At 45.3% G+C, this 143,077-nt stretch overlaps 2 protein-coding genes across 11 annotated transcripts; one reads left to right on the forward strand and one right to left on the reverse strand.

The window, feature by feature from the left end:
- Positions 1–12,486: 12,486 nt before the first annotated feature.
- Positions 12,487–49,148, reverse strand: NKTR (natural killer cell triggering receptor). 7 transcript variants are annotated; one of them, XM_069006278.1, is made up of 17 exons: positions 49,132–49,148; positions 48,813–48,892; positions 40,398–40,472; positions 38,044–38,151; positions 37,358–37,402; positions 35,573–35,660; positions 27,435–27,464; positions 26,481–26,626; positions 25,257–25,479; positions 24,550–24,699; positions 23,414–23,501; positions 20,573–20,718; positions 16,672–19,608; positions 15,927–16,022; positions 15,739–15,798; positions 14,762–14,857; positions 12,487–13,016 (listed from the first exon to the last, which is right to left on the reverse strand). In XM_069006278.1, the coding sequence occupies exons 2-17, from the start codon at positions 48,868–48,870 to the stop codon at positions 12,938–12,940; spliced, it is 4,425 nt and encodes a 1,474-aa protein (XP_068862379.1). In that variant the 5' UTR covers positions 48,871–48,892; positions 49,132–49,148; the 3' UTR covers positions 12,487–12,937. The 7 variants fall into 7 exon arrangements, with proteins under 7 accessions (XP_068862379.1, XP_068862377.1, XP_068862378.1 ...); XM_069006276.1 differs by having other exon boundaries at positions 14,762–14,860; XM_069006277.1 differs by having other exon boundaries at positions 24,550–24,702.
- A 20,681-nt stretch (positions 49,149–69,829) lies between these two features.
- Positions 69,830–88,736, forward strand: SEC22C (SEC22 homolog C, vesicle trafficking protein). 4 transcript variants are annotated; one of them, XM_069006284.1, is made up of 8 exons: positions 69,830–69,905; positions 74,153–74,341; positions 74,784–74,993; positions 76,875–77,038; positions 78,422–78,604; positions 83,146–83,264; positions 83,857–83,922; positions 85,202–88,736. In XM_069006284.1, the coding sequence occupies exons 3-8, from the start codon at positions 74,812–74,814 to the stop codon at positions 85,400–85,402; spliced, it is 915 nt and encodes a 304-aa protein (XP_068862385.1). In that variant the 5' UTR covers positions 69,830–69,905; positions 74,153–74,341; positions 74,784–74,811; the 3' UTR covers positions 85,403–88,736. The 4 variants fall into 4 exon arrangements, with proteins under 4 accessions (XP_068862385.1, XP_068862383.1, XP_068862387.1 ...); XM_069006282.1 differs by having other exon boundaries at positions 74,153–74,204; XM_069006286.1 differs by lacking the exon at positions 69,830–69,905 and adding an exon at positions 72,172–72,708.
- Positions 88,737–143,077: the final 54,341 nt, after the last annotated feature.

Below are 143,077 nucleotides of genomic sequence, written 5' to 3' on the forward strand. Positions count from 1 at the left end.
GTGTTTATCCTGCCCTGGGCCGGTGTTTATCCTGCCCTGGGCCGTGGAAGGGCTGTGATCCAAGCAGGGAAGGTGTTGTTACTCCACTCTCACGTCATGGCCCAAGACCATCCATCCACCGCTGCAAATCCCGGCCCCGGCTGACCCGGAATCTCGAATCTCGCTGCCTGGGAGGGAACCAGCACCTCCCGAAGCTGCAGAAGTCACTATCCCATGGCAGGTGGTATTTTCACCAGGAGTAGCTTTTCCTCTCTGCTTGGCTGAGGCAGGGAGGAGAATCCACACTGCAAGAAAGACCCTGACCCACAGAAACCCCACTGGATTTGTATTTTCTGTATTTTTCGTGCACCCAAGAATTTTTCCACCCACAGGTATCTTCTGGATCTGGCAGCAGCCAGGTTTTATTTCCCAGAGGAGCTCATATTGTATTCTAGGCCTTTTTTCTACCAATTTTGTAATCATCAGGTTTAATTTTATATTTGGTAACATCAATATTAGGAAGTTTTAACCTATGAGCTATAGTACAGCGACAAGAAAATCCAAGAATTAATGAAAAAATTCTTGCAGGAGTGAATTTGGTTTGGTGGCCAGGCTTTGGTAGTGAGGGGCTCCTGGGCTGGCTTCTGTGAGAAGCTGCTGGAAGCCTCCCTCATGTCCAGCAGAGCCAATTCCAGCCAGCTCCAGGGCTGACCCAGCGCTGGCCAAGGCCGAGCCCATCAGAGATGGTGGCAGCACCTCTGGGGAAAACAGATTTAGGAAGTGGGAAAAGACCCTGTGCAGCTGCAGACAGAGAGAGGAGTGAGGATATGAGAGAGGAACAGCCCTGCAGACCCCGGGGTCAGTGTGAGAGGAGGGGCAGGAGCTGCTCCAGGCACCAGAACTGAGATTCTCCAGAGATCCCATGGTGCAGCCCGTGGAGAGGCAGCTGTGCCCCTGCAGCCCACGGACCCACCTGCAGCACAGGGAGGAGACCACGCTGGAGCTGGGGGATGCTCAAAGCATGTTGTGACCCTGGGGAAAGGATGTCCTCACTGGAGCAGAGTCCTGGCAGGACCTGTGGATCTGTGGGGGAACGAGCCCACACTGGAGCAGGTTCCTGGCCCACTCTGGAGCTGTATCCATCATAGCCCACACATCTGCCCAGCTGTTGGACTTCAAGAAGCACTTCTTGGGTACCAAAACTGGAGCCAGGTGAGGCTGTGCTGTGTCTCTTCACTCTGCCTGACTCAGCACGGCTTCAGTGTCTGCACATCCCTGGCTGTGGTGATGTTGGCAGACATTGACTCGTTAGCAGCGAGACTCGTTAGAACTGGGGCCTTGGGGGATGTTTTCATGGAATCCTAGAATGGTTTGGGTTGGAAGGAACCTTAAAGATCATTCATTTTCCACTCCCTGCCATGGACAGGGACACCTTCCACTATCCCAGGTTGCTCCACACCCCGTCCAACCTGGCCTTGGACACTTCCAGGGATCCAGGGGCAGGTGGGTCACCGAAACGTGTTATGAGGGAGGAGATCATGGAGCAGCTGCCATGACCCTGCTTTTGGAGCTGGCTCTGCTCATCCCTTTGGATGAGTTACAGCAGAGCATTGCCAGGTCTTCGGTTTGGGTGGAAAAAAGCTTATTTTGAGCATTATTTAAGAGCAGGTTTTATGACGAAGGTCTGTGCTCTGCAAGCACCGAGCTAGCCAAGCCAAGCCAAGCCAAGCCAAGCAGCCCAAGCCAAGTTGTCCTCACTGCTGTTGTGTTGGAGAAACAATCTCTATTAACAACTTGACTTGGCAGTTTAACGTTTTGGGGAAAGAAATATTTTTATTCTCCCACCAGGCCCTTCTCCAGCCATTATTGGCTACTGCTTTCATGCATGAACAATTTAACCCCTGTGATGTTCAGGGCACTGGACAAAAGTAAATTCAGTAAAACTTACTCTTTTCCTGATAAAACACGTGGATTCTGTGATCTAGGTGGGAAAACCACAGGATTTTACATATTTCTCTTTTTTTATTTTAAAAAAAAGCCCTTCACGATACAATTAAAGAAACCATGTTGCCACAGGACTGGAGAAAAAGTCCTTTTTTTGCTTGAAAAGTGGTGAAAAAGAAAGAAAGTGAGAGGTTTCAGTGGTCATTTCTCAGGATGGAAATGAGTCCATGGTGTGGTACAGCCGAGATCGAGTCCAGGGGTTTTCAACATCCTCACCCACAGCCTGGAGGAGCAAGAGCAGCCCCACATCTCCATTTCTGCACGAGAGCTCTTCTGAGGGCATCAAGTGCCACACTGATGGCAAGAAGCTCCGAAAGTCTCTTAAAAAATGAAGAAGCAGAGAAGAAAGTTTCAAATGAGCTTTGGTACAGGAATACACAAAGTAAAGCATCTGGAGGAAAAGGATTTGAACAATTCTCGTGCTGCGCCGAGGCTGGAACGGGCACCATGAGCTGAGATCTTCGACTGCCCCCCAGAAACCACTGGCTCAGCGTGTGGCCAAGGTGTGTTCAAGGTGGCAGCTAAAAAGAGACAAGAAGCTGTTCTTTCTCAGCCCTCCCTGAGCACATCCAATGCTCAAGGCATCACTTTGCTGCTGCAGGAAACCCTGATGCGTCCTCGTTTCGATCTCCGAGAGGAGAGTGGTGGTGGTGGAGAAGAAGAAAGAACAATTAAATGACCACTGGGGTGGGGCAGCTGCTTCACAAGGTGAGATGGCAGCTCAGGATTCTTCATCCTGGAGAAGGGAAGGCTCTTGGGAGCTTATGAACCAGGGGCAGCAAATCCTGAAGGTGATGAGGTCAGTGAATGTAAGATTATTGATCAAATTACGGAGATCGTGGAATCCTATGGTTTGGGTTGGAAGAGTCCTTAAAGCTCATCCCATTCCACCCCCTTGCTGTGGGTGGGGACACCTCCCACTAGACCAGGTTGCTCCAAACCTGGTCTTGGAATGTTACCTCCTTTTGCTGCTGGAAAAGACCCATAGGTTCGATAAACTCACAGAAAAAGGGGGCAGTTACTGGACCAGACTCTCCCAAATGCAGCGAGATGCACTTGGATCACTGCTCACCACCTGCAGACTCCATCAGTCAGGAGCAATGAAGTTCATCCCTCATCCAATACACAGCCCAAACATGCATTAAATGCTTCCAGAGTGCATTCCTGTGCAAAGTTAAGGATGGAATTCCTGTGACAGCTCCGAAGGGCGTTGGTGTCACTCCCGGCTTTGCCAGGTGTGGAAGCTGCATGGTCTGCCCAGCACGGGGCTGGCAGCTCAAAGGCAGCTTTGCATATCAAAGGAGAATGTGGTAAGAAGCAGCTTTTCATTAGTCAGGAAGTTATAAATTGATACCTTGATTGAAATAATTATCAAGAATTACAGGAAATACCCGGGGATGCATTTATATTCAAGAGAGTCTCCAGGGAGTTGGGGAAACTTTGCCCCAAATAGGAGTTTCTGTTCGGGGATGCAGCACTGCAAAATGAAGCCCCACCTTTCAAACCCCCCATTATCAGTCCTGTCTTTTACTTATTTTCTTAGAACAAACCAGATTCTTACTTCTTTTTCTTCAGATAATCCTGATTTTTAAGGCTGCTGGGGAAATGCTGGAGTTGCTAAGCAGATACATATGAACAGCAGTAATTTCACAGCCCCTTCATTCCCCTCTGGCTTTTAGGTCCCTGGAATCCACAGGAAACTTTCCATCATAACAGGAGTATCCAGAGAAGCTGTGGCTGCCCCTGGATCCCTGGAAGTGCCCAAGGCCAGGTTGGATGAGGCTTGGAGCAGCCTGGGATAGAGGAAGGTGTCCCTGCCCATGGCAAGGGGCTGGAATTGGGGTGGTTTTTAAGGTCCCTTCCAACCCAAACCATTCTGGGATTCTATGGAATTGGCAACGTGAAAAACAAAAAACATTCATATATAGGAAATATCCAGTGAATTTTCCTCCCCTGGCCAAAGCCATGTTAAATAATGCCCCAAACAAACAAAAAAACCCCCAAACAAATACCAAACAAAAAATCAAAACAAGAAAAAATCCAGCATGAAGATCACACAGAATTAGTCTGATTTAGATTATTGCCCCAAACCCCCCATTAACAGCTGGTATTTGTGCTGAAATATTCAGCAGAGAAGGTTCCCTGCCCATGGCAGGGGCACTGGAGGAGATGACCTTTTAGGGTCCCTTCCAACCCAAGTTATTCCATGATTCTGTGACCCCAAGGACACAGGGGTGAAGTGAAGGCCTCAAAGAGGTGTCTCAGGGTGGAAAGCTCAGTTTTTCAAGGATAAATTTACAGAGGGGTTTGGAAACACGGGCTCTGAGGGCAGACACGGGAAAGAAGACATGGGCACCTTCAGTTTTGTAAGACCCAGATCCAGAAGCTCCAGTCAGGCAAGCTGAAGTTCAAATTAAATTAAGACGCCAGGCAGCTCCTGCTCACATCCCTGCAGCTCCAGCACAGCTGGAAGAGGGAAGATGGCAGGGACAGATGACAAGAAGCCGAAGGAAAGCAGTGCTGGAAGGAGGGAACATTGCTCCAGGAGTTATTTATGATCCGCCGGGACAGCGAGGAGATACACAGCCTGGCACTCCCTGGGGATCTGTCCCAGGCCTGGTACTGCTCAAAATATTTTTTTAATAATTACTTGCATGAATAGAAAATTTGCTTCTTACAGCTGCAAATGATACCAAGCCAGGAGGGACTCGGAGCGCTTGGGAGGATGGGTTGGGACTTCAAAACAATCTTGATGCAGTAGAGAATTAGCCTGGAAAAAAAAAATCATCTGCAATTGAGGAGAAACAAAGGGAAAATGCTGCTTGTGTAAGAGGAGCTGGGCTGCAGAGCATGGCCTGGGAAGGGAATGGGGGAGCAGGGATGAGCAGCCCTCCTTATCCTGAGGGAAAAGCAGCAAACCACAGGCAAGGGCAGGTGAATGTTGCCTGCAGGACACGTGGAGAGGTGATTTACATCCGTGTGGCTCCATGGATCCTCACCTGGAGTGCGTTGTCTGCACGGATCTGCGGATCTGGGGATCTGGGAAGGTTGTGGGCTGGTGGTGGAGTTGGTCAATCGCAGAAGCTGGAAAAAGAAATCAAAACAATCTCACCCAAACTCCAAAACCCTCTCAAGCTCCCTCAAAATAATCAAAGTTATTTATTGCAGAGAAGACCAGGTTTGGGCAAGAGCTACCTCGCTGCCTCAGACCTTTAATAAATATTTAAGGTAGTCTTTTCCCTTCTATTTAAATATTTATACAGGCCTGGAGTGACAGGACAAGGGAGAAGGGATTCACACTGCCAGAGGGCAGGGCTAGATGGGATATTGGGAAGGAATTCTTCCCTGTGATGGTGCTGAGGGGTTGGAATAGAATTTCCAGAGAAGCTGTGGCTGCCCCTGGATCCCTGGCAGTGCCCAAGGCCAGGCTGGACAGGGCTTGGAGCACTCTGGGATAGTGGAAGGTGTCCCTGACATGGCAGGGGTGGAACTGGATGAGCTTTAATGTGGCTTCCAACCCAAACCTATTTGGGATTCTATGATTTTATTAGAAGGAAACAGGTCATTCTCTTCCTCTCTGTGACCAGCAGTGATGCGTTTATGCAACAGAAAAGGAGATTTAATTTAGACAACAACAACAACAAAAAGTGGAGGGGTTTGTCTTGGTTTGTTTTTTGGGGTTTTTTTTTTTCACAGAGTGCACAGTTCAGGCAATTTTGGTGTTGGCAATTCGACTGCTCAATATCAGCCCTGAGCATTTTTTGTAGATTGGTTGGACAAGAACTGCTGGGATTTATACAGCTGGAGTTGCTCCTGACCCTGCACAGGAGGAAATTGTGCAGAGCTGCAAAGGTCCCTTTTTGCCATGTTCTCTGGCACAAACTCCTTGTGAAAGGTGTCAGCTCAGAGCTATTCATGGAAATGAAAGATGAGCATGGAACTATGCAGCCTCCTGCAGAAAGGCAGTAGGAAATCCATTGCTAAAGCTGGATTTCTCCACCAATATGTGGTTTTGGTTACAGACAGCAGTTTTGACAAAACAATTTTTTTTTTGCTTTGTTTTCCCTCCTGGTTTAATGGAAAGAAAAGAAGAGAGGTGTATTGCTACACTCATGAAATCAAAAATCACACCAGAGGTACAAAGAAGCAGCCTGGGTTTGAGATGATGTGAGCTCATATTCCCAGACTCCCTACTGTTGACCAAATTTTCCTTAGATAGCTCTCATTTCTGTAATAACCAATCCTGCCAAGCCCAGAAGGGAATCACATCTTCACAGCAACTCGTGAGTTCTCAGGAGCAGAGAATGGTCCCAGATGATATTCGGTGGCTTTGGTGGCACAGAGAAACCAACATCTATCTCAAAAGTCTCTGGAAGGGTTCCCACTCACCAGCCCTGCTTCCCACAGATGAGAACATCGAGTCCTTGGTATCCTCCCTCTCTCTTGAGCTTTTTTTGTGCTTAAAATGAACAATTTTTTGCCATGAGGGGAAGATCTGATCTTTGAAGAAAGGAGAGGTAAAGATCTGATCTTTGAAGAAGGGAGAGGTAAGGCCCAGGGGTCAAGAGTCTGTGGGCTGAGGGTGATTCCTATTTAGCCAGAGGTGAAGAACCTGTAGGTCTGTGTGGAATAGGAGATTTCTATCATGCTCCCTAAAATCATCACAGAATCATGGGATGGTTTGGCTTGGAAGGGACCTTAAAGATCATCTTGTTCCACCCCCTGCCATGGGCAGGGACACCTTCCATTAATCCCAGACTGCTCCAGGCCCTGTCCAGCCTGGCCTTGGGCACTGCCAGGCATCCAGGGGCAGCCACAGCTTCTCTGGGAAACTTATTCCAGTGCCTTGCCACCCTCACAGCCAAGACTTTATTCCTAATATCCAATCTCAACCTATTCTCTGTCAGTTTGAAGCCATTCCCCCTTGTCCTGTCACTGCAGGCCCTTGCAAACTCTCTCTCCATCTTTCCTGTGGCTCCTCCAGGCACTGGGAGGCCACAATGAGCTCACCCTGGAGCTTGTCTCCTCCAGGATGAACAACCACAGTCCTTGCAGCCTTTCCTCGGTGCCAAACAGCGATGCCACTTGGGAGCAGCCGCTGCTCCGTGCCAGTGACGCTGGGTGACACCAGCAGCTCACGGGGAGGCCCCTGGGCAGCCCCGACCATGGGACACCACAGGGACTGATCAGTCCCTCCAGGGGAGACACCAGGAATAAGGGAAATGAAGTGGCAGTGGGTATGAATATGTAAAATTGACGTTGCTACTACGCAGACTTTTTCGAAAAAATAAATAGTTCTTTATGCCAAACTTGCATCGCTCTCGATGGAATGGGTTCATTCTGTCTCAAACATCCTGCTTCTGCAGGCCCATGAAGCTCTGCTGATTGATTCATCTCACATAGCCAAGAGCCAGTGTGGAACTGCAGCAATCCCTGCTCTCTCCCCTCCACGAGGACCTTCCCAACCCTCCTCAAGCTTTTTCATTTGCCAAAATTCATTGGGGTAAAGTTATGTGGATGCTGCCTGAGTGGGTGGCCAAGGCACCAAGGAGAGGGGAAGGATCTTCCTCATCCTCCCTCACAGGGTGCACCATGAGCTGGAAGAAACAGAAACCCCAAGAGGGAGGGCAGCCCCTTCCTGTCTGAGTGAAGGAATTAATTAAGGAGTTTTGCAGCCTGAGGCCAGGACTGGGACATAATGGCAGGGTGGGAGCTACAAGTGTTCACAAGCTGTGTTGAGCTCAGAACTCTCCGTGTCAGAATCCCAGAATCCTTAAGGTTGGAAAAGAGCTCAGAGATCGAGTCCAACCATTACCCCAACACTGCCGTGTTCACCACAAACCCCGTCCCCAGGTGCCACATCCACACAGCTTTTGAGCACTTCCAGGACTGTCCAGCTCTTCCCTGGGCAGCCTGTTCCAATGCCTGAAAACTCTTTCCAGGAAGAAATTTCCCCCTAATATCCAATCTACACCTCCCCTGGCCCAGCCTGAGGCCGTTCCCTCTCCTCCTGTCCCTGTTCCCTGGCAGCAGAGCCCGACCCCCCCGGCTGCCCCCTCCTGTCAGGGACTTGTGCAGAGCCACAAGGTCCCCCCTGAGCCTCCTTTGCTCCAGACTGAGCATTCCCAGCTCCCTCAGGAATTCTCCAGCCCCTTCCCAGCTCCGTTCCCTTCCCTGGACACGCTCCAGCTCCTCAGTTTCGTGTCTTGAGGGGCCCAACATTGCATACAAAATTCCAGGTGCAAAGTCAGAACCATCCCTGGGATAAGGACTTTCCTTGAGCTGCACCCCATTCTTGCAAGGACAGACACACAGCATAAACATCAATTAATCCCAAATTGATGCCAATCCCTTCTTCATGCATCCACCATGCACAGATTTATTACCTTCATTAAAAACCTCCCCAAACCTGCCACAGCTCTGCTGATTTCTCACACGCAACTCCATCCGCTTCCCAGGGGTTACATGGATATGATGAAATTCAGGCCTGGGTCCTTTTAATTGTTCAGATGATTCGTAAGCACTTTTAATGTACCAGGTGGAAAATCATTCCTGTTTCACCACCACCTAAAAAAGAATTATTTACATGGATGTGAAGCAGGGGTGGGGCATGCAGAGCTTGATCTCCTCCTGATTTAAATCCCAGGCAGCGTTCTGTTTGGGAATGACACCAGATGGGATTCCAGGGTGCAGCTCAAGGTCATGCAAACACCAGGCTCTGCTTTGAACTGTGAGTGGGATCATCAGGAACCACACAAAGCCAGAACAGAAATTTAATCCACTGCCACAGACCCAGGGATCCTTGGGAAGAGCACTGGGAATGCTCCTTCCCCTCGAGTTCAAGGACACAAGCAGCCCTTGTTTGGAAGTGACAGAGAGGGAAGGAAATCTCTTGGCACAGAGATAGTGTAGGGAAAGTGTGTTTATGCTGTGGCTTTGTAAAGCCGTGCTTTGTAAGTAGATGTTGGAAAAGAAGATGGTTCATTTAATATTGTCTTACTTTAGACAAGGCACTCACCTGCAACTGGAGACAGAGCCACTCCAATATATCCTGTGGATAACCTATTCCCAAAACAACCCCAGACCCGCACACCGAACCTCGCTTGGAACTTTTTTTTTTGATGAAATCACTCCTAATTGAGCACTAATTTCACTTCATTGCAGGATTTCAGATCTGTTTTAATCACGAGCAGTCCATGCCTGGGTGTCACCACTCTATTTTTACCAGGCACTGCTCCAGCCCTGCCTCCAGCCCCGCTGCCGGCGCTGGCTCAAGGTGACAGCGTGACCTCCACGGCAGCGGCACCTGAGAGCAGCCCTGGGATCCCCAGGACTGACTCCTGCAGGGAATAGGCTCTGGAAGCATTAAAAACATTGTGTTCTTAAAAGAAAGGTTGGTGACTACCCTTAACATCCTGTTAGGAACGGGATCCTGCCCCTTAACCCCACCCTGCAGTGCTGTGTCCAGCTCTGGGGTCACCGGCACAGGAGGGACCTGGAGCTGCTGGAGATGGTCCAGAGGCGGCCACGGGGCTGTTCCAAGGGCTGGAGCCCCTCTGCTCTGGAGCCAGGCTGGGAGAGCTGGGAATGTTCCCCTGGAGAAGGGAAGGCTCCAGGGAGAGCTGAGAGCCCCTTGTAGGGCCTAAAGGGGCTCCAGGAGAGCTGGAGAGGGACTGGGGACAAGGCATGGAGGGAAAGGACACAGGGAATGGCTTCCCACTGAAAGAGGATGGGGTTAGATGAGACATTGGGAAGAAATTCCTAATTTTCTCTGCACTGGCACAAGATTCCCAGAAAAGCTGTGGCTGCCCCTGGATCCCTGGCAGTGTCCAAGGCCAGGTTGGATGGGGCTTGGAGCAGCCTGGGATAGTGGGAGGTGTCCGTGCCCATGGCAGGGGGTCCCTTTTAAGGTCTCTTCCAACCAAGTCATTCCATGATAAGCAGCTGGTTTGTGCTGCCCTGTGACACAGGAGCTTGTCCAACACTTCACTCTTCTATCTGATCTCTGTGGTGGTGCCATTCCCCCTCCAAGGTCAGGAAGTGTCGGGTTATCCAGACCACACTGAAGCCAAGGAACCACCTTCCCTCGTCCTTTTCACCTCAGAGCAAAGCAGTTCATCTTTCCCTCACACCAAAGCCAGTAATGCCACTGCAATCCAGCTTCTGTGGAACAGAAGGTCTGAAAGACTAATGGATCAGTCTGCAAGCCACTGCATCTGCTGCCATGGACTAATACCACTTTTCCAATATGCTAAGGAAGGGATGTGGGAATGTGTATTTGGGAAAGAAGGTTTACCAGAGTCGATAAGCTCAGCCCATTCCCAGATTTCTGTGGAGATCTGTTAAGTGTTTCTCTTCACCAAGGAGAGGAACCTTTTATAGATCTCGAGGAAACAGCGAGACCTCAAATCACTTGGAAATTTCAAAATATTTGTTCCTCCAATGACTGTTATGTAAACCCAGAGTCTTGCCGAGGAATCATTCCCCTATGTAGGTCAGGAAAAGGAAAAGCAACTTTGTGTCTGAGTCTTGCAAGGGACAAAAGTGGATACTGAAAGTGTATTTTTAATGTTCCTGCCTGTTTCCTTCAAGCAGCACCACAGATTTTTCCAGATGTAGAGAAAACAGCATTTGCAGATATGTACAAAAGTTTATTTTACAAACAGCAACTACTTTGGAATAACAAAATTGCAAAAACATAGAGCAGCGTTAGAAAACCAGCTCAGGGGGACATTTTCTATCTGAAGCACAATTTAACAGAATTCACTAAGTAAAAATACCCCCAACCCTTCCCTCAACCCCTCCCCAACCACTCTCTACATGATGGAATTTCTTTATAAACCTTTGACTAAAGATATGAAAGACTTTAGTGACAGTGCAATAATTTTTGATAACTACAGTTAATTATTTGACCATCTATTACCTTTTCCTGGCCTTAAAGAGTCAAATCACATCTGAAACCACAATAAAAATCTGATTCTGGAGCAATATTTTCACTAATAGGTATTGAATATAATGGTTATAATTGTAGATTTTGTTACACCATGAACTCTCTAGTTCTATTTTCTTAGTAAGGGAAAAACAAGTTACAACTGTACTGAAAATGATGAAACTACAACAAATACCACTGAAATATTTGTTCAGGACTCTGAGATGGCTGCTGCTGTTAGAAATATGTCTGTAAATGTGTCCTGACTTGGGTATTAAATGTATTTAATGCTAAAAAGCATAAGAAGTTTACAAAAGGGTGGGAAGGTTGCGTGCACACACTTTGTCACTAAACTCTAAGTGTAGGAAAGGGGTAAGAGGAGAGTTTTGGGTACTGCTAGAAAAGTGGAAAAACTCCACGGCCAATTCAGGTTCAGGAACGTGCTGTGGGTGGACAGAAATGGAGGGAATCATCACCATCTCCCTTGGAACTTGCTTTCCATGTTTCACAAGTGTACCAAGAAATCATCTAACTCGGGAGAGCTTAATTCAATCAAAGAGAGAACGAAGTGATGCCTAAGCGAGAAATTACCACTTTTAATTTTCAAAGCTACTGAGTCCTGATGAGATTAAGAAAAATAATTTCCAACATTTGAAAATGAGAAAATGAAAGCATCTCCAGATATTACAGAAAATCAGTAATGGAAACGGTTATGGTACAACAGTGCTCGTTAGCTCTAATCAAACCTCATTTGTTTTGTCTCTACAGACCCCAAGTTTCAGGTTACATTATGCCATTAAAAATTCTGGTCCTCAGTACCCAACTTTCTAAACGCCCCCCAAAAAACTTCACAGATTATTTTGTATCAACTCAATCAGAATATCCCAAGAATTACTCAATGGTCTTCAGCTTGAATCTATTTATTTTTTTTTGCAAACCATTTACCTGTAACATAAGAGTCGTTTTTGGTATTAAACTTTACTTTGAAAGCATTGTCCATGCTTTTCAGGAGGCACCCCAGTATTTCTGTAGTCCTACTTTAACAAGATATAGTTCAATATCTGCAGTATCAGTATCTGGTATTCCCTGTGGGGAGTGGGATGCAGCTACAGACATTTTAGAAAGGAACCTTTCTTGCTGGTTTTCTCAAAAACTTACCATCATGTCAGCTTTTAAAGAGTGCTTTGGATAAACTCATGACACACTCATGGTTTACAACGTTCCAAATGTGCTGGAGGATGCCAAGCACTGAAATAGGAACTGAAATCAAAGTCAGGAAGTGTTTAGAAACACTTCTTTAGTCTCTGAAGGACATTGCTGTTTATCACAAAATTCATCTTTTAAACATAAAAAGTTTAGACAAGTTGGATATTCAGCTCCAAACTCATTCATCACACTTTTGCTCACTGCTTGTCAGTTTGACAATTCCCACTGTGCATCATCTCACCTTTTCCAGCAGAATTCCGGAACATCACAGTTCAGGAGGGATTAAGACAGAGTGGCAGGCTTTGTTTTCCTTGCCTAGATCCTGTATAGAATGCAATAATCAACAATCAAGACAGCATGGAAACAGCTTCCAGCAATAAAAAAGCATTTTCATCAACTAGAAATGGCAGCCTTTATAAGAAATTGACTTCACAGTTTAATAGTTGCTAACATATCTTTTCTAAGGTGTTTATAAACAGACTTGAAGACAGTCCTGACTGCTGCACCCAAAAAGTGGTGCCAGCAGTTCACCTAAGTGTTATTCATGGCTTGGAAAAGCTGATTCAAGGAAATCCAACTGGTTTTTTTTTTTATTATTATTCTGTAAAAGTTGCATTTGACATAAAAAAAATAAAAAATAATATCAGCTGTCGAGCTCAGTCCTTCTCTCTGTAGGCAAGAGAGTTGAGTTCACTGTTAAACGAGAAAGTTTCAGCGAAATCAGCAAACAACCTTCACTTGTGACACTGTCAGAACAGTTTTTTGAATATAACACTGAAAAAATTCTGGAATACAGTTTCCATCCTCAAAGGAACGTTCTCAGCTGTATCTGCTGCTCTCACTGGGGCTCCTGTTGTTGGAGTAGCTGCGATCGCTGTCGCTGTCGGAGCCGTAGGACCTGCAGGATAAAAAAAGATTTAAATGCCTCAAAGATGCAGTTTGAGCCTCAAACTTAAAAATTGCACCACGTAAAAAAATTGGCAAGACAGATACAGATAAGAAAACATTAGGGGTCATATTTCTTATAACTAATGTAGTTATTAAAGGATACTCAAAATTGAAATAACCTTTAACTTCACGACGAAAACTCTGCATAACTCAACTCGAACTGTTGGGTAACTTCTTCCTTTCTCTGCTACAGCTAAAACCCTCCAAAATTAATGTTTTTATAAATGCTAACTGAGCTGACTGAGAAGTGTATTCTAACAAGTGTAATTTTATACTGCAAGCATTTCTCAACTAAGATAATTTCACAAATCCTCGAGCTATGTATTTTATTTTCTTGTTTGAAGGACGGTCTTAAAAATTAGGCCCCATAACCACAACAGAGGTGTGTTTGTGTGTCTGCAGTGTGGAAATTGTATTTAAAATGTTTTGGCTCCTCCAGACGAATTCCAAGCTCAGCACCTGGCCAAATGTCAACACAGAGCCCAGATGGTTTCAGACAAGCCACAGGACACGTTCAAATTACACAGAATAAGCTTTGAGAGATTTTCCAGCCTCCTGCCTGTAAGGGAAGCTTTCTAAGTGAAAGGTGAGAATTTCCTAATCCCACGCTGTTTCTCTGAAGCTTCCCAACATAATAAAGCAATGGTTTTTTGAGTTTATTTCCACATTCTTCATTAATTTCATTAAATTTCCCTCGAACACAAGATGAAAGCTGTTTTGTGCAAATGGGTGAGAGCGAAGTCCATTAAGAGTTGGTATAAAGCTGTGAAAAAATTCTTATGAGGAGAGGATGAAAATGTACAGTTTAGAGACTGTAAGTTTTACTGTAAGTAAATGTAAGTTTTAGAGACTTGTGTGATTTATGACTAACAGGGAGCGTATTAAAAGGTATAAAACAAATCATCAGTGATATTAAATGTATCTCCAACTCTCCATATCTCTGATCTCTGTGACATGTGCTCACTTACACTTATATAAATCCCCTGGACTGAGGAGAATAAAATTTATTCTGAACTCATCAGATTTGCAGATAAAAATATTCATTCAAAATACATTCGAGGAAGTTAAAAATGAAATCTGGATTGCAGCAAAACTTTTAATTTCCCTTCCAGATTGTTTTAAATCCACTTCTGCAGTGTAACCAAAAAGAATTTACCAGCCAGTGGAATTCCCTGCATACCAGGCAGCTTTTAATCCATAACAGAGCACTTGATTTAAATCTTAAGAGCTACGTGGGTTTTAAGAAACACTTGATACTATTAAAAAACCCCAAATCATAGAATCATCAAGGTTGGCAAAGACCTTTGAGATCACCAAGTCCAATGGTTAACGCAGCCCCACTGTCTTCACTATTAAACCATGTCCTCAGTGCCACTTCCACAAGTTTTTAACACTTCAACAGATGGGGACTTCACCATTTCCCTGGGAAAATGTGCTAATTTTGAAAGCATGCATACAATGAACTGGAAATCAACCTTTCCTTATCCTGGTTGCTTCCCCATCCTCAGAATGTCAGAACTTCCAACTTCCTCGCTCACACACACGCTCTGATTTTAATTAGAATTCGGTTGAAATTTTTACTTTTGCTACGTGTATTTCTTATTCTTATGGGGAAAAACCAGCCCAATGGCCTTGTTAAACATCCTCTGCTTGTGTTCAGCAAACCCTTGTGCACCAAAGCGGGGTCAGACCCACCTGGATCTCCGGTCGTAGCTCCGAGATCTCCGGTAGCTGTCGCTCCTCTTGCTCCTGCTCCGACTCCTGCTGTAGTAGCTGTCGTAGGTGTAGGACCTGCTTTAAAGGGGGGGAAAAAGTAATTGTGAATTCAGAGTTTCTGGTCTCAAATGCTATTTTAAATGCTGGTTTAAAGGATATTTATAGAAGAGAGATGAGGGGCTGCATAGAAATTACTCTCAAGGATGTGGCGAACACTTTATAAAGGGTTCAACACAACAACCTTCAAAATAACAGTAAAAATCTCAGATTTTATTAAAGACAAAGAAAGAAATACTAAGCATCTATAAAGTTTTGTGCTTTTTCTCTTTTTCACAGATGCAGTAAAATTCTTGTTTGCTGCTACTTCTGTAAACAAGCAAAGCAATTCCATTTAAAACTCAATTTTATTTAAAAAACCACGAGCAAATGTGTTCACTACTACTTACAGCATCACCTGTAACTGTAATGCCAGGATGGTTTGGTTATTTTCAGCTTTTCGAAGTGCCTTGTGTTAATTTTTGCTTTGATTCAAGTTGCCATCATAATATTATAATAATAATTATATTATAATCATGATATTATAATAACAGATCTCTGGAAGTGCCCAAGGCGAGACTGGACAGGGCTTGGAGCACCCTGGTCTAGGGAAAGGTGTCCCTGCCTGTTTGGAACTAGATCATCTTTAAGGTCCTTTCTAACCCAAACCATTCTGGGATTCTATGAGATAAAAGTAATCTTAAAAAGTATTTTTATAAATAAATATGTATTTACCTATGCATTTATATGATAGCATATGCAATAAAATATGTAGTCTGCACGACATATAATAGCATCATATACAATAATTCTGTATTAAACTCTATTTTAAAGAGAGATAAACAGAAGTACACTAATACTAAGATGGTTTGATGGGTAGCACATTTCTTGCAGAGTTTGTATAAAAGGACAATCCATACCTGGAACGACTGTGGTGACCATAGGAACTGCTCCTGGATCGACTCCTGCTATAGCTCCGACTGACAGAAACAAAAGCACAGAGGGGTTTGTAGTCAACAAAAGCCAAAAGTGCTAAAGAGAGCAGGGGGAGAGGGGGAGCAAGAGGAGGAGAACACGTCTGGCACCATCTGCAGCTGGATGAACTCACCTACGGCTCTTGTAACTGTGGTAGGAACTACTCCGGCTTCTGGAGCGATCTCTGCTGTACCAGCCCCGGCTTCGGCTCCTGGAGTAGCTCCTGGATCTGCAACCAAGGAACACCAAGAGAGAACATAACTGAGGAGAACAGCAGAAAATGAGAACCAAAAGAAGCTATGGATCTTTAGCTTTCTAGCTAAATATTTATTCCATTCTTGCTAAATGATAGAGCCACTAAGTTGATCCAAGGGCTGGAGCCCCTGTGCTCTGGAGCCAGGCTGGGAGAGCTGAGGGTGTCCAGCCGGGAGACATCAGAGCCCCTTGCAGGGCCTGAAGGGGCTCCAGGAAAGCTGGAGAGGGACTGGGGACAAGGGCCTGGAGTGACAGGTCAAGGAGGAATGCCTTCACACTGACACAGATTGAGATGAGATATTGGGAAGAAATTCTCCCCTGTGAGGGTGGGGAGGCCCTGTCACAGATTCCCAGAAAAGCTGTGGCTGCCCCTGGATGCCTGGGAGTGCCCAGGTTGGATGGGGCTTGGAGCAGCCTGGGATAGTGGAAGGTGTCCCTGCCCATGGCAGGGGGTGGAACCGGATGATCTTTAAGGCCCCTTCCAACCCAAACCACTCTGTGGTTCTAGGACACAGGACTGTTCAAAACAAAAAACCACAGCCTTAAAGAGAAAAACATTCCTTGAAAATATGAGAACTTTCACGTTCCCAGGACTGGCTGTGGGAGCAGCACAAACTTCTCACCTATATGAATATGTAGAACTTCGGGATCGACTTCTTGAGTGACTGTAGGATATGGACCTTGTTCTGTGTCTGGATTTAGACTCAGATTTACTTCGTGACCTGCTGAGACTCCTGGAAGCGCTGTTGTCATCTCTGCTTGGAGATTCCTCCTCACTGGAACTTTCCTGGTTCCTTGGCCGCCGATTTAGCCGGGCTGTTTTCCTCACTTCATCAAAAAGGGACCCAGGCCTTACTTTATTCTTTGCTTTTATTTCAATTCTTAAACCTGCTGGTTTAGGCTCTGGTGCTGATGCTACACTTTTAACCTCTGTGGTCATACTAATTGTCGCTGGTTGTAAGTTACCAACACCTTGCAAAGGCTTCCATTTATTGTCTATCATATTGCTTTGTGTATTTTCAGTAATTTCACTTTTTAAACTACAGTCTTTAGCACCAGACACAGGGACAGAGTTATTTTCTTGCCTTCCCGTTTCTTTTTCTTCTTTAATATTAATAAAGTCTCTAATGTTGTTTCCCAGTTTGACAGGATCTTTCTCAGGGGTCTCAACCTGTAACTCCTTTTTTATACCAGCACTTAAAGGTTTAGCAGTGAGAATGACAGGAGACAAAACGTCCACATCCACCTTCCCTGGCGAGTTACGATCCGGAGTACAAATCTCCATGTTGTCATCTGTCTGAATAACATCTTCCAGCCCATTCTGATTATTTTCTTCAGCTTGTTTAATCTCACTCTTGCAGGCAGCCACGTTTATTCCTGAGTTTAAAATACCAGCTGAAGTGCTCGTTTCAATGGGCTCTTTATTAAGGTTGCTGCGATCTGGCGAGGCCCCACACGTGGTGTTTTTATCTAAAAGGTTTTCATTCACACATGACTTTTCACCATTTCCCATTTTATCTGTGACTATTTCATCCTTTTCATAAACTTGTTTTTTATCCTTTATGTCCCTGCTAAGCTGCTTTTCTTTTTTATCATCCTTGGTAACCGGCTTTTCACTTATCTCATCGTCCTCTTCTTCCCCAAACTCAAGCGGGGGCTGCCAATGAAACATTTCTTTTCTTTTCTGGACTTTGTGTTTTTTCTCCTTTTTGCCTTTCGATTTTTCTTTGGCTTTTTTGGAATGTGATTTTTTAGGGGTCTTTTTCAAGCCATGTTTGTGTTTTTTTGACTTGCCTCGAGTGTCTGCTGTGCTGGAACAAGAACTCTCGGATTCAGAAGACGACAAGTGTTTGCTTGTCTTCCACGCACAGTCAGAACCCAAAAAGCCCTCTGAGGAATTGGATTGTTTTTTTATCCTTTTGGTAACACTAAGCTCTGTGTCAGATCCTGAGGTGGCCTCTCCTTCTTCTTTACCAGAGGAGGGTCTGGAATCCCCCCTGTTATGCCTTGCCTCTCCTCTTTCGGAATTTGACTCTGAGTCCCATTTGCTACCTGAGTAGGATTTGCGTTTTGTTTTTGCACCACCTCTGGGCTGCTCTGAGCATTTCTCCTTGGCTGCTTTCTTTTTAGAGTGATCAGAAACCCGCTCACCCTTGGCTTTCTCCTCCCCTCTCTCAGAACTTAAGCTATTTTTATCTTGTTTCTCAGCATCCCCTTCTAATGGAAAACGGCCTTCTTTTTCTTGGGCCGCTTTGGCTTTGGCAGAGCGTTCGCTGTCGGAGGAGAAGTCTGAGGATGACAAACTGTCACTCTCCTTCAATCCTTGGGAAGACTCGTCGTAGTCCTTTGGATGCTTGTAAGGCAAAGTGCTTTCAGAGCTCGTTTCCTGCCTCAGTTTGAGGCTCCGAGCTTTGGGATCGCTGGCTGTGGATTTCCTTTTGTTCCTATGCCTGTCCTCATCGCTGAGGGAATAGTCGGACGTGGACTCGCTGTACCCTGACCTGTCACTGCGGTATTTACTCGGGGACGGTGACCTGCCAGAAGAAGGAGATTTTGTCCTAGAGCTCGATGGACTTCTAGACCTTGTGTAAGACCTTGAGTATGACCGGCTCCGAGAGGACCTGCTCCTTGACCTCGGCCAGCTCTCCGAGCTCCTGTCGCTGCGGCCCTTGGAATAACCGCTCCGATCGCTCTCAGAGCTCCTCTCCTGCTTGCGATAGGAAGAGGAAGTGTTGGCCTCCTTAACGACCACTAAACTGTAATTAGTTTGGGTGGGAATTAAGTGTGTTGTTTTAGCTTTCATCTCCTGAATTCGCTCATATGATGGCTTCCAAGGTTTCTGCCCAGGTTTCCACCTTGAAGGTGGGGGACTGTCACTTAAGGGTATCACAGGGAGGTTTTCTGGGACAACTGGTGGCACAATAACTTTGTCACTGGGCAGTATCACTGCTCGGACAGGCTCAGCAGTCTTGGTCAACTTAGTGTCATTTAACCGTGCTGAAACAGTTCGTGGAGAATTGGGAACAGTTTTTTGCTGCCTGGGGTTAGAACTTGACCGTGATCTACTTCGAGAACGCAATGATTTAGAGGCTGATCTTGATCTAGAACTTCTTCTGGAATAAGATCTTGATTTAGATCTTGACCTGGATCTGGACCTGTAGTACGAGCGAGACCCTCTGCTTGATAAAGATGACGAGCTCTGGTCTTCCTTATCAGATTTAGACCAGTCTCTCCTGGATGAACGTCTGGAAGACAATGAGGAAGAACGGGATTTCCTCTCACGATCACACGATGATTTTGTCCTCCTGTGGAAGGAATGAGAGGATTCTACATCTGAAGAGGCGGACGTTTTCTTTTTCTTCGTTTGCTTGTGCTTTTTGAAATGCTTCTGCTTTTTAGATTTCTTTTTATGCTTCACTTTCTTCTTCTCTTTCCTGTGCTTCTTGTGATGGCTGGAGTATCTCACAGTGCTCAGATCAGCATAACCGTTATGTGACCAAGACCTGGATCTCCGGGATGCACTTCTCTCATCCCATCTGCTTGTACAGGGATCACTCAACCTGGAAAACAAACAAATAAACCCCAGACTAAGTGCAAATTCTTTAAAAAACTTCTGATAAATTAAGTCTTTTTAAACCTAATTTTAAATAAGTTTAAATAAACCCTAACACACGCACACTTTGTACCAGATAATTGTGTTTTGACTGTCTTTACACTGAGTTTAAGATACAGAATTACATCATTATCAAGAGCTACTTCTCTCTGAGAAGTAAATCAGCCAACACCAGCAAATTTTGCATATTGTAGAACCCATGTACAGAGATTTAAAGTTCTAATTGCCTTAATCTGCAGGACTTTGACCTCTACAACTACAGGATCCTTAAACCACATTTAAATACAAATTTTTGAATATATATCAGTATACAAAAGAGAAGCAGTGGAAACATTTGCAATTATTCACTGATGGTTAAATATAGTATTTTTCAGTTTTCCTTTTGAGATTTATCTCTCATAATTTGATAGAAGCTCATATTTAGTATCAAGTCATCAGAAATTTTGGAGAGCTGACTTCCATCCATCACACAGTTTGCAACTGCTGAAGGTACATAAAACTAAAAGCAATAAAGGGTTGGTGGATTTGACTGTTTCACTCCATAGAAACCACGTAATCCACCTTGAGGATAAGGAAATCACTGAATCCTGAAGGTTGGAAAAGGCCTTGAAGATCACCAAGTCCAACCATCAGCACCACCACCTTGTTCAGCGCTAAACCACGTCCTCAACTACCACACATCCACCCGTTTTCTGAACACTTCCAGGGATGACAACTCCACATTTCCCTGGACAGCCTGTTCCAGTGTTTTCTGGGAAAAAAAACAACTTCCTAATATCCAATGGAAACCTCCCCTGGCACAACTCGAGGCCATTTCCTCTCATCCTGGTACTCTCACCATGGTGCACCTACACAATCAGTCAGGGCTTGTCAAAGGCCAGGATGTTTCCAAGCTGTGCCAAGGCTCTTACTTGTCCCCTTTGCTCCACTTCTCCCCGCTGGGTGCTCGGTACGTGCGCAGTCTCTGCATCTCCTCCTTCCAGTGGGGAGGGGTCTCGCTGCTCTCCTCGTCGTCGGACTCGGAGCAGGAGCGGGATCGCGGTGGGGTGTGATAGCGCTGCGACAGCAAACACACACAGCTGCAGGAAGCGTTTTCTTACACAACTACTGCATCTTTTCATCCTCAGAGCATGCTGCAAAGCCTGAGAGAGGCCAGCAGCTCACCCAGTTTTTCAGAGCATGAAAGGAAGAATCAAGGAAGAGGCCATGGATGCTCTTTTGGAATAACACAATTAGTGGAGATAACCACCCTTGTTTTCAGCATACTGAAGCACAGATGTTTCACTTTAGTCAGGCACGTCATGGTTTATAGGAGTAAAGACAAACCCCATTTCAAAAGTTACTGCTGTTCAACTCTTCAGAAATGGGAATCCAGATTAAGTCACTTTAAAGCAACTAAAAAAAGAGAAAATCAAACCAAAAAAAATCACAAAAAAACCCCCAAACTCTTTCACAAAAGAGCAATGAAGCTTCACATTTTAAAAATTATGCTTAAGCAGAGCATTTAAGTAGGCAACAAGAGCTACTTGTGCAGCAGAGAAAGAAGAACTCTAGTATTGCTAACTCATTATTTTCCATTACCCAGTGGGATACACACTTAGGTAAATTCTGTGAGGAAATCAGATGCTCCTTGACTCAACAAAAGCACATTTGGATTTGACTCAATTATTTTGAGCCACTTATAGTAAAAATGAGGGGAAAAAAGTGCTGTCCCCCAGAACAAAATCACAAAGATAAATGTATTGATTTATCCAGGTCATTACAGAAGGCTTTAAGACATACTTCTTATATAAAAAAATAAAATCAAGATAACCTGCCACTCAGAGTTTCTTTATCATCTGAGCTGAAGCAGTGACTACTTAAAAAAAAAGCTTTTACAGGAGAATGGCCTCAAAGACTGCAAGGGTGTCATGGACCTCCCTAATTCTCACATTTTATGCCCTGAAGTCTCGTGGAACCTACAAACAAGTATTTTAAAAAACATCAATGAACCTCACCTGGACAGAAACCGTGCTAATAAAGATTACTACAGATGGCAGAAAAATGTGTTTCTCCAACTGCCCTAAATGACAATTTTTTTTCATTCTTAATTTCGCTCAGAGGGTGCCAAAATGATGAAAAACAAGACAGAAACCCCAATACCTGGAAAAAGCCAATTCTATTCAGCTTTAAGTAATTTTTCCCCAACTCTTAATTTACATGAATATTTCAAAACATTCCATATAAAAACCTTCCTTCAGTGGATCCCACAAGTATCCAGGACAAATCCAAGCTGCCAGATGCAAAGGCAGCTGTCCCATTTCATGTCCAGGCTGGTGAATTAGGGTTGGGGCTCAAACACTCCAACACCCTGGTCCACATTACAGCCATCTAAGGTGTTAATTGTGTAGCTGAAATTAATTGTACCATGGGAATCAGTGGAAAAGTACTTCCCAAATCCAGTGGCCATTACATAAGGAAATCATGGTCAGAGGAGTCTCAGTTTAAACCATTCTCATGAAACTTTTAGTTAGAATAGATGTAGATATATTTGTATCTGTAAATACACTTTTTTTTGAGGACTTCCACTTGCAGAAACACTTTGGCAGCAAACCTAACCTTGGTTTGGTTTATGGTTACTCAAATGCCACCTACTAAACTGATCCAAGAAAAGACTCTTGAAGAGAAGAATATGCTCAGTCATGGTAGGCTACAATTTGTAATACACCAGAATTAAATATACAAAAAGATTTTCTTACTTTCTCCCCTTTCTACTGACTAAAAACAACAGCACAGCCGTGCAGCATTTTGGGCTCTGGATTGTGGATTATCAGAGAAAAGGAAAACTTTTGAATTTTACATCAGAAAGGGCTCCAGACACTCAGGACACAGCTTGGTGTGTTACAGTCCTGATGCTCAGAGAAAACAGCCAGAAAATCCCAGGAGTGGAGGAGAGTAAAAGCTCTTGTCACTCCCCATTACTTTAGAGATGTAAATCTGACTGAAATGGTTTCCATCTTTAAAAAGAAGTAATTTTATTCTTATATCTGAAAACTTCTCATAGCTGAGATTTAGGCATTTTTTTCCCCTCAAGCAATCTTTAAGTACAAAGTCAGGAACAGGAAGGATGGAAAAAACGTGTTATAAAATCAACTACCTGTCAAGATTTCAATGCTTTCTAAACTGGAATCTACAACATGTAAATAAAGTGTCATACAAAGCCTCCAGGGAAATCTGAAACTCAAAGTCAGGGAAGATACTCTTGATGCCATGATGATTTTTTGCCTTTTCTTTTATACCCCTGTTATACCTTTTTACAACTTCTGTATTCTCAGTGCTTTTTGCTGACATTCTTGGACTTGTTTGTTCAGCTCAGAGACTCAACATTTTAGAGATTTTGTAGCCAGGGATCAGTGTGCCCCAGAGCCCAAGGTCCTCTCCAGAACACATTCTGTAAACCAAGATAGAACCATCCAGGGGAAGGCTCCTTGGGGAGAGGGGCTCACTTGAGCCTCTCATTGGGGAATCTTTGATAGATCTGCTAATTAGTAACACCTACAATGTTATACCAGATCGTTTGGGGGTGGGTGCATTGTGGGGTGCATTTCAGTGCATTTGACCTGGATGTGTGCACCTAAGGATCCTTAAAATAAATACCAAGGTAAAATCCCTTTTTCCCTTCTAACTGTGTTTGACTCTTGATTTTTTAAGACCAGGAAAAGGCATCACTCTGAGTGAGAGAAAATAAAGAAATAAATAAAATTGTCACATACTATTGTGCCTCTTCCTTTAATTTTTCGTCCAGATTTAGAGACTGATGGCTTCTGGTCAGTCAGAACTGGCGCAGCATCAAGAAGCTTCCTACATAAATTAATAAAGTATGAACTTACAAGGAACAAAACAATTAACTTGCAATTAGTTTAAGTTAAAAATGAGAGGTATTCGTCATCTTATTCATTTTTAGACAGAATTAAGAATTCAGTGTTTTTTTCAAGAAACAAAGAGAGTTCTGCAACAAAAGGCAAATCAACATGTATTTGTTTTCAACCAAATGTGCAGCCTGATCTCTTGACACAGAAAGAAATGCTAACAATGAACTTGCAAAACACTGTCACAGGAGGTTAACTTGTGTTTGGGGCACAAATCCTGAAGACAGCATGGGCACAGGAGTATCAGGATCTCAGTTCAGGATAGTTCACAGGCCCTAAAGCTTTGCTGCTTTCCTTTCAGCTTACGTAGTATCCTCAAAAGTAGCTACTGATCCTTGGGAACATGAGTCATGTTCCAAGGAAAGACTTACAGGCGACTTTACCATTAAGGGAAATTAAAAAACCCAACACACCAAACAAACCCAATGCTGATTTTAGAGGTATCTAGCACTGGAATGGATTAGCTCAGCTACAAAAGCAGGGAAATCTGGCAGTGGAGGTATAAAACACTTTGGAAGTATTTAATGAACTTGTGACTTCCTCTGTAGAAAAAGAAGAGTATTTTCTCTTATTCTCAAATACTGATAAGTCAGGAAATTCCAGGTGATTGATTCTGAACCAAAGTTTCTTAATCAGTCTAAGAAAGCTGAAAAATCACCTCTCCCAATCCCAAGTTTCCCTTGCAATCAAATATTTCCGGTGGTTTGCATTGCATGATTACTTCTGAAATTATTCATTAATTTTTTTAAATTGAGTTTAACACATGATCCTTAAAGATCAACGAAACCATCTCGAGATCTCACTGAAACCCCCTGGCACAGGTCACAAGGACTATTACAAAGGAAACTGTAAAAAGGACAATGAAATGACCTCATGCAGAATTCTGCCACTCCAGTCAGCAGCAGCAGGAAGAGAATGTTAACAGGAATATTTCATGCACAGTTTTCACCAACCAGAATAAAAAGCTCAGAGTTCCTTACGGTTCAGGCTCTACATTGACAACAGGCACATCTCTTCTGAGCAAAAATCTATTTTCAGGCACTGGGGGGATTTCTTCAGGACGTACCACGGGCTTGTCCCTCTTTGTGCTAAGGTCGACTTTGTCTGCGACATCGCTCTTGTCAGAAAGGCTGCTAAGGGAAAGAGCAAGGTGAGAAACCACAATTAGCTGGAAAAATCCCTTTTCCAACTGAATTCCAAGACAAGATGCAGCAAACTTAAAGTTGGTTGACCAACCAAAATGTGTTAACAACCCATTTTAGGCTAAAGGAAGGATGGGCCACTGTTACTGGAGAGAAAGTTCAGTTCTTGCTTTCCAGAAAATAACTTTGCTTTTCATTTACAATTTGTTATGAAATATTTTAAAAATATAATCAAATTTATGTACAAATTCTGCAATTTGCCTTAAGTCTCACTTTTACACAGGCTGAGCCCAGAATAGTTTCACATGATGGGATTTAGTCATTTCAACATCACTCTTGCTTCTATCTACAAAGATCTTCAATTATTTCATGGAAAACACAACAACAAGCTCAGCTTTAGGGTTTTTCTCCTGTTTGTTTACAAAATCAAGCACCAAACCCCAAACTTTATCAAAGCATTTTCATATTTACTGGTTGTACTTGATGCAAACAAAGCAGAATTCCCCAGATTTCACCGCAATTCTTAAATTTAAGAGACCAGTCACCGTCTTTGGCTTGAGGTTCGCTTGCACCTTGGATCCTCTTTCCTCCTCTCCTCCTTCCTTCGTTTCCTGGCCTGTTTGGTTTTAGCTCTTCTTTTCCGCTTTCTCCTCCTGCTCCTTTCATTCTCAGCCTCACTCTCAGATGAGGATTCTGAGGAGCTGGATGCACTGGAGGAGGACTCGGAGGCTTCTGAGTCAGAACAGACTTTCTTCTTCTTCTCCAAAGCTTGAACAGATATTTTCAATTTACACTGTGCACGTGTGTGTGCATGTACAAGCACAAAGCACACAATTTTACAGATGTATAAATATACAAATGTGCCATTTTAGAGGAGCTCTGTGAACTTTTTGCCAATGAGTTGCATTAAAGAATCATAATAAAAAATTTATCTAATTGTGTCCAGTCTAAATCCATGTTGGCATAACACAAATATTTTGTTTGTTTCTTTCACTAAGAGTGTTCTTTGCTTCTCTGTGTATTCTGTCTTTCAAATTATTTTCCAGGAAAGACAGAATACACGAAGAAGCAAAGAACGCTTATAGTAAAAAAAGATTAGGTTCTTTTGGAAACAATGCCCAGGTTGCAAACCAAAGATTAAGAACAAATTAGTTGCAGGCTCAGTTGTGGTTTTTTTTGTTTTTAAAATTCTGCCGTTTTCTCTCTTCTGCATCCTCACACTTTTACTATGCCTCCTCTTGACTTTCTCTAAAGGACATAAATAATCACCTTATCCTTAAGGAAAGTCAAAAATTAAGTAGAAAATGCAAACTTATAACACTCCACTACTTCACAGAGACTGTCCAAACATCTATTTAAGATCACTTATTCTCTATGAAACTTCATGAAAAGGAAAATAGGATTGACCACATATATTGCATATATTAACTTTACAGAATCTTTAAATAAACCTTTGCAAAGTGCACAAAATCCAACTTTAATAAAAGCACATTTGTGTGTCCCTCTTTCAAACACAGAAAAATAACTTTTCATTCCTTGTTGAGTTTGTCATGTCAACCTCTAACATGAACAGGGGGCAAACGCTGAGGGCAGAAAACATTTTCCTCTGCCTCGCCTTCCCCTCCTACACCAAGTTTACGTTTTACAGGCTCGCAAGAATTAATTACGATTCTACACATTTACCACAATGATCTTGAGCTGCTGGTGTAATTTTTGTACTCTCTGAGAACAACATGAACAGCAGTAATTCTGGGAATGCTGGCACTCACCATCCTTAGCTGATCTAGTAACCAGCACCCCACAGTCAATAACTCGGACGTCTGCGTAGGGCCTGCTCGCAGTATCAGTTTTGAGGTTTTCTATTTGTTCTATGACTTCAAACCCAGAAATAACCAGTCCAAAGACAACGTGGACACTGCAGAAAGGAAGTATTTACAGAGTACAAAACATCTCTGAATCGCTGTAATGATTTTCCAATTAATTTCAGATTTCAAAAGTCGGTCTGAGATACAAACATTGAGCTCTTAATGCATTAAGTAAGATTTTTTGAAATGATTTTAAGTTTAACACTGACAACAATGCAAAGATTTTATGCAATGTGAAACAAAGATCTGCTCTGACACCACGGATTTCCCTCAAATCGAAGCAGTCTCCTCCACAAGGGCAGGGTAAACAGATCATAATTCCTAATCCACCCTTCTATTTTTGCAGTTTTGTGCAACAGAGATCAAGAGTCCATCTATAAACATGACATGTTCTCCCCAGAGAACAAGAATTCATAGGTCTCTACAAACCCAGGATACAATTCCCCCGTGGTATTGCAGGGACAGTTAAAATTAAGGAATCCTTGGTTTTGTTCTCTGGTACCACATTTTTCTTTCCCTCTTCCATTTGCCCATAAATTTTAGGGATAAAAAGATGTCCCAAAAGAGATGACTATTCAAATATATTAAACTTGACAATTCAAATCCCATATTTATAGGCTGAGGGCAGCAACCAGTTTTAAAGAAATAATCTCAGGATTTAAGACAATTCAAGTTTTTGTCCAGCTTTAGGAAATAATTTGTGACTCAAAATTTTTATAGACCTGAAACTTCTGTTTTCCATCTTACCCCATTGTATAATCTTCCACAGAATTAAGGATTTGTTTCCCTGTTGTTGTCTACTTTCAATATAACCTTCAAACTTCAGCAATCATTTGAGAAATTAGAAAGGATTCTTACCCATCGAGATGAGGAGCAGGTTTTGTTGTTCTGTTGGACAAACAGCAAGATGGGAAGATGGTAAAATAAAATAAAATCAGGGATTCAGATGAAGTAAAAGAGGAGAATGACACAGAAAAAAAAAAGAGGTGAAGGTAAGACAAAAATAGTGAAAAAATGCAGTTAAATACATGGAATTAACAAATTAAAATTACAGATTATACAAACAGGCTTTCTTAAGCTCTTACATGATATTTGTTTGAAGTTTAGCTAAGTGTGCATACAAAAAGCTGTAACCAAGTATCATTTCATGCATGCAGTAAACAATTTCCAAGTAAGTGTCTTTAAATACACATTTAATGTAACTTTATGATTTTTAATCACAGAGAAGATACAAATTGGTAATAAATAATGGGTGACCAGTGGGATTTAAATGTTTCTGAGCTTATTAGCTTCTTAGATTGTAAGGTCACTTTCAAGACATTTTAAAAAAGAAGAGTTATGATATGTGAGAGATTCTCTGCTTCCCCTCACCTCCCACCACTTCTCACTCCCCCTTTACCTGCTTGGCCTCCTGACTCAGAATACAAAGCAAAAGTTCTGTCTTAAGTCATCAAACACTTCAGCTCAAAAAACTCACAGGCTTCTCAAAATCAACAGCAGACATTCTGTGCCACCTACACTTCACTGATAAATGCAGATTTCCTCCCTATTTTTCAGCTTCTCACATTGAGCCTGAATGGAAAATGCAACTGCATTTTGTACAAATCTTTTGGATTCTAATGCTAGGAATGCTTTTCCAAAACCCAAGCAAAGTTACTTCTCCAAGTGAGCCTGAATTCCTGCTGCACAGGGGATCCTGCTACGCAGAAATACTGAGTAAAGAACATCAGAACCTGCTCATATATTCGGGGAGAAATAAAATAGGAATCACTTTTGAAGTTACTTTAATATGTGGAAGTATTCTTCCTCTCTCTCCTCCCAAGCACTATTTTGCTTTTAAAGCCTTCTTCCAATGAACTCCCCTCTCTCAAAATAAATAATCACAGGTGATTTTCCAAAATTTACAGTAACACAGATTTGGTATGAAGAAGTCAGTTTTTCCCTGCGAGAATAAAATATTACTTCTTAAAACACTTCTCTCCCTCGAGTTTTGAACTATTAGCTCACAAAACACTGCAGTGCTGGAACACATCCCAAAAGGTGGAACTGTGAATCAGGAGTGTTTACACTCTTGATTTTTTCCTTTTTTCCCAAATGTCAACCAGACCATCCACTTCTGTAATACTAAATAATACAGAAAACTTCTTTGCGTTAACACAGGGGAATAAATGTTATTAATAATACAACATTAAATTTCTCAATAGCAGTGGGTGTTGCTTGATTTTCCCTTGCTAACACAGCATATTGCTACAAAGAGAAAAACCCTTACAGCTTCTGAAGTTCTTGAAGCAAGAGTTAACTGCATTAACAACCTGCTGTTAAGTAAACAGTTTAAGTGGGTTTAATTATAAAGCTGATTTAAAGGGGTGAAAAAAACCAGAAGTGGGTTACTTCAGTGAAACCAATAGTATTGAAGACTTAGTGTTTAGAATTAGCTGGAAACAGCAATAGGCTCAAACCCAGGCTGGGGAGGCTGCAGGTGCTCCTGCCATACTGCAGCAGCATTTGAGACCAATTAAGCAAATTACCTAAGCAGGAACTGCCTTTAGGCTGGTCCTTACTGAGCAGAGAAAGGGAGGGTTGGTGCATTAAAACCCATGCAGAGGCTTCCCCACTCCCCTGGCAATTTGAGAGATAAATGCACAGGGTTTCTCTCCTTCTTCACCCACTGAGAACTTGAGGAGGAGCTTCATCCCAAAGGAAAACCTTTCTGATGCACGACAAGGAGCTGGGTGACTGAACAATCTCCTCTGGGAAGCAGAACCCCAAATCCTTGTTGTGCTTTTGAAAGTTTTCTCACCTCATTTCAAGGGCTGTGACCCAACATTCATTCTGCAAAGGTGCACTTTAAAAGAGCATTTCAAGCTTTCCTGCATCAATCCTTGAATATTTGCTTTGGCTTCAGAACTTAACCACAAGCAAACCTACCTCCTGTCTTGGCACTATGGAAACCTAGAGTTATGATCATGAGTTCATCTGCCAAAGTAATATTTTATTAGAACGTTTCTATACAGAGCTCTTGTAATTTAAACCATTCCAAATCTGCCTTATAATAGATACTGTTATGCAAGTTATTTACAGAAGGACAAATGCCTTTCTTTACTCAAGTTTAAACTGGTTTAAGATCCTGCTGAAGAGAAAAATCATCTTTTTGATAAAAGCACTTTCTCACCCACCCCACCCCAAAGAACCTCAGGCCTAACAAAGGGTTCAATGCACATAACAATATGATCAGAAAAACAAGAGAGATAAAAACAGAAAGAAAAGGAAAGGACACAGCCTTAGAGGAATGAGACATTACCTTTGGAGCGCACGATGTAACACTGTTTCTGTAAATTTTACACAAAAATGGCAGAAATAAATTGTAATACATTTTCAGACAAAACTGAGTCTATGTTTTATTAAATACAAGTTTAAAATTAATATTAATCAAGTTGTATGCAGAACAAGGATGCCTAAAAGAGGGCTCTAAATTTTCTTTAGAATACAAGGTACTTTGAAAACTAAAGTTCTCCTTAAAAACAAAAAAAGAAAACTCAAGACAAAACCTGCTTGCAAAACTACTGCAAAAACAAACAGTTAGAAAGAGAACACCCCCACTCCCCCGTAAGTCTCAATCCAGCAAAAAATGCCCAACTTTAAGCAGATGAATAACCAATTTCTGTGGTTTATTCACATGCTTGCAGGGGTTCAAAGGCTCTGCTGAATCCACTCCTAAGCAGAAACTTCCCAGGCTGGCACACAAACATTTGGATTCACAAAGGAAATGTGTACAGCCAGGAAATTCACAACTTCAGACATTTCCTAATTAGCTGACATCTTCCTCCTACAATGAAGCTTTTCTACAACTAAGAAAAATCAGTGTTTTCTCTAAAATATGTGCAGATTGCTTCTGTTCAGAATTTTAGAACAAAAACCTGCAGGTGCAAAAAAGCCCAAACACCTGCAGCAGCTGATACTGGATCTTCCTCTGGTGTAATTCTGAGCAGCAGCAATGTTTTAAAACTGTATTTATTATCAGTTGAGCTTATCCATAGCACCCCCCCAAACTATTAGTGATTAATTATCTCTGCACAGCCCAGCACTGAAATGATCTTTTTGTTTCTGATTACACAGAAAAGTGTCCTGGGAATGTTTTCACTTTTCCATAAACTTTTGATCAAGCCAATGGGACCTGCTTGTGTGAGAAGTGCACGTGTATCAATAATGCTGAAAGATAATGCAACATCAGCCTCTTCCATCTGACATTTTTGTATTGTTGTATTAGCCAACTGTTCAATAATTAGCTCAAAGGTATTTCTATCACAGTAAAAAAAGGAAATTATTAACTGTTGATTAGAAAAAAACCTCGTTTGGGACACCAAAAAGATATTAACTACTTTTAATGAGCTGGTAACATTGAGAAATAATTTGTAAAATGAAAACAAGAGCCCTCATAAATGATTTTATCCTTCATTTAGCAGATCAAAGTGGTTCCTTTGTTTCAATTTATGAACTGGGCATGGCATCACACATTAAAACATTTTTAAAACAAAAAATCCTATTTAATTCTGAGCAAGAAAGCAGAGCTTGAGAGACACATTAAACCAACAACACCCTCAACAAGGAGAAAAAAAAATCTGTCAGTAAATAGGAAATCAGACTCAAGTTTTAAATAGCTGTGGAACACAGAGGCAAGAACTCCAAGCATTTGCACTGATAAGGAACAGAATCTGGGACTCCTCTTTAGGCTGCACTAAGGGCTTATTCCTCAGCAAACTCCACAGCTAAACAAGGCAATAAAATTAATTATTACACAAAACTTCCCTCCTTTAACAAAGGGGTTACTTTGTTTTGCTTCCTATTGTTGCTTTACTCTTCCTTCTGCAGGGGCACTTCTGGTTTGCTACAAATGTAGCCTGGCAGATTTGGTGTGACAGAGGAAGCAGAGCTGAGCCCGTGGGAGCATCAGGAGTCTCGTTAATGTTACTTTATGCACTCATTTTCACCAGAATAGCACTATTTTGTACTGTGAATTTCCTCACTGGCAGGTTGGGAATGGCCACAGCCATGATGGAATGGCTCTAAAGAGACAAGATATTCCCAGATCAGCTCGACTGAGAAGGGAGCACATGGCTCCAGAAGAACATCACCCAGAGTACAACAGCCACTGAGCTGCAATATCCAGGAACAGCCCAAATATCCCCAATCTGACCCTAAATCAGAGCCCTGAAGACATCAGCTCTATCTGTGCTCCCCTCAATAACTACTACTGATGTTGGCAGCAGCAATTCAAAGCAGCTACTGGAGATATGGAAAAAGAAAAGATGATTCTGGAGCACTCCCTGTCCAGCTCTGCCCCATCCTAGGGATTCCATATCTCAGTACCCACATGGAAACAGGGCAGTTACAGATTAACATCCCCAGATGGTGTTTAGAACACTTGCAAAATCACTGAGGGTTCTCCAGGAAGTTACTCACAGAAAAAAATCAGAGTGGGGCTCCCTGAAAACACAAATAGCCAGTTTATAAGCTGGTGCCTGACAACTCTCTTCAACAAAGGCCTGCAACGAACTGCTACAAACCTTTGGGTAAAGAAAACTGAAATTGCAGCATTTCACAAATCTGAAGGGATTCTCTCTGTATCCTTGTTACTGGACTGCAATATGCTGTGTTCCTCCAGAGCAGGAAATGTTTCTCAGGCACATGAGAACAGACTTGGCCTATTTACAGCACATGTGCATGGAACTCACAAGCCTCCCTCAGCTACACATTCTCCTTCCCACCCAACTGCTGCTCCTACTCAAGTAAGGGGAAAAAAAACTGTAGGGAAAAATCAGTCCACAAGCATTAAACCCAGCAGCTCTGGTGTTACACAGACACACTTCTGACTCCCCTTTCTACCTCTGCACTTCGCCCCTCTCCACCACTGCTCTGATTTCAGTCCATGTTTTTTCCTGGAGCTTCCTAACAACACTTCCACTGCCTTTTCCATGCCCAGTTCTCATTGTTGCTTATAAATCCTCCAAGCTCTTTCATGCCAGACAAATTCCTGACTAATCCAAGAAACACGATGATTTTTTAGGATGGGTCAGATGCCTGTTTCCTTTAAGATTAGTCTGGAGATTCTGTTTCAAGTAAAAATGACCACTTCAAATCAACTTTTAGCAACTTTCAGGCATTGCAGAGCCTTGTTGTGCCCAGTTTGTTAGTGCAATATGCCAGAGACATTTGCTGCCTGATTACTTTCTGTAAAGGCTCATTATTCCAAGTACAACTTTTCTGTGATGAACAGGGAATTCTGATGAATTAACAAAACTGTTATAGTCAGGATCCTTGCTATTATTTTAGCCCTACTTGGAAAAACTGTTATATGAAAGAAAATAATTTATTTGCACTCCTTATCTGCTACCTCAGATGTGTACAAGATACAGAGTTCTCATCCCTGAGGTGATCTGTGAAAACAAATGCAGAGCTCTAAAGAAGCTCAGATCAACTATTTCCTTTTATATAAATTTAATCAATGAAATTAAATATATGCAAGTATTTTTAAAAAATCTGAAGGCTACCACTGAAGATTGCCTTTCACACACTTTTCAAGTTAAACATTTGAAGAACATTTTTCCTAATGATAAACTACAGAGAAAATGAGCATTACTCGGGAGTATAAAAAACCACACTTTAATTTCAGCTTAAAGTGTAAAGGAAGACAGTATTTTATTGAAGAAAAGCTCTGTAGATGCACTGTATATTCCCTAAAGTAATCAGAGAATTGCCACCCAACAAGACTAACTGCTTTAATAAACTGCATTTTCAAGTGAAGGCAGAAGCTGCCTAGATAAAACCTTTAGCAGCTGTTTCCCACTTGGAATCCTGATTCTCTTCCCTGGCTCCAGAGCAGGCAGGCCCCTTTTCAGACATTACAGGATACCCCAGAAATCTGCATGGGCAGGCAGGTAAGGCAAGGGCTCCAGAGCATCCTCATCCTGAAGGCCACGGAGGACAGCCCAGGAGACTCAAAAGCAGCTCTGGATTCCTGCAGGCAGCTCAGGTGAATCCAGTTCACACGGAAATTCTTAGGTTTCTTACTCTGCCTCAATTCCCACTGAACTCACACTTCTCCTTAGAGGGATTTTATGAAAAAAACCCAGAATTCTTCAAGAAATCTGCATGTTTCAAAATACTTCTGTATTTGATGAAAGTGCTTTTAAACAATCTTCATTTACTGTCCTGTATTAATTATAATTTAGTATCCAACACAACCTTGGGTTGTTTTGGTGTGTGGGGAGAGACCACGTGTTTAAATCTAATTGAACAAGCTGAGCCTACCAAGCATCAGGGAAAGAAGATGACTTTGGAAGCAAATGCAGGAGAGAAAAGAAACTTTAGAGCCCTCAAATGACAGCTGCTTGACTGATGTGACATCATTAGGTTTTCACGTTTCACGTTCAGATAAGCTTAAAAATGGAAAATTATGGCAAGAAACCCAAAGGCAAGTCATGGAGCAAAAATAATGAAGCAATGCCTTCAGAGAGCTCGTTAAGCCATGGAGTTGTATTTATATAAACTGTTTTCCATATTAATGTGCACACATATCCTTTCAGATTTATTGTAATGAAGCACAACATCTAAAATTTCCTTTGAAGGGAACAGAAAACAAGCTTTTGAAACAATTTTATCTCTATGGAATGTCTAAACAGCGGTAACCGTGAAAGACTTTCTTTTAGGTTCCTATGCATTTTCCATTTTTAGGACATTTTTTAGGAAAAGACCTAAAAATGTTTCTTATCTGAACTACATCATATCATACTGAAGATCTTTTTCAGGCAAAGGAAAAAAAAGCAAGATTCTTGAGGACAATTTACTCCTTTACTAAAGACAGGGAAGCGCCATTCATTCTTATCCCGCAAGAAAGATGGCAAAGAAAAAAGTACTTTTTCTAGTTAAGTAACTACCCTAAAATTTCCTTTTGATACCCCAGTGTTGTTTCACAAAGTATTTCCAGACTAAAGTTATCAACCTGCTCTTTCCAAATACAAACTGTTAAACATTAACAGGAGGCAATTTTGAAAAGGGAGTTAACAAGAGGAATAATCACATCGAAGTTTGCAAGCTTAAAAATACTGATACTCAATCTAAAACACACCTGCTTTGGCCAGAAATTTGACCTCAATTATCAGACCTGAGTGTTTTACTTATGAATAAAGGTAAATGTGTTTTCTCTAATTTCTATAATTTAACAGAATATGGTTACTTGTTGGAGAATGGTTAGAGGAGCAGGGACATTGCCTGCAATGTCTCTCCTCACCTAAGTCATCGATTGTTTGTTACTAGAATGGAATTTTTTTAAAGGTAATGAAGGATAAATCTGATTATCAGCACATAATTTTACATAGTGTTGGTACCAAAGTAGTTGGTAGATGCACAAGTAAACAGAATTAAGCAGAGTATATATTTAAAAAGCATGTCAGGAACAAACACTCAAAAAATTCATAATAGTAATTATTACAATCAAATAAAAAAAGCCCCGATAAACAAAATCCCCACTCATTCTCATCCTGAAAAAAGAACAAACAAAACAACCCCCCAAAAGTAAATCATAAATCATCATTTTTTAAAGAGCAAAACCATACAAACCACTTCTAGATCTCAACCCCCTTAAATACAATGCTCCACATTCTCATTTGCAGATCATCTCATGAGATTTGGCTGGTGCACACACACAAAGCCAAAGAATCTATTTTCTGGCCACTAAGAACTGAACATAGACATATTTTTAGGGAAAAAAAGCTACAGAGGAGGAACATCCATGGAGCACCAGCTTTAATCCAAATGAATGCCACAAGGAAATTGTGATCTCTAACATTTCCTATTGCAGTTTTCACTGCAGGTCCCACTCACTCCTAGCTAGGATCAGATGGATAACATGGATATGGATAATTTAGCAATACCATCTTTCTCATGAACAGCGCTTCTCTGTGTAAGAAAAGCTCGACTGTGGGATCACATCTACTCACATGAAAAATTGGGAACCATTGGTATGTTTCCCTCGGTTTGCCATTGACAAAAGGAACGCTCTGTCATGTTTGAGAATAAAGTTTTCATCTGTTTGAAGAAAAAATATGTTTGTCAGATTTTCCCTGGCAAGGCAGGCAGGTTGTTTTCTTAGTAACTTATGGATGCTCTAAGGAGAAATTCTGCTGCTGCTGGAGAAATGTGAACAGGTTGGAGAAAAAACAATGATCAGGTTTAAACAAGTCTCTTCAAAGTTACAGTTGAGACAAAGCATTGTTTCTTAAAGAAAATGGTGCAGATATAGTGCAAACATTTCTAATTAAAAATAATTAGGGTCATTATGAGTGTTTTCAATAAACATTAGATTATGGATTTAAATCCAACATTATTTGGGTAGGAACAAGGTTGGCAGAATTACTGACATTCTAAAACAAGAATTAACATACATCATACTGTTATTTACACTCCAGGTGGAAAGATCAGGAGAAAAGCCATTTATTTCCCTGGTATGGCACACTAAAGGATGCCACCTCTATCCATTCAAAACTGCAAGTCTCAAAACATAAAAGGAAAAAAAACTCTCTGTATCTGAATCTAAGTATAAAATCCATTAAGACTAAACTGAACATGCATTTTATATTGCAGTGAATTAAAGAGGAGTTCTGGTTGTACAGCAGAAGATAAAACCAGATCTTCTCAAGGTCATTTCCAAAGATAAAAATATTAATTTGAACGTACAAAGCTATTAATTTTTAGATCATATATCAAAACACAATCCTGCCTATTAAGCACTCACCGTGTTGAGAAACAAACCCTCAGTAACTTCTTAGTAAATGGATCTGTACAAGCCTTTCCTTGACTAAAAATTTTAATACTCCCAACATGAAACTATGACTCCTTTTAAAGAGAAACTTATTTTCATGCATTTAACCAGAGCTACTTGAAACACACACAGAACCAGGGGCTGTAAATAACTATATGTAGTATCTTAACATTTGAATATCACAGTAACCACCTGGTTTTCTCAAGAAATAACTGTATATCTTTAAACAAATACTTGATAAACTCACCATTTTCCTTCCAACAGTTTTAAGAAAGGTAAGTGTACATTTATTTACCAATTCTTTGCAAGGAAAATGACTTGCATAGCACATAAATAAAGCCAAACCCTTTCAGAAATGAACCCTAAGCATACAAACCTTGAGTAGGGAAGGGGAGGAGAAGGGACATTAAAAAAAGAAGAAATCACTGTTTAGAGCTGGAATTATGTGAATTCTCTCCCAGAATAAGTCATTAACCCTCAGAAAGGTTAGGCACAGAACTCTTCATTTCTCCAAGCAACACAGATATCCATCTACAAAGGGACTTAGCAGTTGTCTATATATTTACTAGGGAGGGGACAAGGGAACAGAGTTTGAATTTGTGTTACTGAGCTTTTGTCTCTTACCTTTTCATTTTGCAAAAGACCACATTCTCTATAAACAAAAGAATATGTTGACAGTTTTAGGCAGGAAGATAGGAGTTTATTCATGAATAAAGTTGCCTAGCCTCCATGCTGAAAGTCATGTTTAACCAATAATGTTAGCCTTAATTAATTGTCAATTTAAGTTAAATATTAACAAAAAAATTATCTGGAAGTCATGCATACAAAAGGAATTGTCATGCAACATTAGTTTCATGCAAAAGGTGATCTATGAGTGGACCTGTTTTCATTAAGTAGTTTGGGAATCAAGACTTGTTTATCTCAGAACTGAACAAAGAATCTGCAAAGACATATTTGCTCTTACCTTTAAAATAGCCACCATATATAGATTCACCTCCTTTTCCATTACCTACACATTAAAAAACAGCAATTAAAACTTTTGTTGCATTTATACAAAAGCTGTGCATAACATTCCACCAGCACTTGACTCTCAAAACAGGATATTCCCTCCTCAGGCTCATTCCCTCCTCAGCATTTCAGGACACAGTGAAAACAAACATTTTGGTAAGGACAGGTATTTCAGGAAAGGATTTACTGCAGAGAAAGAAACAAAAAATCCTGGAAAACTCCTTTTGGAGACTTTTAAAACATTTCTAGCTCATTCACTGCTTTATTATTAATTTTAAGCCTATTTAAACAGTTACATTCCTGTACCAACAGAACATCACCAGGGTTGCCTCTACTACAGACACAGAAGTGAAAGGAAATTAAGGCTACAGCTTGGATTGGAATTGTTTTAATAAGATGGAATATCATAAAACCCTCCAGTGAGGAGTTCTTAACAGACTTTTCTCAACAAATATTACAGCAGTTGAAGTGCTTTAGAATTTCAAAAATTAACAAGGAAATGGGTGATCTATGCTATACTTCAAATAAAATATTTTAATGGAACCAATACTTCATGGTATTTTCTAAAGTTCTATATTTTGACCACAAATTATAACATTTCTGTTCCATTTAAAACTTCTCAGTTTTAAAAGCCCACTTTACCTTCGCTGAAGTCCCCACCCTGAATCATGAAGTTTTTAACCACACGGTGGAATGTGGTGCCTTTGTAGCACAGCTTCTTTCCAGTTGTTTTGCCAATTCCTTTTTCACCTGCAAGAAGGTGAAACAAAAAGAATCCACAGATTGTCACTGAAAAAATTCCAAGGGTTTTCCCTCCCTAGTTCTAATGGACATGGGAGCCATTAAAATAGCAAAATTGTAAAAGATAACACAGTCCTGCCTGATGCCTTTTACAAGGGACCTCTTGGGTGAAAATCAGGCTGTTTCCTAAAATAATTTCCTCTTCCCCACAAGCAGGAGTGTGTAAATCTACTCAGGATAATTTATAGTAAGACAAGAGTCCAGGATAATGGTGGGTTAACTATTTTCTGTGGTTACAGCTACACTCCTATGCAGGTTACAGTAGCCTTTTCAAACCACTCACACATCTGGATGAACCCACAAGAAAAATGTGAGCTCAAAATGGGTTTCAACTGAGTTTCAATGTGATCCACACTTGGAAAAGTGGGATTTAGCTACCCCAAGCTTCCACACTTTCACCAATCCACGCACAGTGTCAGGCCACCCTCCCTTAATGCCAGCTGTAGATCAGGTGGACTGGTGATTTTTGAGTTAGGTGGTCCCAGAACATCAATTTCATTAGCATTTCCTCCAAAATTCAGGAGAGAAGCTGGGGATGAGGTCACTATGACTGGGAGGGCTGAGGTCCTACATGGTAGGTTCATGAGGGATTTATAATGGTCAAGAGACACTGACTTGAGCTTGCCAGAAGAGGAGAGCTGGCAGAACATGGCAATTAACAGTAAAAGGTTATAATAATAATATTATACACTGTGCAACAGTTAAACCTCCACATTATCCACATATCCAGGAGATGCTGTGTAAGAGAACACAAATCAGCAGGATAAATGACAGGACAAATAACCCAATGCTCAGTTTCATCCCGTCACTGGTAATGGAACAGGTATTTGACACTGGGTTAGAGACATTTAACCCAATATTCTGCACCATGTAGCACTCTCAGAAATGCAGGTACACTCATTACCCAGAGCCAACACTCCCCTTCTGCAATCTATTACTCTGCCACCCCAAATTAACTGACAGCTCAAGCATCCCAGATTTGCCATTCCAAGCCCATCACTGCCAGGATGAGGGCAAAGGGCAGTTTGTGGCACAAAACCCACCATCAGGGCATTGCTGTTTATCATACTTCACTCATGAGAGTTATTTACCTGGCCCTCCACACCCATAGTCCCAAACTATGCCTCGTCCTACCCCATTGTTGTTTTCCACATGAGTTATGCAATCAAAGCTATTTATTACAGGGATGGACACACTCCTCCCCAAAACATGCCTCTCTTTGCTACAGCATTGAAAACCTCTCATCAAACAACACCATGGAATATCTGCCTGCATTTTGGTCACGTTTCAGGATGTCCCTCAGGGCTATGGATAATCCCCTTAGAGAATGGGATCCTGCATGGCACTTGACCATGTAATTGAGTTGGTACACTGAGATGGGAGCTTTGACTGTGCCAGAAGTCACAGTCCCTTTTTTCACTCCCCTTTACAGTACTGACAGTACTTTCCCAGTCAGGTAAAAGCCACACCAGTTGTTCCACTGGTAAGAGCTGCAGCACCTCCCTAAGCTCAGACACTTTTCCATAACAACCAGTACAATGCCTGTGACCTCAGCTTCTCTTTTGTTTCAGGCCAAATACCAGCCTTATTCTTTTTGCTCTAAACATGCATGAATTTTGTCTGGAAAAGAAAACTCATTGTCCTTGAGCCTCATCTACTTACACCCTTCCTGCCTAAGCAGCTCTTTCCATGCCCTGCAAATCACTTGGAAATGGGATGGCAGAGGAGAACTCAGCTGCTCTGGTAACACCTGGACTGGCAGCTCAACATGACACACTTTGAACTGGGTGCCAAAAGGTGCCCATTTGAAATCAGAAGGGAAGCTCCTGACAAAGCACCACAGCAGATGGGTCCGTGTTTATTCCATAGGTGGGCAGGATCTGCAAGTGCCAGTCTGCAAGTCCAGCTGTTGGAATTTAAAAACAGGAGCCTCTGTCTGGGCAGAAAGGACCTTTCCAGAGGCCAAATCTACTACTGACAGCAATGCCAAAATCACCCTGTTCTCCTCCATCTGTCAAAAATACCCTGGCTTGATGATGGCTTTATGCAGATTATATGGTCCAGAATGGGACAGCATCCCTTCTCCATTATAATTTACCCCTAGGTGGGCACAGGCCTTGCATTGGCTGTGGTTTGTACTGGTACAAAAAAATAATTGTAAGTAACAATAAAAATCTGAAATATCAGCTACGTACCTGAGCACAAGCAAAGGAAGTTTTTACAAGTCTTCGGACAAATGTCTGAGAAGAGCTGAAACATAATTCGACCAACTAGAAAATAATTTTTAAAAAAATAATTAGAGTTTTAGAACTGTTTGGAATAAGAAAATCTGCACATAAATCAATCTGTGTGTTTTAAAAATGTAATTTTAGTGAGAAAAGGTTATTTCATCAAGCAGAATAGGAAAATATCTCACATATGTGCATATTAAAACAAGCATCAAGAAAGAACAGTAACATAATTGTATAAAAAAAGAACATTAAGCAATATCATTACATCCAATTAATCTGAAGTCCTAGAGATTACATTGTGATTTGAACCTGGAAAGCCAAGCTGATTTACTAAAACAGTTTATCATGTCAGATCTTTTCCATTTTGAAAATGATTTCCCATAAATACAGGTCCTCAGAGAGCTGGAGCAATTCCCTCCCCAATTACTGTGTTTATACAAATACATTAATAATCACATTTCCACAATTTTCCCTGTGATCATTACCTACAAAGTCCAACTGGCTTAGTTCCATATTGTACTGGGGATTACAGATGCATTGGCACTCTCGGCCTAAAATCCTTTAGTTTAAAAAAAACCCCAAATGAACCAAAAAGGGAAGGTGGGAGGCAGGCAGGACTAATGCTCCACTTGCCAGATACCATGAACCAAATATTTTCTCTTTGCTGCTGGTGGTAGTTGTGCTGCATACCTTCCTTAAAACTATTAAAATACTGCTGAAAAGTGGTTGAATATAAAGAAAACTCTTTTAAAACTGATATACAGTTTTTATTTCATTTTCCAAGATACTGGGATGTATAGTACTAAAAAAAGAAACAAACCCAAAACAAATCACTCTCGAATATATGAAATCTTTAAAAATTACATAATTAATAAAGAAAAAATTGGTATCTCTGCAGGTTGTAAAATAATCCATAGAAGCCACACTGTTGGGCAGAATTACAAGGAGACCAGTAATAATCTGTCAATGAGCACTACACTCTAGTGGTGCACACTGGTAAAACGTCATAATTTTTAAAAAGTAACTACAAGAATAACTTCTCTTTTCTTTCCTTTAAAAACAAAAACAATTGAAGTTCAAATGTATTTCATTCAATACTTAGTCACCAAAAAAAATTTGAGAGGCTCTTAAGAAACTGCATTCAGTTTAAGGCTTTGTCCAAATACATACAATGATAACAAGGTGAACTGTTAGTTCAGAAAGGAAGAATAAAGTAACACCACTCGTACTTGATAATCTTAGATAAAAATTCAAGATGCCTTGAGCTGTTGAAATGTCTGCATCTCATTAACTGCAGTAAGAATGTTCTCTGAGCATTCATCACTACAGCAGGGAAATCTAAAGGAAATGGGTAGGGAAAGTGTCCAAAGAATGAAGAAATAGGGAATATCCAAAGATCCCCCATCAAACAGCAGTTCTGGAACTACCACTGTGACACAATTTGGCACAATATTTGCAAGTGAAGAGACCATTCTAAGCTGTGAGGATTGAAGATTCCTACAAAGAACACAACAGAGAAGACAGTTTAGCAGAAGAGTTATCAATTTTCATTACAGCCCAGGAGTTCAGGGGAGCATAAGTCCCATTCCCATTCTTCTGCTGCAAAAGCACCGAACTGAACAGCAACCAAGTGCTCTGGAGAGCCACATCCAGATTTTACAGAATCATGGACGAGAACCACAGAATGGTTTGGGTTGGAAAGGACCTTAAAGCCCATCCAGTGCCACCCCTGCCATGAGCAGGGACACCTCCCACTGTCCCAGGCTGCTCCAAGCCCCAGTGTCCAACCTGGTCTTGGACACTTCCAGGGATCCAGGGGCAGCCACAGCTCCTCTGGGCACCCTGTGCCAGGGCCTGCCCACCCTCACAGGGAGGAATTTCCTCCCAATATCCCATCTAAACCTACCCTTCTTCAGTTTAACACCACTCCTCCTTGATGCATTACTCCATGCCCATATGCATATGTCCCATGCCCCTCTCCAGCTCTCTTGGGGCCCCCCTAGGTCCTGGAAGAGACTCTAAGGTCTCCCTGGAGCCTTCTCTTCTCCAGGCTGAACAGCCCCAGCTCTGTCTCTGCAAAAGATTCCTCCTGCATTCACTGTGTGAAATACCACACGACACTTTCCAGGGAAAAAGCTGTCACTACCCCCACTCTACTCTCCAGCACAGCTGCTGCTTCACCAAGGTGCCAGCAGCCAAGTAACTGAGGGGTGTTAGTCCCTGCAGGCTCCAGAAGGGACTTTTACCCTGAGGCATAAATTGTAGAAGGATTTTGGTTGCGAGCCCTACTTACAAACCCACCACATTTAGCACCTGAAGCAGCAGACATCAGCACTTCCATGTTCCACTGGAAGAACTCATGTTCTTGCAGATGACAAGGCAGAAGATGGAAAGAGACATTCATAACTAAGGCATCAGTTTCAGCAGTATTTTTCACCAGTGCTTTGTCAATAACAAAGTCTGCCAGGTGCTCATAAAATCACAGAATGATTCCTGCTGGAAGGGACCTTAAATCATCCAGTTCCATGCACAGGGACACCTTCCACTAGATCAGGTTACTCCGTGCCCCATCCAGCCTGGTCATTTTCTGCCCTTCAACTCCTACAAATTGAAATGCACATATTGAACATCCAAAGATTACAGATTCTGTTTATAAGAGAAGGGCTCTCTCCTCCATAAAACCTGGAGTACTGCTTACCCAGTTCCATCCAGCCACAGAAAATGCTGCCGTCTGCTCCTGAGACACAAACCACACACTGTGTATCCATCTGCTGGGTTACTGTCTGCATTTTACTGCAACTGCATGAATACCATTATCACTGAAAGGTTATATTTTCCACTGACAAACAGGCAATTAAATGTGCCAGAGAAAGATCAAACACATTTTCACACCTTGGTCAAAAATGCATGAAAGAACAGCTGCTAATAAAAAAATTAATAAAAGTATGTATGATTAGAACCTACAAATCTTTCTCTTGCCTCATCCCTCACAAAGAAAAAAAAATCTCATTTTAAACTTGGAGCTGAGGTATATGCTGATATAACACAGATAAAAAAAGCATCTGGGATGCTACTAAGTTCCCCAGATTTAGACACCTCTTCTCTGAAATGATCCATCTTCAGTGCAGAGAGAGAATTGCCAATGCTTTCTTCAGCTTCATTTCCCTGATGTAAAGGTTAAGTTATCTGATGAGGGAACAAGCTCTCTGTGACTAACCACAATATTTGAACAGTAAACTAAAATAAATAAACAAAAACTGCTAAAAAGAGCCAGTCAAGTAGGCAAAAGCTGCTCACAAACCTACTCAGAGTCCTCAGTTGGCTTTAACCAAGAAATGAGCCTGCACAGACACCTCAACTCCAGGCTGAAGTAAAAACTGCTGGGATTACATTTGCCTATTATTTATAAAACAGTAATTTGATAAAGTATTATTTGTTAGCAGGCTTTGAACTTATTTTTTAAGGAACTAGAGTAAGTGGTGAAAGAAATATGCACATTACATACAGCAAGTGCTGCCTATATAAAATCTAAGCCGTTTGGAAATTTGATAAAGTGCTCTCTGCAGCTAATGAGCTGTACCAATTAGAGAAACCAGAAAGCAAAATGACCAGAAATAATTCAATTTCAGAACTCTGTCTTCAAATTAAAAGATAAATTTTTTTTTCTTTTGTTTTTGAACTCCTTAACAATTTTCCAGCTGAAGAAGAACTAATACTTGATTCAAATTAAGTGGTAAAAACTCAGGGTAGGAATATCCATGCTATACTGAAATAAGGGCTCCTGCTAGCAAAGTTTATTAAAATAATCATTGATTTCAAGTGTTTATTGCTTCAAAGGTAAATCTTCCAATTTAGCTGGTTAACTTTTTGGAAAAAACCTTGGGAGCCAAACACAAACTGTTTCAAGTTATTTTCCAAGTAGTGTGAACTGTTTTGCTACACTTTATTATGTTTGGACCACACAGGTATCAAATTCAGCTATACACTCCCAAAATAACCCTGGTTTTTCAAAATTGCATCTACTGGATTTTATCTTCCCTCAATTTCTTAGAGTGAGCCAAACAAGAGGTACTTTTCCCACCCTATCAGCAGGAACATCCTGCTGAAGGAGAAAGCAGGGATTACAACCACTAAGACAGTGATGCACAGCCCAGGATGGCTGCCAAGGGCCCAAAGGCTCAGACAGATTTGCATCCAAGTTTAAATAACAGCTCACTAAAAGGACCCTATTTGAATTCTATTAATTTGTTTATCCCTAAATCTGTGAACGCTAATGCAGATAATTTTTTTTAAAAAACTGCTTCAAAGTAGAAATGCGGCTACAGTTTTCAAGGAAATAAAAGCTTGCTGTGGAACAAGAATAGGTTTTATTTGCAATGTGAGTTTCAAGAATGGATGCCCCTGTTCCCCTGAGCAGGGATCTGTAGTTCTGACACATTAACACTTTGACACCTCTGTGCCCCACTTGCACTCCTTGCAAGGAAAACTTCCATAAACTTCTCTTCCCAGCTCTCTCCTAAGCCCCTTCTGCCACAAATACCACCTGAAGTTCCCTCCATTCCCTTCTTCTGTGGTCTCCAGAAAACCAAACTTATTTCAGTACTGCACACAGCAAACATTCCCTGGCTTCAGTTTCCCAGGGATATGGAAGTGAGAGGCAGCACTTGGCCTTCTCCTGGCAGAGGAGGCAGATCAGTTTGTCTTTTATTTACTCATCCAACTTGTTCCAGACCTCAAGGGGAGTCTTCAGGGACTTCATTTCATCCTGCACTGGCAACAATTTCACATGATTATTCTGAATAAAATTTTTATTGAATCAGCTCCTTTCAAATCTCCATCTTACCACCCCAATAGGGGTTTTCTCCATATGGGATCCCCCTTGGCTCCTGCTGTCCACACACAATGGGTTGGTTGCCCACGGGTTCATGGACACCCAGAGTTCTGGGTTCATGCTGCTCCATTTTCTGCCAATATACAACTTTTTCCCTTCAAAAGACTAAAAGTTAATGTGAAGCCAGGTGAGAACAGTTTTCTCTTTAGGAAAGGCAACAAAAACCCCACAAGGCATCACTGGGTCTATAACTGGAGGCACAATACAATGACTTTTGCAGTGGAGTTCATTTCACATAAATTCATAGCAGCTGAAATCTCAAAACACACCAAACTTCAGGCAAAAGTGACTAGAAAGAGAGAAGTAAGGAAAGACCAGACTGGCTGATAAGGGAAGGCACATACCCCAGGAACGAAAGAAACTGAAGTGGAACAAATCAATGAGCCAGGGCTCAAACAGGAACAGAAGACAGGAGAAAAAAAGCAAAAGAAAAAAAAAAAAAGCAAAAAAAAAAAAAAGAAGAGTTATGACAAAGAAAATTATTCTATGAATAAGAATGAAACAGAGCAAAAATGAGTAAATTTAATATACTTTATGATGGATAAAGCCAGTCAGGGGGTGGGGTGAGGAGGGGGGATGTGGGAAAAAGATCTTGGATGGCCACAGGAACTGCTACAGCAGCCAACTGCATCTGTGACATCCTAGTGGGACATCTGTTCCAATTATCACGGTACCTGAAAGGCTGGAGCTTCACACAGATTTTGCCTCACAGAGTAAAGACAGAATTATTTAAATAGGCATCTGCTGCCATCCCAAAATTCTTGGAATACTATAAGCAGTTTAATCCTGTGTGCACACTCTATGTGCCCAAATCCACTGGTGGGGGGCCCAAGAGAAGGGAGAAGCACTGTTTGTGCCAGTATCAAAATAAATGCTTCTTCCTGATTTATTTTCCATTTGCCCTTTAAAAATTATGAGCCACAACCTGCATTCATAAAAAAAAAAAAAAATGCTAAACAGGCAATTTATTAAAAGCAGCCTAAATTTAGCCTTAAGAAACACCAAGCCAACAAAGTTTGCCCCACTGCAAGAGGCAAGTACAAGCTGGCACTGAGTTTTATTCCAAGATTCTGTAGCTGTAATAAAATATAGACACAAAAGCTGTAATAAAGCTTCTGGAAGCACAGCCAAAGCAAAGATACTCACTCCTGCATTTTCTAAGGGATTTTATTAGAGTAAAACTGACCTGACTTTTAATTGCTACAGGTATCCTGACACACACTGGGCAAGCAAAGCCTGGAAGGGGAGAACCAAGATTTGGCAGCTGCGTGGGGGGAACATTTTTGGACTCCCAGCAACCTACAGTGTAAAAAATGACAGAGTTTTGTGTTCTGCAGGCAAAAAGATGCTTCCAGTGCTGCAAGAGGCATGTCCTCTTCTCTCTGCATTTTGTGGAGATGTTAGTTCAGCTTTTTAGTGCACACAAGGTGGGGGCAAGGCCTTTTTTCTTGGCTAGCAACAAAATGCAGGGCTGTTCTGCCCCCCACTCCTCCCTACATCGCCTAAAAATGAACAAGCACATCAGCTTATTTACTGAAGTCAATTAAGCAAAACGTTCATTTGGAAATCTGCTGGCAGCTTAAAAGTTAAAATGAATACCTCACTAGTGCCAGCAGGAGAGCACATCCCTCAGAGTTAGTGCCTGGTGTCACCTGGAAGCACTGATTTACCACCTGATTCAGCTTTTGAAGGTCATCTTAGAGCTAAGAGAGCAACGTTTAAGCTTTTTAAATATATCCTTAAATCCCAAGACAGACTTGCATGGTGAATTAATAAACAGGCACCAGAATAAAGTAGCCTGACTAGACAGCAAGCAAGTCCCAACACCAATTTTACAAACTGGCATTTTTCCTGCAAAAATCCAAGCCATTAGTCAGGTGGCAATGAAACCAGCAGGGCTCCAAGTTTGATGTGCAGCTGGGAGATTCCTGTTACTTTCAGGAGAAAATAAATGCAGACAGGCACAAACAGAGCCAAAGCCCTGGGTCTGCTCCAGGTAACCCAAGCTCTGCACCACCAAGAACACCAAGGCTGCAATTCCTCTCTGACAGCTCTATCAGTCACCAAACCCAAATAGGTTTGGGGGAAAGCAAGGTAATCCACTTTCACTCAAGATGCACAGCTCAAGGCTGAGGAGGGGATGAGGCAGGAAGAGAGATCATGAAATGGGAGCAGCAACCTGTGCAGGAAGAGCAGAGAAAACAGCGCAGGGAGAGATCCTTCAGATGGAGTCAGAACAAAAAAACCCACACAAAACCTAAAAAGATTAACAGCAAACGAGATGAAGAATTAATTGTCTTTGTCATAAATCAATCCCATCAAACTACCATTCCTAACTGGAGACCTACCCAACCTGGAACAGTTTTAGTTGTCTCATTCCATAGTAAATTCCACCCGAAATTAAAGCAACGGAACATGTTAAAACTCCATTTACATCACCCCTTATCTGTTCACTGGAAGTATTCAGAAAACACACTGTCAATCAAAATAACTCAGATAGGAGTTACAATAGCAACAGATTTATAGATATGCCCTACCAGGTCTCTGAAGTTCGAACAGAACCTCTCTTTTGAAATCGTGGTGAAAATAAAACGCTAAAAAGGTTTCAGTTGCATCTAAATGCAGCTGAATTTTGGAATCTCGGAGATATAAGCTCTTAATTCAAAGGTTTTCAGAGAAACATTGAAGCTGAAAATGAAAGTGAAAGCGTAATGAAGACATCACATACATTCATTTTTCTGGAGACAAGTGGTAGCAAGATAAAGCACGGAATATGTGTGAGACAACTAATATGCACTGATAAATGCGTGTTCAAAGAGATGGGTGAGAAAAATCCCCACTCCCATCTTTACAGAGAGGGGAAAACACAAGAAGGAACCAAGCTGCTATTCCAGCATTAAAACTCACAGCCTACCACTCCTGGGCATTACACCTGCCCAGGGAAAATATGAGTTAAAAGATGGATTTATTTTCATTATCGGGTTTTTTTAACAGGCCAGCTAGTGAGGTGTTCTGTGCTTCTATGACTGAATGCCCAGTTCTTCCTTTACATTCAGAAGACGCATTTTGAGCAGGACAAGGGAAGATTTAGCCCAGATGACCTCGTAAGTGCCTTCCCAATTTTAATTACTGTATCACTAAAAATACTTACAGGGGTAAATATCCAGTCTCTTCACAGCCTGCCCCGATTTTCCATAGTTTATAGAAGTGGCATAACAAAGGTATAACAGAAAAGGTGTAATACATCACCAGACGGCTTTTTTACCTTCAGAACAGCGTTTACCAGCCCTGCCAAACCTTTATATTCATGTTAGCAAATAAAATTCGATCTCAAGAGAGAATAAGGAGCATCCAGCACCCCAGAAAACATCCGAAGTTATTAAAAAGTAACTAAGAAATAACGCATCAATGGCCAAACTCGCTGCTAGCGGCTTGGGCCCATTATTCAGGCAAAAAACGTGATTTAAAAGCCCCAAGCACAGCCTTACCTGGCTCCCTGTTGATCTCTATTTCGAAGAAGCACTGGGGCCGGTCCTGCACCCCCATGGCCGCCCCTCGGCCTCGCCACCTGGACACAAAGCAGAGAAGGAGCCCCCGCGATCCCTCCCTCCGTCCCTCCCTCCTCACCCAGGGGTTCAATTACAGCGGGGCGGCTCCGCCTCAGCCCCAACCCCGGGGCGGCGGGGGAAACTCGTTCTGAGGGGAAGCGGATCCTGCCGCGAACACGCAGCCGGGCTCGACGCCGTCAGCGCGGCCCATCCCCTCCTTCCACCCGCTTCCCATCGCTCCCTTTTCCCGGGGTTTTACCTGGCGGCTCCAGCGCTTTGTCCCCTCACGGCGCGCCCCCCTCAGCCCCCGCTGCCCCCCCGCCCCGCCGCCAGGCGGCGCCGCCGCCCCCGGCCGCCATTACCCGCCCGGCCCCAATGGCCGCGCCAGGCCACGCCCCCGGCCCGCCCTGCCCGCCGCGCTTTCCCGCCCTCTGCGTGAGGGGCCGGGGGGGCGGTGCTGGGAGGGGACGCGTGACCGGGCTGCCCCGTGCCGCGTTTAAAATGATGAATGTTTAAATAAAAATAATAATGTGAAAAAGAATCCAGTTCTTAGCTCATACTTTGCCGGGATGGGGGGGAAGGGACGGGAGTGGCGCCATGAAGGGATGGGGGCTCCGCTCCCTCCTAGACATGACGTGAGCAAGCTCCCCCTGTGCCGCGTTTAAAACGATGAATGTTAAAAAAAAAATACAAACATTCGACTCTTAAGTCATGCTTTCCCCCCCCATGGGAATTGTAATCGCCTGTAAGCGGTAGGCTGTGAGTTTTAATCCTGGAAATAGCGGCTCGATTCCCTCTGGTGTTCTCCCCTCTCTGTAAAAATGGGAGTGGAGGTTTGCTTGCCCACCTCCTTGAACGCGGCTCGGGCAGGAGGAAGGGGCTTTACAGAATACATAACGAGAACAAATACAGTGAATAAATAACAGAATAAATAACCTTTACAGAATAAATAACCCCCATGGTGGGGTATCACACTGCCCTGACTCCTCACCCTTATAGCCGTGTGGGGCTGTGGAGCTGAGGGACCCCCCCAGCTCCTTCACCCCTTTAATTTGAGGTGTCTAAGACGACTCTCCATGAAAGTAAAATATTTTTGTGCGTATAAATAAGCCCTCAGAAGATTATGTATGGAAAATGTTCCCTGCAATGTGTTCCCTCAGGATGAGAACGTGGCTGCTACCAGCCTTGGGATCATCCTGCCTCTTGCTCTGCCTCAGCCTTGCTATGTCTTAGAAACCCCCCAAAATTTAAACCAAATACATTTTAATGATTGGAGCGGGCCATAGGTTATTTATTCTGCGTTGGGGATGTTGGACCATGCTGGAGTGTGGAAATGGCAATGAGAAATTGAAGTGTCAAACTGTTTAGAAAGGAGAATTAAAACTGTAAATCCTCAGCCTAACACATCCTTCAGGCCAAGTTACTTCACACCGAGGATGTCCAGAAGCTTAAAACAGTTTGCTTTATTAATTTAATTTGTATAAATACTCTTGTAACAGTACCTTTAGTAATTCCAGAAAGAAGTTTTGTTTCTTTCTGAGCAGGAAGGACACTTAGTCCTCAGCACTCAAAAAAGCAAATTATTTCCAATGCTTCCTAGAAGTTGTACAAACCAGAACTCTGCAGTAATTTTACCTGGCAGCAGTATCTGCAATTATGTCCTTGTCTGAGGAGAAATTCAGAGGTTTTAGATGAAAAGAAAAACCCTGCTGAGAATAAAGTAGCAATGCTGAAATCACAGGATATTTTAGCTGTTGGGAATGCAGCAAAGTGGGATTGTTTTAGATGTAATTTATCTATAGTTTAATGGTTGCTGTCACGATAGTGTTTGAGCATCTCTTGAAATTTTAACACCCAGATTCTGTCATTCTTTATTAGGTCTAATAACACATGATTGTGCAAGTGGTCCCTCAGGAATCCTGTCACTGGAGTTGTCACACTGGTTTGCTGGTCCTTGGGGATACTTACAGGGTAAGCTGTCAAAAAATGTGGGAAAAAAAAAAAAGTAGCAAGTCTAGTCCTAAATTATTTAGCTGTGAAATGCTCTTACAAAGTAGAAGGGTGTTATTTGCCTCACTTTTCCATGGTAGCTGAGAAACAAAGCTACCAAGAAGTTGTGTTGCAGGAGGTCTGCAGGAATTCCTTGCCATAATTAAAATTTGAAAGCACATCTCTTTGATTTCCTTAATCTTCAAATAAATTATTAATTCCCTTTCACCTACAGTTTCTTGCTTTTCTGTCCTCACAACATGAACTTGCTAGAGGCAGATGAACAAATAAATAAGCAAAAAGTTTCAAAAAAGACATGGAAATTTGCTGCTTGCTCTTGATGGAAGTAGCAAAGATTGTGAGTAATAAAAAAAAAAAAGAAGTTAATTTCAAGCCCTGATTATTTTAATAAAGAAGCAAATTGGAAAGAAGTTCTGATCCCTTGGGAGATAAGCTCTTAAGATCATGTCTAGGACTAGAGCTGATAAATATGCAGCTTGGTGGAAGAAAAAGATACCCAAAAAAAGACTTTCCAAAGCACATCTGAGGCTGGTCTTTTGAAAGATGAAACACTGAGTTACAAATGAAGATATTTTTCCTCGTGTTCCTCTCTGGGAGCTGCTGCAGATGCTGCTCTGGTCACATCCTGTGTCCATTGAAAGCAATGACAAAGTCCCCTTTGATGGCAGTGGCTCTGGGTGTAGGCAGTGTGAGGGGGGTCACACTCAGCACACTTATGAATAATTGCTTCTGTCTTATTCTAGTTTTTGATAAGCCATAAATTTGTGAAACACCCTCTTTTTATAGGCTAACATTTTCTGGTTATTTTCCAGTCCAAGGCACAACTTGAGATCTGCACACCGAGATCCACGGATCCAACTTTAGCCTACCTCAAATCAGCTTTGGAGATTCCTTGGTGGTACAATTCATGCCTAAGAATCCACATTGACAAATCTTGGCTGGAAAATGCATTCTTTCCTGACACAGAGCCCTCTTGGTTTGGGAGGTTGAAAAGTAGGAGGCTGCAAAGTGCCTGTGGAGCAGCTCCAGAGCCTGCGGGCACTTTGGGGTAAAACTGCTTGAACTGGGGCACAGACTTTAATTTCCAAAGTGTCTTTGATTGCCTTAATAACTATTAGTCTCCATGTGGCCATGAGAGCTTGAACTAAGCAGCTTTTGTTTAGGTATTTGTGGAGGCTTTTCCTTATCTTTTTTGCAAATTCTGTATGTGGAACCTGAGACTGCAGTGGGAAACGAGGTTTTTTTCTGCGCAGCAAGTTGTTGGTAGAGGGCCTAGTTCCTGAAAAACCTCTGCTCTGCTCCTTGGTGCTGAGTGTTTTCCTACCTAGTTTGTTACTTAAGGAGGAGAAGGAATTTCCAAAAAAGCTTTTCATTATCTGGGGCATTTGGGTTCAGGCGGTGGTGCTCAAAATACTTTTGTGAGACAAATTCACGACTGCTTGTTCAAAATCTCACTCTTCACTGTTCCATGCAGATTCTGCTCCATGAGGGATGCAAAGTGTTGGCACCAGGAGAAGAACTGACTCAGAGCTGTTCACGGGGGTCACTGAGGTTTGGAGCATTGAAAGACAAAAAAAGAGCCAGCAAATTCTACATTTAAATTAAAAAAACTTGTGTTACTGAAGAACAGACGAGCACCTGGAGTGTTTCCTTCCGTCAGTCAGTCATGCAAAGCCATTTCTTTGGTATTTGTTATGAAGAGTAAATATTGCAGACCAGAATAACTGAAAAGGGGCTTTAATTACGCCAAGCCTCAGTGCTGAGCACACACAAAGTTAAAAGTGAAAGGCCAACAGGGAGTTTATCTGTTAAGCAAATGGAAACAGCGAAAAGGGGCTTCATTAAAAAATCCCCAGGTCAGCATCTGAGTTTAGAGAGCCAAAGGGGAGGAAACGGCACCTCTCAAACAAAACTGTTATCCTAGGACTTTTGCTGGGAAGGAGAGTTGATGTGGGGACACACTTGGACAGGGTACAGGGATATCTGTAGCCTCAGACATCCAAATGCTGCCTGTGGTTCTCTTCACTCAGGCTTCCCTTTCTCCCGGGATTTCCTGTGAGCTCACTTAATACCTGAACCACTGACACACTTCCTGAAGGATTACTGAGCATGCCCCCATCCTGCCCTGAAGCTTTAGGAGTGTTTCCATCCCTGGCATGAGTAGGTGGCCCCATCTGCTATCCAGGCAGTAAACAGAATTTGTTAATGACTGCCCCAGCGTGATAGAAATATCAGCAACTCATTAATCCATTATGTGTGAATTGCTTAATGGGGCAGGGAATATTCCTGTGCTTGTGGCTTCTTCAGGCCTTGAAATCCACATTATATCTGAGCTGCTGCAGGATGATCCCTGCCTCCACAACCTTCCTGTGAAAATACATGCTTATTTGCTACCCTGCTTGCATTAGTATGAGTTCTCCCTAAATAATTTTACAAAAATACCTCAATTCTGTAAATATTCTACTGTGTGTAGATATAGGGGTTGATGATTTTACATTCCCTTAACCACTAAATGCCTGATGTGTGGGTTGGTGTCCTGTGAATGTCTCAAGATCACACTTGGCCTGATCCCAACCCCAAAGTGATTATTTTTTTCATTTATCTCAGGGCGTTATAATTCCAAATTATGAAAAAAAACCCCACCCTGATGTCTTGCTAGCAATCAATGCAATTTATGCAAAGGCAGAAGTTTCTTACCTCATATCAGACATGATTTACCCACTCAGTAGCACTCAAACTAGGTCAAAAACAAGAGGTTCGTTTACACAGCATATAATTAACCAGTGAAACCTGGTGCTGCAGGAGATTGCGGAGGTTAATGATACGAAGTCTGCTTCTGCATGTGGAGTCTTGCGTGGAAGCCCAGTAAGTGGGACACGCTACAGAACAGCAGCACAAGAGAGTCTTTACCCTTTCCAATAAAATTAGACTGTTTGTGTTACTGTGTTCTTGCCATCTCCCATCTGTTTCCCTGTGCCTCTTGTCTCTTGTATTAAATCCTGAGCTCTCAGAACGGGTGACAACAGAGGGCTTTTGGTAGGGACTTTGACAACCTCTATCGGCCTGCTGTCAGTAAAAGGAATAAGGCAATTTTGCCTAAAAGCCTGCTCTTGTTCAGAATGACACTGAGGCAGAGATTAGAAATAAAAAATGGTACTGAGCAAGTAGAAAAGGAAAATTCATGTGTATTGCTGGAGGCAGCCACACAGCCCTGTAAGAGGCTTGGTATGAAGTGTAATATCCCCAGGATCACTTTGATTCAAACTAATATTTAATTAATAGCTTTTTGAGGGGAATGTGGCATGATGATTCCTCTCCCCTAGATTTTTCCCTTTCTTTTTTCCCCTAAAATTTCATTTACCTTTTTGCCTTTGCATTATTAAAGACGTGTAAACCTGGCTCGATATTCTCACCCAGCACCATCTGAGAACACTCTGTTATGCAGCTTGAAACGCTTGAAACTGAGTCAGCTCAGGTGCTTCAGAGCTTGTTAGCTTCAGCTCAGACAGCTTCTGCAGCCCCGTGCCAGCGCCGTGGCTCGCAGGAGGGATTGTTAATTAGCTGAGATGCAAATGTACGCAGAGATTCGGGGCCCTTCCTGTGCTGGGGACCATTGAAGCAGCTCTGCAGAGCAGCAGAGATCCATCACTTTGCTGTGCTGAGCCAGAAATGACTTCACGTAGCGCTGGTGGGACACCTTGTCACTGCTGTCCCAAACTTCCTGCTCCAGGGGTGTGACATGTAGCACAGAGAGGTTGGAGCTGGCTTCCAGCAGAACCAGCTGAGCTCTGCACCGCTCCGAGACCCAAACTGGCCCCAGAACAAGTGCAGCTCCATTTGTATGCTGATCCTGAACCATTAAATCATATGGAAACCATGCTGACTCCACACAAAGCCATCTCGGGGATGGATAAATCCATACAGCTGCCAGTGCTTTAAAAATAAAGAATTCAAGGCACAGTGAGAAGGGAACTGGGTGAAATGTAGTGGCCTCTGTGAGCTGGGAGGTCAAACTAATTGATACAGTGCTTTGTTCTGGTGTTAAAGCGGTGAATCTGCAGCTGAGGCTCCAGAACAGAGTGATAATAACAGCAAGAGCAGTGCCAGTAAGGGAAAGCCGAGCAGTTGGCAGAGCCATGGCTGCAGCGAGGCAGGCAATTCGCAGGAGATCTGAGTAGGCAAAAGGGAACGGCTCCCTGCGCTTGAACCTGAGGAATGAACAGACACTCCTGGTAACAAAAGAGAGCACTGAAAAATTAAGGTCAGCAGGTCGAGAGAGGTGATTCTCCCCCTGTATTCTGTCCTCCTGAGACCCCACCTGCAGTGCCCTGTCCAGCTCTGGAGTCCTGAGCACAAGACAGACTTGGATCTGTTGAAGCTGGTCCAGAGGAGGTCACAGAGCAGCTCCAAGGGTTCGAACACCTCTTCTTTGGAGCCAGGTTGGGAGAGCTGGGAATGTTCACTTGGAGAGGAGAAGGCTCCAGGGAGACCTTAGAGCCCCTTGTAGGGCCTAAAGATGCTCCAGGAGAGCTGGAGAAGGACTTGGGACATGGGCCTGGAGTGACAGCAATAGGGGGAATGGCTTCAAACTGAGAGAGGGCAGGGTTAGGTGGGATATTGGGAAGAAATTCCTCCCTGTGAGGGTTCTGGGGCCCTGGCACAGGGTGCCCAGAGGAGCTGTGGCTACCCCTGGATCTCTGGAAGTGTCCAAGGCCAGGTTGGATGGAGCTTGGGACTATCTGGTCTAGTGGAAGGTGGCCCATGACAGGGGGGTTGGAATGGGATGGTCTTTCAGGTCCCTTCTTTCCCAAATAATTCTGTGATTCTATGAAATTCTGGCTTGTGGGTACAGGCAGGATGGATTCCTGCAGGGAGTTCCGTCAAAGAAGTGGGCGGTTTCTATAGGAGGAATGAAGGATTACCAGAAGTCCTCACTTGGCACAGTGCCTTTAGAGAACAGCAGTAATAAAACATGCAGTGCCTCCTGGTAGCAGTGCTGGTAATAACCATCCAGATGAATATTGATGTTGATATAAATAAAGCTCTATGCAATTACAATCAGCTAAGGTTAGGAAGATATTCTTTTTCCGGATTGAACAGTTAAGTGCAGTGTGTGCACTTACAGATAGAGCAGGTTGGAAGAAGGGAAGGATTTATATTGTCCCCTGAAACATTCAACACTGGCCACTGTCAGAGACAGGAAACTGCATCGATTTGTTTGCGAATGACAATTTCTCTTTCCTGCAGCAACAGCAAAATATCTGTGCTGGGAGTTCAGTGCCTCACTTAATTTGATACTAAAAGATATTTTGGTAGACAGAGATATATAAAACTCTGGCATGATGTAGTTAAAATCTTGTTTATGCCTCTGCATAGGAAGCATTTGCCTTATCATAAGACAGGAGCTTAAAGTAAAACCTGAATGGAAACACGTAAATAAAATGTGAACCAGGGAGCAGCCAACCTCCAGCCTGCTTCTTTCCAGTGCATGCCAAAACTTCCCTCCCCCGGTGAGAAATTAGGATTGGCCATGTGAGAAACCACAGAGAGATTTAGAAAATCATGGAATAGTTTGAGTTGGAACAGACCTTTTAAAGATCATCTTGTTGCAGGTGTCATGTAGGTGAGGTATCCTGTGCCTGCAGCTTGGATGTCTTGATCAAATCGTGTGTTCCTGTCAGTCAAAGACAGATAAATGTTGCTGTTCTGATGGAGGATTATGGATCAGCTGGGAACTAATTTCTGTTACATTCTGCATCACCCTATTAGATTTAGTCCTGGTGCTTGAATCTGCCAAGTGTTTGTCCAGGGTATCTGCCTGGCCTTTGGGAGAATAATAATGAATAACTAAGCCTTTTACCATCACAATACTAATGAAGTTTTAATGGTGAATTAAGGAACAGAATGAGGGAAAATCCAGCCGTGAAGCTGTTGCTGCCAGTTGGTATCTAACTAGACAGTGAGATGTGGAAGTGTTAATGGATGTAGGTAAATGAAGGAGTGATAAAATCACACAATGTCTATAAACATAAATCAGGATCAATAAAATAGTGGGTGCACAGATTCAGCCTCAGATTCTGAGGCAAGAAACAGCTGTCAACCTACATATAGGTTTGTAGATAAACCCATGGAACTGGGGCTGTTGAGCCTGGAGAAAAGGAAGCTCAGGGGGGACCATCTCACTCTCTACAACTCTCTGACAGGAGGGTGCAGCCAGGTGGGAGTTGGTCACTTCTCCCAGGGAACAGTGACAGAACAAGAGGAAATGGCCTCAAGTCGCACCAGGGAAAGTTTAGATTGGATATTAGAGAAGATTTCTCCATGGAAAGGGTGGTCAGGCATTGGAACAGGATGCTCAGGGGAGTCACCACTCCTGGAAGGATTTAAAAGATGTGTAGAGGTAACACTTAGAGACATGGTTTAGTGGTGACCTTGGCAGTGTTAATGGTTAATTTTGATTTTAGAAGACCTTTGCAACCTAAACAATTCTGTGATTCCATTCTATGACTCTTTATGCCTGGGCTTTTAGATCCTGGCTGCACTAGGAAATGTTTCTTCCACATTCTATAAAGTGCTGGCCAGTTCATGCTACTGGTCCACACCTGCAGAGCTGACCAAACTGAAACCCACAGAATAGAAAAAGTTTTGAGTATAATTTCTGACCCAAACACTGGATGCACCTGGGTCTAGTTAAAACATATGAGCCAAGGAAAATAATTGGAAAACTTCATTAGAGGGTATTTAATCACACCTCCATGGCCACATTTTCTTCTGCATCCCTGCTGGCACTGACAAGTGAGGTGTGGCTGAATCAAATTCTCCTGGTGCTAAAAATGGGAATAATGTGTCCTTTAATTCTGAGGTGAAAACAATTCATTTCTTGAGAGAAAACTGTGTCTCTGCCTTAATTTTCTTCCCATTTTCCTGCCAGAGCACCACATCAATCATTTTCCTTCTCTAAAGTCAACCTCAGCTGTTGACTTGTCTCAAACAATTGTAGGATGAATCTGCTGTCAGAAACCACCTTCTGCTGCTTGGCCTGACTGAGCTGCCACTGACCCCTGGCAGGAACTCGCTCACACCCTCTCTACACCTTTTATTTGCTGTTCTACTTACAGGGAAATGAAGGGGAAAACCATAAAAATAACGAGCATGCAAACAACTCTGCCGGGGAGCAAACAGCTCAGAGGAAGAGCCGTGAAAAATCACACAGAGCAGAGAAAGTCTCCCGAGATAAATGTGACTATTTAGGGCAGCCAGACAGTAATTGCAGCATTTACAAAAGTCAGCATGAATATGCCACATTATTCCCAGCAAGCATCGTGTTTGAGGGACACAGCCCATTTTCTGTTCCTGAGGCCGGTGATTTTCTTTTGGTTTGTTCTCTCCCTAATGGAGCAGACTTTCCGAATAATTTTCCCGGTGCTTTGGTCTCTCCCTTGCAGTTTTATGGGCTGTTACCAGCACTGGAGGTATCTGATGTGTGAAAACTGAGACAAGTTAATTTGGATTAGGAGTAACTGGAGTGCTGTAGTGCCACGGTTGGATGAGCTTTGTCCTAGAAGGGACGTGTCTGGGAGAAACAATATCTGTGAGCAGAGGCATCATTTGCTGAGAGCACTGAAATGTGGGCTCTTCGGAGGAAAATTGAGAAAACAACATTGCAACCACTTGTAAGCTTGTGCTTCCTTCCCTGACTTCTGGGATTTGTGTGAATGTGAGTACATTGTCATTTCCTACATCCTTCCCTGCTTAATACCCACCAAGTATTTGTTCTGCAGAATGCAAGGGATGTGGGGGCATTGCTCAGGAAGCAGCTCTCTGGATCAGGCTGCAGTGTGGTCTTAATGGATGTGGGAGCAAGATGGGAAAGTTTCTGAGAGGGAAGTGAGGCCCTGGCACAGGGTGCCCAGAGCAGCTGGGGCTGCCCCTGGATCCCTGGCAGTGCCCAAGGCCAGGTTGGATGGGGCTTGGAGCAGCCTGGGACAGTGGAAGGTGTCCCTGCCCATGGCACAGTTTCTGTGGTATCTGTGATACATCACCTCTGGATGCTCATCCCCCAAATCCAACCCCAAGTGATCCTAAACTCAAATTAAAGCCTATAATATTTTTAAAGCAAAGACAGCTGGGATGCTTTTTTGAAAACGTTTTCAAGGATTCATATTTTTGCTCTACTCTCCTGTTATGATATCTACAAATTACCTTTGCTCTGGAAAGCAAGCTGGGATTTTCCTTGTTTTCCCCTTATTCCAGAATTTTGAACCTTAAAACCTCATCTTTTACACATTGTAGTAAAACACTTCTCTGAAAGTGTTCAAAAAATGAGTGGATGTGGCACTTGGGGACATGATTTGGTGGTGAATGTGGCAGTGCTGGGTTAATGGTTGGACTTGATGATCTTAGAGATCTTTTCCAATCTAAATGATTCAAAGGATCCATGAGACACCTCAAAGGTTGCATCCCTGCAGACAGGGACATGAAGCAGGTGTGGAGGGAGCAGTGACACCACTGTTACTCTCTCTTTGGATGAGCAGGGTGTGTTACACCAGTAGTGTCACTGGAGCTGCCACAGTCCCTCCTCCTGTGTTAATCCTGTCCCCAGGATTCATTAAACAACAGCATTTTAGAGGGGCTGTGAGCTCTGGTGCTCCTGGCTGCTGCTGCCAGACCTCAATTCCCCCTCTAATTATACCTGGCCACTTTTGATAAGCTTTTTTCAAATTTGCAGCTCTCCAGTGCTGTGCATTCAGCATGACGGTGCTACAGCAGGGTGTATTTGTGTGGTGGATGATGTTGTTGCTCTAAATCACTAATCCTAAAAATCCCCAGGGGAAAAATGTTCTTTGAACATTACAAAACTGCATATTTGCCTACTGCTAATTAGTCAAATATAACCTGCAGTCTGAATCTTCTTGGAGACTGGGGAGAATGAAAATACCCTGAGAGCAGGTGGGGAAGGGTTAACAAAGGAAACTCGGGCTGTGAAATTGAAATATTCTTTCTCTCTCGGAGAAAGCAAGAGCACTCATCAAGCACAGAGGCTCTTTATCTGGTGTCTGACAGTGCCACAGGGGACAGCGAGATGCTGCAAACCAAGGTCATTCCTGCCTCTTTGAAGTGATGCATTCCTACATGCTGGCACTGAGGGAAAAGCTGGACCTCCAGCTCAGCCAGACTGATCAGTGACACAGGTTAGGCAAAAAAAAAACAACTGGAAAAGGCAGAAGTATCAGCACCCACATCCTCAGATACAGAGAGCTAAAAAGGATGAGGAAATTGTCCCATCTGACCTCATTTGGGATTAAATTTTTCCCCAAGTATTTCTCCATTGAGTCTGGTAAGTTGTCATGTAAGAGGGGGAAGTAAAAGTCAGCAACCTGTGGATGGAACTTTAAAATTCTCCCTTTTTGGGTTGGGAATCAGAGGAGAAAATGAGACCTTTTTAGGATCAAATCTTACAAAGAATTAGGTACGTATCCACCCGAAGGGCTACAGGGACATCTCCAAACCAGTGAAGATGGTCAGACACTGGTATGGACACTCATCTGTTACTGTGCAGTTGTTGGCATTGCTTTGGGATGCTCTTGGCACCTCCTGACTGGCTCAGGCATGGTCTGAGAAAGCCATGGACCAGCAGCTCCCGTTGGTCAGCAGAAGGAAGGAGCCAGCCTGTCCTGTGGGGGAGAACAGGAGCACAGTTCAGCTACATCAACAGAAGCCCTGCTCTCAGGTCAGAGGATGAACCCTGACCTTCTTCATTTACAGGTAGAGATACAGTCAATTAACTTATTTGTGGGGCAGAAAAATGCCTGAGCTTTTAAACTATGCCCTGTCAGTGCTTTCAGCTGCCACAGCACTGCCTGAGGAGGAGGAGGAATGACAGCTCTTTAGTGGAAGAACTGTCATAACATTTATCCAGAGCTGAGTGACCTGTTAGTTCCCAAGAAACACCAGAGTTCTCCAGTATGAAGCAGCTGATGATTTTTAAAACCTGAAGATGCTGTGAATGACAGGGAGAGGGAACAGAGAGAGGGAGACTCTGTTTTAAGGAGCACAAAGCTGCAAACATCTCCCTCACAGTCCTGGTCAGCTGGAGAGGCTCCTGGCCTGTGTCTGGTCTTAAATGTTAATGCAGCGTGACAAGAGGATGTACAGGGAGAGGGGAGACTTCATCAGGGCCCTGCATGTACCACTGATCTCTACAGCCTCCTCCCTCCCCTGGAATTGTGGCTGCCTGTGCTGGGGGAGCTCTGACAAGCTTCAGCCATAGCCTTGGGTCCTCCTTCTGTGCTGTGTGGGAGGACCTGTTTGAGGTCTCCTGTATTTCAGGAGCTGCACTGAAGCTCATTTTCTTGCCTGAGAGGTGCTGAGGTCTCTCTGTGCCCTGCCTTGTGCTTTGCTGATCTTGACCTGCTCCTGGCTTCCTGGACCTGCCTCGATGCTTTGGATTTGTGTGGCATCTGCTGGACTCTTGGCCACTCTCACTGGACCTGCTGTACTGTCCTTGCCTGTGTGCTGTGGGACCAAGCCCACATTGGGAGGCTCACATGGGTTCTCACCTGCATTTCCATTCCCCTTTAGGTCACTTCAGCACCTGAGTGCTTGGTCTCTGTCCTGAACTCCCAGGATTAGGCCTCTGCCTTGGACACAGGATTCTCCCCCTCATTCTCAGCCACCGTCCCAGATGAGTGCCAACATCTTTCATAGAATCCCAGAATGGCCTGGGTTGGAAGGAATCATCCAGTGCCACCCCCTGCTATGGGCAGGGACACCTTCCACTGGACCAGATTGTCACAAGTTCCATCCAACCTGGCCTTGGACACTTCCAGGGATCCAGGGGCAGCCACAGCTTCTCTGGGCACCCTGTGCCAGGGCCTCCCCACGCTCACAGGGAACAATTTCTTCCCAATATCCCATCCATCCCTGCCCTCTGGCAGTGGGAAGCCCCCTTGTCCTGTCACTCCTGCCCCTTGTCCCAAGTCTCTCTCCATCTCTCTTGGAACCCCTTTAGGCTCTGGATGGGGCTCTGAGGTCTCACTGGAGCATTCTCTTCTCCAAGTCCCTCAGCCTGGCTCCAGAGCAGAGGTGCTCCAGCCCTCAGAACATCTTTGTGGCCCTTTGACAGGACATTGAAGGGGACAGAAATGCTGCCATGTCACTGCCCTGCTGTCTGCCCCATTGGTGTGATCCCAGCCCAGGCAGAGCCTGTTGGGAGCACCTACACTGCACCCCATTGCAGTGTAGCACCTACACTGCACCCCACCATCATTGCACCCCAAACCGGTGGCCCCTGGATACCTCGAGGTGAATCTGGCCTGTGAGGGACGACGCCTGTGCACCAAGGGTTTCACACCACCTTCTCCAAAGTGGGACCTTTGTAAGGTGTGGGGACAAACAACGATGAGAAAGGAGGTGACTGTCACAGCCCTGAGTGCACCAGCAGGTTCTGCAGCCTCTTCCCTGCCCCTCCCAGGACTTTAGCTGCAGGTGCTCAGGGTCAGGCCTGGCACAGGGCAGCTGTAACATTGGATCAGGCTGCTCTGGAAACCTGAGAATTCCTGCTTGGAGTTTTTTCCCGTGAACCTGCCAACCCTGGGCTTGAGTGCTCTGTTTCAGCACAATGCCTTGCCCCTGGTCCTTGCCTGAGCTGGGGTGCATGTATGGCTCTGCCTGCCCTGCCTTGCCAAGCAGTTCTTCCCAGCAGAGAGAAGTAGGAAGTAACATTAAAAAATCAAAGCTTATTCCCACTCTGTTCATTTAAGTATTCAAATGGTGGGATTCTTTGCCAGTATAAATGTGTAATTGATTATTAATTCCCTTTCCAGAGGCATCATGCCCTTTAGTCCCCGTTTCACATGGACTGCAGATGGACACAGAATGAAACCCCGGTGATGGGGCTGCATTTAGCACAGGAGGCACATCTGGCTTATTGCTTATGCTGTTCAGGCTTTTAAAAGTCAAAGTACTCGGGGCTCCCTGCTGATAAAAATATTCCGAGCTGCTGCTTGACTCCAGGGTGAACGTAATGTGAAACCTCCTCAAAGCTTAAAACACTCTCACCTCCTGCTGAAGTGCTCCTTTGGTTGCACCGCCTGCCCCGGGGCTCCGCTCTGAACCCGAGCACGGAGCTGACAGAGCTCACAGGGAGGAGGAGTAGGTGCATCCCCTCTTTTTTCTGCCTCCGGTCTCTGATCTGCCTCACAGCTGTCCTCACCAAAACCATCGTGGCAGAGCGGGACAGGGACGAGCAGCAGGGTGTCAGAAGACTTCAAGCCACTTTAACCTCCTGTAAAACCTGGGCAGAAAGTGAAAAGCCGCTGAGATCCGGATGCTTTCTTTGTCCTTGGACTGTGAGCCGGGAAGAGGGAGCCTAGAGAGGCTCCGGGTTTGATCAGCGTTCTTGAGACAGTGACAGCAGGAAAATGGAAATTATCCGTATGTAAGCCCTGATAACATGGCAAAAACACGAGAACTCAGGGTAAATTCATAATTTAAAAAACCCCAAATAACAAACATAGGAAAGAAGGTCAGTGTGGATTTGCATGTTTCAATATTAATACAGGGGAAGAAGAAGTTTCTTCATGCTGTGGGCAGCTGAACCTTAGAACTCCTTGCCAGAGGTTGTGGATGTAGAAAGCTTTCCTGGGTTAAAAGGGAAATTAAGACAGGACTTTGGAGAGACCTGCTGAGGATTACCAAGTAGAAAAACCACATAAGGTTCACTGAATTCTCTGGGATGAAAGTAGTTGGAAGCTCTAGTTCGTGGGGGAAGTATCACTTACTCTTTCTTTGACATGTGCTTCTGGATACTTTTGAAAACTACTTACACATTCCATCTGAATCATCTGTCCCTTTGCCGTTGTGATAGTATTTATATATAACAAGAAACCATTAACATGGATATGAAAAAGCTGAATAATTATTTAATGATTTTTCTCATATTAAAACAAACCCTATATCCTGAGCACATTTAAAAAAAGCCAACATTACATTTCTTAAAGGCATGGATGCATTTAGTTCAGGGAGAACAGTCAGACAAATAAACCTCCCATGTGCTCATCAAATGCTCACAAGATTGAGGATTTAGACTACAAATTATGACATGTTCTTCTGCAATAATGTACAGCAAATAGAAGGATTTACCTCCTGCTATAGTATTAAATAAGCTGTTCTAGAGGTTAACGAATCACTTTCCCAAATTCCTAGGGAATGCAAATTTAAGGCTTTTTTTCCTATATTCCTCCATCCACGGATGTTTTGGGATGAAATGAGCATTACAATGTGATTTGGGGGACTGTCATTACTGTGTGAATGTAGAGCTCAGCCAGGGTCTTGCATTGATGTGTTGGTGACACAAAATGTTTCATGACACCTCTCATGACATCCTGTCTCCCTTCTGACAGGGTGGGATAGAGATGTGGCTGCTACAGAAGGTGCTGAGCTACCTGGTCTTGCCAGCTGCTGTCACAGGAGTATCATGGTTGCTATCATGGGTAAGACATCAAATCTCCACTCAGAAAGTGACTGATATCTCCTCCAGCACCTTCTCACTGAGGCTGTGGTTCCTGGACAGGTGTAAAATTGAGCATGCTGAGGTTTTAATCTTACACTCCTCCCCCACTTTGCAATGCTTTGGATTCACTGTTTGCCCATCTAAGGTCACAGAGTCACAGAATGGGTTGGGTTGGAAGGGACATTAAAGCTCATCCCATTCCATCCCTGCCATGGGCAGGGACACCTTCCACACCATCCCAGGCTGCTCCAAGCCCTGTCCAACCTGGCCCTGGACACTTCCAGGGATCCAGGGACAGCCACAGCTCTGGGAAACCTGAGCCAGGGCCTCACCACCCTCACAGGGAAGAATTTCTCTCCAATCTTTCATCTAAACCTGCCTTCAGATATAAACCCCACCACTCAGAGACACACAAGGTGCATTCACATACCATAAATATGTGTTTGTGAAAGGCATAAAACCTGTCAGAGCCTTCTCTTTCAGACCAGGGTGTACCTTTCCTTTCAGGCAGAGCTGTGTGCTGTCAGTTGAGTAATTCACAATTATTTACCTTGGAACCAGCACTGTGGCCTTTTAAACCCAGGATTTGTGTCCAGCCCTCCTGCTCACTCAGGAAGTATTGGTGAAGACACTGGAGCTCTAAAAAGGCATTATGTCTATTTTAACACAACCACCAAATGCCAACTTGTATTCGTCCAGAAAGCTGTCAAGGGTTTCACATGTCACTGTGCTCTCTTCTAGTTTAATTTAAAATTTTAGGTAAAGCTACAGTATTTGCCATGCTCTGTTCTTTCCCAGTCATGGCTAGGATCACTAAATCCTGAGAAAATCCTGGAGGCAAGCAATCTAATAAAGCAGTCTTTTGTTCTGTGGCTGGCAGGATAATTCAAACAGGGGGTCAGTCAAAAAATCACATTTTCCTGAGTGCTGTGGGGAGCTGAGTAGATGAGTTCCCTGCCTCTTTCTAACCCCCATGCCATGGCAAGAAGAAGTGAATTTGCATTTAATACAGCCTAAAAACCCATTCAGTGAAATAACTGCAAGGTATTTTCACAGCAAGGCCCTGCTCGTGTTGGCTGGCACTTCCACGGCTCCCTGGGATTTAGGGAATACTGCCTGAGTTTGTCTGATCCCCTTGGCTGGGCTGCCTGACCCTGCATGTGCCATTTCTAATGTGTGCTGACCCCACTCCACAGCACTCTGAAGAAGGAAACCTTAAAATATATTCAAACCATGCTGCCATTTCAGACTGTGCCCTGCATTTGGTTGTTTGGTGGGTATTTTTGATTGTTTGTTTGTAGTGCTAAACACAGAAAGATTCTCCCAAGACTCCAGTATTCAGTGGTGCATGTTTATTTTTTGTCTTTTGCCCCAAATACTCAGTCCATGCTTTTCTCTACAGGTTTGGGTTTTTTTTTTTTTTTTTTTTTTGACATAAGGATTTTCTGCTTAAAAATGGAAGCAAAGATTGGCTTCAAATTCCCTGGCAAAGCTTCTCATATGGGATACAGATTGTGTCAGCTTATCTGGCTCAAGCCTGTCTGCATGTAACCTTGTTTTCTTTGGAACTTCAGTGGTGCTCTGTGCCTCATTGTTCACATTTCTTACAGCTGGGGTTGTGGCAAGAGAAAAATCAGCTTTTTGTTTCTCTCCTGCACCACTGGGTAGATCACTGCTGATGTGTAGATGGAAATATTTTTCCTTATAAACATTTGGACTCAGCATTCAATCTGGAAGTGTTCAGAGCCAGGTTAGACAGGGCTTGGAGCAACCTGGGATAGTGGAATGTGTCCAAAGCAGCAACCCTCAGCAGGGATGGTCAGACTGTGAAGCAAGGCAGCCCTGCAGCAGTGGGATACTTTCATGGGGAGTGGAAGCTAGCAGAGGAGCAGCAGAACATCAGTGGTTATTCACTGCACGTGGTGCTGAGCTGTGCAGCTATTGCTTAGAGACAGCAAGAACTCAGTAACGCTCAGATAACGTCTCCACGTCAAGATTTTTGAGTTCAGAGCTCCCTTGTTCAGGAATGATTTATTGTTTGCTCTTCTTATTCTGCTGTTTTTCAGATGAATGTCCTGGGAGAGCAGTTTGTGTTGTGTTACTGCCACAACACCTGCAATGAGAAACACAGAATGATATCACAGAACGGTTTGGGTTTGGGAAAATTATCAAAGATCATTCAGTTCTACACCCTGCCATGGGCAGGGACACCTTCCACTAGCCCAGGCTGCTCCAAGCCCCATCCAACCTGGCCTTGGACACTTCCAGGGATCCAGGGGCAGCCACAGCTTCTCTGGGCACCCTGTGCCAGGGCCTCCCTGCCCTCACAGGGAAGAAGTTCTTCCCAATATCTAATCTAAATGTCTCCTTTTTTTAACTCCAAACCATTTCCCCTTGTCCCATCACTATGCGACCATGTAAAGTTATTCTCATGCTTTTTTATAAGCCCCTTTTAAGTTCTGAAAGGCCTCAGTGAGGTCTCCCCTGAGCTGCCTCTTCTCCAGGCTGAACAACTCCATGAATATGAACAACCACAAGGCACAGGTACCATGTCAGGCTAGAGCCTCCAGACTTGATTATATGCCTGGCACCCCTATAAGGAATGAAGATGAGAATCTGCTTTGTATCCCAGTTCATCTTCTGCAGCAGCTCCTAATTAAAAAGAAAAATCCATCTGTCATCTGGGATGTACAGTGGTACTGAGTTTGTCTTGAAGCACCAGTACAAGAACTGAGCTACAGAGCTCGGTTTGATTTCAACCACAGGTACCAGGAGAGCCAGGTGAGCCAGCTGTGGTGTCCAAGCTGAACACTGGAAAAATCCCACTGTTTCCCTGGCTGCTCAACTGGACAAGTGCTTCCACCCAAAGGCCCCCAGATACCATCCTCAGCCCTTATCCCTAGCCACATCCCCATCCCCATCCCCATCCCCTGCCTCATCCCTGCACCCCATCCCCATTCCAACACTCCAACCCCAGCCTCATGCCCATCTGCATCCCCACACCATCTTCACAATCACATCCCCATCCCCACTTATCCCCATCCTCATCCCCCACCTCGCACCTATCCCTATCCCCACACCTCCATCCCATCCCCATCTGCAGCCTCATCCCCATCCCTACACCCTGTCCCCATTTCCATTCTCATCCCCAACCCCATCCCCACACCCCATCCCCATCCTCATTCCTGATAGGGAAGATATGTGCTGATGTCTTTACAAACAATTCCATGGGTGAGGGGATGGGTGTTAACATCTTGGAAAAGGGGCTTAATGTCTCTACCAACTTTGGGCTGCAGGTTTGTCCCGGAGCCCAGACAGCCTGACTCCTGCAACAGAGAAATGGGAGCCGCACGAAGCTGAGTTTCTGAACTTTGGGGAAGAAGGACAGGTTTAAGGGGGAATATGTGGCAGGCGATTCGGGAAGGCTGCACCTTCCCGGTACCTCAGCAATGGGGAAAGGAAGAGGGCAACGAGCGGCCGGGAGTTTGGGATAGAAGGAGGCTGCGCCCTCCGAAACCTGGAGAGCGCGTGCCCCAGCGGCCTCTCTCCCTTTATTTGAATAAAGCTGCTGCACTCCTCTGTCTCCTTTATGGACAGAGGCTTTTCATAGCGGGACTTTCCGTACAATCCCCACAGGCCACCCCCATCCCGAGAGACCCCCAGCCGCCTTCCCTGCCCCGGTCCCTGTCCCGGCCCCGGTCCCGGCCCCTGCCCCGTCCCCTGCCCCGGTCCCTGTCCCGTTCGCTGACCCAGTCCCGTTCCCTGTCCTGGTCCCTGCCCCGTTCCCTGCCCCGTTCGCTGTCCCAGTCCCGTTCCCTGTCCTGGTCCCTATCCCGTTCGCTGCCCCGTTCCCTGCCCCGTTCGCTGTCCCGGTCCCAGTCCCTGCCCCGGTCCCTATCCCGTTCGCTGCCCCGTTCCCTGCCCCGTTCGCTGTCCCGGTCCCTGCCCCGTTCGCTGCCCCGTTCCCTATCCCGTTCCCTGTCCCGTTCCCTGTCCCGTTCCCTGTCCCGGTCCCTGCCCCGTTCGCTGCCCCGTTCCCTGTCCCGTTCGCTGCCCCGTTCCCTGTCCCGTTCACTGCCCCGGTCCCTGTCCCGGTCCCTGCCCCGTTCCCTGTCCCGTTCCCTGTCCCGGTCCCTGCCCCGTTCCCTGCCCCGGTCCCTATCCCGTTCGCTGCCCCGTTCCCTGTCCCGTTCGCTGCCCCGTTCCCTGTCCCGGTCCCTGTCCCTGCCCCGTTCCCTGTCCCGGTCCCTGCCCCGTTCCCTGCCCCGTTCGTTGCCCCGTTCCCTGTCCCGGTCCCTGTCCCGGTCCCTGCCCCGGTCCCTGCCCCGGTCCCTGTCCCGGTCCCTGTCCCGTTCGCTGCCCCGTTTGCTGCCCCGGTCCCTGTCCCGTTCCCTGTCCCGGTCCCTGCCCCGGTCCCTATCCCGTTCCCTGTCCCGGTCCCTGCCCCGTTCGCTGCCCCGTTCCCTGTCCCGTTCGCTGCCCCGTTCCCTGTCCCGTTCACTGCCCCGGTCCCTGTCCCGGTCCCTGCCCCGTTCCCTGTCCCGTTCCCTGTCCCGGTCCCTGCCCCGTTCCCTGCCCCGGTCCCTATCCCGTTCGCTGCCCCGTTCCCTGTCCCGTTCGCTGCCCCGTTCCCTGTCCCGGTCCCTGTCCCTGCCCCGTTCCCTGTCCCGGTCCCTGCCCCGTTCCCTGCCCCGTTCGTTGCCCCGTTCCCTGTCCCGGTCCCTGTCCCGGTCCCTGCCCCGGTCCCTGCCCCGGTCCCTGTCCCGTTCGCTGCCCCGTTTGCTGCCCCGGTCCCTGTCCCGTTCCCTGTCCCGGTCCCTGCCCCGGTCCCTATCCCGTTCGCTGCCCCGGTCCCTGCCCCGGTCCCTATCCCGTTCGCTGCCCCGTTCCCTGTCCCGTTCGCTGTCCCGGTCCCTGTCCCGTTCCCTGTCCCGGTCCCTGTCCCGGTCCCTGCCCCGGTCCCTGCCCCGTTTGCTGCCCCGTTCCCTGTCCCGGTCCCTGCCCCGTTCCCTGCCCCGTTCCCTGCCCCGGTCCCTATCCCGTTCGCTGCCCCGTTCCCTGCCCCGTTCGCTGCCCCGTTCCCTGCCCCGTTCGCTGTCCCGGACCCTGCCCCGTTCCCTGTCCCGTTCGCTGTCCCGTTCCCTATCCCGTTCCCTGTCCCGTTCCCTGTCCCGGTCCCTGTCCCGGTCCCTGTCCCGTTCGCTGTCCCGTTCCCTGTCCCGTTCCCTGTCCCGGTCCCTGCCCCGTTCGCTGCCCCGTTCCCTGCCCCGTTCGCTGTCCCGTTCCCTGTCCCGTTCACTGCCCCGTTCGCTGCCCCGTTCCCTATCCCGGTCCCTGTCCCGGTCCCTGCCCCGTTCGCTGTCCCGGTCCCTGTCCCGGTCCTCCCGGCGCTGTCCCGGCGGTCCCCGCGCGGCCGCTCCGCGCCGCCGCCTCGGTGGTGAGGCGGGCGGGGCCGGCGCTGAGGGAAGCCGGAGGCCGAGGCCGCGGGGCTGCCGGGGGACGGACGGGAGGTGAGCGGCGGAGGGTCCTGGGTGGGTAGGGGGACACTGAGCCTGCTCTTCATCCTCTTCCTCTGCCGCCGTCCCCTCCGCATCCCCGGGGCGGGGCGATCCGGGGCGTGTGCGCGGGTGGAAGGGTGTGGGGGGTGTGAACTGGGAAGGGACTGGGGTAAACTTGGGATGTGAGGGGGTGTTTAGGGGGGTTGAGGTGCTTGGGAAGGCGATGAGGGGAGTGTGGGGATGTGGTGGTGAGCAAAGGGATGTGTGTGTTGGGGTTGGGATCCCGTGGCATGGATATAGGATTTGGGGGTTCTTTGGAGTGTTTGAGGGGTAGAGGAGGTTGGGCTGGGGATGCCTTGGGGTTTGTATGAGCAGGGATAACGTGAAGGTTTGGGAGCTGCGGGATGGGAGTGAGATTTGGGTGTATCCGGGTGCTTGAGGGATGTGTGGAAGGCCTTGTCAGTGCAAAGCCGTGCCCCGAGTGGGGGCATGGGTGTGTTTGCTTTCAAGGTGTCCGAGTTAATTGAAGAGTGTGGGAACGGGGTTCTTTTAGGGATTTTAGGATGCTTAATGTGGGGGAGGAGAGGTGTGAGTAGGGTGTAGTTATGTGTAATGTGAGCGGGGCAGGATGGATGTGGGATGGGTCCGTTGTTACATGGGCTGGGGAAGGACAAGGATGAGCTGGTGGGATTTGGGAGGTGTCAGGGTTCAGGCGGATGGGGTGGGTGAGTATTTGGGAACAGGTGAAGTGGCCGGTGTTTGAGAGATGAAGGTGGGGCAGAGCTTCAGAGCATGACAGAGTTGTTGCAGTGTGGTTTGGGCAAAGGTTTGGAGGATTTTCTGTTGGGATAGTGGGATTGATGTGGGAGCTGGATGCTGGGGTTGGAGGTTTGTGTGTGTGCTTGATTCCTGGTAGTTCACAGGAAACTCTGTGTGCAGACAGATTTGCGATGATAAGGGTTTTCCACATGCTTCCCCCTTGGGGATAAGAGTAAGCCTGTAGGATTTATAGGAGCCTAAAAGCTCTGGATATGCACAAATCCTGTGTTAAAATTCGAGATAGCAGCGTGTTTCAAATTGCTTATACTCACTGCTCAGTCTGGAGAGTGGCTCTGGTTGTGCTGTGGGCCTGGGATGTCTGTGGGTGCTCAGCACTGCTGGGGGCATGGAGGGAGAGCAGCTGGGAAGGAGCAGGTGGATACTGGTCCACTCTTAGAAGATGAGAAATTTAACAGCATTTTGGATTTGGTTTTTTATATATCTGAGAAGAAGATAAAATCCCCTTTGTGATCCCTCAGGGGTGTGATAAATCTCCCTCATGAGCCACATCCTTGTTGGGTGAGACCTAAAGCAGCACTGGAGCTGCAGCTCAGGTTTTGTGTTTAATGAGTCAACCTGAATCTCTTTGATGTTCTGGCATCCCACCTGTAGCTGTCCAGGACTCCCTCTGGAAATCACCTGCCTGAGAAAGGATGCTTTAGTGCAATAGTCACGTGTCCAGAAAACTTCACATTCTGCTTCAGAGCCATGGTAACATCCATTAAAGCTTTTAGCTGTTCCTTCAGCAGGAAGGTCAGGACTGGGTTTGAAGCTGGACACCTCTAGAGAGCAGGGAGATGTGGCTCTGAGCAGGGAGAGAAGGCAAAAGCTGGAGAAAAATCCTGGTAACATTTCTGTGAGTGTTGTGCCATTCTTGGAAGGGAACCTGCTTTTGATGATTTGGTAATTTCTGAAAGAACCAGGTTTTTAACACAATCCCCCTCATGAACTCTGCACTAGTTTTCATTTGCTTTCACAGCCTTTTGAGCAGATTGTTTTCCAAGTCCAGGCAATAAAGCAGGAGTTTGCTGAGCATTTGGAGAAGTGTGGCCTGGTGAGTTGGGTGTAATCTTCTTAACCCAGTGGAGCTTGCGTAACACGCAGTAAAGTGCAGGAGGTCTGATTGAGGCTGCCTTGATAATCCCTACACAGCCACTGGAGAGAGTTAGCTGCTCCTTAGGAAGTGAGGGAAGGAGGAATTGTGCTCCAGGTCACTTAGATACACTGAAGAATTGTTTGTTCTGAGATTGGTGCTGTTAATGCACTGAGCACTCTTATTCTGAAGCATTGTTGGATGTACAGGTGCTTCAAGTAATGAGAAAACAACTTTGTTTCCTTCAGTTGTAAGTTATAACTTGTTCTTCTGAAATAATTGCTTGAAATACTTCCCAAGGTTTGGCTTTGTGCCAGAACAGGCAGTCTGATGCTGACGTGATGTTATCAATTGTGAACTCTGCAGGATTTGATATTGCTGAACCCAAAGCCTTGAGGAGATTGTCCAAGTTCAGAACCAAGGTCAAAGAGCTGCCATGTACAGGCGGGTGCAGAACTTCGGGCTGCTGATGGTGTGCAGACAGAGAGACTGCAGGAGGAAAGGGCAGCCAGTGTGACACAGTGACAGCATCGAGTCAGCTGCTTATGTGCACATTTTGATCAGCCCAGCAAGTTGTGATACTTTGTGCTTGGTCACAGGTGACGTGGCAAAAGTGGCTTGCAAGTAGTTGAAATTCCAAGGGCAGTGACATTAGTGGCTGTTACTTGCCAAAACAACACAGCTCTAGACATCGTCTGGTGGGCAAGTAGCAAGGGCTTGTGCCAAAGGAAAACCCAAAGCCTCATTTTCTGTGGAAGGAGTGTGGACTCATTTCTCCACTGAAGTCTGGCATTTAATTTGGAAGTTTTCCTGGTGGACACCTGATCTTTCTTTCCCAGACCAAAGGATCCCTCTGATGGGCAGCTGATACTCAGTGACAGCCTTAGGCACTGCAGCAGGAAGGTTTGTATGTCTTGGAAAGTTGCAAAACTCTCTGTGTGCAGTTGGTTAACTGTAGGTGATGTTATCCTTGGTGGTTAATAAAAAATATATATATTTAAATTTAAACTCTTGTTGTTAGTGGCATAGGGAGCTGAATAATTTCATAAGCTTGATAGGTTTTAGAAAATGCCTTTGATTTCTAAGTTTCTTCATTTTCCTGATCATCTTCTGGCTGTTTTGGGATTATTTTGGAACTAATCTTCATCAGCATTACCAGCCCTTCACCCTAAAAATGTGCTGTTCTGAGCAAGTGTGCTTAGAAGTTGGCTGTGTTAAAGTTAATATTTCTGTTAAACTTCATATTTTGGGGATTTATTTCACTTTCATGTAAAAGTTTTCTGCACTCTTTTATCAATGGCTACGAGCACAACACGTTTAAGATCGATGGGATGTTTCAAGCTGATTTATAATAATCATGATTTTTGTTGAAATTCTTTTTGATGTGTGTTGAAGTTCCTGAGTTTAGTTTGCTTTTACAACTTAAATGACAGCTGGAGAACTGTGAGAGGGATTGTGGAAAAAAACCCACATCTAATTCTTTAATCTCCATTTGAAAAGTTCAAGATAACACTTCTCAAGAGATGTCTGATCTTCTGTAGTTTTAATCTGCTTTTCTAAGGAAACAAGTTTGGTGCCATTGTGTTTTCTGCTAATTCCTCTGATAATTATCCTCTGATAATTGCAGTTGCTTTAACGTGCTGGCACCTTGGACAGAGGGAGAGTTCCCACAGTTTATGTGGGAGTGGTTCCTGTGGGGTAGAAATGAGACCCTTTAGTGCTGCCTGTGGCAAGAACTCAACCCTTGGCAGACATCAGGAGAGTTTATGGTGCCTGAATTAGAAAAGGTTTTGCTCTCTGGACTTCTTAGACAAGAAAAGCTCATCCTGATGAGCCACATTTCAAAGGCACTTTGAGCATCCTAATGAATTGTGTGATACAGGGCTGGTCAAAGCAGTCCTTCTCTCTATCAAAAGTTTGAGTTCACAATGTGATTTTTTTTCTTTTTTCTTTCTATTTCCCCAATGCTTTGTTTCTGTAGTTTGCCTGAAGCCAAGTAAATGCCTTTGGTTTCCTTTTCTTCCCCTTTTTCCCCCCATGACTTGTTTGTGATAATCCCTTAAAATCTGCTCATTTAGAGCTGCTCTTTTACTGATACAACTTAAAAAAAATTATGATTGGGACATCATAAATATTTTGTGTAACATTCCACGGTGTCTTTGAATGCATCTAGAAATGAATATATTGGATAGGAAAATGAGTTGTTTGTTTTCCTTGAGGGAAAACACTTCCTAGGATATGTTTACCCACTTCACAGGAGATCTGATGGTAAATATGTGTGCAAATGCAGGTAATCAATTAGTTTTTTAAACTAATTTTTAATTAGTTCATTCTGATTCTCTTTCAGAGATGATGTGAAGTGCTGTTAATCCTCTGACACCGTGCCCTGGATCCCCATGGTATGTCTGAAGGACACATCTCTGCATGTTCTGAATGTGCCAGGTGAAGCCCAAGAATAACTTTCCATGGGAGTTTGTGACCTCTTAAAGAGGAAGAAGTCAAGAGAGGGCAACTTTTATTCTATATTTAGCCCTAGGTGAGTCTGTAAAAAGAATCTGACAGGCTCTAGCCTAAAATTTATTTTTGGATTTGTGTGTTACACTAGAAAATAGAGAACTGCCACACTCAGGCAGCTTTTTGCAGCTCCAGTGTAGATGCAGCACATCCGTGGGGCTTAGCAGCTTCCAAAAACACCTGTAAGAACTTCCCTCAGCATTTCTGATGCTTTGGGTAAAGCAGGAGGGAAAACAGGAATATTTTTCAGCTGAGTAATTCCCCTATCAAATCCCCTGCCTCGCCTTTTAATCTGAGAGGCAAAAACTGGGCAGAGCCCCGAGCTTTGAGAACAGTTTGGTTGCCTTTCCATGGCAGAGGTGTCACCAGAGGTGCTGTTCAATTCCAGTGGTGAATTAACTCTCATCCTCACGTACTCCTGCCTGGAATTTCGGAACGAACTGAACTGAACCTTTCCTTTCCAGGTTGTCCTCATGAATACTCCCGTGGAGAATGTCCATGATCTTCTTTGCCTGTGTGGTGCGGGTGAGGGATGGACTTCCCCTCTCAGCCTCCACAGATTTCCATCTCAACCAGGACTTTCTGGAATGCAGGAAGAGATTAAAGGCGTTATCCTCGATGCTGGCGCGGTATCCGAGTCGGGGCACGGCAAAAGGACGTAACCTGAGCATTCAGTGAGTTCCTGCTCTGCTTTGCTTGGGTTTTTGGGCTTTAATTTTTGAAATAATTCTCTTGGGGATTAATTGAACTCTGGGTATGGTCTGTAGTGCCTAATTCCAGTCTGAAATCCCACAGTGCTTGTCTAGGTCTTAAACGCCGAGGATTTTGAAACCTTATTCCTCAGCTCCTGCTCAGAATAGTGAGCATGTGCTTAGTTATATATTTGCGTGTATTTACATATTCATATCTTGTATTTTATATGTTAATTTATATAAATATACTTACATAACTGTTATTTGTTTAATACCATATTATATTTACACATATTTCATTTTATTCATACACTTATATTCATACATATACATTTATATGTGTACTTTATATATATTTATATGTATATTTACATATACATATCTACATATGCATATTTACACTATATACATATTTAGCTATATATTTGTATATCTTTTTCTTATTTTATTTATATATATTTTACTCACGTTAATTTTCATTTTGTGTAGCAAAAATGGGCAGTGCTTGTTACTCTTAGGAACTGGAGTTTCATGGATTTCTACAAATCCCTTTAAGAGGGCATCCAAGTGCCTTGGAATGACTTAGTTGAGGAGAAGAAATGTATTAAAGAAATTACAGAGAAAGAAATGAAGAAATTAGTTTCAACTCGTTTAAGATGTGAGTTTTAGCTTGTGGTTGCATTTCTGGTAAGCAAATGGAAGAAAACTTTAAGTGACCCTAAGCTAAAACTAAGCATCCATTTTAGGGGGAGTTAAAAAATACATGAATTTACACTGAAACAGTTGGAAAAGTAGAGATTTTCATCTCAATTCCTTTTCAGTCAAAGCAAACTCGTGCCCTTTGATGCCAACAAGTCCTGCTGCTTTTATCTGCTGTGGTCTGTGCAGAAGCAGCTCAGCCCTGGCTCTGGAACAGGAGCAGTGCAAGTGGATACGTGGAAAAAGGCCATAAATTATGGACAGCTTGGAAAAGGTGGTTTTAGGCAGGCATGGTGTTGATCCCCAGCTTGAGCTGGGAGCAGCAGGAATTTGGGGAATCTACCCAGTGGAACTGGGGTGGCAGAGCCAAGCAAAACTGTAAATCCCAAGAACACAGTATAGCAAATAAATAAAAATGTGGTGAAGTAGAAACCATGAGTAGGAAATGAAGTTGGGATAAAATATAGGTACAGTAGAAAAGAGACAAATTGTTCAGTTCCAAAACTTGGGTGGTTTCCTGCTGACAAGTGGCTGGGCTGCAAGGGAAGATATCCCTCAGAAGTCTCCTGGAAGGTTTGGACCATCTGCAAGTGGAAACTTTCACATAAATACGGATTCAGTGTTAGAGGAAGCCCTTTGAGAGTAAAATTCTTATTGTGATGTAGCAGTAAGCATTTGAAAATCTTGGGTTGTGCACATGAGTAACTATCTCTTGCTGTTAATATGGTGTTACCATGTTCAAGGGGAGCAAGGAATCCATCTGCTTCCTGGGAACAAACTTCTTGCTTTTACTTTTTTTTCTTCATTTTCTTTCAAAATTGGTTTTCTGGCCACCTTGGTTTTTATTAGTGTGATTTAAAGCCAGCCTGGGAGAATAATGTCCTCGATTTGTACTGATGTACTAATTTCATAAAGTCTGTGTTGTGATCTTCACTGTGCTCAGGCATCCTGGATGAGTTAAGAATAAGTAATTGTTTAAAAATAAATAGCTCTACAGGGATTGCAGGACTTTGACAACAACAAAAATGACATTTTTTGTAGTCTGTTCTCTCAGCTCAGTCTGTACATTTTGTTTTGACAGCAAGCACAGCTTCATCCTCACATTCAGCAGGACTTCCACCTTTTTATGATGATGTGATTTTTTTTTTTCAATTTCTATTTCAGTTTCCTTTCTTCTGGGGATGTTGCCTGCATGGCAATCTGTTCCAGCAGCTACTCGACCATCATGGCCTTCTGCTTCCTGGAAGAGCTTCGGTGGGAATTTGCTGCTTCCTACAACACAAGGAGCATCAATTCAGCTTCCAGACCATATGCTTTTATTGAATTTGGTTTGTAACTTTGTTCTCTAATAGTAAAAATCCTCTCTCTGCCAAATTGATGGTGTTAAACAACATCTCCTGGCCAAAGCCTGATGATAAAAGTGACTCTGGGTACGCCTTTGCCTGCATGTGGAAGGGAAGGGAGAGATCTTAATACCTTAAACTATTTGAGGGTTGGGTTTGTAGTTCCTGAGAGTTCATCTATTATGAACAAAGTGCTGTGGTGATTGATGAACAAGCAGAGAAGAAAAAAGAAATTGATATCTCAGACACTTTCTAACTTAATTAAAAAAATCTGACGAGTGGAGACGGATGAGTATGGGAAAAAAGGGAGACAGAATAGATTATTATGGGCAGCTTTATTTCTGGCATGACTTGGAGTCATAATACCTCAGAACCATGCCCAGTGGTTCATTTTTAACCTGATATAATTTGTTTTCTTGCCAAGTAGCAGCTGCTCTACTGAACCTCACACCTTTGAAAGACACAATTCCCTTGCAGTGAGAAACTTTTCTGGAAAAGGATAATATCCTGCAGTGGGTTTGCACACTTCTGTCCAGATTTCAGTAACAGTGTTAAACTCAGGCTTAAAAACTTGAGAAATCCATCAGGAAAGCTTCTTATATATACATGTTGGATTTTGGGTGGATTCCCTGCAGGGCCCATTACAGCCAGGAAGTAATTTCATACTGAGGTCCACATTAACTCTTTTTTTTTTTTTAGCACTTGAGTAGGAGTTGGGGAATTTCTAGCCTCTTTTAATTACATAAAGCTTTTTTTTTTTTTTAACCAGAAAAAAGCATTTTTTGGTCAGTTTTATTATTATACTTTATTGTGTTACTGAGTGGCAAATATTACTGTGTGGTCATTTATTTATTAATCATCTTCTTTCCTATGTTTGGATCTAAGATGCACTTGATGCTCGAGATCTTAACCTTTTGTTTGGTAGTTACAGATAATTTTTATTATTATTTAGATAAGATATTAGAAGAAATTATTCCCTGAGAGGGAGGTGAGGCCCTGGCACAGGCTTCCCAGAGAAGCTGCAGCTGCCCCTGGATCCCTGGAAGTGTCCAATTCCAGGCTGGAACAACCTGGTCTAGTGGAAGGTGTCCCTGCCCATGGTAGGGGGTGGAATGAGATGACCCTTAAGGTCCCATCCATCCCAAACCTTTCTGTGCTATGAAATACCTAAAAGAAGTCTTTTTATTCCTTAACCAGCAGTGGAATTTTATACCTGAAACCAATAAGAAAAGAAATGAAGGAATTCAAACAATCCAAGAGAAAGCTGTGATACAATAAAATATCACCACAAGTAAGGTTGTAACAATACTAAGGGTTAATGAAGCAGCTCTTTGGAGCTGACTGCAGCAGGTTTTCCTGTTGTTTCAGATAACATCATTCAGAAGGTGAAACACCATTTCAACAGCACCCGTGGCTCCCGGGCCAAGGCCAACTGGGAGAAGGTGGAGGAGGAGCTGAAGCTGCAGCCCCCGGTGCAGCTGCAGCTGGAGGCCACGGAGCTGCTGAACGGGCTGAGCAATGGAGGGCACGCAGGAGGCCATGTGGATGTTGGTAAGTTACTACTACACCAGGTGACAGGAGATCTCCTCACCCTCGTCCTGCACATGGCACCAAAACACGTGGCAGGGTCCTTTTGTACTGAGAAATGTGCGTTTGCATCGTGTGTATGAACCCAAAAAAGGCTTTTTCCGTCATAGTAAACAACATATGGGCTTTCCATTGCAGCAGGTATGCAGCAGAGCTTTAGAGACTGCTGTGGAGCCTTTTTCCAGCCTTACATCAGCTTCTCTGTATGGAAAATATAGCCTGGGCTTGATATTTTCCGTGGGAAAGTCTCTTCTTTTAAAATCTTTGTGTGTTCAAATTTTTAAAGAAGCCCCACCGATTCATAGCTTGTTACAAACTCATAATGAAAGATCTGTCATTATAGTCTGAAAGAGTTTCTTCAGCCTTGAGGGAAGAAAAGATGAGAAAAATACGAGCTGAGGGTAAAACTCTTCTTCTGAGATTGTCTGGCTTGAGTTGTTCTCCCCTTCTTGCTTTTTCCTTTTACCTTATTTTGTAAAATTTAATGCATTTGACTAAAATTTTGAAAGAGGGTTTGTGTATCTGTATAAACAACACAGAGGCTTGACAGGGCACTTTTTTTGTGGCAAAACCTCACATTTTACCTGCTTTTGAAGTACCAACCTCTACTTCTTTATTATAAAAATGGTACTTCTCACTTGTGTTTCAGCTGCACAGTCCAGGTCCTGCCTGCCTCCTCCACAAATGAAATCATACAATTATTTAGGTTGGAGAAAACCTTTAAGATCATTGAGTCCAACCAGAAACCAAACCCTGCCAAGCCTACCACTAAACCAATCTCTATTTTAATCCTATTAGCACGGTGGTTTAAATGCAGCTGGAGTGCCATGAGCTTGTATTTCCTTTTTTTTTCTTGTTGTTCTTGGCTTATGAAGCACTAAAAGAATTAAGTTGCAATTGCTCAATCTTATTGTTTGTGATAGATGAGCTGGAATCTAATCTGACATAGGTATTTTAAGTTAGAGTACGGAAGGGCACTGGCCAGGAGGAATTAAAAATAGAATGGAAACCACTTTATTTGCCAGTCAGATTTGTGACTGCTCCTCAGAACTGTGCTTGAAGGTTAAATCTTTTCATGTTGTGACAGGGCTTGGAAATTCTTTGCACTTTTTTTTGAATTTCGAACAGCTTCAGTGCCAGTAAATATTTGTGATGTAGTCTGTGTCCACAGATCAGAAATACATTTTCACTTCTCTCTTATTCCTAATTGCTTTCCTTTACTTTCCATCTGGCTTTTTATTTCTGGCTGTTTCTCTGGTCTAACCCAAATGCTCTTACAGATTGTTCTGCCTTTATTTTAAGGATCATGTTTATGATCATCTGTTTGCCTCCACTGGAGTCAGCTTTCCTGGCTTGTGTCTCTCTCCTCTCATCATTCCCTACCAGCTGAATCCCACTTTGCTGCTCTAAGTTTAGCCGTGTGCATAGTGTTTGTTCCATATTAATGTTATTTATATGATGGCTCTGCTCTACAAGAGACTGTTTGAAATGCTGTGGCTGCAGGAGAGCAGAATTTAATTGTGACTCCTCTCCCTGGAGCAGATTGATCGATCCAGGGATGATCCAAACATCCCTCTCCTCACATGGCTGGAGCTGCTCCTGGCTTCTTTGGAGCTGAGTGAGCTCATCCTCTGGCTCCTCAGTTTGGTGTGAAAAGGCTCAGAAAAGTCAGGGCAGCTTTGTCCTTGTTAGTATTTATGAGAACAAGAGATTTTTCTTTTCTTACTTCCATTCTTTCTGCTGTTTGTTCCTTGCTTTGTTAACTAAACCCAGCCCAACTCTTGCTACAAAAACCCTCTCCTGGTACCCTGGACCAACACCCACACAGCCCTGGCTGCTGCTGCAGAGCCCCACTCGTGTCAGTGAGGGCACAGCTGGTGCTGCTCCAGAGGACACTGGGGCTGTGTGCAGGGGACTCTGAGGGGCTTTCTGGGGAGAGGGAAAGTTTTCACATCACAGCTGGCTCTGGGAAGCAGCAGAACAATTTGTGCCACTTGTCTTGTGAGTGAGCTGGTAAATCCTGCAGCTCCTCTTGATGAGTGTTCTTCATCTTTTACAGGCACACAGGGAGTCCTTCAGAGGCTTTTACAAGGGGTTTTTTTGAAGCTGTCTCACTCTCTGCCTTTTGTGTGCTTGTATTTTAGTTTAAACTGCTGGAGTGTGATTTCATTTCTCACTCCTGGTGCTCTTTCTGCAGAGCTTTGAGCGAGTGACTCACTGTCCAACCCTCGTGCTGTGCCTGCAGGAGGCAGATCCGAGCTGCTGCAGGCTCTGGTGTCTCCCTCCAGTGAAATGGCCAGAGGCCTCTCCAGAAAATCTTTCATGGGCAGAGGTTTCAGTTTCTTCACCGTGTGAGGGTGTTTGCACAGAGTTGTTCTGTACGTGTTCAAACCTGCTGGTGCATCGCCCACAGCTCCCAGAATGTTTCTGTGAGGATGTTGTGCTCTGAAGTGCACAGCTTCTGTGCTTGAAGAGTCAAATCAATGTGAAACCTAATTAGTGTTTATTTGTGCTTGTGCAGAGTTGTGCTGTCTCAAACTGTGTTTGTACTCTCCTTTTCCCTTATTTAGGCCATTCTAGTATGAAATCCTCTTTAGAAAAATATGACTGAATTCACCCAAGGAAGTGAAATAATTTTCCCTTAGCAGGACCCATCTCACTTCTCTGTGCAATTTCAGTTTGTGAGTTAAACCTCAGAATTTAACAGCAGAAATAAATCTCTGCAGCAAACAATTTCAAGACCAGTTTTCACAGAATCTGAACCCCGAGCAACTGGATATTTTAATCTCCCCTGCATTTGTGACAGCAATTCTTTTTCTCCTCCTGGACTAAAAAATGTAACTTTTACATAATATTTCATGCTGCAGAAGCAATATATTGAGATCTACATTGTTCTTCCCTAGGGACTGGGAACTCTTGGCACGTGTAGTTTGCAGGATCCTGCTCAATGAATGCCACTTGTGCTTGATAATTATAATTTGTTTGAGAGACATTTCATGCCTCTGAAGTAAACCTTAGAATTTGAGGAAATGAAGCAGTCTTTATTAGGAAATATCTGTGGGAGAGTTACACATATATATAGCTGCAACATTATTTAATGAATCAAAAGTAGGAAGTAGGAATAGCAGGAGAAAATAGCAGGAATCTGAATTCTGGGGTCAGTGAATGAATAAAGATGCTGCTACAAGTTCTTTTTAAATGTCAGTGTGTAGCAAAAGAAAAGCCAAATTGCCTGTGAGTGACAGAGTTACACCATTCTGAGTGTAATATCCAGTAATGCTCCCTGAAGTGAGACATATCACATGGAGTTAATACAGTTCCTTTTGCAGTTGCTTTGGAGCTGAGATTATGGATGTGTGAGTGCATGCCAGACAAATTAATTGCAGAGACACGGATGAAAGGTGCTTTACAACCCTATATCAATTTGTCACCAAAGCTTTTTACATCCATCTATCAAAATCTCTCTTGAAGGAGGAGGAAGGAAGGATTTCCTCTCTGAAATCATGTGGTGGCTCTTGTGGTGTTTCTTCTGTCACTGAAAGGATGCCAGAGGTGCAGTTTATCTCTAATAGTCAGGATCTGGATACACCTGGACAGAGGGAGAAAATCCTGAGGGCTGGGTCATTTTCTTGAGGGCTCATTCATTCTCTCCTGTGTCTTGGGGATGTTGGTGCAGGAGAAGAGCTGGGTTTAGTATCTGAGCTGGAAATTACCATTTTTTATTAAGCTGACAGTGTTCTACTTGTGGTGATCCAAGGGCAGGGATGAAATGTAGGTGAGGATCAAGGTGTGGAAAGTGGTGTTGAACAAGTGAGGGAAAGCTGGAGGTGGGCTGTTGGACAACCCTGAATTAGAGGCAGCAGACTCCAAAGCTAAACACACATTTATGATAATTGCTTTGACCTTAATTAGGGATGTATCAATGAGATTATCTGAAGAACTGCTGTTCAGCAGTTCAGGTGTTAAGTAGTAGCAGAGAAGGTGGGAAAGGAAGGAGGAGATAATTCACTACGTGTGAAATGTGGGCAGCCTGAGCCTTCCAACTGCCAGTGGGAAGAAATACTTTAATTACTGCTTAAGGAGGAGATGAATTGCTCCTTGCTGGGATGGGTGGCTGAAATCTAAGCCCTTTCCCAGACCTTTGGTGTCATTTCTGCTGACCTTTGAGGAGTGCTGAGCATCCTCATCTGCTGTAATAAACAAAAAATTATATACGTGCACCATAATAGAAGACACTGATGCCAAATAGGTCAAGAAAAAGTCTGTTGCTGACCTGTTTAAAAATACTCTAGAGCTCTTGCTGATTTCTGGATGTCTGAAAGACTGAATACTGTAGTGCAACCAAAAAAAAAGGGGTTCTGTTTATAATCAGTCTTCCCTGGAGCAAGCATGAAAAGTTTTGGGAGTGTTTAAAACCCACATAAGGTAGTTGTGGTGTTTTCTATTAAAGATTGAAAGTAACAGTGCAAACTTTCACTGATGTCTGATTTTCCTTTCTTTTTAAGTCCCTACTTACAGAATGCAGCCTGTGACCCCCCTGGGGATTCTGTCACTTGTTCTGAACATCATGTGTGGAGCTCTGAACCTCATCCGAGGAGTTCACCTGGCAGAATATTCCTTTCAGGTAACCCTGATATTGCACTGGAACCTGAGAACGAGTCAAAGGCAGAGTTTTTGGGTAACCAGTTCAAGGGTGGCTGTTCTGCCCCATAGCAGAGCACACATCTTTCCTCAAGAAGTGTTTTGTTTATCCAGGGAATGTACAGTTGGTTACTCACCTGCTGCACCTTGTGTGTTTTGTTGTAAATCACAACATTATTGGCATTTTACTCTTTTTCAGAGAGGTTAAAATTTTGAGAAATATTTTATTCTTACCAGGCTGCCTGGATTTTTTTCTCCATTCTTTTATTTTATTGTAGATCCTTTTTGGTAATTTTTTTTAAACAAACATGAGACTGTAAACAACTTTAAAAAAGGGAAAAAAATATGTCCTGATTGTATCCTGACACAGTTTTATTTAGCAGGAACTGTCACATAAGCCTCAGTTCTTGGTGTCTTATCCAATGATATTGATCTTGGTGTTTAACACTGTGACAGTCAATCAACATAAACTGGGATAAGAGGTTCTTGACTATATTTATAATGTTCTCAAATATCAAGCAGCACTTGCTAAAAGCTGTGCCTGACGTAGTTGTCACTTCTTTTAATCCCAACAGGAGGACCATGAAGGAATTGGAAATGTGATAGCTTTTTTTCTACCTTTTCTAGCCTGTGTTTTTCAGGTATGTTAACTGCAAATAAAATTTTTTTTCTGATTATTTTGCTACTATAATTCACGAGACAGAGTCATTTTCAGCCAAGCAGAGGTTTCTAATATCCTACCTAGGTGATTCCACTGATTTATTCCAGTGGAGTGGTACAAAAGCAGTTCAAGGCACATTTTGACCCGTGGAAAATTGCATTTGCAGGCTTTTTCAGTGCTTCCATGTTTTGACAAGTCAGAGGGGGCTGGGTGTGATGGATAAATGCCATCCCAAAGTTGGTCTCTTCCCATAGGGATGGACACCACGTCTTCCTGTCAGGGTCAGACTTAGTGATGGGCTTTTGGAGCACGACCACCTTGAAGACTGAGCAAATATTAGACAGCACTATTGAAAATGGTCTAATTTACATGAAAAATTGCATTGAATCCTGGTGGTTCCTTAGATTTTTTTCTATAATGGGGTTATTTTCTCTGACCTTACACGGAAGAGTTTGAATGAGGAAAATATAACATGCTCCAAGTGAAAAGCTCCTTGAATTCCTAAAACAGGGCTCCACAGCCTTTAACTTGAGGGCAGAATATGCTGGAAAGTGTTCTATTCTTAGCCTGGCATTGCAGGAAGCTGCTGCAGTTTTGTTTCTAGGACTAACATTAATGCCTACAGTGTATCATTTATTGTCCTTGTTGCATTTGGATAATGGTTTGGGGACCACTGTCTGCAGACTTTGATGTGTTTCTGGGGTTATTTATTGTATTATGATACAATTTAGTGTCTTTCAGCCTTCCTACACCTCTGCTCATGGCAGAGCTTTGAGGTGAATAGATTAATTTAGATCTAATAGATTAATTTAGATCTAATAAGTTAATATAGATTTAAATACTCGATGCAAGTTGTTTTTCACAGAGAAAGGCTCTGTGCTGCTTCTTTCCCTGTGAGTACCTGAAGCCAGGGAAGCTGAATAAAGGAGAGTTCTCTCTTCTCCTTTTGGTTTATAGCAGCTTCTTCCCAAACTGCTTGTGCATAAATTGCAGGGTTTCTGTGTGCTGACCTCTGCCTGTGGCATCAGCACAGTTGGAAGCTGTGACCTGAGGTGAGAAAGGCTGATCTGTCACTGCCTGAGGGGAAAAAGTCACTCCTCTGTCAGCACTGGGAGCTTTTAATTTTCTCCTGTGAGGGTTTTACTCTTAAAAGTGCTCAGCAGAGGGGTTCCAGCTGTCCCAGGCAGAAATGTCCAGCTGGATCCCTGGTTTTGTGCACATAGCTCAGTGCTAACTCTCTCTCTCTGGTCCTTTTGCAGTGTTACCTGTACCTCTTCTACAGCTCAGCCAGGAAGGTGAAGACATTTGTGCTCCTCTTCTGTGTCTGTTCATGCAACATTTACTTGTATGGATTACGGAACCTCTGGCAAATCTCCTTCCATGTAGGAGTGGCTTCTCTTTCTTCTTACCAGATCCTGACAAGGCAGCTCCTGGAGAAGCAGCCTGACTGTGGTGTATGAAAAAAACTTGGGGTTTGCTACTCTGTTTTTACAACTTTTTTTTTTTTTTTTGTATTCACCTGGCCAAAAATAGCTCAGAGTGTTTTTTAACCATCCCTGGCAATGGTTATTGCAAGGAGAACAGTTCCAAACAACTTGGGATAGGCAGGGTGCTGTAACTGTGTCCAACACACAGCAAGGGGTGCAGCTGTATTTAACATGGCAATGGTAGAGCTTGTCAGGTGTCACCAACAGATGGAAGTTCTTACCATCAACAAGCTTTTCCTCCTTGACTGCCACCATCCAGACAGCATTTTGCCATTTGTCTTACTGGCTCTGTGACAGTCTGGCAGATCAGTCTTGCCCTGCTGCTGCAAATATTCAAATTGTGTAGTAAAATGGAGGTAAAGTGACGGGGAACATTTTTGTCTCTAGAATTTGTGAAGATTCTTGGTAAATGTGAGTAAAGGGGTTGTTTGCTGTAATTAGATGAGTGCAGTATCAGTGGGGAAAACGGTGAGAGTGAGCTTCAGGGTCACTTTTCTAGGTTTGAAAGGACAGGAAAAGACTGTGGTTCTTTTATAAACCATAGAGTCTATAAATATCTCCTTGGCTGAACAGCACATTGCAGTTAAGTGTGTGCTCATGGGTTAATTGCAAATATGCTTGGGGCAGCAGAAAATAATCCAAGTGGGTGTAAGTGATCTGTCAGCTCATGTGGCCTTTGTTTCCTTGGCTAAGGTCACTTTTAGGATAAGGGCAGTTCCATGTTTGCTTGCTCTGTATGGATAATAAATCTTCCAAGTCTATTTATGACAGGCCACTGACTCCTTCACCTTCCTTTAAAAGAAAATTGAGTAGCTGGTGAGTAGAAAGCCATTTCCAGGAATGGAAAGCAAGAGCAGGTTCTCTTTGTTCTATAAAACACCTGTAGTGGTGAGTTCTCACACTAAGATGAGTTTTGAGTGTGCACCCTGGAATAGGGGACTGCAGAGCTGGAATTCCCAAGCTCTGCTGCACTGGGTGTTGTGCCCTGTCATGGATTGAGGTGCACATGGGCATTTTAGGGCATAGATGAATAATTTAGGCTGGCTGTTAAAAAAATGCATAGCAGTTTGATGCAGCTGTCCCTGAGGGGTTGTAGAGATCCAAACTGAGATGTAGAGAGCTGTAGGTGTGTTATTGTGGAATTATGGTCCTAAAATTTCCTTTTATCCTTTTTTTCTTTCTGGTCATCCCCATTTCTTTCACCAAAGATTTATTTTTCCCCTCACATAATCTCTACCTCTGGTTGCAAAGAGATTAACATGCAGCAGAGTTGTCTTTTTTGCAGGAACACTTAAGAAAATTCCTTTCTTGTATCTCAGTGAATTTTCCTGAAATCTCAGGATGCAAACATGAGGATCAGACCAGAAATTTGTGGTGCTGTACCTTGGAAGCACTTCTGGATGCAGCTGACTGCAGCAACGGCATCCATTACAACCTGGACAGTCTCTAGGACATCAGGAGACTTAGTGCCAGAGCTTTTCCCAGGAGGAAAATGTGAAAAATCTTTTTCACTGCACTTACTGTAACAGCAACGTGATAAAAACCTCCAAACTATGAGGAGTAGTCTGGTAGGAATGATGGAGGAATGTTTTAGCCAGGCATTTAAGGACACAGCTAGAGCTGTGTGCCATAAGGGAAAGGTTTTCTGTTGTAAGGGAGTGGATTAAAGTTGTTTGTCTGTCATTATCCCAGTTTTCTGTCAGAGTGCAAGTGGAGAAATGAAGCCAGAATTCAACCACTGTCCTTAGGACACCAGGATGACCCCACAGATGTGAAGGGTTTTGTACTGCTCTTAATTTTCATGCTGTTCAGTTTTCCTTGATAAATTACTTCTGGAGACTGAGGGAACTCGGCCACGAGTTTGGATTACAAGTCTAAAAAAAAACAACCTGAAAGAAGAGCACCCCAAAAACCTGACACTAGAAATGTGACACTTTGAGGGTAACAGATGCCATGAGTGATGGTGTTTTCCAGGAGCATAAACTGGGTTCCCATGGGGAATCATCCTGTGGGGAAGGGATGAAGCATTTTATACTACAGACAGACAAAACTTCACGAAAAGGACTTTAGGACAGGAGCCAACCCCCTGCTCTGCCTTTTTAGCCTCACTGTGGCTGAAGAGTCCAGAAGAGCTTTCCTGTTTCTCCTGGGCTTGGCTAAAGCCAGTTCTGCTCTGGCCTGAGGCTCACAGAGCATTCACAGCTGGGCATTCCTCAGCCTTGTACGGAGCTGACTGGAAAAGCTGGAACATTGCTGATGTTTCCCCAGCATCCAGCTGCTCTGTCCTGAAGCAAATCCATCCCTGAGCCAGGGGATGTCAGCCACAGCTCTGCAAAGGAGTGCTAGAACAGGGTGTTGGGAGAATTGTGCAATTAAAAGAGTGGAGAAGGGTTAAATGCAGCTTTTATTGAATTGGTTTTCCTAAAAACATTTCAGTAAAATCAAACCAAATCAACTGGTTCAGTTCTGCCTTTGCCTAATTTTTTTTTTTTTTCTCTGTGGATTTTTGGGGAGTATGACTGAAGCTTTAGATGTTTTCTACCCAATGACAAACCTCTGGTTTGGTCTTGGTCTTAATCCCTTTGCAACCCTTTTTTTCCCCTGTAATATGTGTGAACCATATTAAGGAATCCACATGGATTAGTCTGTGTGCACTTTATAGGTTTGGGTTGGGATTCCAGGACGAGGCAGAGCACACAGAGTTTGACCTGGTTTTATTTTTAATTTGGTATTTATCCCATATTCACATGGTATTTATACAGATAAACATTCTCTCCTGGCAAAACAACAAGAGGAATAGAATAGTTTACATTGATCTCAGTGCTTTAAGATTTAATAAAAAAGAATGACTTGCAGTTTGAGAACATAAAATCTGACTCATAATGTGGGATTATTCCTGTATTGAATCAAATCCCCAAAGAGGAATCCATCCCTTTTTGTTCAGCTTTAAACTGGTTAATGTGGTTTGGGTTGCATCTTCTTCATTCTGTCAGTTTGCAAGATAAGTCTTTTGGAAACTCTTTTCCTCACCCAGCAGCTCAGCACAAGAAAATTGGCAAAGAATAAACTTCAATAATTTCAAGATTTGCAGTGCTTAGTCACTTTATGAAGCTGGTAATTCTCTGGCTTTTTTTTCCTTTCTCCCAAAGACCTATGGAGTTTGTAGAAGGTGGGCTGGTACCTTTTTAGACATTTTTGCACTGTATTAATAATTGAACCTGTGTAAATGTGTATAAAATCATTTTGCATGTGTATGTATATATGTACATATATCTAATAAATGGCTTTTTTGTAATGGTTGTCTTCATTCAGAGTTTGAAGTGTACTGATTATATTAGAAATTACCTGATTATATTTCATTTTTGCAGACATTTTCAGTGATCCCTGTGGCCAGTTCATCAGTTGAACCACAGAAACATATTTACAAATATATGTATAGGAATTTAGTTATCCAAGCAGGAGATTGCAGGAGGCTGTGGTAGAATCTCTTTTGCTCTTTATTTTCAGCGACTCTTGGAGGCTTTTCCTGCAAAACTTGTGTGTTGAAGTGCATGAAATGAGATGTAACACACCCCAAGGGTGCCTTTCCAGCTGCTGCCAGGGAGTAGTGGGGATGTGGCAGTCTGCAGGTGCATTTTTAGCCTTAATGAAAACAGGCCTGTTAATTAGTCTGTCCCTACTAAGAGCTTGTGAACTTTTTTTGGGCAATTTCAGCCACCTTTGGTAACTGAAGAGAGACTCATCAGCGTTACAGCAACGAGGGGCTTGATGTGACAGAAAATTCAGCTTTCCCACCACTGGAATGGGATGGGTTTGTGTGTGGGGGAGAGATGCTTCGTGTGACAGGACTCAGAGGATTCTGCTGAACCAGGAACCAGAAAAGAAGACAAAAATCAAAGAGCTGGAAGAAATCAGGCTTATGGAACGACTGGTTTCTTCACATTTTTCTCCTCCCTGCTTCTCCACAGGAATGACACCTAGGTATTGACAGCTCCAAAGTGCCAGAGGGCAGGGTTAGATTAAATATTTGCAAAATCCTTCCCTGTGAGGGTGGGGAGGCCCTGGCACAGGGTGCCCAGAGAAGCTGTGGCTGCCCCTGGATCCCTGGAAGTGTCTAAGGCCAGGCTGGATGGGGCTTGGAGCAGCCTGGGATAGTGGAAGGTGTCCCTGCCCATGGCAGGGGGAGAACTGGATGATCCTTAAGGTCCCTTCCAACCCAAACCATTCTGGGATTCTGTGGCAAAAGCAAAACAATGCTTGGAGAGAGGGAGAAGCCCCTGGAATGAGGAGAGAGGCAGAGCAGGGGGCTTGTGCAGGCAGTGGGTGGGAATCAGCAGAAGCTGATGGCAGGGGAGAGAGAAGAGAGCCTCATTATTCTGAACTGCTCTGCCCTTTGAAATCCAGATGTTATTTTTGCTCTGTAAATAAATGATTGCTCAAAGCGTGTTTCTTCTCAGGATGCCAATAGAGGGAACAGCAGCCTCTCCCTTTCTTCTGCAGTGAGGGGAGAAAGCAATTACAACTCCCTTTATCTTTTGAAGACGCTGATAAAAGGAGGTGGGAGGATCAGAGGGTCCCTGTGCCGAAAGAGAAACAACTCCTGAGGTGATAGAAATACATGTTTTTATTTTAAACAAAGTAACTCCACTTCTGCTGAGCACTGACTTTCAAAGGTGACCCAATTGCATGGAAAAACTGGGGGGGGAAAGGAAAGCATGGCCACAAATCAGGGGCAGGCAGGAGGTGGTGAGAGTTGAAGTGTCCCTCTCAAGTGGTCATGACTTTAAAAGCCATGGGCCACTTGTCCTAAATTCAGGACAGGGCTTGGACCAACCTGGGATAATGAAAGGTGTCCCTGCCCCTGCAGGGGTTGGAACTGGATGATTTTTAAAGTCCCTTCCAACCCAAAGCATTGTGGGATTCTGTGATTTGCTTGAGCCGTTTTCCTCTAGCCTTTGGAAGAATCCTTTAAAAAGTAATGAAATGGCAACACCAAGCAAAGAGCCCTAAAAAGTCTTTGCTTCCTGTTCCCGCTTAAAGGACATGATAAGCAAAACACAGATTTTAGAATTCCCTTTGGTGGAATAAATATCTTTTGATATAAGAATGGTAAGGAAGGCTTGAAATAATGACCATTAAAAGGTAGAGGACCAGTCAGTACAGCACGGAGGGCTGAGATGAATCCTTTCATTATGCAGGGGAAGATATGAACACCCCAAATCCCTTCTTTCATGGGCTCTTGTAGGGAAATAATAGAACAAGTAGGCAGAAAGTTCAGCCCTGAAATGCTTTAGCACCCACCAGAGGGCAAAGCAAACACGAGGCTTTCTCCGGGGAGCTGCCACCTCCTCCTGCTGCCGTGGCCTTGGGTGGGAGCAGAGGGCACAGACCTGGCTTGCTTGGCCCCAGATATTCACATTTGCCTCCTGGATAAGGCAAAATGCCCAACCAAGCTGCAGTGAAGGTGCTGAACAAACCTGTGCAGGTCACACCAGGCTTGCAGCAGCAGAGCCCCCTGTGCTGGGTGGGGTTCAATGAGCCCTGAGTGCTGCTCAGAGGCTGTGACAGTACAACCACAGCTGCTGAGGGGACAGGGACTGGGGCAGTGGCAATCCCTCATCCTGGGATTTGCCGTCTTTGCATTAGGTGTGACCCTGATTTATGTACAAGTGATTGTCTTTGCCAGGTAACAAGGGACAGGACGAGAGGAAGCAGCGTCAAGTTGTTCAGGTTCTCCCTCAGCCAGGGGAAGATTAGATTAGATTTTAGGAGAGATTTTTTTACAGAAAGGGTGGTAAGAGGCCTCCTAGAAACAGAGACTGGACAGGAGTAAGGGAATAAGGCAGGTGTTTATTTGAAAGGCCTTCAAAGGTACCCCTGGGGGCCAGAGGCCACTGCCCAGATGGACCCCAAGGTGGACCCCAGGTCACGAGTTCTTCACACTTTTATAGGTTGGGTTCATTTGCATGTCAGGGTTAATTCTCCAATTAAAGCTTCAGTTAATGATGTAATTCCCCTCAGCTTGCCCCCCTTAGAGGCTCTTTGGTTTACACCTTTTGGGCCTAGGATGGTCTGGGTGTCCTTGCAGAGCAGGCCCAGAGAGGCTTTGTTGTGTCTGCCCAGCACAGAGAGCAGAGGTTACCAGGCTACAAGGAACTTCAGAGTTCCACACCAGGCAGTGCAGGATCTGAAAAATAGAAAAGTTAAAACCTAAGGCATCAGGTCAGGCCCTGGAACTGACTGCCCAGGGAAGTGGTAGATTCAGCATCCCTGAAAGTGCTCAGAAAATGTGTGGGAATGGCACTTTAATGGTTGATAGTTGGGCTTCATGATCCTGAAGGTCTTTTCCAACCTTAATGATTCCCTGATCCTGTGGTACAGCAGCAGGGAGCTGCACAAGGGAGATCTGCTCTGAGCATCCCTGGGAGCTGGCACACCCTTCCAGAAGATGGATCAGCTCCAGGGCTGTGCCTTTCCCCTGCACACAGGTCTCAGTTATGACACCTGAGAAACACTCAGGCGATGCAGAGCAGGACCCTCTGGTGCTTGAGGCATCCCAGAGCTGGCAGCTGGGTTGTTGGTTCGGACTCAGAAGCCAAAATTCCCCTGATGAGTCGGAATCAGAGAACCAATGAGGCTGAGAAAGCCCTCTTAAGGTTTGAGTCCGAGATTGCCAGGTCCACCCCTAAACCATATCCCAAAGTGCCACACCACCCACACGTTTTTTTAACACTTCCAGGGATGGTGTCCTGTGCTGATCCTGAAGCTTCTGCTTTGTGTCTGGCCCATACTTGAGTCATAATGGCATTTTTCTCCTCTTTGAAGCTTTTACTGGCTCGTTCTGTGGCTGGTGGGGCCAGAGGGGGCAGGTGAAGAACAGCAGCACTTTGTGGTTAATGCACCAAACTCAGCAGGGAGAAGCCTTGTTCCCCCATTCCCAGGGCTCCTTGGCTGTTCCCTGAGTTCACACAGGATTTCCTGATCCCCTCAAGCATGAACAGGCACGTAACACTCCCCTGGAAGTGCTCAAGGCCAGGCTGGATGGGACTTCAAGCAAGGAAGGTGTCCCCGCCTCGGAACTGGATGATCATTAAGGTTTTTTTTCCAACCCAAACCATTCTCGGATCCTCTATGATATCCAGAAATACTTCGATTTAAAATAAAACATTTGGAACAGTCTTCAACGCTGCTTCTGGAGCTTTCTGCTTCTCCTTTTCGCAGGCACTGGGAGGCACCAGCGCACAAGCTAAGCCGTGCCCAGGCTGGGCAGGGAGCCGAGCCGCTGGCAAGGGGCACCTGCCAATGCTCGTCCCTGCTCGGACAAATGCTGCACTGCCTCCAGCAGACTTTGCTGCAGGATTCCAGAAACGGAGACAAAACACCCTGGAGACTGTAGGGCGATCACTTCAGGGCTTCAAATCCTCTTACCTGGCGGGGCTGGGACAGTTTGACAGAAGAGAAGTCACTGCAGATTGGTTTTTTTTTTTAAATTTTCTCGCTCGTCTTTAAGGAGCAAAGCCTCGCTCTTTGTGCTGAGCAGTGACGCTCCTGGTCTGAGCACTGGGGTTTTGTTCTCAGCCTGAGGGGGTCAGGAAGGGCTGGAGGGTTTCTGAGAGGAGGCCGGCAGTGTGAGGGCACACATCCACACCTTCCTGGTCCTTAATCCATCTGCAGAAACTGCCTGGAAAGCTGAGTTTTGGAACGGGACACGAGGCAAAGCCTTGTTTCCACTGATGCCTTTTCCTGGTCTTAAAATCAAGAGTCACACACGGTTAGAAGGGGAAAAGGGATTTTACCTTGGGATTTATTTTAAGGATCCTTAGGTGCACATGTCCAGGTCGAATGCATCGAGATGCATCCCATTGAGTGTGTGTGTGTGTGTCCCCCAACATTGGGTATAACACTATAGGTGTTACTAATTAGCAGATCTATCAAAGATTCCCCAATGAGAGGCTCGAGTGAGCCCCCCTCCCCAAGGAGCCTTTCCCTGGATGGTTCTATCTCAGTTTACAGGATGTGTTCTGGAGAGGACTTTGGGGTCTGGAGCACACTGATCCCTGGCTATGAAACATCTAAAATGTTGAGTCTCTGAGCTGAACAAACAAGTCCAAGAATGCAGGCAAAAAGCACTAAGAATACAGAAGTTGTAAAAAAGGTATAACAGGGGTCTAAAAGAAAAGGCAAAAAATCTTCCTGGCATCACCACAACTCTGCTGATGAACGGGCAGAGGGTGAGGCTGCCCTCGCTGTGCAAGGAGTGGGAAGATGGCACACCTGGATGGCAGCGGATAATCCTCCCCCAGAGGACACAGAGTGCTGCTTCCAGGCAGGAGCTGGGCTGGATCCCGTGATCCAGCGCTGGGCAGAGAGGCTGGAGCTGCCAGAGGTCACCAGGCTGCTTCCAGTGACCAAACTGGGTTTGAGGGGGGCTTTGATGGTGCTGAAAGGGACCTGGCGGAGTCTCGTTAGTCCTTCCCAGCAGTGTGTGCTCAGTGATTAATTTGTTTTTGTTACAACCACTTCTTCCTGCCTTTTTCACTTCCAGCAGCGCGGATTCCTGATCCCCTCCTCCACGGGGTCAGGGAAATGGGGTGGATGTGAAGAAGGATCTGGACCTCCCTCACCACAGGTTTCTGTGTACCAGCACACTGGGGATGTACAGGATAAATGGAGGAACAGGAGGCAGGGAAAAACAGGAGCAGGGACACTTGGGGCTGCCAGACCCACCTTGGTTACCTCTGCTCCAGCCTCATCCTAATGCCTGAGCTCCTCAGGGCACATGGTGGGGAGAGGTGACTCTGGATGCTTCTTCCTGGAGAAACCTTTGCCAGGTGGCCCAGAGTGATAAGGCCAGGTAAACAGGATGGATTTTTTTCCCAGCTTAATCCCACAGTAAATTTGCTACTGTTGAGGAGTGAAGGGGAAGTGCCTGGGGAGGAGAGTCCTGTTGGCATCTGCCAGAAGTTGCCTACTTCTGGTATCACCTGTGGTCTGGAAAAAAATTCTTTCCCAGCCACAATTGTAGGGATTTTTGCAGCAATTTCTTTCCCTGTAGTGTTTTTTTGTTTGTTTGTTTGTTTGAAGTTTGTTTTACATCTCTTCCTGATCATTGCATGGAGAGTGCTGAGCTGTCTGTACCACATCTTCTCTGGCAAAGAGTGAAGCCCTGCTGGGGCACCTTCAATCCTGGGGTCACTTTTGGGTTCCTCACAACAAGAAGGACATTGAGGGGCTGGAGCGTGTCCAGGGAAGGGAATGGAGCTGGGAAGGGACTGGAGAATTCCTGAGGGAGCTGGGAAAGGGGCTCAGGCTGGAGCAAAGGAGGCTCCGGGGGGACCTTGTGGCTCTGCACAAGTCCCTGACAGGAGGGGGCAGCCGGGGGGGTCGGGCTCTGCTCCCAGGGAACAGGGACAGGAGGAGAGGGAACGGCCTCAGGCTGGGCCAGGGGAGGTGGAGATTGGATATTAGGGGGAAATTTCTTCCTGGAAAGAGTTTTCAGGCATTGGAACAGGCTGCCCAGGGAAGAGCTGGAATCGCCAGTCCTGGAAGTGCTCAAAAGCTGTGTGGATGTGGCACCTGGGACAGGGTTTAGTGGTGAACACGGCAGTGCTGTTAAGGTTGGACTCAGTGACCTTAGAAATCTTTTCCAGCCTTTATGACTCTGTGGTTCTGTGATTGCAGTTGGCAGGCCCAGGCTGGACGTTGGATAGAAATTCCACTAGGAGGGAAGTGAAGCTCTGGAACAGCTCACATGGGCTTGGGGTTTCTCCCTCCCCAGAGACTGACCCGTCTTGGCCTGGCCACAACTGCACCAGTGCTGGTGTCAGTCCTGCCTCGAGCCAAAGCTTGGACATGATGTCCCTTCCAACCACATCTCCCTGATTTAATGCCCCTTCCAACCACATCCCTGTGATTTTACAAACCTGCCACAAGCTGTGATTTATTGTCCCTTCCCACCAGCATCTCTGGGACTTCACGAGCCTTCACCATCCTGTGATTGAGGGTTCTGGATGCTGTTCAGCTACTTCACAGCACTCAGGTCCTAAATTAGCACTGCATTTAAAAAAAACCCACCAAAAAACCTAAATCAAATTTTTCTCCCTGAAGGCTCTCTTGATAGATACTGAACATCAAAATGTTCTATTTTTCCTTTATTTCCCCCCCATTATCAGGAATCTGACTCAATAAATTTCCAATTTACAAGTTTCTAATAAGTTTATGGGAGAGTTACAATAACCTGGCACCACCAGTGCCTTCCCAAGCAGGAAGGAGGTGTGCTGTGGATAGGAGAAATGTGGTGTTGTTCCCATATCTTAAGGCAATTAATTTTTTTCTGATAGTTGAGACACATCAGCCTCCAAAAAAAGACCTAAAAATGCTTTTTACTGCAGATTTGCATGACTCCATCTCCCCATCCCTGGAAGGGTCCAAGGCCAGGTTGGATGGGGCTTGGAGTAACCTGAGACAGTGGAAGGTGTCCCTGCCCATGGCAGGGGATTGGAATTAAATGATCATTAAGATCCTTTCCAACCCAAACCATCCCGAGATTTTTGGATTTTAGACGATGAACTGAGCTCATTTGGTTGTTTCAATCACCAACTGAAAAAATCCAAACTTGTCTTTTAAAAAAACCCAACTTCAAATGCTGCAATTTCTTTCAAACTGATGCTTCACTGTCAGCCTCAATCTCGATAAAAGTCAAAAAGAAAGCATCCTGAAAATGAAATATTTTGTTCAGCTCAAGACAGTTTTTGTCCAGGAAGGCCTAGAAACAGCAACAGTGGGCTGTGATCAAAGAGTTTAATCACACAAAGATTTTAAAGGCAGGGTGTAACTGCTCTCAGCCCTTGTTCTGACAGTCTCGAGTCGTTAAAATTCACTGCTCAGTTTTGTGGAGACCCCATTGCCTTTTAAGAACGACTTAAAACTTTAAGTGCTTAATAAATTAATGATTGCAAATTAAGTCATCCATTGCTGCCTGTTCAGCTGTGTAGTCCCCAAATCCATTGATGTACTGAGGAATTATGGGCTCCTGCTGGTTAATTATGGCACCTCCTGCTGCTTTAGGCTCACTTGGGGATGTGGGCAAGAAAGGAAAAGGGCTTTGAGAATATTTCTGACCCAGGTTATTCAGCAGCTCTTCCCCCTGGATCAGATCTCTCCATCCATCACTGCCTGGGAGGAAAATCAATCCTACAGCAATGGGCACATTCAATAATGCAAAAGGTCACGGCACTAAACGTGGAGTGGAGGTGTCTGCAGTGAGTGATGGGCTTTGCCTTTTCAGACCTGCACAGCCCCACTGCAGTCTGGCTGCAGCAGCTGGGGCACCTCCTGCACACCCACCTCCCTCAGCGTGTGATGGTCAAAACACCCCTGGTGTGAGGATTCCTTTCCCACTGGAATCCCCTCTGTTTATTCACATGCAGAATGGGCCAGGAGGGACTGATTGCCCAGAGAAGCTGTGGCTGCCCCTGGATCCCTGGGGGCATCCAAAGCCAGGTTGGTGCAATCTGGGATAGTGGAAGGTGTCTCTGCCCATGGCAGGGGTTTGGAAGAGGATGATTTTTAAGATCCCTTCCAAGCCAACCCATTCTGGGATTCAATGGTTTTCCAGCTCCCAGCTCGGTGCTGGCAGTGTGGTGTGATGTGGTGTGATGGGCACAGAGATTTATGCACAGCTAAATCAACCAAAGAGCTCTCCAGAGTCCCTGAGAGCAACTTCTGAGGTGGCTGTGAAGGGCTCAACAAAAGGATCCCATCTGGGACCTGTGACGTTCCATGAGGTTACAGAGGGAAATGGGTGCACCAGGCAAGCCCCAAAGGTTTTCCTTGGCCCGTGGATGCTGAGTGCAGCAGGAATTTTGGAGTGCAAAGCATTCCTGCCAAGGATCAGTGAGCCCTGCTGGTGAGAGAGTTTGAGAGCTCAGTAAAAGTCAGGAGAGAAAGGAAAAGTGCAGGTCCCAGGTGGCCTTTGGCTGGTGGGAGAGTTGGTCACTGCTTGCAACACTAGAAGAGAAATGAGGATATAAATGTGGGAAAGATGGAAGGAAAAGTGAAGCCTGAGGAACTTCAGAAGAGGAGCTGGAGTCAGGTTAGGAGATACTGACAGACTGGATGATATAAATGGAGATATCAGGACAGATTGGATGATAAAAATGGAGATATCAGGACAGATTGGATGATATAAATGGAGATATCAGGACAGATTGAGGAACCTGAGCAGCAGGACTGATTTTGGAGCACCTCTGAGAATTCAACTCCTTTCTCTAGCTGGATTTGAGGACAGATTTCTAAAACTCATCTTACTGAACCCAGCTTACAGCATGGCTCAATTTGACAATGTTTTTCCAATCTGAAGACTTCAAGGGTTCCCTTTCTGGAGCGAGCAGCCCAGGGATCATTGGAGAGTTCCATAAACCAAAGGGGTTGCAGGGCTTTGACGCAGCTGTAGAGCTGAAGGGACCTGTGTACAATTCCTGCTCTCCAGGAATTCCCTGTGTGACTCCAGACATGCTTAGGGCTGTGCAGGGTCATGCAGAAATCAGGTTTTATGGCCAGGCAGTGTCTCTGAGCTCAGGGGAGTGAAATGGAGCTTCTGCTCTCCAGGATCCATAGATCCATAGATCCCACACTGACGTGAGGCTCTTGTCATCCACACCCAGGATATGGGGATTTCTGGCTTTCTCTGGGCCTCACTTCCTCCTACATCAAACAGCTGCAGAACCTTTTTGTGGAACTGTTCTCTTTCAGAGAAAATGCCTATTTTGATGAAATTTCACTCAAAATCACCAGACAGCATTTTGAAACTTCCAGTGAAAGAAAAGTGAAAGTTTCCCAACAACATTCCCCTTCATTCCCCTGGGAACAATTAAACAGCCTTCAGCAGAGTTTATTAAAAAAACCCAACAAACAAACCACCTCAGCTATTTTTTGTTTGCCCCTGTTGTGTCATAGCAGTATTTTTGCAGGCACACCTGAACAGAAAGGAACAATCTGATCTCCAAGCAGATATTCCTTTCTTCTCTGTTTGACACAGGACTTTCAGGAGTGCTTTGAGCTGCGTGAACTTAGGCCAGGTAGGTTTTTATGGCAGGCACCCTATTTGCCCACAGAGAGGCCATCCTTTATGGCTGCAGCCTGCAAGCTGTGATTGCAGATGGGCAGAGTTTCAGTGCCCAGATGCCTGGGGGCAAAATCCACAGCTGGTGTGGCAGCAGATGTGGCAGTACAGCCTCTTCCCAGGGAGCACCCAGTTGTTCCTGCCATGGAATGAACTTTACACGGGCGGGGAGCGCTAGGACAAGGAGAGACAGCTTTAAACCAGAAGACAATGGGTTTAGATGAGATGTTTGGCTGAAATTCTTTACTTAGAGGGTTTTAGAACAGGTTGCCCAGAGAAGCTGTGGCTGCCCCTGGATCCCTGGAAGTGTCCAAGGCCAGGTTGGATGGGGCTTGGAGCAACCTGGGCTCGTGGAAGGTATCCCTGCCCATGGCAGGGGGTGGCACTGGATGATCCTTAAGGTCCCTTCCATCCCAAACCATTCTATGATTCCATGATTCCCTGAACTCACCATTCTAGCAGTATGAGAGTGCAGAGATCCACTGGAGGGAATTCTTTCCACAGCTAAAGGAGCTCTTTCCTGATTTTCACCAGGTTAGGACTTAGGTGATCTCCTTTAACCCGTGAGAACCAAGTTAAGCTGGAATTTCTTATAATTCCTCCTCTCCCTTTTTATTGTTTCATATAAAATGTTGCTGGGCTGCTTTTCCCTCAACACCCCCCCAGCAGAGGAGTAATTACATTTATTGGAAACGCTTCCTGATCACATATTCATTTACCAGCTGCTAAAGGAAAATGAACTGGGCAAAGTGCCACTGGAGACTCGGATTCACAAGCTGGGGAAAGCAAATGAAAGAACTGCTCAGTTCTTTCTCCCTCTCCAGCAATTCATTATCCTCCTGTTCAGCTGATTTAGGGAGTTTAAAGGCAGTCAGGATGGCAGCATGTGATGCTTTTCAGCACGAGCACAGCTTTGGGGTTGCCAGATTTACCTTTGGCTGCACTGTAAAGGGCACGAAAAACACTCCAACTTTATGTCTTCAATATGATGTAATAAATAATACCAGAAACATTTTATTCTTGTTTCCTGGTTGCTCTCAGTCACTCTCATTAGTGTTGTCATTGACCCATTTTCCTCCTTTCTGTCTTTCTTTCTCCCTCCCTCTATCCCAGTATCTCTTTCCTGCTTTCTGGACCCCACAATCAGCACAAAAAAGAACCAGCCCCAAACCACCACATGCAGAAACCCCCCAGAGGTCACAGAGACACCCCTGACACCTCCAAACCCACCACGGAATGGTTTGGGTTGGAAGGGACCTGAAAGATCACCCCTGCCATGGGCAGGGACACCTTCCACTCTCCCAGGCTGCTCCAAGCCCTGTCCAGCCTGGCCTTGGACACTTCCAGGGATCCAGGGGCAGCCCCAGCTTCTGAACCAAATTCCAAGCTTATCTGTAGGTATTCATGAGGAAAACATTAGTACAAGATTGCCCAAACCCACGAAGTCCTGGACAAACATACACCAGAAAGAGAGATTTCATTGCAAGGACTGCCAGAGACCCCAGCAACATGAAAAAAACCCAGCCAGAATGAGCTAAATAGTCAAAATAGTACAGCCAGAAACCCTCCAGGTGAACATTTCTCCAGGTGAGAATATTCCTCCAGGCTTCACCCTTCTGTCTCTGCTCACTCAATGTTCACCACCAGGAAAGACCAATAAAATCTGTTGAAACACGAGCCTTTCATGTCAAAGAGATCAATCTACTGGATGTGGAAAATCTATGGGCATTGATTTTATGGTATATTACATTTCCCCCTCCCCATGCTGTGCTCATTCTCCCCAGGCAGTGGCAGGCAATAAATGATTAATTAATTTGAGTCCCACTGCTTCCCCATCCCATTATTTTGTGTCTCAAGAGGTCTGAAAAGCTTGTAGCCCTACCTGGGTTCTACAGGTGTGAACTACTTGCTACTTGCAAGTTGCCTCAATGTCTGGTGTCCTTAGATTTGGGGTATTTCCCTCTCATTTTATGTTTGCCTTCGGCATTTATGTTTTTATTTCGGTCCAAAGGCTTGATCTCATCCTCTTTGGCCTTATTTAACACGTGAAGGGAAGGCACTGGTTAAAAACCTGGTCTAGTGGAAGGTGTCCATTGGAATGGCATGAGCTTTAAGGTCCCTTCCATCCCAAACCATCCTATAATTCCATGATATCCCTACAGGACACGGGAGACTTCTCTGATTTTAAATTTAAAAGTTACTTGATAGTCTTTCTGTCATTTTGCACCTCGGGTGCTCTTTGACACAGCGGATTCATTGTGGTTTTTACCCAGAAAAGGGTAAAAACTGACAGCTTTAGACCAAAGCTGTCAGTCTCGAGAAGGGTTATTAGACTCATGAAATTCAAACAGAGTGTGTAGGACACATCCTAGACAAGCTGACACTGGGACTGGGATGAAAAAGGCTTGAATTACTTGAAGGGAGCTTAGCATAACTGCTGGTTTTCTTCTGCAAAGAGATTTCTAACAAAGCACACAAAAGCAGCGCTTAAAGAGAAATGATTTGTGGCATAAGTGGCGTGATAAACATCTGAATATTAATGTGGTTCTGGTGAAGAGCCCTGTAAATGTGTGTCTTTGAATGGTTGTGTTCCTTAAGTTCACAGGGAGGTTCAGGTGTCTGAATGTCCGTGGCTGGTGTTGTTTGAGGTCTCCTGTTTGGCCCTGTGGTCCAAACCCAGGGGAGTCTGGGTCTCCTGTAGGTCGTGTTCCAGTCCTGTGTGGACGTCTCAGATGTCCCAACACTGAATCACAGGGTCCCAGAATGGCCTGGTGTTGAAGGGACCTTAAACATCAGCCAGTCCCATCTCTGCCATGGGCAGGGACACCTTCCACTATCCCAGGCTGCTCCAAGCCCCATCCAACCTGGTCTTGGACCCTTCCAGGGATCCAGGGGCAGCCCCAGCTTCTCTGGGCAATTCAAGGCCTTGTGTTGGCCTCATCCTTTTATGTTCATCTGCAAACGTGATTTATTTCTTGAATCACCACGTGCAAGAAAGCATCTCCCTCAGAACTCAGAGTTCCCTTTCTCCCAGGCATGCAGACATCAGTGAGCACCCACACAGCTGCTGGGTTTGATAGTGGGGTTAATCCTGCCCAGCTCCTCTTGGATCTGCTGAATGGCTCTGCTTCAATCAACTGCTTTCCTATTTTACACAGATTTCTTGGTCTAGGCTGTCACAGGAGTGCAAAGCCAGTCCTGCTCAGTTGTAGCTTGTTCTCTGCAAGTGAAATAATTTCTTTATTTCTCTATTTCCTATTGCTACATTTTGTGTTTACCTCAAATTTATTGATCAATTTACCTTTTAATAAGTCAGGTCACTTGAGGCAGTGGCAGCCTGGTTTGAATGTGTGGACCAGGTGGCAGTGGGGTCATTCCACATTCCAAGGCTTCCGTGGCCTTGGCCTGCTGAGTCTCCTTCTATTCTTGCACAATTTCAAGTTCTGAAGCTTTAGGAAAACCACAAGACTGACACATATTCCTGAGCTGGCAGCAGGGTGAAGATGCATCTCGTGATGATGTAAATCTTTGTGTCTCTGTGTTTGCACTGGGAGATGTCCTGGAGTCACAGAATGGCTGGGATTGGAAAGGACCTCTGGAGGTCACCAGGTCCAACCAGGACCATTCCCCCTTCAACAAGCTGAATTTTCTTTTGAAATACAACTTTTGCCTCTAGAGCTTGGCTGAATCCTTTAAGAAGAGTGATGAAACCCATTTATCTCTGCAGAGGGAGCTTTGCCAAGAGCACTGCTGCATCATCTTCACACGGGGCGTTTGCTTTGTTCCGAGGTAAGTTATGTCTGTGATCATTTTAAAAGACTGCAAATGGGCTGCAGGAAACAAAGCAGACAGTCAGGGTGTAATGAAGTACCTTCCATCCCGAAATTGTATTCAGTCTCAAGTATCCCTCTCATCCATTAGGTATTGATCTGGGGGGAGAACATATAACACAGCTGCCAGCTGGCCCCGACCTGTTTGAGCGGCGTAAATCCAGAGCAGCTCGTGGGGAATCGATGAAATCCCATCGATTCAGAAATGCTGCAATCAAATGAGCTAATGGATGAGGGCTTGGGGGAGGCAGCTGAGTGACAGTGATAGGATCAGCCTGGCAAGGTGGCAGAAGAGGTGAACTCAACAACTTCAAGTTGGGTGGACCATGAGGGGGTTTGGGCACGTGTTTTTTTGGGTGTGTTCGGCCAGGACCCCGAGGGGACATTGCTCTGTTAGCAGTGGCATGAGCTGGTCTGGAAAAACCTCTCCATTGTGGTAAACAGAAGATTGTCCAGATTACAAAATAAAAGGGCCAGAGGTTGAGCTCAGGTGCCAAAGGCTGGATCGTCCTCCCTTCTAAATTGCTTGTTTTACTCCCAGCCGCACCTTTGCAAGAACGAGGAATGGTGGCCAAAAGCTGAGGGACTGATTCTCCCCCTCTACTCCACTCTCATGAACCTGCAGGGCTGCAGGTCTGGGGTCCCAACATCAGGATGTGGAGCTGCTGGAGTTGTTCCAGAGGAGGCCACTGAGATGTTCCAAGAGCTGGAGCTCCTCTGCTCTGGAGCCAGGCTGGGAGAGCTGAACGAGTTCATCTCTGTTGTTCAGTGTTGGCAGAGAGAGCTGAGGGGATTTTATTATCTTGGAGAAAGTGGAGGGAATAAACTCTTTCCCATATCCAAAGGGAAAAGTACAGAAATTGTAGATTTATGCTACAATGGGATTTTTAGTTAAATGTTAGGAAAAGCTTCCTCATGGTCAGGCTGGTTGAAAATCTGAAAGGATTTGGGAGAAGTGTAACTGTCCCTGGAGGAAGAAACCTGGAAAAACATGATCACAACCATTAAGTATCATCAGGATGGTTTAGGTAGAACCAACAGCTGATTTCAGTACCCATTCAATCATTTCTCCATGGAGAAAGCAGGGACAGGAGCAGAGACAAAACTCTGTTCCTAAGAGGTGTGCAAAAGAAGATGAACTTTAAAAAAGCTCAGGAGCCACGGGGTTAATTCCTTGCCCTGCTGTAGAATTCCTGACTTTCCTCCACAGTTTGCTTAGCCTTTCTTTGCCTTGGCTTCCTGCCCATGGGAATGATTTGGCAGCAAGGACGCAGCTGTCAGAGGAGCTCGGGCACAAGGACAGGAGGATTTAGGGTGCCATGGTGTAGGGCAGTGGCACTGTGAGCAGCCTCATGCTGTCCCAGAAGAACATGAAACCTCATGCTCCATACTGAGGGAAGTTTGTTCCCAGCACTGAATGTCTGAGACTTGGAGAAAAGAGTTGAAAAAACACCTTTATATTGTATTTTATCTTAATCCCAGAAAGGTTTGGGTTGGAAGGGACCTTAAAGCCCATCCAGTCCTGCCCATCTACCATGGGCAGGGACACCTTCCACTGTCCCAGGCTGCTCCAGGCCCTGTCCAGCCTGGCCTTGGACACTTCCAGGGATCCAAGGGCAGCCACAGCTTCTTTTAATTCAGTTTAATTAGGCTGTCATGAGGCACTGAGCTGTTTTTAAGCTCGGACCTGCCTTGTGCTTTATTTGCCTGAGCGTGGCCTCTTTGTTCATCAGAAATGATGTCAGACAAGACTGGAAGATTCTGGACACTCGCCTGAGGTGTCTGGCCATGCCCTGGGAATGACTGGGATGCACAGAGCCACAGGATAGCTGGGCTGGGAAGGACCTTTGGAGGTCTCTAATCCACTCCTGCTGCTGAAACCAGGATCAAGGAGAGCAGGAAGTCCACAGTCAAGCTTGGAATACCCCAAGGATGGAAGCTCCTCAACATTTCTGGGCAGCCTGATCCATGGTTTGATCCTGAGTAAGCTTTTCCTCATGTTTAAGTGGAATTTCCCATATTTTGAGTTGAGCCTGTTGCCTCTTGTCCTCTCGATGAGCGTCACCAAGACGAATCTGTCTCCATCATCTTTCCTCCCCCCCACATCAGGAATTTGTAGGCATTAATAAACCCCCCAGAGCTTTCCCTTACTCAGTCTGAACAACCCCAGCATTGTCAGCAGAGGATTAATCTTATCTAACATGTAAAAATTAATTTTCAAATTGAAGCCTGTCACCCAGGAGTCCTTTTATAGGAGAAAAAAAGACACCGGAGGCCCAGAATTCAGCTCCCTCCTCCTGCAGATCTCAGGTGTGATTCAATTCCTACACACAGCTGCCAAATACCATTTGGGATGGCATCTGGGACATTTTTGTGGGACTGGCAGGTGTAACAGAGGACTTATGAGGGACCAGCATCCTTCTGAAAAGGCAGCTGGAGGCCAGGAGGGATACCCTGGGGGTCCAGACTGGATTTAGGAGGACAGAGCCTGCCCTAGGATCGGGGTTTATGTTGAGGGAGGGGACAGCAGCGTGTGCCCAGCTGGATTCCAGCTGTAAGCCTGGCTTAGCTGGGGGTGCACAGGGACTCCCAAAGCTGCTGTGAGGATCCCAGTGTCCCTGGGGAGAGCAGGAGCTGCCACATGAAACCTTTGCCTCATCCACCACGTCTCATCCCGCCTGTCTGGTTGGGATTTGCTGAACTCCAACCCCCCCAGCAATCCTTTGGGGAGCTTTGCAGGCAGCTAAAACCAAAAAAAAACACCTAGAAAAAGGCTTAAATTATGGCAGGGGCTCCACCAGCCCGTGCAAATTTTGGTGAGGGGAGGTGTAACTTCACACTTGGACACTGCAGAGCTGAGTTAAAGCAGGGTGGGAGCTGAGGTGGCTGAAATTTGCGTGCCATTGGCAAACAGAAGGTGCTGGTTTGCCTTTTTATTTTCCCTGCTGGTTGTGTCCATACAAAGGGGATGTAAAAGGTCTCAGGGTGCTGCTGCCTTCCCCTCTCCTTGCTCTGTGCCAGCAGGGGAGGACTGGGACAGGTTTTATGTGACCAAGGTGAATGTGGTGCTTGTTTTCCTCGTGTGTTCCTGCCCACGTCAGCCACGAGCCAGCAAGGACAACCTGCTCCTTCCCCTCCTGTCAAACACAGGGACTCGTCATTCCAGCTCCTGGTGAAAAGGCAGCCAGAACTGTGAAACTGGGTGTTAGAAGAAAGCAGATTTAACCCTGGTTGTGGGTGGTGGAGCAGACCCCTCTTCTTCAGCAAGCTCGATACGAAGTGCCATAAATATTTTTAGTGACTAAACAAGATAAGATTTCTCTTGCTGGAGATGTAGAGAGGTTGGAAGAAAAGCAGGTGCCTTTCCTTGAAGTAGCACAGGATTATCAAGGTTGGAAAAGAACTACAAGATCATGGAGTCCAACCCATGCCCGACCCCACCTTGTCCCCAGCCCAGAGCACTGAGTGCCACATCCAGGAATTCCTTGGGCACCTCCAGGGATGGGGACTCCAAACCTCCCTGAGCAGCACGTTCCAACACCTGACCACCCTTTCAGTGAGAAATTTTCCCTGATATCCAATTTAAACCTCCCCTGGTGCACCTTGAAGCCATTTCCTCTCATCTTGTCCCTCGTTCCCTGGGAGAAGTGACCAACCCTCACCTGGGCTGCCCCCTCCTGTCAGGGACTTTTAGAGAGTGAGAAGGTCCCCCCTGAGCCTCCTTTTTCCAAATTAAACACTTCCAGTAGTGTTAAATTAAGTTATACTGAGTGAAGCCACAACACTGCTGGTTTCTTCCTCCTGTAGCATCATCACCATCAGCTGGGGATCCTGAATGGAGCAGATTTATGATGGGGGGCTACTGACCCTCCATGAAGGATGATTTCCCTCTTTGGAGACCTGGGATGAGGTTTAGCTGAAGCAAAACAAGCTCTCTCCCTGTATTTCACCCTTTAAAGGACAAGACATTCCTGACATGCCACATATCCTGAGCTTTTCCTTGCACTGCCAGTGGATTTCAGCTCTGGCAGACCTGGCAGCATCTTTTTGTTGTGCCTGACAGTTCAAACAGACTTTTTTTTCGTTTTAAACCCAGGGAAATGTTTAAGCCTGGTTGATCTTTGGGGGGCAGGTGCTTCAAAGAGCTGCTGTGCGTGGTGAAGAGGGAGTTTTTTACCTCCCAGAAGAGCAAATCTGAGCTGCTGATCAGCCAGGCACAGCTCTCCTTGTGCCTGCCAGGGGATGGGTTCTGTTTGGGATTGCCAGGGAGCAGCCCAGCTCTCTGGGCAGCGTGTGACTGGTCCAGCATGAGCTGACAAAACCAAACCAGGGACACAAATATCCTCCTTTCTGGGCAAATATCCTCCTTTCTGGGCAAGGTGTGTAGTTGTTTTGGGTTAGAGAGGGTTGGTGGTCGGGAATGCTTGGACACAGCCTTGTCTGCAGACTTCAGGTGGGTTTTAGTAGGGCACACAGGTCACTCCTGGGTTAGTCTTAACTTCCATCCTAAACAATGCACTTTTACACTGTTTTGTGGCATGAAGTGGACAAGATAGACAACTTCTGCCTTTGTATTTCTTGATTATACAAGTGCTGTCCCCTCTGGAGGGAAATCTCGGTGTCTCTTTTTGATTAGGGTTTCATTTGCTAACCCAAGGCAGGCTGTGTGGTTTTAAACTTCCCCTGAAGCTTCTCATTAGAGAATTAAAGCCCCAAATACCTCCTGGCACCAAAAATCCTGAACACAACTGCAGGATTTATTGATAAATTGCATGTTGGGGGTCACATAAACCATGAAGCATCACATTGGTCTGCAGGAAAAGGTCAGAAAAACCGGCCCTTGTGACTGGTGGCTTGGCTTTGGAGTGAGGGGCAGGCAGAATTTAAATTGTCTCGTGCCATTTAATGCCTGTACAAACCTATTTGGAAGGGCCTGGCTGTGCTGAGCAGTGCTGGACTGGTCCAGAACACCAGCTACAGACACACACGGAGCAGGGAAGAAGAATTTTTGCTTCTGCGATGACAAAAAGCTGAGTTAATTCCTCCTCATGCTGCACTGCCTCCACTCTTTGATCATTTTGTCCTTTTGGGTCTCTGTTTCCTAAGTAAAATGGACATAATAATTTTATAGTGTCTAAATTGTGTCCCTGTGAGGGCCTGCTCTGCCTGTGGAGTGGTGAGGCAGGGTTGGTTTGGGCTGTTTTGGCAGGGGAGCACTCAGGGGCTGCTCTCTGCAGTGAACCCAGGGTGACAAGAGCAGCACACGAGATCCCGCGTGTGCCTCCATGGGAACCTGCTCCCAGAACACCTGTCCCACAGAGCTCACCGGGATCCAGGTGCTGTTTTCTCTCATGCCATTAGGTGGTGGTGGAGGAAGCAGGACACGCACGATCCGCGGAGTTTCCAACCAGGAAAATCAAAAAATTCCTTAAGCTTCTCGCAAGGGAAATATTTCTTTGCTTTCTGCTCAAAGAGATGAGGAATGGATAGGGGAGGGTGATCTTGTGTGTGAGGGGTTGCTGGGGAAGGGGGAGCAGCCCAGAAAACCCAGCCCCTGCTCTTGGAGAGCACAGGGAACATCGGATGGGCAGGGCACAAACCTCAGGCTTTGGGCAGAGGAATCACAGGGGGAGGAGAAGGAGAAGAGCAGTGGTGAAGCCCTGCAGATTTTCTCCCTGGGGAAAATCTGGGAAGGAGGGTGGGAAGGAGTGGGAGGCAGCCCTGGAGGGAGATGAAGGAGGTGTGTGAGCCAGGCAGGGTCCTGGCAGCTTGATCTTGGGAGCAAACCCTTCCTCTTAAGGGCTGCTGTGTGAAAACTCAGACTTGGGGAGGAACAGGGAGGAGACAAAATAAGACAGCTCTGAATAAGCAACAGACCACACACACAAATCTCTGCTTGCTGTTCACAGCTTTGATTGACTGCGAGGGGCTGGCTTGGAAACTCATAAAATCATAGAATCTTTGTGGCTGGAAAAGTCCTCAGAGATCATTGAGTCCAACACTTAAAATGATGCCTCGTGTTCATTGTCCCCGTGCTGGCACGTCAGCAGCTGAGGAGCTCTGGTGGGTACCAGGAACACCCCCCAGGGAATTTGTCTCACTGTGTAAAACATCTGGGTCCTCCTCGGTGTCAGGAATGAGGGACTAGAGCCTGAACACCCTCCTTTTTGCCCCTAAACCCAGCCTAATGCAGCAGCCAATATTTGTGGTGCTTTTCACCTCTTTTATTGCATTCACATCTGTGCTGTGACCCAGCAGGGTTGGATTTCACTCAATGAAGTGCATGGAGGGGCTGCACACGCTTGCAAGGATTAGGAGCTGTAAATCCTTGGCATTTGGCATTTGTTCCTGCAAAACCCCAGCCTCAGATTGTGCTTTCTGAGCTAACTTGGTGATGGGTGGGATTGAGCCAGGATGAACCTCCAAGGAAAGCCAGGACCAGGACTGGAGAGTAAGAAACCTCTGTAACCACGATGTCCCACATCCTTGCCCGAGCCTTTAGCAATGAGAAACTGAATTAAGGCCTGAAAGCTTCAAATGCTTTAATATGAAAAGCTTCTGGTCCTTCAGAGGAGAATTTCCTTTTGGATATTTCCTTTTGCATGCCCTTCTCCAGCTCCCAGCAGGGAATATCCAGTGGAATATCTCTCATATCCTGGGTGCCTGCATGCTGTGTTTTCCTATTTTTTTTTTTTTTATCCCAGAGGTTTTTCTTCTTGCTCAGAGGTTTTTTTCTTGCTGAGGCAATAACAGCCCTTCTCATGTGAAGGACACACTTTGGTTTCCAGCCTTCCCCGTGCTGTTTGAAGCTGCTCTGTCTCACAGTGAAGTGCCCTCAGAGCTGGATGATGGTCCTTGAGTGCTGAGACCAAACTCAGCTGGTGAGTGGGGAACCAGAGAACTGAAAGGAATAAAATACATCAGATTCCTGGAAAGGACCTTCAAGATCACCCAGTTTCAACCCCCTGCCATGTGCAGGGACACCTTTCACCAGACCAGGCTGCTCAGAGCTCCATCCAGCCTGGTCTTAAGAGGACCCTTCCCCCTGTTGCCTGAGGATGAGGGGTTGAAAACAGCAGCACTGGGCACTCAGCCTGCAGAAGCTGCTGATTTTGGCCAGTCCAAACCCAGAACTGCCCATATTTCATTTAAACTGCTTCTCTCTGAGCCCTGTGTAATTGCAGGGGCTCTTGTGTCAAACCTGGCTTTCAGTTTGCAGAGACATGGATGTTTCTGCTTGGGCCAGGCTGGATCTTTCTCCTTTAGCATTATCAAACCTCTTCGGAGAGACATTTGGTCACAGCAGGCACCCTGGAGACCACAAATCCATCATCATTTCATTTTTGACATAGTTTTCTTGAGTTTCCCCAAAGAAAGGACAAATGGATGCTTTAAGACACCATCAGTCACTGCACTGGTGTGTGTGTGTATTGGTGTGTATTGGTGTGCAATGCAGCCTTTGAGAGGCTGGAATAAATAAATATTTGCCTCAGCAGGGCTTTAGGTGGGCCTGAATTAGCTGACCTTGAGGCTGAGACCGAGCTGTGACCATCACCTAATTTCTCTGATTACTCCTAGAAGTCTTCATGGCTCAGCAAGCAGAAATGGTGCTACCAGCACAAGTCAGGGATAAATGCTGTCCCCGTGCTGCTCTGGTAGCCAGTGAAAGCCCAGGAGTCACACGTTTCACCAGCTGCCACTGTGTTAATCAGGATTTGCTCACAGCTTGAGAGCTGGGACCAGTTTGTGGTGCTTTTCCCCAGAGGAAGGACACAAGAAAAGAGCTCAGTCAGGCCAGCATCACGGCACTGAGTAAATTCACCATCTCGTTCTTTTTATTTTTTCCTTTCCTGTCTTGTAGGGAATCTCTGCAGCATGAAACACAATTGACCTGGCTTCTTAGGAAAAGTATGAAAAAGGCATTTTCAGGCAGCCCAAAGCCATTAAAGCCCCAATTTTCTGTTGTTATACCACAGGTGACACAGCTCTGGCCATGGCCAGGGACAAAGCTGCTGCACCTAAGGGGGGCTGTTTAAAGACAGTGAAATGTTCTTTGTGGAACAGTGTGGGACCTTAAAAATCACCTGAGACCAACCCCTTGCCATGGGCAGGGATGCTACCACCAAGATCAGGTTGTCCAAGTCTTGTGAGGGATTTTCTCACATCTGTGAATCACCCTTGTGGTTATCTTCTGAATCTTCTCCTGTTTTGCTTCTTTTTGTTTTTAAACCAGAATTTTTTTTTGAAAACCAGCTGCATCACTGTCCTCTATCTGCAAATTATGTTCTTCAGGCCATGCAAATGACTTCTTAGGGAGATCTATGTTCCATTGGCATGTTTGTCGTGTTTTTTCCTCTTCCATGCAAAATCAAATTAGCCCAGATTGCCAGGATGTGCCTGTGATTACTGAAATTATCCTGTCTGAGGTGAGACCTCTTAAACATCCGGCACTAATTGGCAGAGCCAAGGTGCTGGGAGCTGAAACAAGCTCGTTTCCCCATCCCATCAGCTGGGATGCAGCTCCAGGAATGTGTGTCCAGCTTTGCAGGTCTGACCCACTCCTCCTGGTGACTTGGGAGAGCTGGTCTTGGCTTTGCTGGGGGCTGCACTGACTTTCATCACTGTGATGATGACTGGCAGCATTTTCTCCTCCTTGGGAGGAAACTCAGAAGCTCCCCTTGGTCTTTCTATTAATTGCCTCTGGTCTTTCTATTTCTCTCTTGAGCAAAACCAGCCCAAAAGGAGAAAGCTAGTGACTTATCCAGTTATTTGTACTCCAAATGAACAACTGTCAATTTTCCTTGTGCTGTTAGCCTTCTCTGCAAAAGCCACCTGTCAGATCAAACAATTTATTAACAGTGATTGATGGAAGGGAATCCTATCAAATCCCAGCCTGGACAGGAGCTGTGAGTGCCTGGCTGGTTATTGAGTGTGGACTCACTCCCTGCCTGCCCTCAGCAAAGCCAAAATTGTCACCTCTGCACATCCTGAGGGGGGAAAGAGGAGGAGGAGCTGTCTAAATCTTCATGTTGATTGACCAGAGCTTATAGATGGTGTCCACGGCGCCATGGCTTGGAGGCATTCATTGCTGGCAGGGGAAAAGCCCTTGTCCTCAGCAATTTTGGGTCTGGAAATGATTTAATCTATCAGACTTTGCTGGAGACTGTGGGGACTGCTCTACACTGAGGAGGAGGAGGATTCACTTAGCTTGGAGCCCTGGAGAGAAGCCTGGATTTCGGCTTGTCTGGTTGGGAATGCAGAGACCAGCAAATGGCTGAGGGACAGCTCTCTGCAGGGCTCTGCTGATGATATTGAATGACTGTGGCCAAGAGATAAATCTTCATTTTTTGGCTTTCTGGAAAGCCCTGTGACCCACAGCACAGGTGGAGCAGCACAAAGGTTTGGTGCCAGGTTCCTTCCCTGGGATGAAGGGATGCAGGGGTGTAGGGCCAGTGCCAGGAATGTCATTTGTTGTGTCCTCAGTGATCTGATATATCTCTGCCCCATGTTTTTGGGTGATATCCTTTGTATTTAAGCTCTATAAAGAGCTTTGCCAAGAATCACAGCATCACAGAATATCTCAAGCTGGAAGGGACCCACAAGGATCATTGAGTCCAGCTCCTGTCCCTGCACAGACCCATCCCCAAGGGAGCTGTTTGCTCCTTCTGCTCCCATATTCAGCCTTCATTTGGGCATTTTAAAATATTTTCTTAGTCCCATTTAAAAGAGAAGATACTTCCACTGTCTTTGCTTAATGGATTCCACAAACTGAGTTGATGTGACCACTCCCCTTGGTACGGTTTGAGCTCCTTTCCTCACTCTGCCTACCCCAATTTGTTACAGAGTGCAGTGATAAAGGAAAAGGGACAAAAGATGAAGTCAGAAAGCCACTGAAAGTCCTGATTTTTGCATCACCTGAATCTTTAATAATTCCTGGTAATATCTGATGTATGTAGCACCTTTTATGCTGAAGTGGATCCCAAATCCCATAAATAAGTGCAAAGCTGTGCTAACTAGGTCTCAGCTCTGCCAAGGATGCAGCCCTAGGCTCTGCAATTGCAGGTGTTTCTCAACAAAATCTCTTTGGTTTTTCTCTTCCCTTCATCCTGCATCCAAGTGCTTACAAGGCTGCCTTGAGCAAAGGTGGGTCTCTGGCTGGGTCGGAGTCACAGAATAGTTTGGGTTGGAAGAGACCCTAAAGATCATCCAGTTCCAACCCCCTGCCATGGACAGGGACACCTCCCACTGGAATAGGATGCTCAGAGCTCATTGCTTGCCTGAGATAGAGGAAAAAGGCTGAGTTAAATTGTAGGATTGAGGAAAGATATTGAAGTGAGAAAGAAATGACTCAATCAACCCTTGGGATTAAATTCTGCCTCTCAGATTCAGTGGAAGAAGAAGGGATCAAAAAACCAGGGCTGGTCTATATCAACAGGGAGGAAATGACAAAAAGGGGGGCTGAGAAGGTGGGGGTTGTGGGTGGAGGTCCCTGAAGGTGATCGTGTGAGGGATGGGTAGAGCCATTAATGTTTTCTATTTGGATGTAAATTTACCAGCCTCAGATCCAGAGAAGAGGAACAGACTGCCCAGAGAAGCTGCGGCTGCCCCTGGATCCCTGGAAGTGTCCAAGGCCAGGCTGGATGGAGCTTGGAGCAGCCTGGGACAGTGGGAGGTGTCCCTGCCCATGGCAGGGGGTGGCACTGGATGATCTTTAAGGTCCCTTCCCACCCAAACCATTCTGGGATTCTGTGATGTGGGAAGTGGGCATTTCCCTTGTTGGGTCATTTTAGGGCTCAGTTCCTATGGACCATCACTGACCCCAGTGATGGGAGCACCTGCAAATTGTCATGAAGTAAAGGGCAAAGGAATGAGAGAGTCTGAGCTGCAGCCATGAGAGTTTCTCATTTAAAATAATGGTGGATTAGAAATGAAAATGTTATTGCTGCCATAAAGCTGACACATCTCCCCTGCAGTTTACTGTGTCTTTTAGAGGCTGACATTCACAGGAGCTGTAGTGGTAATAGCAGCAGCTTCCCAGTTATTAGGAGCTCTCAGAAGGATCTCTGTGAGCCAAGCACCCGTGATTTTTATTAGCACTGATGGTGTGTGTCAGTGGTTGGCCTCTCTTTATGCCAGCATTAACAAGAGTTGGGAGAAAATTGTGTTGTCAAGAGCAAGCCAAGCAGAAACAATGGCACTTGAATTCTTTCTCTGCACCCATGAAGTGACAGCATTGGTGGTCTTTAGCATCTATTTCACGTTTATGTGTCACAGCCAAAGCCTGGCCTTGCAATGTCCCAGGTTCTCTAGTATGGGTTTAATTTTGTCCTCTATAAAGTCGTTTCTGGGGTTAAGAGCTCATTGTTTACAGCCTCCTTCCCAACATGTAAAACCTGGCCTCCAAGCCACATCTGGACTGCAGAGATCCCACACAAGTTTCCCTATCCTGCTCTTCCAGGGAAGTCCCACCATATTAAAGAAACCCAGATACGTTTTCAAAGCAGGGACAACCACTTGTGTTTCTTGTCTCTGTCATGACTGCAAAGAGGGAGTTATCCCAGGTTTCAGGAGCTCAGCAAATTTCAGGAGATGTTGATTTACCCCCATGTCCTGCCTCTGCCTCCCTAAGTGACCCTGGGGGAGTTGCACACTCCATCTGTGCCTCACTTCCCAGTCTATAAAAGGATATGTTCCTCTCAATTTTTCTGCCTTATATTTGGATTTGGAGACTTTTGCAGCAGGAGTTGTCCATTACTTTGTGCAGTTTGTACCTGCAGCAGCGAGGCCTTGATCTACTGCAGAGTCTGCAGGCAAATGTCAATGCCTGGGGGATCACAGCAGTTCTGGCTTTCAGGAGGAGCTGGTGGCTTTGTGGCACCCTCCTGATAAAAGGACACACTCCAGCATAGCAGCATCCCTGGTAATGCTGGGGTAACTTCCAGGAAAACATCCTTCAGGCTGAAATTGTAGCAGCCACAGTCGACTTCTTGCCCTAATCCATGACCCCAAGAAGCACAGAATTTTTAGGTCCTTTAATTTGTCTTGTCTCCTTATTTAACTCAAAAAACCAAGGTGATCCCAAAGCTCTCCTCAGTTATTCACCCCTTGCTGTTATTCTCTGGAGAATGAACTCAGTAGAGCCCTCACTTCAGTTCTGAGTATGTTTGAAATCCATCATGATCAAGCTCTGAAACCCCTTTTTTTGGTTCAGTGGCCTGGCTGTGTGTCTGCCCAGACAGCGTGGAGCTCCCAATGTGTTTGTCTGGTGAATTAAAGGACCTCAGCACAATCGATTGTTCATGCCAAGGAAACCAGAATTCCCCTCCATCCTGCTGAACGAGGAGCATTTATCATGAGGGAGAAGCTTTGCTGCCTGGTGTCAGGTCACTCCTGCCTTGGGGGCTTTCCTTGAGGCAATGGCAGCAGAATTTCTTCACCAGATGTGAACGCTGAGCATTGGGGTGTCCTCGTGGGTGACTCTGGAGTGACAGGGACCTGCACCCAAACCTTGATGAGAAAGGAGGCCAGGGACCTCTGCATGCTGAGGTCCTCTCAGGAGGGAGAAAGAGCCTGTGCCCTTCACATCAGGCTTTGTGCCCAAGGCTGGGGATGTCCTGGCTGTGCCATATCTGGTTAGATTGTCCTGGCCCCCAGAAAACCTTCCCCCAGCACCATGTGGAGTTGTGGAGGGGAATCTTCTCCTCCACCCAGGAACACTGGGACATGAGAGCTTTAAACCAGGTCCTCACATAACATTTTGCACCAATAAAACCACCTGGGTTGGCAGGTAGTGTTCTCCTAAACACGGTAATTATAGCACCTGAAGCAAAGGCTGACTGGTGGCACAAAGAGAATTTGGCTCTCCCCACTCAGGGGAGAAACACTGGCAGTGTTTCCAAAACATTCCCTGCCTGTGGATTCATGTTTAGCATCAGCTCATCCATGCACCAGGGGTTTTTCAGGTGCCTCACCAAGCTCAGTGCTGGGCTGAGGCAGCTCCCAGGAGCACCCAGCTTGCAGGAGAGCAGGTGATGGCCAGGGCACATCATAGCAACAGAGTTGGTTCTATTTTCTCTACAGAAATCAGTCTAAAACTTGTCCCAATCCCAATCTGTTTAAGACCTGTGTGTTTCTGTAATCAGGGTTGTCCAGTGGCATCCTGTGTCTTAGAAGGATTTTTGAGACTTTCTCAGTTAATGGGTCAAATCACAGAATCCTAGAATGGTTTGGGATGGAAGGGATCTTAAAAATTATCCAGTTGCCACGGGCAGGGACACTTTCCACTATCCCAAGGTGATCCAAACCCCGTCCAACCTGGCCTTGGACACTGCCAGGGGCAGCCACAGCTTCTCTGGGCACCCTGTGCCAGGGCCTCCCCAGCCTCAAAGGGAAGAATTTCTTCCTCACATCTACTCTAAATCAATCCTTTCTCAGTTTAAAGCCATTCCTCCTCATCCTATCACCACAAACCCTTGTAAAATGTCACACCTCCATCAACAGCCTGAGATGGAGAAGTGACATTTAGATTTGCACTCCTGGATTCAAAATGATTCATCTCAGTCATGCTGCCATCATTAGGGCTCATAAGAATGACCTACTTTACATGCTCATAGCTGCATTCCTGTGCCTGAACAGGCAGGACGAAGGGGATTAATTAAGGGTATTTAATGGCTTTCCTTGCACGTTGCACAAAGCTTGTGCTGGACCCACGGACAAGTTGCCATCAATCAGCTGAGTGATGGTGACTTGTCACAGGGGAGCTCTCAGCAGGAGGAAACAGTAGGGCAAGGAAAGAGATGAAGAACAACTCACAGTGGCCCAAGTCAAGAACACATCCATTAAGCAGGGACTGATGGCTTGTTCCATAACTTGTCACCCATTAAAATATTGCAGCTATATTGATGCTGATGTACTGCCAGTGGCACTAAAAATAGGCCAAGTGTGCAGCTTTTAGTCCCCCAGGAAAAAATAATCTCCATGCATTTAAAACACTTCACGGTGACTCACATCCCTTGCTTGGCTTTTCCGTGCCCTCAGATGGAACACTTCGCCAGAGGTGTCTGGCACACCCTGAAAGCAATAAAACCCCTGAAAATGACATTAAGATGTGCTGTTGAGAGGGACCAGTGTACATGCCTCAACATACGTCACAAACGAGGTGAAGAAAATTCCTATTACAAAACCTGCGTTGCCCTGTCCCCAGAGAGGCTTCACCTGGCAGACAACCAGGGCAGAGAAAACTTCCATGATTGGACTGCGAGCAGTCCAACCCCGCCTCACCCCCGCCCCCACACGCCTGCTGGTGAAGGCGAGCACCCAGATGCCCGCGAAAAATGCCCACCAAAAACGGGCCCACGCGAAGCCGAATCGGGGGAGGAGTTTGGGGGCACATAAAAGCAGCTAGCTGCAACCCCATGAGGTCTTATTCTTCTTTTTGCTTTAGGCCACTTGGAGGGCCAGCCTGGCCCCTTCTGCTCCCGCCTTCACACCCTCTCCCCTGTGGCCCTTTTTCCCTGCCCGCGCCTGCTTCGCCCTGCTGTGCCGATTCTGGGACCTAGCTTGTCGGTGTGAGGATCTCGTGCTCTGCAGCTGCTGCCCTCACCCAGCTTCTAGCCGCCGTCTGTAGCTCGTAGCCGCCATCTGTAGCTTGTAGCCACCGTCTGTAGCTTGTAGCCGCTGCCCTCACCCAGCTTCCAGCCGCGGCACATAGCTCATAGCCGCTGCCCTCACCCAGCATCCAGCCGCCGTCTGTAGCTCATAGCCACCGTCTGTAGCTCGTAGCCACCATCTGTAGCTCGTAGCCGCCATCCTCAACCGGCTTCCAGCCACCGTCTGTAGCTCGTAGCCGCTGTCTGTAGCTTGTAGCCGCCATCCTCACCCAGCTTCCAGCCGCTGTCCGTAGATCGTAGCCACCATCTGTAGCTCGTGGCCGCTGCCCTCACCCAGCTTCTGATGCCATGAAGATTTTTGCCTTTTCTTTTATACCCCTGTTATACCTGTTATAAATAAAGTATGTAATTCGTGCGATTATGTATAAAACTAGAATGTAATCAGGCCATGCAGAGACAGTTTCAAAATCCCTCCACCAGCCTGGTTGAGAGAAAAATTTCACAACACTAAAAGAAGTTCTCTCCCAATAAGTGAGGATTCCACCTAGGTGGGGTTAGATCTTCTCACCGGGACATTTGCACTATGACGACTTTATCACCACCTTCTGATATCTACATCTCATCTGATAAGGAATAGGACATTCCGGGAACTAAATAACTGTTCCAGGAACCAGAGATGGCCCATCCATCAGCAGAAATGGCCCACTCATCACCCAGGATGGACAATTCATCGGACCCAGGAAAGTGCAGCCCAACTTCGGGACAAGAAAACTTCATGAATATGCTAAAATTACGAGAAGAATAGAATTAATTTGGACTCTGCCCAAAAACTGTATAAGAAGGGACCAGCCGAAGCAGCAGCCGTGAACTTGGGAGGTCTGGTGTGATAGAGGTCAGATCTGTGCGTGTTCACCCAGCTCCGATCCTGGGCTCAGAGCTGCTTTTCTCGATCGTGGCTTTCTGTGTGACCGATCTTTGAGTCGTGGAATAAAATCTGTTTCTTTATTAAATTTAATTTGGCTGAACTTCTTTACTTCATACCTTTTTACAACTTCTGTATTCCTAGTGCTTTTTGCCTGCATTCTTGGACTTGTTTGTCAAGCTGAGAGACTCAACATTTTAGAAGCTTCGTAGCCAGAGATCAGTGTGCCCCAGAGCCCAAGGTCCTCTCCAGAACACATTCTGTAAACTGAGATAGAACATCCAGGGGAAGGGGGGCTCACTTGAGCCTCTCATTGGGGAATCTTTGATAGATCTGCTAATTAGTAACACCTAGAATGTGATACCCAATGTTGGGGGGGACACACACACACACACTCAATGGGATGCATCTCGATGCATTCGACCTGGACATGTGCACCTAAGGATCCTTAAAATAAATCCCAAGGTAAAATCCCTTTTCCCCTTCTAACCGTGTGTGACTCCTGATTTTAAGACCAGGAAAAGGCATCACTTCCAGCCGCCATCCGTAGCTCGTAGCCGCTGCCCTCACCCAGCTTCCAGCCGCCATCCGCAGCCGTCGTCGGAGGCACGCTGCTGGCACCGCCACGTGGAAGTCGCGCCTGGGCTGCCGCTGCGGCTACGCCAACGCACCGCGGTTCGCAGCACGCGCGCTCCGTCGGCCAAACCGATGCCGACAGCCAGCCGGGGTTCTGTGGTAACGCTGTGCCCTGTCTTCTGGTTCTTTCCTCCGGTTATAAACGCAGATCGTAATATTGGCTTCTCGCAAGTATTAAGGTGAATATTATATAATGTTAGAAATGCTTTTGCTGCGTGGATTAGTTTTCTTTCTTTGTAGCAAGAATTTAGCAAGTGTGAGCGAGTAAGATAACCTCCAAATGAACAGAGGGGGAGGCCCAAAGCGGCTATCAACACTCTGCCCTGAGAACAAAAGGGCCCAAGAGCTACTCTGCCCTGAGAACAAAGGGGCCCAAGAGCTACTATCACCACTCTGGGCAAAGAGGCCCAAAGCTGCTATCAGCCCTTACTGTCTGGGGAAATTGAGAAGCCCACTTGACTATCAACTCTCACCTAGCGAGCCCAGGCCCAAGAATCAAAAGAAATAAAACCGCAAGGCAGAAGAATAGGCATGCTCTAAAAAGGCGGAGCCAAGGAGTGGCCATGCAGAACAGCTCCTGGAAAAGTTTGAATATGCATAAAGAACAGACAGTAAAAATGGTATAAAAAGGACTCACTTCGAGCATCAGGTGTGCTCTTGGCAGAGTGCCAAGGCACCCGGCCATCACCTGTTTGCTTTATTTTATGGGTCTTTTAATTAAACTTTTAAATTCTCACAGGAGAGTGAACCTCGTTTTTCACAGCCCTCTCTCTCTTTTCTCTCTCTCTGCTCCTTTTTCCTACCCCCCTCTCCTGCCCCCCCCCCCCCCCCTTTTTTAATAAGAACACTTAATTGGGGTTTTGTTTGTTTGTTTGTCCTTGGTTTCTTTTTTTTTAAATTTTATTTTACTTCAATAAAGGGTTCTCAGATATAATATTGCTGTGTTGGTGCTTGATTTTTCATCAGAAAAATCTATCAAAAGAATCCTTCCCAGCTCCCCCTTTTATAGTGGAACGGGACAGCTGTTCATCAAAACCCTGTGATGTGAGAGCCTCTCCAGCCCAAGAGTGTCAAGGGTGGAAGGCAGGTTGTGAGGGTGGTGTCAGCCTGATGCTGAGGAGCCTTGGGACAGCAGGGCCATCGTGGGCTGCTCCTGTGGCTCTGTGAGGGTGGCAGGGGATGGCGAGAGGTGACTGCAAGGGTTTGCATGGAGTGGACATCACATGGAATTGGCAGCTAGAGCAGCTGGAGTGGATGTGGTGCTTGCTGGGAAGGGTCAGGCTGGGGGAAAGGTGATTTTCATCCTCCTTTGGATCCCTTTTATTGATGATTCGTTTATTGACAAAAAAGGAAGTAGACAGTTCTTGAAATGCACTTGCTTTGGAGAAGAGTGATTTCATCAGCCTTGCAAACACACAGGGAAGAACTGCCTCTGGTGAGGGAAGGCTTCTGAGCACTGATTCTGAACCTAAAACATAGAATCATGGAAGAGTTTGGGTTGGAAGGGATCTCTAAAGGTCATCTAGCCCAACACCCTCGCAATGAGCAGGCAACATCTTCAAATGGAAAAGGTTTCATTAAGACAAAAACAAACACAAAATCAGTCAGAAAATCAGTGAGGTGCTCATCTTCCTAAGCTCAGGCAGCCTCTGCAACAGGGCCATCATTTCCTCTGCCCAGCCTGTTTTACCTACTGAAACAAGAGGGGAAGAACAGTTTTTGTCTAATATCAGATGTTTAAAAGATAACTGACAATTTCAAATTAGTCACCCGAGCTCTTTCTGCGTCAAACATGAGAAGCAGAAACTTCCAGAGGCCAGCTCATTTTCTGATGATGTTTTTTAGGCAGTTGTGTGGTATTCAACCACGCATCAGTAGATTTATAACCCTCACTTAAAATTTAGAATTGGAACCAATAAACTGGATATTTTACAGATCACTGACCAGTTACTCTACATCCTTAATCCTTAATTTTTAGTTTTCTCCCTTCCCTTCCCTTCCCTTCCCTTCCCTTCCCTTCCCTTCCCTTCCCTTCCCTTCCCTTCCCTTCCCTTCCCTTCCCTTCCCTTCCCTTCCCTTCCCTTCCCTTCCCTTCCCTTCCCTTCCCTTCCCTTCCCTTCCCTTCCCTTCCCTTCCCTTCCCTTCCCTTCCCTTCCCTTCCCTTCCCTTCCCTTCCCTTCCCTTCCCTTCCCTTCCCTTCCCTTCCCTTCCCTTCCCTTCCCTTCCCTTCCCTTCCCTTCCCTTCCCTTCCCTTCCCTTCCCTTCCCTTCCCTTCCCTCTCCTGGCACTTCTGTTCCGGAGGTGCTGGTGCAGATCCCTCATTCCTTGGTCACAGGGACATTTGCCACCTGTGCCCTGGTGTGTCCCAGGAGCTCGTTCATCCCCCTGACTCTGCCTCACCAAGCTCTTTGCCTCGTTCATTAACATAATTACTTCCCTGCACTAGCTTGCGCCTGCAATAAAATCCCAGCTCCTCCTCTTGGAAGCCGCAGAGGTTTAAAGCTGGGTAATAAAAATCATCAGTGACTTAACAAATTACGTTCCCCTCAACTCTTTGGCTGCTTTGGCAGAGCTCCCCTTCCCTGTGCTGAGTTTTTCCCAGCATAGAGGCACTAAAAACTCCTTTATTAGTGAGCTCACCTTGACTGAGATGGCCAAGAGCAGATGTGAGGCAAGAGGAAATTCCCAGCATTGCATGGAATAACATCCATTCCTAAATGCAACATTCAGTTCTGGAAAGGATGCTGGGAAGAACCGGAATTTGGCTTTCAAGAAGACTTTTTGTACAATTCTGAGTCCTGTGAGTACTGTGCTTTGCCTGGGATCAAATTCTTTTTAAGAAACAGCTTCCATTCAATTATTTTTGCCCTACTCTGCCTATTTTTGCCTCCCATGGGAATTACTTCACAACTGGAAAATAGTTCTTGCAGTAAAACCTCTCAAACTCTCAGTCCAGAGGGGGCTGGATCGCTGTCTTTAAAATGACATCACTGCCAGGGAGGGGTTGGGTGCTAAATGGGCTCTTTAATCTAGACAAGAACACAACAAAGCCAGGAGAAAAATATGAAAAGTAAGAGCAATTCACTTATTAGAGCAAACTCTTAAGGGAATTGTGGTTTCCTCTGTCTCTTGAGGTTTGTGATCAGCTCCAAACACGTGTTTAGTACCTTTTCCCACAATCTGGGGTATTTTCAATATGTTTATGGGGCTGGCAGGATGTACAACATGCTCAGCATCTACTGAAGTGGCAGCTGAGGATGCAGTGGAGTCCCATGGCTCTCAAATAACATTTGAAACCTGATTTTGGGCAAATAAATTATATCCCTGGGCTCTGATAATGGGTTTAGGGAAGAAGTTGGTACTTTTAGGGAGCAATATGTTTGACCTATTTATATGTCCTCTTAAAGATGAGGTGAATTGTCCCCTTGACCGATTTCATGTGGGCTGAGGAGCTCAGGGAGAGCATCCAAACCCCAGGGAAAGCCTAAGGGAAGAGCTGGAATTAACCCCTGGATTTCAAGCCCATCTCCATTGCCTGTGTCGCAAGAGCAGCCAAAACAGAGCCACACTTTGCTTTTATCCTGCCTGGGAAGTCGTGGCGACCTCGGTGCCTCAGCTCTGCCTTGGCCATTTGACACCTCCTGTGCAAACTGCCCTGACTCTGCAATCAGGGTAATTAGGGAAAGCAGTGTTTTGAGCTGCTGGCAACCCTCAGAATAAAACATTTCATTTGAATCAAAGTGTTCTGATCAAAGTTGGGGAATTAAGATAACAAAGGAGCAATTAGGGAAATGTTGCAAATGAACAACTTGTGTGGGTGGAAATAGGTTCTTTTAAAAATGTCATCAAAACATCTGAACTCTTTAAGAATTCTCCTTTTCCTTTTGTTTGGAAATTGCTCATTTAGGAGAACAGCGCAGGAACACGGGTGTGTCATAGGCTGGTGTCACCTGTTCTTCTCCACTTTTCTTCTCCTGAGAAGGAGCGTCCCAAATCCCAGGGTGATGGGGACAGCTCTGTTTCCCAGCTGTGTGACCCAGATCAAGGCCTGACTGCTGAAATTTCCACAGAAATCCCCACAGCACTTTTAGGGACAAAAGCAAACCAGCTGTGGTACAGCAAAGATTACTCTTTAGGCTCTCACTCCTTTCTGAAGATCAAGGGGTGTTGGAGATTGGAGGTGTCCATGGATGAGGAGCTAGACAAGCCCTGGCCGTGTGGATATGCAGCCCTGGGACCCAGCTGTGCCCTGGGCTGCACCAAAAACACGTGGGCAGAGTTTGAGAGGGGGAATTTACCTCTCTGCTGCTCCGGTGAGATCCCACCCGCTCTGCTGTGTCCAGCTCTGGGGTCTCCAATATAGGACGGACCTGGAGCGAATCTAGAGGAGGCCATGGAGGTGCTCCAAGGGCTGCAGCCCTTCTGGAGGCAGGCTGGGAGAGCTGGGGGTGTTCACCTGGAGAAGAAAAGGCTCCAGGGAGACCTCAGAGCCCCTTTCAGGGCTTAAAGGGGCTCCAGGAGAGCTGGAGAGGGACTTGGGGCAGGGATGGAGGGACAGAACACAAGGAATGGCTTCTCACTGCCAGAGGGCAGGGATGGATGGGAGATTGGGAAGGAATTGATCCCTGTGAGGGTGGGGAGGCCCTGGCACAGGGTGCCCTGAGAAGCTGGGGTTGCCCCTGGATCCCTGGAAGTGTCCAAGGCCAGGTTGGACACTGGGGCTTGGAGCAGCTTGGAATAGTGGAAGGTGCCCCTGCCCATGGCAGGGGGTGGCACTGGATGGGCTTTGCCGACCCTTCCAACCCAAACCATTCTGCGATTAAAAAATAAATAAATGTGGCCAGACTCCCAGGGGCTGAAAAGTTCCCTGCTGGGCTCTGGCAGAGTGTGAACTGTCCCACTTTGCAGCTCTGCTTTGTGAAAAATGAACCTGAGGGTGGAAAAGAAAGGAAACCAAGCCTGGCAAAGAGTGCAGGCTGCACCTTGCTGCAGGCAGAGGGGTTTGTCTGTGAGACACCCTGTCTCAGGCTGATCAAAAGCCTCTGTCTCACTGACAAGTGAAGTGATTTTCCTGGAACAGGGAAAAGAGATGAACTTTCAGTGAATGCCTCTGAGCACAAATGAGTGCGGGAGTCGCTCTGACTTTAACGAGCCCAGCTCAGGCTGAAATCTTCCCCTGCAAGGAGAGGGACCCAGAGCTGCCACTGCTGGGATCGTGCGGCAGGAAACAGCTCTTTGGGTGCAATGTGATTCAGCCAAGATCATCTCCTTATGCAGCTGAGGTGATCTTACAAACCTGTTCCCGAGGTCAGGAAGGAAAAGCACACCTGAGGTCTCCAGGAAACGCTGGATTCCATCCTCTGCTCTGGGAGTGAGGGCTGCGGAGTGGCCGTGGGAAGCCCCAGCTGCTTCAGTGGGGTGATCAGGCTCAGATTTCCCAGGAAAATCATTTTCTCCTCCTTAGCCTTCAATTTATGCTTTTCTTGCTGTAGCTGAGCACCCATGCTCAGCACACAGATGTTGGTTTCTCCCTCAGCCCCAGGCAGTGGGAAAGGGCCTGATATTCCCTTTGGAGATGAAAAAGGAGGGCTCCTTTCCCCTCATCCCAGTCCTGTGGTGTGGGGACACAGCGATGTGGAAGGGGAGGGCCTGGTCCCTTCACGGGATGTGGTGGGGAGGGACAGGGACCTGATTCAGAGTGAGGGTTTTATCTTCATTTTATGCATCTGAAAGTCAGATGAGTTCCTGCACCTGGATTGCTCCTCCTGGGATCCCTTTCTAACCAACAGCTCTGACTAAGCTCTTCCAAAGGGTCTTGGTCAGACTGACCTGAGTTTCTTATTTTAGGGTGAGGTGAATTCCCCTCTGGACATGACCATTTCTCTCTCTTGACTACAGAAGGAGACTGTGGGGAGGAGAATCTCAGGCTTAAATATCTGCATTTTGGGAAGGAGGTTCCCACCCTCACCTTCCCTGCTGCCATCAGAGCTGCACCTCCCCCAGGCTTTCAGGAGAGCAATAATTGCAGGGAATTTGGTCCACAGCACATTGCTGGATCCAAAATAGCCACTGCATCTTTAATCTTTTGTATGCTAATACACGTCTAGACAAATCGGGACAGCTTGTGCTGAGCTCAGCTCCCTGCTGCTCCTCTGGGATACTGAAAATTACATGAGCAGCAGTGAAGAGGATTTTATCTTATTTTATTTTATTTTGTGGTGGAAAATTTCCTGAATTTTCAACACCAGGCTTTCAACTTGGCGAATTAAAATATACCCCTGGAATAGATGAGGGACTCCTCTGAGAGAGTCTGCCATGATTGATTCACATTCTACATCCACAAAAACGAAAAGTTAAGTTGCCCAAACCTAATGAATGCAGCAATGAAGGTTGCTCACCCATCCTGGGATGGAGGTACAAGGTTCATATTCTTTCTGCCCTGTCCTCCTTTTATCCTTGTTTTCCCATTAGTGGAAATAAAATGGGAAAAGGAAAAAGTGAGAGGAAACCGAACACCCAAACTGCTGAATAAGCTGCAAGCAGCTCCCCTCTGAGACCTGTAATCAGAAAAGGGCTTTGATTGTTCCCATCCAGTCCTTCCCTGCCTGCTGTTCAAAGTGCATTTGGAAATTGTGATTATAACTCAGCTCACAGTGATGCATATCAATCCTGAAATGCCCTCCTCTGCTGGGAATACAGGATGGGCTTCTCCATCTTAATCAAAATAAATCAAGAGCCTTTGGAAAGGAGATTTCCAGCCATAGGTCACAACGTCGCCTGGAAGCTGCAATTTAGGAAGAAAAATGTGATTTAACTTCTCTCAGTTTCTGATCTGAGGGAATGAGGCAGAGTGTTTAAAGCTGTGGAGTCACACACGACCTCAGCACACCTTGAGGGAATTTTGTGTGTTCCCAGAGGAGAGGCAATAAAGCCAATTCAGTTACTCCCCTGTTAATTGTGTTAGGATTCGGTGAATTTCGCTGAGCCAACGTCGCTAACAGTGACCAGAGACTCCTCAGCAGTGGTACCCAGGAGCTGGGACAGCTGGGAAAGCTTCCTGGGCTGTTCCTTTGATTGCATCAGGATGAGATGTCAGGGCAAAAAGGGAGCTGGAGGGATGGAGACGTCACGGCTCTGATGCATTATTGAGATGTTACGATATTGGAGCTGAGATTACACAGAGAAAAGGAGACTTCCTTGCATTAGGGCAGCTCTCTGGAGCTCCCTGGAGCTGCCTGGAGCAGCTGCTTGAGCACCACTAAGAGAAAAGTACCAAGCTCCTGTAGGGTACCGTGGAGGCTGAGACCCAGCAGGGAAAAGCTGTGATGTTCCTGCCAGGAAAAGGAGTGTGAGTCTGGCTGCCAGCTCCTCACCCAGGAAACGCCTGGCTCACACCAACCTGGCTGATTCCTAGAGGTATCCAGTGATGGACAGATGCTGAAAAACTGATGGTTCTGGGGAGATTTCAGGAGGATTTTGGGGCTGAAGTTGAAAAGCACAAGGAACCAGGAAGGTTTGGGGGCAGGTGGGGAGAGGGGAGGACACTGGTGTTCAGTCAAAGAGGGAGGAAGAAGAGGAGCCACCCCTTTGCTGAGCATGGCACTACCTGAAAGGGGAAACGGTGACAGCAGGGCCTGGAGCTGCATAGGAATTATTTCAAAAACTGTTCAATATTTTGGGGCCTCAGTGCTGAGGACTCTGGGTGCAATTCCAGAGCATCCTCTGGCAAGGGATTCCTGCCTTCCACTCATCTTCATGGCTGGAGAGCTCTGCTTCAGGCCTGTTTACACTTGGTAACACTCTAAAACATTGTCCATCAGGGCTGGCTCAAGTCATTGTGCCAAACTTAAACAGGCAGTGGTACTCATCTTCTTCTTCCCAGCTTATCCCTGGGGACCAGGGGATGAATTCTCCTCCTCAGCTTGCTCAGAGTGGGAAAGAAAACCCAAACACCCCCTTCTCCAATAGCTCATCTAAACCTCCCCTCTTTGCATTTAAACCAATTCCTTGTCCTATCACTATCTGCACATCTAAATTGCTCTCTCTCTCTTTTATAATCTCCCTTTGCATTTGGGATGGGTTCAGCACATTTTATTGCTGATAGGAGTCAGATCAGCATCCTTTTGGCACAGCATTCACAGGGAGTTACGTGGTAGCTTCAGGAGGTGTCCATGTGTGTGTCCCCATGGCCAGGGATGAACTCCTTGCTGTGAGTGAGGCTGGTGCTGTCATCAGGAAAAGGACAAAGATCCTCTGAGGAGCATCCCATGGTGGAGAAAGGAGTGGTGCTGTCCTTCAGGGCATCACTTCTCCCTCCTGCTCATGGGCCTAGCACAGCAAGGTGCAGATGGATGATCTTCACCCTCTTGGACCAAAGCATTTGCATCTGTTTTAATCCAGACCTGACCTGCTGTTTGCAGAGCTGTGTCCTGCCTCCCTCGCTGTCCAGCACTGCAGCTCCTTTTGAACATTTGCTCCTTGAACATGCTCCTTGGGCATTTATCTCTGTTTCTCACCCAGGGGGTCAAGGGGAATGTGTCGACAGCAGGCTGAGCAGTGTTCTGCAGATTCTGGGGACAGTTACTGTGACAAATGCACGAAGTTTGTTCAGAGGGAAAGTGGTGCCTGTAGAGATGCTGTCACAACGACGGATGAGTGCATTGCCTTATCCTCTTTCCCACTTGTTTTGGAGGGCTAGGATTGTCAGCCTTCTTATCTCATGGTTTGGGCCTTTTTTCCGTATCAGCCACCCCTTTTTGTTTAGGTTAGCAACTCTGGAATTCCTCTGAATTTCCCCACATTTCCAGTAGTCACTGAAATCAAAATCTCAGTGCAAGTTTTGGGATTTTGGGAGCACCGAAGAATGAAAGTAGTGATGAAAACTGAATGTGTGAAGTGGCCCCAGAGAGCCAACATGGTGTCTTTTCCTCCTCCATGGAAATTTGCTGTAGGGTAGATTTAGGTGGGATTTGGGAAGGAATTGTTCCCTGTGAGGGTGCTGGGGCCCTAGCACAGGTTTCCCCATCCCTGGAAGTGTCCAAGGCTGGGTTGGACGGGGCTTGGAGCACCCTGGGATAGTGGGAGGTGTCCCTGCCCATGGCAGGGGGTGGGATGGGATGATCTCTAAGGTCCCTTCCATCCCAAACTGTTTGATGGCTCTATGATTTCCCTGAATGGATCTGTGTGCAGACTGCACTGAAATGTGCTTGAAAACATTTTAAATTTGCAGGCCAAGTTCAGCCATTGCTGTGGAAAACACCAGGGAAGCAGCAGATGCAGCAGTGGATTTTTCAGGCTTCTGGGTCTTGCTGCACTCCCCAGACTTGCTACAGCACCACAGAGAGTTCAAGCAATCCCCCAGAGAAAAGAGTCTCTCAAACAAACAGGAAAGAAATGAATGTTTGCTTAAAATGCTAGACATACCCTAATTAGTAAATAAAGTGTAATTCAAATAAGGCTCAAGAATTCCTGCCTGACATCGTTATGCCACTGGTGATATTTCTGTGTATAGTAGGAGAGATGAAAAAACCCCACAAAATAGATGGAAATCAATGCAAAAGGAAATAAAGCTTTAGATTAAAAATGGAGATTCATATTCAACTCTTTCTTTGAAGATCCTTTGGAATCAGCAGAAAATAAATCTCCCCAAACTTAATCAAATTCAGTTTCCCAAGAGCAGGGATTTTTACAGGTAGGAGCTTAAGCATGGACACAGCCACAACAAGAGCCCCTCTTTTATTATCCCAAATAGAAAATGGCATGAATCTATTGAAGACAATTGTAGGAGCACCACACAACCTTCACCTCTGGGCAGCAGATCCCCATAACTCTTTACAGCACCGAGTTATCTCGGTTTGTACAAGCCAGGCTGTTAATCATTTATTTGATTCTTTTTTCTGCTCTGTGACCAAGGAAAGTCTGTGGCTTCAGTTTTCACTCCTGAACCTTTTACCCCTTGCTGACCCTTTTCTGCTGACATTACTGAAGTCAGGTGGGATGTTTATTTTCTCTTATTTATGCTCCACTCTCTGTGTTGCTCTTTGAAGCTCTGGTGCATTAATAAATATGCTGCCAATCTTAATATACCCCATGCTGGTCATGGGGCAGAGCATGGCCTTGGTGAGAGCTTCTCCACAGACAACATGAAGTCAATGTATATTTCTCTAGGTAAATTTTTGCCCTTCATTGCTGGGAGGAAAATCAGAATCCTAATGGAGAAAAGGAGACTCAGGGGTGACCATATCACTCTCTACAGCTCCCTGAAGGGTGGTTGTAGTCAGGTGGGGCTTGGTCTCTTTCTCCAGGCAGCAACTGACAGAACAAGAGGACCCAGTCCTAAACTGCAGCAGGGGAAATATAGGTTGGGTATTAGGAAGAAGCTTTTTGTGGAAAGAGTGGTGAAATACTGGAATTGTCTGCCCGGGGAGGTGGTGGAATTGCCATCCCTGGATGTGTTTAAAAAAGATTGGAGGTGGCACTCGGTGCCATGGTTTAGTTGAGGTGTTAGGGCATGGGTTGGACTCGATGATCTTAGAGGTCTCTTCCAACCTGGTGATTCTGTGATTCTGTGGTTATTGGAAAGGGGCCATGCTGTGGTCCGGGACAGAGATTGGGTATGAACTGAAAGAGGGGAAATTTAGGTTAAGTATTAGGAGGAAATTCTTCCCTGTGAGGGTGGTGAGACCCTGGACAGGTTGCCCAGAGGAGTTATGGCTGCTCCATCCCTGAAAGTGTCCAAGGCCAGGTTGGACAGGGCTTGGAGCAACCTGGGATAGTGGAAGGTGTCCCTGCAGGTTGGAACTGAATTATCTTTTAGGTCTCTTCCAACCCAAACCCTTCTATTCTGTAATTTTATGACTGAAGACCTCCAAGGGCTATGCAGTGCTCTTATCCATGGATTCCCAGGCGTGGAGGGGACTCCTGAAGGTTTCTCCCCCACCTGCACTTTCCAGTCTGTGTACAACAAATCGCTCTGACACCACTCTGACCGTGTGGCATTTGTTCTGTGACACCACGTGAGCCTGCAGGCCTCAGGGGGATATCTCAGGCTGTGCAGGACATCCACACCTGGCATTGTGTGGGTGTCGTTTGGGCCATGTCTCCTTCCCCAGGGGTTCCTGCTGTCTCAGGTGATGCTTTGTGCTGCAGTGGGAAGGGAAGCGCTGAACAAACCACAGGGGCTCCTAAATTAACTTCTCCCACATCATTTTCAAGGGTTTTTCTCCTCCTGTTTCAGTCCACGTTGGACTCCACATCTTAGGAGCTTTATTATTTATGAGTCTCTATCAGCTGAAGGGAAGCAGATCATGTTTTATTGATGTCTTTTCAGATTGAACACAGGCTGGATGGCTCTTGGAGCATTTCCAGTCCCACCACTTCATCAGGGATTGCAAGGCTTGTACCAGCCCTCCCCAGTGCATAAAATCCTGCAGATTTCCAGAGTTTTAGCTGGAAGTTACTATGAAGACTTTTTTTTTAGGAAAAAAAAAAAAAAGCCATTTTACCCTCTTTTTTTTTTTTTTTATAGAAACTGATAAATGCACACACACAAAGAAAGGAAGATTAAAAAAAGACAAAAATAAGTGAACTCAATATGCCACAGACCCCTTTTACTTCCCAATTGTCATGGGTAAGCAAAGCATAGTCCCAGAAGTGATGTTCTTGCAAAGGGGTTCTTACAGCTCCTCTATGACCTGATAGAACCTATCAGTGGCCAGTTTGAATATGGACAATTTTTTAAGCCACTTAAAATTGTGACCGCCTCTGTGGTCCACATTTAAGAATAGACAAACCCCAGGGCAGAGCCCTCTCTCGTTTCCGGTGCTGGCACAGGTGGCTGCGGGCCCCGTGCAGGGGCCGGCGGACCCAGCCCAGGCCCTGCTTGGGCCAGGCCAGGCTGGGCCATGGCCGTCCTGGAGCCGATGGACCTGTTCCACCCATGGAACCCCCCCACAGCCCGGCTCTGTGCAGCCGGCTCCACTGCAGCCAAGATTCAGCTGAAAGCTGCCCACCGCTGTCCGGCAAAGATCGTGTGACCAACAGCGATAATCGACATTCCAGCTGCAAGGCCCGGGTGAGATTAACCCTTTTATTGCTGTGAAGAGCTGAAAACTTGAGGGAGGAGAAAGAGGAGAGGCTTAAAGCTGAAATTCTGTTGTAAAGCTATGATGTATCAGAGTACCCATTGTAATTTCATGAAGGCATGGGGGGTGGAGCGTTCAAGTTGTACTTGTGAGCAAAAGCACCTGCGCTGAGATAGGCAGATGCTGAAGCAGCTGTAATTTCATGAGAAGTTTGGACAGGCAGAGATGGAAGCAATGAGGACTCTTACTCTGCACGGAAAGGGGAAGACCTCAGTTCCTAGAGATGCTCCCAGAGATAGTCCTAAAGATGAAGATGAGGAGGACCCTTTGCTCCCAGGGAAGGAGAAGGGCCTCTATTCTCAGAGATGAAATGTTCCCAGAGATGGGTGAAGAGAACTTTTGTTTCTGAACAGCTCAACCTTAAAATTGTACCCCAAAAAACTTCAAGAGTGGACCCTCGAAAGCAGTTGTGGGAAAAGCTGCGAGTTGGGGAAGGGACTCACACACGAGCAGAGAACCAACCCGGGCGGCTGGCTCGCTGTGATACTGTTTTCATAGCATGGGCAAGAGAGACTCCTCTTCCTAAATGGACTGAACAAGGTTACTATGGAAGTGGTAAACAGACTGAACATCTCAAGGGTTGTCTTTTTACATTGTCACTGGGAGAAGGGAGAAAGGTGGGGGGAGAAGAAATGTTCTGAATGTGTGGTCTGATTTTATTTTTTTTCTTTTCCCTCTTTTAGGTCTGTTAATAAACTTCTTTATATTCTTTCAAATTTGGTGCCTGCTTTGCTTTACTCCTAATTCTTATCTCACAGAAGGTAAACAGTAATGAGTATTAGACCAAACCACTAAATTGGTGTTTCCGCCGGGTTACAAACTGAACCCGCTACACCAATTTTTCTGTGTGTGCTGTTATACCGCACCTGACCTTTGATTTTGCATGTCTGATGGGTTATTCCCCTACCTTTAATCAAGGGAACAATTGGCAAATCAGGGGAAAATGGCCCTGGGAGATGCTCTGGGGCATTTTGGGCTTTAAGAGCATTTTGTAAAAGCAATTGTAAACTCAGGGACTTGCCTTGTACCTTGTCCTTATGAAAGGGGGGCTGCTGCTCTGGCCGTGTTAAGCAATAAATGGTGAAGTGTGTAAGAAAACAGCTCCAAAACATTCCAAATGCTCCAGTTTGTTCGAGGCTGCTGCACGTCTGATACACAGAATTACAGGCATATGTTTTGTGCTCATTAACATGCAGAAAGCAGCAACTTCTGCTCTTTTCCCTGGAGTCATGTTCTCCAAACCCAGCAAACTGCACATGACTGCAGTGGGAAGCTCCAGGCACCCGGATTTCACGGGCAGGAGCAGCAGGATCTGGTGACACACAGGGAATTCCTGTGCTGCAGATGCTGCCCTCGGGTACAGGAACTGCCTTCAAACCCAGAGTGTTAAGGGGGGGGGGGAATAATTCCATCTCCTTTTCCTGGGAAATTTGCAGCATCGGGAGCTGCCTTCCTGATATTTTTTGTGCAGACTGACAGCAGGAGTGGTACATGCAGATGATGTGCCTGTGGCTGCCCTAGTTTTTGGCAGCTTCAGGAAAATCTGGACCAGAGAGGAGCGATGGTTTTGCTGTGCCTCATCCCAACCCTGCTTTCTATGGAGTCGAGGGTGGGATTGCTCAGCATCAGTTCAACTCCGGGGAGGGTCCTCGCAATCTTTGCAGGTGTGTGAATAAAAGGATAAGAGGTTTGGATAGCAGGTTTTTCTCAAGGTGACTCCCTGGGGAAGGTGCCAAATTCCTGGCACGTCCCATCAGACTTGGGCAGCTGGAGGTCAGTGTTGGAGGGGGAGTGGAGAGGTGGTGGGAGCTGCAGTGGGTACAGCCAGACATCAAACCTTCATCCTGAGGCTCTGCCTGACCCGATAGTATCAGCTCTGTGGGGCAAAGCAGATAGAAGAGGTGTCCATCCAGAGCCTGGCCTCATCCTGGGCACAGCTCCAGCAGGAGGAAGCTGTTCAGGGAGCTGGGAATGTCTCTCAGGAGGGCTGGTGTATTCAATCCAAGCTTCCCCTCTTTTCTCCTGCAAGGACAAAGCTTTCTGGTCACTTCTGCTCGCAGGTCTGTCCAGTCTCACGTGTGGAATGAGAACTGGCTCGACCCTGACCCTCAGGGAGGGTGGCACCTCAGCCTGGTCCCTGGGCCCTGAGAGCCACAGCTGAGCTGCCCCTGGTGCCAGCAGTGCTGGGAAGGGCACAGAGGAGCTTGAGAAAGTGGGACTAAATCATAGAATCATGGAATGATTTGGGATGGAAGGGGTCTTAAAGCTCATCCTGCCATGGGCAGGGACACCTCCCATTGTCCCAGGCTGCTCCAAGCCCAGTCCAACCTGGCCTTGGACACTTCCAGGAATCCAGGGGCAACCCCAGCTTCTCTGGGCACCCTGTGCCAGGGCCTGCCCACCCTCACAGGGAACAATTTCTCCCCCATATCCAATCTAAATCTACTTTCTTCAGCTTAAATTCATTATGGTTAACACTGTGCACGGTACTTACAGCTCCAAGCTCTCTCTGTGGCCACCTGTGCTTCATCCCAAAAACACCCCTTGAAAGACTCATCCTGTTAGAGCTGTGCTGTGGGGATCTTCTAATCTCAGGTCAGAGGGAACTGGGAGGAGTCAGGAGGGTTTCACACTCACTGCTGAGAAACCAGCTCTGTCTGAGCTCCTGTTGCTCTGGGATTAGAAAAATAACCAACCTGAGCAACTCCCAGACCCTTTCTGTGGTTCTTTAAGTTTTTTGTGCCTCTAGGAGGCCCCCTCTCAGAAGAATTTTGCAGTTCTAACCCAAGGCTCCTTTCCACTCTCCAGTGCAGGGAAGGTTGTTGTCCTGGAGGGGAGCCTGCCTTTGTGCTGAGCTGTGGATAAAATCCCCCTGAATCCCCTGCTTTGTTAGAAGCTGGAGTTCGTATGAAGTGAGCCCAGCTCTGGGATTTTCCCAAACACACCCAGCACTCGCTCTGACTTTGATCAGCAAAGAGAAGTCATCTCAGCAGGGTGTTTATTTAAATTGGGTTAGGGCTTGAATGCCTTTGGTGGGCATCTTCAAAAGCTGCCCTGGCCCCAGCTGCTGTGTAGGTAACAACGAGCTGCTCTTTGAAGCTGGGATCTGTGTGCCTGGTGTATCAGGCCTTTGTAGCACTGAGGATCCTTGCTTTGGGATCAATGAGCTCTCTGCCTCTGTTAAGTTACATGCCAGACACAAAGCTGTATCCCTCTGACTGGAAACAAGAGACACTGAAGAGGTTGGACAAGGAAAGTCCACAAAAATCAAGAGTAAAGTGGGGCTTGTTATTTTGTGTCCTGACTTTAGCTGGGGCAGAGTTAATTTTCTCCCTAGCAGCTGCTACAGTGCCGTGTTTTGGAATTAGAATGAGGATGATTTTGATACCACACTGATTTTCTGGTTGTTGCTAAACTGTGCTCACCATAAGTCAAGGAGTTTTCAGCGTCTGCCAGTGAGGACAAGAAGCCATTAGAGTGCATTTGTTATGAATATTCATTGTATTAGTTTAAAAATTGCTGCTTCCAAAGTTTATTTATCCGCTCTCCAGAGGTGCTGTGCTGGATCTTAGAGCTGTGTTGTGTGACACCTGCAGGATGTGTTCCTTGTTGTGCTGTTTGTCACCCGTGGGATCTAGGGTGAGGTTATCCCGTTGTTGACTCTTTAACCCCGACAGGATGGAATTGCTGGTTGTGGAACTAATCTGGTGTCTGTACTCATTGTTCCCATCACCTCCAGACTTTGGGAGCCATCTATTGGAAATTATTAATAGTTATATCTTTTACCTTTTCCCTTCAGAGACTCAATCCTTTGTCCACCCCTTCTCCTCCAGGCTACCTACAAGAGCTCTTGAGAATTCCGAATATCCTTGGGATGTTCAAACCATCACGTTCCCATTGCTGGAACTTCTCAATGGGATCCAGGCCTTCAGCTTGAACAACTGTTTCAGAACTCCACACAGAGATCTGTCCCAAGGCTGGATAATTCCGAGTGGCAGGATGTGTGGGATGGTTTAGGCCTAGGACAGTGGGCACCTCCAGAGTTATGGAATTTTGCCTCTGGACAAGAGCAGAATCTGACCAAAATTATTATCCTGGAAGAGTAAAAGGGGGAACCCCATTATTGGGCTTTTACATGAGGTATTTTGGTGTCTCCCTGGGGTGGGATAAATGGCCAAGCTTCCTGTTTGAGTAATTTTAAGGTTCTGCAGAGCTGTTACCAGGAACAGATGCCACCTGCTTCTCCACATCTCCTTTCAAATGATGTCTGGTTCTCTGGAGCCCTTTGTAGACTCGTTCTTGCTCCACAGATGGAGCTGGATTAGGAAATAACATCTCCTGGATGCCCTTTGCTCATTCCTGATGGCGCAGACCATCCCCTTCTCCTCCCAGAACTCATCCAGCCCATCCTGTAGGAGCTCTGTGGTACCAAGGCCACCCCCATAATTGTGGGGCAGCACCATGTAGGATTTTTGATCCTTTGCATCTGGAAAGAAGGAGAAGTGTGAGCTTCGTGTGAAGAGCCACATGTTCAAGCATGGCCAACAGAAATGTCCATCATCCCAGTCTGGAAATGCTTCAGTTCTGAAAATCCAGGCCTAAACCCCTGAAGGCATCAACTAGCACAGCTCTGCAGCCTGTGAGGTTCCTAATGATGCCACCGTATTTTCACTGAAGAAGATGCTCCAGTTTCAGTTTTGGAGAAGATGAAGGGTGTGAAGAGTGGACACCTGTGGCAGAGGAACATCATAGAATCATGGAATTGCAGGATGGTTTCAGTTGGAAGGGGCCTTTAAGATAATCTTGTTCTGAATCCCTGCAGAGAGACCTTCCACTGTCCCAGGCTGCTCCAAGCTCTGTCCAACCTGGCCTTGGACACTTCCAGGATCCAGGGGCAGCCACAGCTTCTCTGGGCAGCCTGTCCAGGGCCTCAGGGAAGAATTTCTTCCTAATATCTAATCCAAACCTGCCTTCCTTCAGCTTTAAGCCATTTCCCTTGTCCTGTCACTCCACACCCTTGTGAAAAGTCCTTCTCCAACAGTGCTACCTTTATGAAGTTAATAACTTATTTGTGATCCTTCAGCCTTGGAAAAAGGGCAAAATTATTTTTCTACCAGCCAGATATTGGAAGATTTCGTACAAATCCTCATAAATCTTTAATGGAGGTAAAGAGCTCTAGTCAAGCACCCTTAAAGCTGCGAGGAGCTGTGTTCGGTCCTCCTTTTCTGAGAGATTCCCTGCTCTTCCTCTGCCAGAGCTGCAGGCAAAGCACAATGCATTGGTTATTCTGAGCATCTGTGAGTGTGACCCAATTTCTGCACAGGATCTGTCAGTGGAGAGCAGCACAGAGCACAGCCGTGGCTGGTGCTGGAGCTAATTAGTATCTCCTTTGTAACTTCCTAAGGAGGGGGGGAGAAGGAGGTGGGGAGAGGGGGATATATTGAAGAACATATTGAAGAAAGTATTTCAGGGACTTGCAGTAGTTTTAGTTTCAAGCCTGGCCAGGGTCATTTCTGCCTGTGGTTTGGTGCTGAACTTGTAAAACCCAAAACATACCTGTCTCTGTAACTATCCACACACGTGTGTGGGCATATGGAAAGACACAAATATATCTGGAAAATCTGTCAAGCTTGGATTGCCAGGATATAATTAACAAAACAATCAATCTGTAGCATATTAGACTGAGCTGCTCTTACTGTCAGTGAAGAGAGCTGTTTAACCTTTTCTGGGCCAGAAAAGTCACAGTGGTGGAAATATTCACTGTCAAGCTGATTTGTACTAAGGAGGGAATGAATTTTAACCCCAGGCTTGAGAAACCAGTTCTGGGAAGAGCCAACAGCTGTGAATTCCCATAATGTTGATGTCAATGCTGTGCCAGTAGGGCCAGGGCAGGGATTGTCCCTCTGTACTCGGCACTGGTGGGGCTTGGAGCACCCTGGGATAGTGGAAGGTGTCCCTACCCATGGCAGGAGGTGGGAATGAGGTGATTTTTAAGGTCCCTTCCCACCCAAACCATTCTGGAATTCTGTGATTAATCCAGGATTTCTGTCCAGCTTGGGTGACCCACAGTGGAGGAGCTGGAAGTTCTGCATTTGCAGGGGTTGTGGTAGTTACTAGTGGCCTCCCTGGAGAGATCAAAAAAGACAAGCACAGAGCATAGACCAGCAGAAATTCTGCCTCTCACAGCAGACACCACTACACATCTTTGATTTCTAACAGCAATTGCCACCAAAAAGCCACTTCTCAGAAGGAAAATGAGCATTTGAATGAGTTCTCCCTCAAAAAAATTACACTAAGGACCACGAGAGCCTTGACACAGACTGCTGGCTGCTGCAACATTTGCTGCAGTTTGGAAATTCTTGCTGCTAAATAGAGATAATATTGAAAACACTTGTTCGTGGAAATGTCAAGATTTTGGTGATTTATTTCTGTGGAGTACATTTGTGCTCCGTTTCCAGTTCTGAATCATCCAGTTTGCTCAGAAAAACTCTTCTCCTGCAGCTCTGGATGCTGGGTGCTTAGCAAAATCCTAGGCAGTGAAGAATGTAATGAAAAACTGGGCAACATTTTACAGCTAAAACTTCTTTTCTCCATGGGAGACATTCAGATTTAGAGGCCAGAAGGTTTATTCTTCTGGTTTAATAAAAAACCAGAATGTTTATTACTGGTATTGTCAATTCATTTGTGTAGAAATGAGACAAACAGCAATTTTGAAAAGTGTATTGCCCCTTTTCCTGCTTTTCGGAATTAAATCTTTCACCTCATGGATTTGAATGGAATTTTGAATTTCAATGGTGCCATTTGAGCAAAAAGCCCTTTACTAAAGAATCCCTTAAAGAAAACATTTGAAGCCGAGACTGAGAGTATTATTTACCTCCAAATGATGCTTTTGCACCATTTATTACTTTGTGTTTTTTTTTTTTTTAAAGAATGGGATTTGTTTTATCCTGAAATTATTTTTTTCTGTCTGAATTATGCACAAGCTGAGAAAGCAAAACCCTTGGAGCTCTATTAATAAGTGTTGTGAGAGGCCGTGGGCTGCAGCTGATGAAAAGCTACTGCATAAGTAGAACTCCAGATTATTCTATATATTTATTAAATGAAAGGGGTGTTTATTCCCTTCCTTTCACATGTGCTGCTGCGTTTCTATGGGAAAGGGGCGTATCTTTCTTTAGGTGCTAGAAACTTCTATTTGAAGATGCAATTATAAACTTGCTTTTCCTTGCTGAAAACTGAATTTCCTCCTACTGAAATTAGGAGGAAAACCAAGTCTGGCAGGGGTTTTGCCTGCCAGAGATAGCTGCAAACCTTTTTTAAGGCTCTGCATTCCCTGGAGTTTCCAGGGTGAAGGGACTTTAGACCTTAAAATGGAATTTTGCTGGTATCAGTGTGTTTTTATTTGGGTCTGGAATGTTGTTTTGTTTTTTTTTTTAGCCATGATGCCAACATGGAGATAACCCTAATTTGGGCAGCTGGGGGTCTTAATTTTCCAGATGGGCAAAAGGGACATCCTTTAAGGGAACAGGAAATGGTCCCTGACCCATGGTGGCTTCTAAAGACACTTGGACAAGGACTGGGAAGGTGCTGGTGGCAGATTGCTCTGGGCCAAAGCTGTAACAAAAGCCCTTCTGAGGGTTTAAAGAGTTTGGGTGAGCTGTGACAGTGTTTGGTTGCTGGTGAAGATGTTTCTGGAGAGTTTCCCCTGTTTTTTCTCAGGTCAGACTTCTCCAGTGCACCAACCTGCTCTGGAGGGCTTTGCAGCTTGGAAAAGAAGGATTTGCCTCTAGTGACAGCACAGAACCCATTTTGGAGACATCTGGTGTTGACCCCTTTTTCAGGGTGTACAGTTATTGTAATTACTAAATTAAATAAGTAATCATTTCTGTAAATTAAATATAATCAAACAAGAAGTTTTGTTTTCCCATCTTCTTTGAGACCTTCAGAACAATTATCTGGAGGCATCCAAAACACCCAAGAGAGGATGGAAGTTATGATGAAGATTCAGTGAGAGCCTGTGGGCTTCTGGAGCAATATTTGGAGCCTGGTGAGGTACCTGGGAGCCTCTCAAAGGACAACAGACACCTTCTGTGTGGTCACCTGAAATCAGTTGTTTCTCAAAAGTCTCTCCTTGTGGGGAACAAGGGACAGGGCAAGACAAAATGGCCTCAAGATGTGCCCGGGAAGGTTTAGATTGGATATTAAGGAAAAATTCTTCACTGAAAGGGTTGCCAGGCTTTAGAAGAGGCTGCCCAGGGAACTCGTGGAGTCACCATCCCTGGAGGGATTTTGAAGATTCATAAATGTGGAACTTGAGGATGGGATTTAGGGGTGAACATGGTGATGGTTCTGGGTTGATTGTTGGACTTGACAAGGTCTTTTCCAGCCTTAAGGATTCCATGATTCTGAAGTGGTGGCCATGCCCATGAGGATGCTGCCTGCAGGCGACAACCAGGTGTGAATTAAAACGCTTCCAGGTTTTCCAAGGCTTGGAAGGCTGGGCTGTCAAGCCATCAATGGATTAGCTCAGAGGATTATTTCCAATTGGGCTGATTCCCTGAATCCAAGGAGCAAGAGTTCGCTCTACACCCTTTTCCCTAACAAAAAATCACTTGCAAAATTCAGCTCAATTCCAGAGCAGCTGGATTGGTTATTTCATCACAAAAGAGTCATGACAATGCATAATCATGGACAGCAGGATATTTACAAAGGCAAAAAAGATGAGACCTTTTCCAGTGAATAATAGAGGGCAGGGATACATTGGAAATTATTCTGCCTTTCTTTAGACATGTACTTAAAGGAATCAGCTTTATCCCAGCTCCTTCAGCATTCTTTTTTTTTTTTTTTTTTCTGGGGACAATCAGGGTTTTGCTCAGGTTTCTTGAATACAGAACCATTCCCAGAACTTGCATATTGGTGCCTGCAGCATTGCAAATGTAATAGATGCACCTCATTTGCATAAATCATTTAAGAGCACAGCTCCACAGGGGAACAGAGGAAAATTAGCCTCTATATTTGATCCAAATCCTAATGAGGCAAATGGAGAGACTCATCAGGTCCTTCCCAGACCATTCCTGCCTTACAACTGGGAAGCCCAGTGGCTGCTGTTGTTGGACGAGGGTGGCAAAAGTGCAGATTTTATTCCCACCTTTGACCTCTGCATAACCTTTAACTACTTGTGCTGTTTCTTTATGGCTCCAATTCCTCTGTCTGATAAAAAACTGCAAAGAGATTCTTGGGAAATGATTTGGGGCTGGTTCCCAACACACCAGATTTGTTAATTTATCCTGAAACAGGGGTCTTCAAAATTAATGCTTAACCCCTGCTGGCTACAGTCAGGTGCTGATCAAACCCCAGACTATTCCAGGCAGAGGTGGTTTAGCTGCCTCATTCCAAATTCACTTTGATGCCTGCAGGGCTCAGTAATTTGCCATAGAAACTTGCTCCAAATTCCATGGAGAAGGTCTTTGTAAAGTAATTTGTTCTGCTGATGGCAACGTGTTCAACCTACAAGACAAACATGGATCTTCTGGATTTGATCCTTGAGGTCTTTTCCCACCTTAGAAACTTTGTGATTCTATGAAGATTTCCAATTAGCTCCCATCCTTGCCCAGCCTGGTAAATTTGCCATGCTGGGAAACTGTCTGCAGGCTTGGGGTTCTTGTGAAAATACAGCCAGGAAGGAATCTGGGAAGTGTTTCTGTGGGAAAAACCCTCATGAGGTTAAAATCTTGATCCCAGTCTAAAGTCTTGATCCCAGTTTAAAACCTGCAGGCAGCAACCTGAAATCCCTGATGTGACTTAACTACCAGGCTTGGAGCTTGACAGTTGGATGGGAGTTGATTAATTATTATAAATATTGGAGTGAAAAAATATCAAGGGAGGTTTTAGACTTTCTTTTTTGAGCGAGCACTTTTCTGGGGTATCTCCTGCTGAGAGCTCACTCAAAGAAAAATTAATGTCCTTAATTCAATGAATGAAACCATGAATAGAGCAAGAAATGTCATTGCTAAATTTGATATCTGTATTATCTTCCAGAGAATGACAGCAAAAAGGAGAAAATTTTCTCCAGTGACTTTGGACTAGATCCCCACACCTGAGAAGGAAAAGCTTCTTGTGCCTTAGAAATCATCCCCTTGGGACAGGCTGAAGGCCACTGTTAGAGAAGAGTCCAGAGCTGTGACTAGCACTGGTTTAGTGGGTTTTGGTTAAATCCATGGATTTCTGAGGTGCTCTGTCAGAGTAACAGGGGATTTTCCAGCACGAAAGGAACAGAGAGAGAGTTCATGAAGACCCTTCTCATTTCCTGTGCCACTGGTGTGAGTGTTGTCTCCATTTCACCTCATCCAGCTTTCCCCACCTCCTCCTGAGCTCAAAACGAGTCTTTCCATTTATTTCCCTGACTGCTGGATGAAGCCCTTGCTGTGCTGACACAACTTTTATGGTGTATACAAGAGGGAAGTGTGGTTTCATGAAAACCACTTGCTGGAGTTACAAGTAACTGGATGAGGCTTCGTTATGGATTAATGCTGCTTCATTATTGATTAGCACCTAATCCACCTGAAAAATCTCATTTATAGATCCATTCACAGAACACAGAACACAGAGGATTTATCTGGAGTAAAGACACTCAACTGACTGGTTTTAAAGCACAGGAGAAAATAAACCTTCCCAGTCTCTTTCCCTGAGCACCCAGTATTCTGCTTTCACCACCACAGTGAAAATCCCATTTCTTCCCCTCTGCCAAAAATTGTTTTGGCCATGAAAGGCTGAGAACAGAAAAGGGGCAGTACCAGGAAATGCTGTGGAAACCCCAAGTTATTCCTGTTCTCAACCACTGCCTGGGCATGGATCACCTTTTCTCCCCTGAGTGGAGGTAAGAAACTGGCCCCCACAAAGCTGCCTTAAATGTAAGCCTACAAATATGCCCCAAATATTTTAATAAATATAAAAAAGCATTGCTACTTACACTAGGCTCACCTCATTTTCCTGTTTTCCACACAAACGGAACAATTTGGGCTAGACATGCCTTTCCATCCTATCTTTCCTCTTGGGACTGTTTTTATAGGGAATGCGTTTCTGGAATGGTTGAACAAATTCCAATGGCAGGGGCAGTTTTCCTTTCCTTAATCTTGCAGTCTGTTTCTCTGAGGGATTCCAGCCCTGCTGCAGAAGAGGGATAAGAGCCTGAGGCGTGATTGATGCCACGGGATGGTGTTTCTGCTTTTTCCATCCCCTTTTTACGGGATATTACCTACGGAAGCTGCATTTCAAAAGCACTTTTGAAAAACCACAAAGTCAAACCTGCAAAAGTTGGGCAGCACCAATGGGACTTGGGCAATCCTAAAGAGAAGGATAAGGGAAAAATACTCTCACATCTGCCTGCTCATGCTGCCCCCAGGTGAAATCCCAATAAACAAGTTACAAACCAGACCAATTCATTTATGTGCCTTGCTTGCCTTGAGGAGAGGCTCACAGAAAAGAGGAATTACAGAGGACTGGAATGAGTCACTGCACTGCCTGCAAGGCTGAACGGAGCTGGGATCACTGGGCCTGTGAAATATTTGCTGCTAAAAGTAGATAATAGGAATATAAATATCTAAGCATCCATTTAAATATAAATATAAAATAAGCATAAATATAGATCTATTTCTTAAAACATAGAAATAGAAATATCCTATAAATTCAAAGCTGTACCAGGAGGAGAACATCCACGGTCACCTCATCAATCCTACATGGAACAATGAATGCATTTTAATGCCCATTTCTGAAAAGTTTGGGGAGAGGAAAAAGAAAATCATAATCCGTGGAGAGCAGGGGTTGCCCTGAGGTCAGGTTTCTTCCTCATGACTGATTTTGGTGGCACTGCAGGCACCCTAAAGCCAGCTCAGGGATGCTGTTCATGCCATCCCACTGCCCAAGCAATGTCCTTATGACCTGTAAGGCCTGACACTGCAAAGGGACCCAGAAAAAATTTGGATTAAACACTAAGGATACAGCTATTGCAGTAGGTGAAATAGGTTTGGGATCCTTCTCTGGTATTGAGGCCTGCTGGAAAGGTCCATTGCTATTTGATTAAACTCTGAGTTTCAAAAATATGATGTTCCTTCCAAAATGTTCATCAGGAATGACCCACACTAAGTCACCCCGGAGACCAGAAATTCTTTGGGAAGGTCCTATTTATCCCTGGCACAAGGCACACCAAGGGGTATTGGAGCAATATCACTACAGGGATAATCAATTTGAGTGTCTGGAATTGTTCCTGGCATTTGTGGACATAATTTTAATTGCTAACAGGACTGTGTACGGGGTTAAATCCAATCTGCAAACCTGAGTTTATGGTAGCAGGGTCATAGGGCAATGCACCGACGTCATTGGGGCCTTTCAT

Source organism: Aphelocoma coerulescens, chromosome 2, assembly GCF_041296385.1.
Source record: "Aphelocoma coerulescens isolate FSJ_1873_10779 chromosome 2, UR_Acoe_1.0, whole genome shotgun sequence".
Lineage (NCBI taxonomy): Eukaryota > Metazoa > Chordata > Aves > Passeriformes > Corvidae > Aphelocoma > Aphelocoma coerulescens.

Excerpts from the sequence above, each read along its gene's own strand:
- NKTR (XM_069006275.1), bottom strand. The coding sequence starts at position 48,870 with ATGGGGGTGCAGGACCGGCCCCAGTGCTTCTTCGAAATAGAGATCAAC. Across the intron at positions 27,465-35,572 it reads AATGGTTCCCAATTTTTCAT|AACAACAAAACCTGCTCCTC; the intron begins GTGAGTAGATGT and ends TTTGTCCAACAG. Across the intron at positions 26,627-27,434 it reads CCTGCTCCTCATCTCGATGG|TGTCCACGTTGTCTTTGGAC; the intron begins GTAAGAATCCTT and ends TCCTTTCTGCAG.
- SEC22C (XM_069006284.1), top strand. The coding sequence starts at position 74,812 with ATGTCCATGATCTTCTTTGCCTGTGTGGTGCGGGTGAGGGATGGACTT. Across the intron at positions 78,605-83,145 it reads AGGAGGCCATGTGGATGTTG|TCCCTACTTACAGAATGCAG; the intron begins GTAAGTTACTAC and ends TTTCTTTTTAAG. Across the intron at positions 83,923-85,201 it reads TTCTAGCCTGTGTTTTTCAG|TGTTACCTGTACCTCTTCTA; the intron begins GTATGTTAACTG and ends GTCCTTTTGCAG.